Source organism: Salvelinus alpinus, chromosome 5 (assembly GCF_045679555.1).
Source record: "Salvelinus alpinus chromosome 5, SLU_Salpinus.1, whole genome shotgun sequence".
In the NCBI taxonomy this organism is placed as follows: Eukaryota; Metazoa; Chordata; class Actinopteri; order Salmoniformes; family Salmonidae; genus Salvelinus; species Salvelinus alpinus.
The window spans coordinates 64080968-64225146 of NC_092090.1; the positions used below are offsets into that span (position 1 = coordinate 64080968).

General features: G+C 44.0%; 4 protein-coding genes and 1 pseudogene across 10 annotated transcripts; 3 read left to right on the forward strand and 2 right to left on the reverse strand.

The window, feature by feature from the left end:
• The first annotated feature begins 3282 nt into the window (after nt 1-3282).
• Nucleotides 3283-21320, forward strand: ercc6l2 (excision repair cross-complementation group 6-like 2). Of its 3 annotated transcripts, XM_071402668.1 has the most exons (20): nt 3283-3573; nt 5850-6174; nt 6266-6374; nt 6499-6615; nt 6772-6965; nt 7101-7262; nt 7469-7676; nt 7958-8098; nt 8340-8456; nt 8549-8668; nt 8795-8866; nt 10848-10993; nt 11223-11318; nt 12862-12961; nt 13507-13659; nt 13777-13854; nt 16278-17358; nt 17574-17728; nt 17885-18057; nt 19764-21320. In XM_071402668.1, the coding sequence occupies exons 1-20, from the start codon at nt 3540-3542 to the stop codon at nt 20923-20925; spliced, it is 4743 nt and encodes a 1580-aa protein (XP_071258769.1). In that variant the 5' UTR covers nt 3283-3539; the 3' UTR covers nt 20926-21320. The 3 variants fall into 3 exon arrangements, 2 of the variants coding, with proteins under 2 accessions (XP_071258769.1, XP_071258770.1); XM_071402669.1 differs by lacking the exon at nt 8795-8866; XR_011675131.1 differs by lacking the exons at nt 17574-17728; nt 17885-18057; nt 19764-21320 and having other exon boundaries at nt 13507-13693; nt 16278-16338.
• Nucleotides 21321-38516: 17196 nt separating this feature from the next.
• Nucleotides 38517-66921, reverse strand: LOC139576502 (17-beta-hydroxysteroid dehydrogenase type 3-like). 3 transcript variants are annotated; one of them, XM_071402672.1, is made up of 11 exons: nt 66526-66921; nt 47341-47387; nt 46547-46622; nt 46018-46125; nt 45832-45899; nt 42764-42808; nt 40850-40884; nt 40575-40656; nt 40375-40440; nt 39789-39938; nt 38517-39551 (listed from the first exon to the last, which is right to left on the reverse strand). In XM_071402672.1, exons 1-11 carry the CDS (start codon nt 66785-66787, stop codon nt 39456-39458), a joined length of 1035 nt encoding a protein of 344 aa, XP_071258773.1. In that variant the 5' UTR covers nt 66788-66921; the 3' UTR covers nt 38517-39455. The 3 variants fall into 3 exon arrangements, with proteins under 3 accessions (XP_071258773.1, XP_071258772.1, XP_071258774.1); XM_071402671.1 differs by having other exon boundaries at nt 46009-46125; nt 66526-66800; XM_071402673.1 differs by lacking the exon at nt 40375-40440 and having other exon boundaries at nt 46009-46125; nt 66526-66801.
• Nucleotides 66922-70442: 3521 nt separating this feature from the next.
• LOC139576504 (large ribosomal subunit protein mL41-like) lies at nt 70443-72553 on the reverse strand. Its single transcript, XM_071402677.1, has 2 exons — nt 72447-72553; nt 70443-71329 (listed from the first exon to the last, which is right to left on the reverse strand). Exon 2 carries the CDS (start codon nt 71289-71291, stop codon nt 70884-70886), a length of 408 nt encoding a protein of 135 aa, XP_071258778.1. The 5' UTR covers nt 71292-71329; nt 72447-72553; the 3' UTR covers nt 70443-70883.
• On the forward strand, nt 72543-92805 carry LOC139576503 (patatin-like phospholipase domain-containing protein 7). Of its 3 annotated transcripts, none has more exons than XM_071402674.1 (35): nt 72543-72647; nt 73653-73705; nt 73864-73950; nt 74228-74324; nt 74592-74665; nt 74993-75090; nt 75235-75375; nt 75677-75836; nt 76069-76149; nt 76398-76526; nt 79321-79401; nt 79506-79632; nt 80027-80119; nt 80337-80440; nt 81115-81273; nt 81539-81616; nt 81937-82142; nt 82342-82473; nt 82823-82946; nt 83167-83356; nt 83636-83785; nt 84096-84159; nt 84293-84461; nt 85158-85340; nt 85872-85990; nt 86533-86689; nt 86909-87025; nt 87355-87424; nt 87655-87771; nt 87963-88111; nt 88387-88539; nt 88731-88847; nt 89130-89214; nt 89304-89428; nt 89979-92805. In XM_071402674.1, exons 2-35 carry the CDS (start codon nt 73655-73657, stop codon nt 90021-90023), a joined length of 4032 nt encoding a protein of 1343 aa, XP_071258775.1. In that variant the 5' UTR covers nt 72543-72647; nt 73653-73654; the 3' UTR covers nt 90024-92805. The 3 variants fall into 3 exon arrangements, with proteins under 3 accessions (XP_071258775.1, XP_071258776.1, XP_071258777.1); XM_071402675.1 differs by having other exon boundaries at nt 89389-89428; XM_071402676.1 differs by lacking the exons at nt 89304-89428; nt 89979-92805 and having other exon boundaries at nt 88735-88847; nt 89130-89219.
• A 397-nt stretch (nt 92806-93202) lies between these two features.
• On the forward strand, nt 93203-113375 carry LOC139575321 (coiled-coil domain-containing protein 183-like; annotated as a pseudogene).
• Nucleotides 113376-144179: the final 30804 nt, after the last annotated feature.

Consider the following 144179-nt stretch of genomic DNA (forward strand, 5'->3'; position numbering starts at 1 on the left):
AGATTATATATCTTGATATCTACCTCAGCTACCTCATATTCCTACACATAAATATGGTACTGGTACTCCCTGTATGTTAATTACTGTGTATATTATTCCTCTTGTGTTTATATTTTCTGATTTTTAACTCTACATTGTTGGGAAAGAGGTCATAAATTTGCGTTTCTGTAACGCTCGTCGTTATCCTCCTCGTCTGAGGAGGAGCAAGGATTCGGACCAAAGCCCACGTGGTTTGAATACATACTTTAATTATATAAACGAAGACGAAAAACACTTGACAAAATACAAACCAACGTGAACAAACGAACGAAAACAGTACCGTGTGGCGAACAAACACAGACACGGCAACAATCACCCACAAACAAACAGTGAAAACAGGCAACTTTTATATGGTTCCCAATCAGAGACAATGACAAACACCTGCCTCTGATTGAGAACCATATTAGGCCAAACAATAAACCCAACATAGAAACACATAACATAGAATGCCCACCCAGCTCACGTCCTGACCAACTAAACAAAGACTGAACAAAGGAAATAAGGTCAGGAACGTGACAGTTTCACAGTAAAGTCTACACCTGTTGTATTTGGCGCATGTGATTTGTCATGCGCCGAGTACAACAATTATTATAATTTATTTTTATTTTTTATTTTTATTAACAAATCAATACAGGAAGTACATGTGGGAGCACAAGTATAAATTAATAATATACAAAGGACAATTGGGCTAGGGGGTACAATATCACATTACACAAGGACATACATACACTTACTTATTCTAACAGCTTTTGTTAGTAGAGTATTTGTATTGTCTTAAAATACAGTTCAATTTCTTTTTGTAAGGTAGGAAAATTTGTTTTTTTGTTTGTAAATTTACATTTGTGAATATGAAATTTGGCCAAAAGAATAATGAAATTAATTACATAACATTCTTTCAGCTTATTTCTATCATAGGTAAAGAATCCAAGCAGTACATATCTCCACAATAGTGTAAGATCTTCATAAATGGGTTCAATTATAAATCTACTGATGTCTTGCCACAGTTTTCTTACATGAATACAATACCAAAAAAGATGCAACACTGTTTCTGGGTGGTCATTACGAAAGGAGCAATTTGAGTTGATGTTTTCCTTAAACTTCTTCATATGGTGGTTGGCAGGATAATATTTATGAATCATTTTAAAGGAAACTTCCTTAATTTTGTTAACAAGTAGGTATGTGTGTGGCAACATCCAACCTTTTTCCCAACAGATATTATCAATAAATCCATTCCAATAAGGAATGACATAAGGTATAGATACAAAATCCTGCTGAAACAAGGTTTGTATCGCTCTGTTGTTGAATGGACCAAAAGAGAAACAAATCTTTCCTACTGACGAGTCAACAGGGTCGACGGAAGGTAGGCTCTGAGGGTCAGGTCTTGACACGTTCCTGAATAATAAAGCAACACCTGAAGGAATGGCATCTAAAACAATTGCAAAATCTTTAGGTGTTACAGGGACCTTGTAAAGTGATAAGAATTCCTTATAACTGAGTAAAAGACCCTCTGCATTAACCATTTGGCTCACCAATAGGATATTATTTCAGAACCAATATTCCAAAAACAAAGAAGTATTTTTAAACAATATATCCCGATTATTCCATATATAATATCTGTGTGGAGAAAAATTATGCTTAGAAATTAAGGACCATGACAAGAAAACCTGCCGATGAAAAGCAGAACGTTTCACTGGAACTTTATCAATATTATAATTGCAAACCAACATGAAGTTAAGGCCATCAAAAGTAGAGAAGACATGACGAGGAATAAAATTCCACATAGAAGTGGGTCTTCTTAGGAATTGTTTTATCCAATTGATCTTAAAAGTATTATTTAAGGTAGTAAAGTCCAAAAAATTGTTCATTACAACAGTTTTCTTAATGTAATGGGTACGGTCATAAAGCCAGACTGTGTTTCATCAATGATTGCATCAAGGACTTCTTTAATTATTTTTGCAAGTAGTAAGGCTAATATCTTATAGTCATTATTAAGAAGACAAATTGGACGCCAGTTATCGATGAGCAGCACTTATTTTTTAGCCTTAGGTATCAGTGTTATTAACCCCTGACTCATTGTAGGAGGGAGAACATTGTTTTTTAATACTCTCTAAAAAGACTTCAAATAGGAAGGGACTACTTGAATTCTGATGTAATTCCATCAACACCTGGTGAATTATTGTTCTTTAGATGTTTGATAGACTCAATAAATCTCTTCAACTTTGATGGGTTCATCACACTGTTTAGATTCTGTATCACTGATAGAGTGAACATTATTCAGTGAGCCAAAAAACATGTCTGTGGATTCCTGACAGTACGTAGAGCTATACAATTTCCTGTAAAAATTGCTACAGTATTTAGTGATTACTTTTTGGTCATCTGTAATAACACCATCAATGTTTAACTTATGGATAGTGTTATTTGTAGAGTTAAATTTCTCAAGTCTAAAGAAATAGGAGGAATTCTGTTCTCCCTCCTCAATCCATTTTTTTCTAGATCTAATAAAGGCTCCTTCTGCTTTTAATCTATATATATTATCCAGTTTATTTTGTAACTCAATTAGTTCCATCTTCTCCTCCCCCGAGAGGCCGGCTGGGGACCTCTGAGAAAGGGAAGTTATCTTAATGATCACATTTTCCCCCTCAGCTCTTCTGGTCTTAGCAAGATTACTACCATATTTTCTAAGATATTTGGACACCTCAAATTTAAAGAGCTCCCAGTTCTTGCAATATGATTTTTCTTCACAAGCCCTTTCCCAAAAGTGTGAAAGCAGATCTTTAACCTCAAACTTAACTATATCATTATTTAATAATGAGCTATTTAGCTTCCAGTAGGATGCTCTACCAAGGTTAGTATCAGGGGTAAATATTTTGATATCAATGTAAATGGCCCTATGGTCTGTGAGGGGAGTAGTACAAATATTTGTAGTAACACACTCACTATCAATACATTTGGATATAAGCCAAAAATCGCCCGAATACAACAAGTGTAGACTTGGTTTGATTTGGTTGCGTCAGCGTTCCCTTCCGCTGGGCCTAAATTGCACAACAGGTAGCACTTTCTATTAACATCTTGAAGCAATTATAAATGTTCACTTTTAGATATTTCGGGGAAAAATAAAGAACACTTTAAATTATATTTGGGTTTTATTATTAGTTTCGTTTAAATTGACAATTAGTGTTTTGGCAGCCAGGGTGATTGTTGAAAGTGCGACGCCGAATGCTTAAACTAGATAAACAGCAGAACGCTTGCTAGCTTGCGACGCTGACAAGTACGGGCAAAGATCTAGCTAGCTAGCTATACTTTTTAAACTATGCATATTACTGTCCCGTCAAAAATACTAAATCATTTAGTTATCGAGTGTAAATTAAGTTAACTAGCTAAACGCTAATTTACTGTCTGAGCAATGTCTGTGCCAGACAGTGAAGAGATTTGTCTTACTAGTTAACGTTAGCTTGTCTGCTTATGCTTTAGCTAGCTACAGCTTGCCACAATGCTTTTTGATGATGGCTTCAACTTCCACAGCTGACATAAAAGGTTTGTTACGCAGACGCTTAATGGGAGATAATTAGCTAGTTAAGCTTTAAAAGTTTGTATCTCAAAACAGTCACATAGCCAGCTAGCTAGCTACTAGCAGAAGTTGTTAACTGTTAAGCTCACACTGTCTTGAGTTGGATGTTAACAGAATGTGTAATTTACGGTGGCGATTTTAGCATGTAACGTTAAATCTTGGTGGGGCAAACTCCCCTAAATGTTTTTAGATGGATTCCAGCAAAGCCACTACACAGCACATGCATGAATATCACTATAACGGTGACAAACGGTGCCCAGAAACTGTTAGGGCCTACATAAATCTGTCCCAACAGCAGAGTTTTATTTTTAGCACCACGGAGTGAATCCCTTACCAATGCTACACCTGGCAGTCAACGAAACAGTTAATTGAGCCTCATTTGCTGCCATTAAAAAAATATATATGGCTGACTTGCTTAAACAAATGTGGTTTCTACTTATAATGGATATGTATAAACTATGTTCTTACAGTATTCTCCCTGTACACCAAGTCAGAATTGTAGGATAAATAAAGGGGGCATAAGCTTACAATATTAGATGATTACATTTCTCTAAAACAGACTATAGTCTACATGTGCACCACCAAGTCAGAAGAGTAGGTTAAGTTATTAGGGTGAGACACATGGGCTACTAACAGCTAACTACACTACATACACTTAGAATTACTTTCTTAGCTACAGTATACATATCTCCCTGGCATATTACATAATTTATGCAGCAGTATACAGTACATTTTTGGACTCACCTTGTGTTGTGCTCAATTAAACAGGAAGGTGGCACAGCGGTCCTTGTGGGCAAATTTTGTCATCAAAGTCTGGCATTCTCTGGATTTATGGTGCTTTCAAGACAATTGAGAACTCGGGAAAAAAACAAGGTTGAATCATGACGTCCGTGATCTTCAGATCGGAACTCTAGAAAGAGGCCAGAGTTCCCGACTTGGAATTCCGAGTTGGATGGCCATTCAAAATGTATTTTCCGAGTCAGAGCTTGTTCTTGTCCGAGTTCCCAGTTGTCTTGAACTCACTGTAGTCTGAGATTTTCGAGTTTCCAGTTCGGCAGAAGTCATGCTGAATTGACAGCATTAATGTTTATAATTTTAAGCTTGAAAATAGACCCTTCAACCCAGACTTGGACCACACACCCACTCCACTGAATAGCAGGCTAGTGATTGCTTTGCAACGCTTGCAGTTAGCCACTGTTTCCTTCAAAACCAGTCATTGTTGAATTTGCAATTTCCAACTTGTTGTGTAATGTTTATGTCCAGTGGCCGATGAGCACCGATACGTTTTTATCTATAATTTCTCTTCATATGACAAGGATTGAAAAGTATTTGCCAGTAGATTGTCAACGTGATTCATGATGATGACTGCTTGTCTTGCTTGCTAGCTAAGATTTTGAAGGTATGATGTTGACATGTGCAGTCCAATCATAGCTACGGTAGATAAAATTATGTCAAATCATGTTATATCTGTGGCCAATGATCTTGAGCCTTCTTGGATGGGCACTTCTAATGTAACTCTATGGCAACACCAAAAGAGCTTGAATTTTCAACTCTCCCCGTAGAGTTTGCGGCGACGTAGTGTCCCCATGAGTGACAGAACACTGAGCCATTCATGGCGTAACTAGAGAACATTACCAATCTCTACGCTCTGTATTTTCTGCTGCCTGCCCCACCACAACAGAAAGCACTGAGCTAGGCTGAAACACCTGCATTTTGGAGCTGCCTTACTCAACTGTATGCGGCTTTATTAACTCAATATTATTACTTTTTTTTTTTACATTGTTTGCAAACTGATATGTGACACGTATTAATGCCAGAATAACATGCAAAACAGGCAATAGAAAATATATATATTGTATTTTTTTAGCTTAACAGGTGGGGCTCAAAACCTGCCCTGAATGATGGGTCACTACTGGTAATTTAGCCTATTAAAAACAAAAACTGTTTCAAGTGAGCATTCAGCAGGTCTGATGCCGAAAATAAAGTACCTTCTTGCCTACTTCACCCATTTTTTTCATTTATTTTTTCAAAGAAAGTTGTGTGTAGTTCCAGTAGTTAGCTACACCGCTACATGGCAAAACAAGTAATTAGCTAACTACTCCCTCCCTCCCATAACGACTGCAAAATGTAGTTAAATTACATGTAGTTCACTACTCCCCAACGCTGCTTGCTGTCTAGGTATTTATATAGCTAACCTGACATAACTAACCAAGCCATGATTTTCCCTCCCTCCCATAAACAGTGTGGCATGAGGGCGACAGATGCCTCGCTCCCAGCCCCAGAGATGGCACCCTACTACGAGGGGGGACAATCCAGAAACTCCCTTCCACTTCTCATGGTGAGGACATGGCACTGGTGAAGTTCACAGATCAACATGATGAAGATGAAGAAGAGGGGGCAGTCTTTCCAGTCTGTAAACTCCAGAGACCAGACACAAACCAGTCGTCCACCAGTGTAGTCTCTGCCCAGGAGAAGCCTCTATTCCTCTGCAGCCAGACACCCCCCGGTCCATCAGAGCCCTTGGTGTTGTCACAGAGTGGTGTGGCAGTCCCATACACCATCAACAGGTACGTGAGCTGTTAACTATGAAGCTGGGATTTTGCTGGGCTTCCCAGGTTGTTTTTGCTGTACGAATGCTTAATCAGATGCAGTCAACAGGTACCTGAGGTACTACCAGAAGGAAGGGATCCAGTTCATCTATGACAACTATGCCCAGTCCAGAGGATGTATCCTGGGAGATGACATGGGCCTGGGCAAGACCATTCAGGTAAAAACTAGACCGTCTTTGCGGAAACCTGATTGTTGACTGTATGTAGCTAGAGTATTAGCACTATTGGAGTTACCATGTGAAGAAAGACCTGTTCATGACTGACGTGTGTGTCTGTCAACAGGTCATTGGTTTCCTGGCTGCTGTGCTGGGTAAAACAGGGACATGGGAAGACATTGAGAACAACAGGCCTCAGTTTCTTCTCACTCAGATACCCACACAGCGAAGCAAACCCCGAAAGGTAGATCTTGAGCTATAGATTTCCCACAAGGATAGCACTCTTTGTGGCTGAAAACTGACTGATAGTTACAAAAATGTTAAAACCCACATGTGAATGCCCATGCTCTTTGTTAGGGTCCTGTGTAGGTGTTGTAATGTTATCCATGGTTGTGCCCAGGTGTTCCTGATTGTGGCCCCTCTGTCGGTGCTGTACAACTGGAAAGAGGAGCTGGAGACGTGGGGTCACTTCCTGACCGTGGTGGTCCACGGTCTGAGGAAAGAGGAGGAGCTGGCTCGCATCCGGAGGGGACGCTCTGAGATCGCCCTCACCACGTACGAGACCCTACGCCTCTGTCCGGAGCAGTTTAACAGGTAACGTTAGCTAAGATATTAAGGTGTGTTGGCGTGTGTAGCCTATCCTTATAGACCTGCTTCGTAATCCTACCGTGAAACTCCACCTATAAGCCTGCCACGCATTTTGACTGTGTGGCCGGTCTTCAATTCCAGCATTGACTGGTCTGCTGTGATAGTGGACGAGGCCCACAAGATCAAGAACCCCAACTCTCAGATCACTGGGGCAATGAAGGAGCTGAGGTGTCCGGTCAGAGTGGGCCTCACTGGCACAATCCTGCAGAACAACCTGGATGAGCTCTGGTGTGTCATGGACTGGTGGGTCTACACTGGCAATATAACTACTACTACTGTTTCTATCACTGCTACTACAGTACGACTGATCACTCTTATTTAGACACTTATTAGTGCAATGATGTAGAGTCAAGAGGTTACCCCAAAAAAACTCCCAATACCCAGTACCACCATTTCCTTCTAAACCAGTCTTTCTCTTGGGATTGACCTTCTTCCTTTGTGTACTTCAGGGCCAACCCTCGTTGCCTTGGCAGCCTGGGTAACTTCAAGAATATGTTTTCGGACCCCATCGAACTGGGGCAGAAGCACAGCGTAACTAAGCGGGCGCTAGCGACAGGCAGGAGGGCGGCCCGGGCCCTGGCTGGGAAGCTCTCCCATTGGTTTCTCCGGAGGACCAAGGCTCTTATCAGAGAGCAGCTGCCCAAAAAAGACGACCGGGTGAGTGGAGACTTCCACACAGGGTTCATGTTCATGAAGTAGGGTTGTGCAATTCTTGTAACTTTTCCAGAAATCCAAGTTGGGAGTATTCCTGCTTATTCTCTCTTGATTTCAGGAATTTTCCAACAGGGATTCATGGAAAACCTGGGAATTTTGGGAAAGTTACTGGAATTTTACAACCCTAATTGAATGAATTCTCTGGCCTTGAATGTGAATTTCCCTGGTCTAGCAGGTGGTTTCAAACATCTCACTAAGTGAATGGCTCGTCCATCTATGGCCAGGTGGTGTACTGTTCGCTAACGTCGTTCCAGCAGACTGTGTACCAGGCGGTACTGGACACGGAGGACGTCACCCTGCTCTTGCGCTCCTCAGAGAAGTGCGACTGTCACAGTGGACGCTCCCGCAGGAAGTGCTGCTACAAGGTCGGCTTATAACTGAAAGAGTTGTGTTATAACCTCTATTTGACCCGCTATGAAGAAATCTGTTATGAACCGTTTTGCACTCTTTAGGTCGGTGAACATCAGTCAAGGTTCAAATCGTTGTTTGGTCTTTGTAGGTCACCTAGACTAAGCAATGGTCACAATGTTGTCAGTAATGTTGACTTTATTGTGATAGGTCTTCCCTGTGAGGTGATGTAAATGTTTTTCCTCTTGTAAACTACAGGTGAATGCTCGGGGTGTGCGTGTGACAGACCTGTACTTCAGTTACTTGGCCATTCTCAGGAAGGTGGCCAACCACGTGGCTTTACTGCAGTCCAAGGGGAAAACCAGCAAAAAGCAGGTACGCTCTCACAAGTAAAGACCTGGTTATTATTTTACTGAACGTGACAAGTTCTGTTTGGTTCAACATCTGGACGTACTGTGCTCTCTCAGGAGCAGTATGTCAATGAGATCTGTGAGAAGGTGTTCCAGAAGTTTCCTGACTTCACAGAGAAATGCAAGCAGGCAGCATTTGAGGCCATGTCAGACCCCATGTACAGCGGAAAGATGAAGGTAGGTGGGTCTCGAGGACAAAAGTCATGTCACGTGAATGGCAAAGGCAGTTAGGTAGGCTCATATGTTTACATATAGTATCAGGTTTTTAAAAGAAGTATTTGTCTCATTTGGACCCTGTCATAGGTTCTACAGAAGTTGTTGAAACATTACATGCAGAGAAAAGACAAAGTACTATTATTCTCCCTCTCCACTAAGGTAAAACGTTTTAATTGTGTTTGTAGCCACAGGGATTCTGTCATTTGTGTCTAACTGTTTGTATGTGTGTGTCTCTGTGTTTGTGTGTATGTACTGTAGATGTCATGTGTGAGAGTTGGGGGATCTGTAGGGGTGTTAGTGTGTGTGTAGGAAAATGGCTGTGGTAGATAATGGTGAGATCATGTACTGGGCTATAGATGGTGTCAGAGCTCTAGTTCAGACACAACCAAAGCATGGATTGCTGTCTTACTTACTTTGTCCATAGACTGCTTACACGATGAGGAAACTATCCCTTTAAGCGTACAGTGCATTCAAAGTATTCAGACCCCATGACTTTTTCTACATTTTGTTATGTTTTAGCCTTATTCTAAAATTAAGTTGTTTTTCCCCTTCATAAATATACACGCATTAACCCATAATGACAAAGCGAAAACAGGTTTAGATATTTTTTTGCAAATGTATTAAAAATAAGAAACTGATATCAAACTGATATATATTTTCTACGATGTAGAAAATAGTCAAAATAAATGAACTTTTGAATTACCTTTTACTTTGTTGAAGCACCTTTGGCAGCGATTATAGCCTCGATTTTTCTTGGGTATGACGCTATAAGCTTGGCACACCTGTATTTGGGGAGTTTCTCCCATTTCTTCTCTGCAGATCCTCTCAAGCTCTGTCAGGTTGGATGGGGAGCGTTGCTGCATAGCTATTTTCAGGTCTGTCCAGAGATGTTCGATCGGGTTCAAGTCCGGGCTCTGGCTGGACCACTCAAGGACATTCAGAGACTTGTCCCGAAGCCACTCCCGCGTTGTTTTGGCTGTGTGCTTATGGCTGTTGTCCTGTTGAAAGGTGAACCTTCGCCCCAGTCTGAGGTCCTGAGCGCTCTGGAGCAGGTTTTCATCAAGGATCTCTATACTTTGCTTCGTTCATCTTTGCCTTGATCCTTACTAGTCTCCCAGTCCCTGCCACTAGAAAACATTGCCACAGCATGATGCTGCCACCACTATGCTTTTCTGTAGGGATGGTGCCAGGTTTCATCCAGATGAGACGCTTGGCATTCAGGCCAAAAAGCTCAATCTTGGTTTCATCAGACCAGAGAATCTTGTTTCTTATGGTCTGAGAGTCCTTTAGGTGCCTTTTGGCAAACTCCAAGCAGGCTGTCATGAGCTTTTTACTGAGGAGTGGCTTCCGTCTGGCCACTCTACCATAAAGACCTGATTGGTGGAGTGCTGCAGAGAATGATGTCGTTCTGGAAGGTTCTCCCATCTCCACAGAAGAACTCTGGAGCACTGTCAGTGACCATCGGGTTCTTGGTCACCTCCCAGACCGAGGCCCTTCTCCCCCGATTGCTCAGTTTGGCTGGTCGGCCAGCTTTAGGAAGAGTCTTGGTGGTTCTAAACTTCTTCCATTTAACAATGATGGAGGCCACTGTGTTCTTGGGGGCCTTCAATGCTGCAGAAATGTTTCGGTACCCTTCCCCAGATCTGACAATTCTTTCGACCTCATGGTTTGGATTTTGCTCTGACATGCACTTTCAATTGTGGTACCTTTTATATAGACAGGTGTTTGCCTTTCCAAATCATGTCCAATCAATTAATTTACCACAGGTGGACTCCAATCAAGTTGTAGAAACATCTCAAGGATGATCAATGGAAACAGGATGCACCTGAGCTCAATTTCGAGTGTCATAGCAAAGGGTCTGAATACTTATGTCAATATGGTATTTCTGTTTTTTATTTTTAATACATAATACATTTTGCAAACATTTCTAAAAGCCGTTTTCGCTTTGTCATTTTGGGATATTGTGTGTAGATTGATGAGGAACATTTTTTATTTAATCTATTCTAGAATAAGGCTGTAACGTAACAAAATGTGGAAAAGGGGAAGGGGTCTGAATACTTTCCGAATGCCCTGTATACTTGTGAAAACACGCCACGTCACCAAGTGGAAGTGTTCTCAATATGTTGTGTTAACCCTTTAGCTGCTGGACGTGCTGGAGAGCTACTGCATGGCAGATGGGCTGGAGTATAGCAGACTGGATGGCAACACCAAGTCCAGAGAGAGGCTGAAGATCGTCAAAGAGTTCAACAGCTGCCCTGACATCAACCTCTGCCTGGTCTCCACCATGTCAGTGCCACTCCCACCACCCCTCATAGCTCTGCTTTAACAGAGCACAGCAATATGATTGCGTTGGATGGCTGTGTCCCGAATGGCACCCTATTCCCTACATAGTGCACGTCCCTGGTCAAAAGTAGTGCACTATATAGGGAATAGCGTGCCAGTTGGGACACAGCTATGTTTGAAATGAATGGACCACTGACTGTAGGTTCGATTGTCTGTTTCTCCCCCCCCCCAGGGCAGGGGGTCTGGGCCTGAACTTTGTGGGGGCCAACATTGTGGTCCTGTTTGATCCCACCTGGAACCCTGCCAATGACCTGCAGGCAATTGACAGGTATGCTGCAATATCCATACATGCCATGACTTACATAGAAGTACATAGTCATAGAACCTTACAGGGTTCTTTCCAATTTGTTGTATCAATTCAAACTTTATTTGTCACATGCGCCGAATCCAACAAGTGTAGACCTTACCGTGAAATGCTTACTTACAAGCCCTTAATCAACAGCGCAGTTCAAGAAGAGTAAAGAAAATATTGACCAAATAAACAAAAGTAAAAAAGTATAATTAACAATAACGAGGCTATATACAAGGGGTACAGGTTAGTTGAGGTAATTTGTACATGTAGGTAGTGGTGAAGTGATACAACAGCAAGTAGCAGCAGTGTACAAAATAAATGGAGGGTCCTAGACTTGGCGCTCCGGTACCGCTTGTGGTGTGGTAGCAGAGAAAACAGTGTATGACTTGGGTGACTGGAGTCTGACAATTTTATGGGCTTTCCTCTGACACCGCCTATTACTGGATGGCAGGAAGCTTGGACCCAGTGATGTACTGGGCCGTACGCACTACCCTCTGGTGCACCTTACGGTCAGATGCCGAGCAGTTGCCATACCAGCCGGTGATGGAACCGGTCAGGATGCTCTTGATGGTGCAGCTGTAGAACTTTTTGAGGATCTGGGGACCCATGCCAAATATTTTCAGTCTCATATTCTATGTCTGTATACACAATGCCAGTGTTAACAACAGTGATCTCTGTGCTGGTGTGGGACCCATAGGTCACCCTTTATGGCTTATTGACCTGAATGGGGACCCCTCTTCTATTCCTTTTTATTTCCATGATGTGACCTCTCCTCAGGACATATCGTATAGGCCAGTTCAGGGACGTGACAGTGTGTGACCTCTCCTCAGGCCGTATCGTATAGGCCAGTTCAGGGACGTGACAGTGTGTGACTTCGCCTCAGGGCGTATCGTATAGGCCAGTGCAGGGACGTGACAGTGTGTGACCTCTCCTCAGGGCGTATCGTATAGGCCAGTGCAGGGACGTGCCAGTGTGTGACCTCTCCTCAGGGCGTATCGTATAGGCCAGTGCAGGGACGTGACAGTGTGTGACCTCTCCTCAGGGCGTATCGTATAGGCCAGTGCAGGGACGTGACAGTGTGTGACCTCTCCTCAGGGCGTATCGTATAGGCCAGTGCAGGGACGTGACAGTGTGTGACCTCTCCTCAGGGTGTATCGTATAGGCCAGTGCAGGGACGTGACAGTGTGTGACCTCTCCTCAGGGCGTATCGTATAGGCCAGTGCAGGGACGTGACAGTGTGTGACCTCTCCTCAGGGCGTATCGTATAGGCCAGTGCATGGACGTGACAGTGTGTGAACTCTCCTCAGGGCGTATCGTATAGGCCAGTGCAGGGACGTGCCAGTGTGTGACCTCTCCTCAGGGCGTATCGTATAGGCCAGTGCAGGGACGTGACAGTGTGTGAACTCTCCTCAGGGCGTATCGTATAGGCCAGTGCAGGGACGTGCCAGTGTGTGACCTCTCCTCAGGGCGTATCGTATAGGCCAGTGCAGGGACGTGACAGTGTGTGAACTCTCCTCAGGGCGTATCGTATAGGCCAGTGCAGGGACGTGACAGTGTTCAGACTCATCTCTCTGGGAACAGTGGAGGAGGTCATCTACCTGCGCCAGGTCTACAAACAGGTACAGTCATCCTAAGCCTTTATTTATGGGGGAAAATGCAAGCTACTTTAATGGCTAATTTCTCTGGGGGGAAGGGGAAAACACATCACCAAATTCACTGAGAATATATTACATAGTATGAATAAACAATACTCCAATACGCAACTTCATACCACTTGTCAAACATAGAGAACTGATACTATATACTGGATGTTGGTGTGAGCTTTGGGAGTTCTGTGGGTGACTTTTGACCATTTTATTTGGATTCCTCCCTTAATCGGTTTTAAGAAGAGGTTTGGTCCAAATTGGATGTTGGATACTATATTTATTGAATATTAGATGAATCCTATACATTGAAATGGGCAATTTGGGTGCAATCAATTAGCTTAGTTTCTCAGATCAAATGATATTTCAACAAAAATACTGTTGCAGGAATGCTTATCCGATGTGTTCTTAACTACAGAAACCAATTCAAAACAATGGCTTGCTGAAATGGAACGACCCAGATGATGGGGAAACCAACCTTCTAATGTTCTCTCCCTCCATCCCTGTCTGTGACTCTGCAGCAGTTGCAGTCTTTAGTGATGGGTAAGGAGAGTGCCCGGCGGTACTTTGATGCAGTGCAGGGGCCCGACGGACAGAAGGGGGAGCTGTTTGGGATACAGAACCTCTTCAGGCTGCAGACCCAGGGGACCTGCCTCACCAGGAGAATACTGGAGGTCAGAAGTCAAACAGCCTGAGTGGACAACCCTGGTACTGTGTGTTACATGTTTGTGTGTATTTCTATCTCTGTTTATGTACATGTATGCTCAAGTGTGTGCGTGTGTTCCTCTCAGCGGGAGGGACGAGTGGAGGTAGGAGTAATGACGGCCAGCACCCACACAGGGGAAGAGGAGGAGAGGAAGAGCGAGAGCGTGAGTAACCGCCTTTCTCAGGGACCCGTGACGGTCACGTCTTTCCCATCTCTCACTCCCTCTCCTTTCCCAGGCGGCCCTCTCATCCCTCAATTCCCTCTCATCCCTCCATTCCCACGTGAAAGAGACGATTCCTCACACGTGCGTCTTCCTGTCTCTCCTTCACCGGCCCCTTCTTACTCTTCTCTCTCTCCTTCCTCTCTCCCCCCTCCCCCTCATCTCCCTTTCGCTCTCTCTCTGTGATAGTGTCCCAACAGATGGACATAATTATCCCTCTGTAATGACAGGACCAGACCACACTGAAGGCCGTCTGTTCCGTTGTGTGGTATTTATTTACCCAATAGTTTGGCCTCTATCTACTGTGACAGTTCCCAGCTAAGACCCAACACAACTGTCCCTTTTTAGTAGGCCGAGTATGTAGTGGGGGACGTTCAGACTTTAACAGCCATACACAATACACCAGGGTGTAGTAACACACACACACACACACACACACACACACACACACACACACACACACACACACACACACACACACACACACACACACACACACACTACGGAAGAGTCATCTGGTTGGCAAAAACCATAAGATTAGTATCGCTGTAGGTGGTCGCACTCATAAAGGCCCTCGCATAACTCCCATGCACGCTATAAAAGCTACAATGTATCCTATTGTTCCGTATTCATGACTCATGGCATGTCACATTTATGTATGGATGATTTATTGTTACAAGCATCTTTGCATTACCTAGCACTGCTAAATTCTTTATGAATGATCAGCCCTGTTCTGTAGCCTGGTGATGCCATCAGCCCCAGGTCACAACCAAATACAACATACAGAAGACTCCATAGCTTTGTCAATCTCATTAGTGCCGCTTTCCTACCAAACGTAACGCAGTGGTAAATCTTAGCACTGGCGGTAGAGCTATACGTCTTTTGTTTGTCCTCCATTTTTGAGCTATTTTCACAGCGGGAATTGTGAGCGTAATAGCTGGCTCACTGGCCAGTCGCCGTGTTTCATGGCTTAATATTGCATGTCGTCTCACGATCTTTGCGTGGTCATCAACTCCAATTTGGCTGGGGCCGCGGAACATTCTCGCTCTAGTCAATTGTGGATTAATACTACAGTTTATGAAATAGCATAGACTACAGTAGCCTAACAAGTAATAACAATAAAACTTTTTTCATGTTTTCTCTATGTTTGGAGTTTTGACAGTCAACATTGTTGTAATTGGCTAAAATGAGTATAGGTCTACACATCGCACTTCTCAAAAAATACTTTCCCGTAAAATGTACAGGCTCCTGTAAATTGTATTGAATGCGTGAGGCACGTTCTCAATGAACAAGATCTAACCTATGCCTATCGTTGATATGGCGTTATAAGACTGAAGAATTTGAATATGTTATGAGGAGCACGTCTTTGGTGACCGGACAAGATGCGCTCTTTGGAAATGGAGACGAATACAAGTCGAAATGGAGCATGCACTGCAGGTGAATTGTGAATAACGAAAGGCATGATGGCTAAAGCCTCACGAGTAGACCATTTTTAAGTACCTTTTTATGACTAAGCTAATGCATGGCCAGGATAAGAAAGACACCAGACGCATTGCTGTTGAACCAGCTTTCGTTATAGTAGGGTAACGGTAGCCTACCGAGTTAAAAAAATATATAAAAAAATTAACGGAAAACAAGCCATTTTTACAGGAAATTAACTTAAATGTTTCTAAATACGAGGGTCACCGGCAACATCTCATCTCTCATGTAGCCTAAATGAAGTTTTTTTTCCGCACATAACAAATAATAACAGGAGCTAGCTAAAATAATGTACAACACATAGATAAAAAGGGGATGTCCACTCATCGTTTTGCTGCTCCTAAACTTGATCTTTAAATAAAAGTTTGGTGATGAAGATTTATTTTGAAGCGGTCTCACGAGCCAAACCCTTTATCAATAGTCTTGACTACTTAGCGAATGCTTTGGTCAGGACAACAACAAAAAAGCAGCCTTCATTGAGAGGAGGGGAGGCTACGCTTGATTTTATTTGATCAAATTAAACAAAAAAACATAACTTTTTTATATTTCTAAATAAGAGGTGTATGGACAAAAACAATATCACCTCTCTCTTGTTCCATGTGCATATGGGAACTGTGCATCACGGCTGGATAGGCTGCTCTTCCGCTGTTCAAATCCATGCCTTAACCAACCGCGTTACCTCTAAGACCAGCCTTCAGTTGGTTTAAATATCCCCACCAGTGCTGCCTGAAATTGGCACGTTGGCCAATGTTTTTAACGACAAACCTCAGATATTGCCAACCCTCCCACCGTAGCAAAAGCGAGCTCATAATAAGACCTGTAAATTACCAATCCTGGCGCGAGGGTTTTAAAATAAATATGAAGACTCTGTTGACCTTGTGTTGCAGGAGGCTGGGGAGGTTTCCGCAAGGGACCACTGTGAACTGGGCAACGGAGGGGCGATCGGCAGTGTAGGGGCCTCGAGGATCCCCAGGGGAACAACCAGTGGGGTACTGGACTTCAGCAGTGGCAGTGAGGAAGAGGGGGGACGGGGGGGCAGGAGTAAGGTGGAGAAGGGGAACACTACCCTTCCTGGCCGACTCAGTCTCCTACAGCATGGCTTCTCCAGGTTGCTCCAGAGGTCAGGGGTCAGGGCTGGGTCAGAATCAGGGGAGCATAGCCAGAGTGAGGGGGGAAGGAGTGATTCTGAGGATGACAGTGATGAAGACACTTCTGCCGTGGCACCAAAGGGCCTCAGCACCGCAGGGAGTGGGGGCCCCCAGACCCCTACATTGGCCCCCAAGGGTGGGAACCACCTGGATGCAGCTCCTCTGAAGAACGACTGGGACGTCTCCAGTGGCTCTGAGACAGAGGAAGAAAGGAATGGAGGGAGAGGGGATGGACAGAGGGGGCGAGACCATGATCCTGTTACACTGTCAGGAGAGAGTGATGACATGGGGAGAAAAATACCAAATCTGAAACGAGGAATAATGAGGAAGAGGAGGGTGGAGGAGGACAGTGATGATGATTCACCCCCCTCCGGCGGAGGCAAACGATCTAACACTAAATCTCCAGTTTCCAGAATGCACCAGGTGGTGTTTGACTCTGAGTCTGAGGATATTGACATAAACATTGAGGAGCTAATCCGACCTTGTGCACAAACTCATGTGCTTAAGAGACCCACAGCACACCTGAGAAGGAGGGAGATGGGAAGAGCTGGTAAGAGAGAGACCAGCAACAGACCAGTAGACCAGAGTAGAAGAACCAGACAAGCAGAGGACATTGAGACTTTTACCTCCTCAGACGAAAACCACACTCCAGTCGAAAGAGTGCGATCTGTTACAGCCCCACAGAACCACAATCATGGCCCAGACCCACAGACAGACCAACACGGAACGGGGGCGTTTACAGGTCTGAAAAACCCAAAAGCGAACCAGACTGTCCCTTCTGCCAAAGGACCGCCCTGTGGAACGATTGACAATGTGTTAGGTAAGGTCAAAGTGGGATTTTCAACAAAAAAACCTGTCGTATCATATGTGTCAGCAAACATCAGGGGCTTGTATTCATAAAGCATCTCGGAGTAGATCAGGACTGCTACTCTGAGATGCTTCTTGGATACAGGCCCAATTCTATACCAAGAGTTAAGAGTAGAATTTGCCTGTAAGTACAGACGTATATCTCCTATTCGTGTGTGTGTGTTGTAGGTGGTGTACGGGAGGTGGTTTACACCCACTCTAACCAATATGTGGTGGGCGGGAGCAAGGCCGAGGAGCGAATCAGCAGAGCCGCTCTCAGAGACGTGTTTGAGCGCAGGAGGTTCTCCCAGCTTCCAGCCAATGAACTCCGGGACACACAGGAGGTACACACCCACTACCTGGTGAAGCCCAAACCACCCAACGAGTCGATAGTCTAGTGTCCTATTCCAAATCAACTCCCTAACCCCTTTCCCTTGTCCCTTCCTTGTCAGTGTGATTAGAATGAATTTATCAAATCTGTGCGTGTGCGTATTTTACAGACCCAGCCTGAACACACTCCACCATTCTATACTTCCCATAATGATGTTGGTTGGGTGGGAGCAGTGCACAGACCCAGTGTGGACCACCCAGTCACACACACCATCAGGAGCGTCCACCACCCCACCCAACACACCACCGTCATTATTGGAGAGACCCCCGGAACCATCCGAAGGTGAGTTATTCCTGGTAGGGCAGGGCAGAGAGCCAAATCTAACCACCGTTATGGTGTGCAGCGCCCTCAACTGGTAGAAAGGGGTTCTTCTTCTTGTGTGTGTGTGAGACCACCTCTTAGCTAACCCTCTCAACCATTTCCCAGAACCTTGCCAAAGATTAGCCAGTTGTATTCAGGCTCTACAGTACTGCCTTTCCCCTCCAATATCACAGTTATCCTGAGACTCCCAGAATATGGTTAGTTTCTGTTTTAATGGCGGTGATAGAATATGGTTTGTTCCTGTTGTAATTGCTGTTACAGAATATGGTTTGTTCCTGTTTTAATTGCTGTGACAGAATATGGTTAGTCCATGTTGTTTTGGGGACAGTTGCGCCTGTCTTAGACAAAGGACCCTATATCATTCCATGACTATCAGAAATGTACCCTAAATATACACTACATGATCAAAAGTATGTGGACACCTGCTCGAACATCTCATTCCAAAATCATGGGCATTAATATGGAGTTGGTCCCACTTTGCTGCTATAACAGCCTCCACTCTTCTGGGAAGGCTTTCCACTAGATGTTGGAACATTGCTGCAGGGACTTGCTTCCATTTAGCCACAAGAGCATTAGTGAGGTTGGGCGTTTAGGCTTGGCTCGCAGTTCGCGCTCCAATTCATCCCAAATGTGTTCGATGGGGTTGAGGTCAGGGCTCTGTGCAGGCCAATTAAGTTCTTCCACACTGACCTCGACAAACCATTTCTGTATGGATCTCGCTTTGTGCACTGGGGCATTCTCATGCTGAAACAGGAAAGGGCCTTCCACAAAGTTGGAAGCACAGAATAGCATGTCATTGTATGCTGTAGTGTTAAGATTTCCCTTCACTGGAACTAAGGGGCCTAGCCCGAACCATGAAAAACAGCCCCCGACCATTAGTCCTCCTCCACCAAACTTTACAGATGACAGTATGCATTACAGCAGATAGCGTTCTCCTGGCATCAGCCAAACCCAGATTCGTCCGTCGGACTGCCAGATGGTGAAGCGTGAGAGAACGTGTTTCCACTGCTCCAGAGTCCAATGGCAGCGAGCTTTACACCACTCCAGCCGACGCTTGGCATTGCGCATGGTGATCTTAGGCTTGTGTGCGGCTGGTCGGCCATGGAAACCCATTACATGAAGCTCCCGATGAACAGTTCTTGTGCTGAAGTTGCTTCCAGAGGCAGTTTGGAACTCGGTAGTGAGTGATGCAACCGAGGACAGACTATTTTCTATGCGCTTGTGTGGCCTACCACTTCGCGGCTGAGCCGTTGTTGTTCCTAGACGTTTCCACTTCACAATAACAGCACTTACAGTTGACTAGGGCAGCTCTAGCAGAGCAGAAATTAGACAGACTGACTTGTTGGAAAGGTGGCATCCTATGACCGTGCCACGTTGAACGTCACTGAGCTCATCAGTAAGGCCATTCTACTGCCAATGTTTGTCTATGGAGATTGCATGGCTGTGTGCTCGATTGTATACACCTGTCAGCAACGGGTGTGGCTGAAATAGCCAAATCCACTCATTTTGAAAGGGTGTCCACATACTTTTGTATATATAGTGTTTATCCACGAAGCATCAAGCTCACCTACTTTCAAGCCAACATTTTCCTATTTTCTAATATGATATCACGCAACTTCGCTACGCTCTCTGAGCCAAATCCTGTGTGTGTGTGTGTTCCCATGTAGGCAGCAGCTGGAGGAGATGGCGTGTGTATTTGGATCCAGTTCATTGAGACAGTTTGCTGAGGAGGTTCTGAGGAGTACCTCTGCCCAGAGACTGGCTCAGCTACGACAGTACTACACTGACCAGGGCCCTGGGGTGGCTTCCATCATCAGGGAGAACTTCGCAGAACCACACACAGCCCAGCCCAAAGTTGACAGGACAGCCTCAAAGCCTTCCTCCTCCTCTACAACCAAACACAGACCCAGCTCCAAAAGGAACCAGCGAGTTTCTCTAGAACTCCAAGCAGCACCTAGAACCCCACATAGGTCCGTTCCAGAACCCCAGAGGGATGTTTCCTCTTCTGAGGAGCAGAGGGTCCGGAACACCAGAGGAGGGAAGAAGAAGAGTGGTAATAGTGGAGTGTCCAGAGCTGCTCAGTGCTCCAGCTCAGACCTGGACAATAGTAGGAGTAGTCCTCTGGGACCAGGGGCCTCTGGAGCTCAACCCGTTTCCTCCTCCTCTTCTTCAGCTCTCAGCCATCCCCAGGCTAAGCCCACAGCCAGCCCTCAGAGAGGGAGGAGCAGCCTGCTGTCCTCCCCCAGGAAGAGTGAGGCTGTGAGGAGGCAGCGGTACAGAGCTCAGCCTTCCTCTCCCCCCAGCCAGCAGGTCCTCCTCACAGAGCTGCTAGGAGACACCTCCATCCTGGACGACCTGCTGCGACCCAGAAGCAAGGCCTCCTCAGAGCCTCAGAGGGGCTTCCCAAAAACCCCTACCTCACGGGCTGTCTTTACACCCACTTCTCACTCTGCCACACCTGCCTCCTGTCACCCTACAACGCCTCCCAAACCGCCCAGCACACCCCACCCTCGGCCCCTGACAAAACCCGTCCCAGGCCCTTCTTCTACTACTACTCCCCCCTCTCGATCCGTCACCACACCCCTCACACACCCCATTACGCCACTTTTCTCTCTAGCCCCTGAGAGGTCAAAGAACAGCCACAGAGACTTCTGGGACATTTTGGAGGAGGGTAACGAGGAGAGGATCAACAAACTGACGGACCTGTCGGAGGTAGAGCGGGTGTGTGAGAGTGCTAGCATCAGGGCCAGAGGAGGAACAGGGGGAGGAGAGGAGAAAGGGAATACGTCATTCTGGAAGAGGAACGACAAGTTCCTGTGGAAGAAGTGATTCTGGGGGAGACATGACGATATGCAAATGTATTTTGCGTTCGACTTTTATTATTCTTATGCTTTTTTTTTAAACGAAAAATGTAATCGTTTTGGTTACTGTAACCTATCCTGAAATTATAGATAGATAAATACATGTGTGTAAGTCAACCGTGTAGACAAACCATGTGTGTGCGTGCTCATGTATGTTTGTACAGTATGGAAATGTACATTGTAATTCCGAAAGTTAATGCCATGTGCCATTGACTTGGGCCAGACACGGTCTGACTGTGTCAGTGGTGGTAACCCAAGTTTCCTGCTGAACTAATTAGTGACCACCAGCCTGAGAATCTCATGTCTGGCCACTTACATGGCCGGACCCTTGGTGGTCCTAATAAAAATCTCCCTTTTAAATTAGACACTACCTGTCATTTCGAGTCCAAATCCCCCCCTCTTCTTCACTCACACTCTCATTCTCTTTATCTGTGTTTCTGTCTTCCGCAAGGCTTTGACTAGTTTTCCTATATATTCTTTCTCAGTAGACGGTGTGTATGTGAAGTGGGCCAGGGGCTGTCTGGGGGCAGGGCCTGTGGTGGGGGCATGTCTGGGCGCTCCTTCCCGCATCAGTACTCTGCAAAATGACAGGCTGTGGTTGGGCTCAGCTCTGCTTCTAATGGCCTCAGAGTGGAGGCCGCTGCTGCATCATTAGAGCATTAAAGAGGTAAAAGGGAGGCTGAGAAAAGAGCTGCTGACCCCCCCCCCATTACCCTCATCCCACCACAGGCACCTTCCAAAAGGCACCCTATTCCCTATATAGCGTACTAGTTTTAACCATCACCCATAGGCACTATATAGGGAACAGGGTGCCATTTTGAACGGGCCCACAAACCATCAGACTGATGCTTCCCTTCACCTCACAGGCTGTCATCCACTGACTATTGCAGATGTGCAGTGTAGTTGTGCACCTACAGTCTTTTGCATATAGAGAACCAGTAGGATTTGGATGTGCCCCATCTGTGGGTCCTGGCCCACCATTTTGGGGACCGCTGCTGTATACCATCTCTGATAGTTACTGTATAGGGGTGTGTGTGAGAGAGAAAGCCACGCAGCTGTTTGACCTCTCAGCTGAGGTAAGCAGAGCCCCTAAGGGTGCAGCTCTGTTAATGTGTTTTGTTTAGCTGAAATGAGAAAGTGCTGATAGCTATCAATAAACAACAAGACTAATACGTGCCTCAACAGAACACTGCTCCGCTGCCAAAGCTGTGTGTGTAGCCCTTCTGGGTGGTAGAAGGTGCACACAGACAGGCCCACACATCTGCCACGCCTGTTCAAATCCAAGACTGAGGTGAATAAAAAAGCCCTTTCTATATCTCTTTCCTCCTCAAACTCATGCCACGAACAGATTCCCATCTACCTCCCCTCCCCTCTTTGCTCGGTCTGGTTCAAGTGCAATGACAGTCAGGCTTAAGGTTTTAGAAATGTACAAATGCACTAAATGATTGTAAAGAATTGGACACCTCTACAGTACATCATGCCCCAATGATTCCCAATGTTGTCCTGTATAAAAGCTATCTTAAAGGATTCCAGCTCTTCAGTGACGTGAGAAACGCAAACCGAGTGCTGCTCTGTCCTCTGGAAGGATGTCAATAAATAAAAACAGGTGGAACATGTTTAGCAAGAGGCACTGACGACTAAAAGACACAAGTACAAGAGTCAAAGAGTTGTGTGTGTTCACTGGATTATGAGTCCACTTGTGTCTACCATCTTTTCACTCTGTTTTGCTGTATTTTGTTCCCTATTTCGGGCATCACTTTTGACCAAAAATGGACTGCTGGCTTTTTCTAAATTCACCATTAGGGTCTTTTCTCTGTGTCGGGGCGGTGAGAGGACTTTCTGGATTCCACTGTCATAATTACCCAAGTGTCTGTCCATCCATCTGGCTGGCTGGGTTTACTTGCAGAAGGTCAGGGAGAGACAGACAGAGCGTGTGGTTTGATTGGTGAAAGATAGGCCAATGGAGGCCTTTCCTCTCAGGCTTCTACAGAGATAGAAACGACAAGTAACTGCCAAAATAAAGGAAACACTTGAGTAAATGGGGGATGCAAAGTATATTGAAAGCAGGTGCTTCCACACAGGTTTAGTTCCTGAGTTAATTAAGTAATTAACATCCCATCATGCTCTGGGTCATGTATAAAAATGCACAGTTGCCCATTATTTTGGCTACCATGGCTAGAAGAAGAGATCTCAGTGACTTTGAACGTGGGGTCTCAAAGGAGCATAGGGGGTTTAACGGGTGTGTGTGTGTCAGTCACCAGATCTCAACCCAATTGAAAACTTGTTGGAAATTCTGGAGTGGCGCAGGAGACCGTGTTTTCCAACACCATCAACAAAACACCAAATGATGGAATTTCTTGTGGAAGAATGGTGTCGAATTCTCCAATAGAGTTCCAAGACGCTTGTAGAATCTATACCAAGGTGCATTGAAGCAGTTCTGGCGCCTCGTGGTGGCCCAACGCCCTATTAAGACCCTTTATGTTGGTGTTTGTTTTATTTTGGCAGTTACATGTCCGTCTACTGTATTGGCGCTTGCAGCTCTTCATGAGGAACTAAGAATTTGAGAAAAGAAGGCGATGGTAACCTTGGCAGAATGTGGTATTTTTGCCCCTCTGTAGCATTGTTTTCATTTAATGTATTTTGCATGTGGATGTATAAGTCATTTAAATAATGCATCAGCTGCTATTAGCCACCCCCCCCCCCAAAAGAAAAAATATTCCTAAAATCGTCTGTCCATCCAACCGTTCCTCCCTTCTCATTATTGTCGGGTTCATCAGCGATTTCAGTTATTTTCCCTTATCTCCTCACCCACTTACATTTCCCTCCTTATGCCTCCCTTTCTCAGTCCTCTATATCTTTTTGCTTGCCATAGTGTTTACCATCTTCTCCTTTCCCTTTTTGGTTGAAAATGTTACTCAAAATCAGGTGTGTCTGTGTGTGTAAGTGGCTATTCTATACTATAGTGTTACTGTGTATGTACTATGTTTAGTACTACTAAACTCAGCAAAAAAACAAACGTCCCTTTTTCAGGACCCTGTCTTTCAAAGATAATTTGTAAAAATCCAAATAACTTCACAGATCTTCATTGTAAAGGGTTTAAACACTGTTTCCCATGCTTGGTCAATGAATCATAAACAATTAATGAACATGCACCTGTGGAACAGTCGTTAAGACACTAACAGCTTACAGACGGTAGGCAATTAAGGTCACAGTTATGAAAACTTAGGACACTAAAGAGGCCTTTCTACTGACTCTGAAAAACACCAAAAGAAAGATGCCCAGGGTCCCTGCTCATCTGCGTGAACGTGCCTTAGGCATGCTTCAAGGAGGCATGAGGACAGCAGATGTGGCCAGGGCAATAAATTGCAATGTCCGTACTGTGAGACCCCTAAGACAGAGCTACAGGGAGACAGGACGGACAGCTGATCATCCTCGCAGTGGCAGACCACGTGTAACAACACCTGCACAAGATCGGTACATCCGAACATCACACCTGCGGGAAAGGTACAGGATGGCAACAACAACTGCCGAGTTACACCAGGAACGCACAATCCGACCATCAGTGCTCAGACTGTCCGCAATAGGCTGAGAGAGGCTGGACTGAGGGCTTGTAGGCCTGTTGTAAGGCAGGTCCTCACCAGACATCACCGGCAACAACGTCGCCTATGGGCACAAACCCACCGTCACTGGACCAGACAGGACTGGCAAAAAGTGCTCTTCACTGACGAGTTGCGGTTCTGTCTCACCAGGGGTGTTGGTCAGATTCGTGTTTATCGTTGAAGGAATGAGCGTTACACCGAGGCCTGTACTCTGGAGCGGGATCGATTTGGAGGTGTGATTTGGTCTGGGGCGGTGTGTCACAGCATCATCGGACTGAGCTTGTTGTCATTGCAGGCAATCTCAACGCTGTGCCTCTCTCATTTCATTAGGAAATTACACACAATTGGTCAACCATTCCTGTCTTGGTTTCCTAGGAGACCCGTTAGCTGTAACTGAGTCTAATTTACTAGCTCCTGGGCCCTTCCTCTCCTTATTGTTCTACATCATAAAAGAGGTAGACTGGATACAAACACACACAGGAATAATCCTCCTGTTTAGTCTCTGGTTCCTAAAAGAGTGTAAGTCCCCTGCCTGAATATTAATGATCCACTGGTGAGACAACTAAAATGAACTCCGATCTCCTTGAAACCTCATTCTCCACACCTAGATGGAATGACTGAAATAGTAAATGTGTGGTTCTATGATAGATTTGTAAAGTAAGGTCAGTGTCATCATGTTTCTCTGGACAAGAGATGCATCTACACACTGAACCCCCTCATGTCAAACTGTAAAAGGTGAGACCGATAGCGAGGGAGGTCTCTCCTTTCAAACAGAGCAAATGCAATGGAAAATTGTGCGTTTCCGTAGAGTAAATATTTGGAGTAGGGAGATCTAATCGTAGAGAAGAAAGGCATTTCTGGGCCGTGTCTAGCACTGCCAAAGGGGCCTGCTTCATCTGATCCATTGTTTAGTGAACGGGGGGCTCGGTAAGCAAGCGGCTCGCTGGCCCCTCTCCTCTCCCCCCAGCTGCAGCCTCTCCTGTGTTTATTTTTGCAGGGCTACAAAAGCAAAGCCCCGCCATATGTGAGTGGAGGAAAGTGCGCTCTGTTCTCTCTTGTGTGTGCACTCACATTCTCTCCCTTTTTGTCTTTCCATCTCTCTTCCTGTAATTTGGGGTCCTCTCTCTCTGCCTCCGTCTTTCCCTCTGACAGTTCACCTTCTCCTTGACAGCATCCTGTTTAGGAGGAGATGAAGGGTAGGAAATATACTCTGAGTTTCAAAGATCTGCGTCGAGGAGAGAAGTGATATTATTTCGGGGAGAAATAATTAGGCCTTGAAACGAGGTGAAAATCGTTGATGTTCACAAAAACTAAAGTTGAGGGACAAGGTGGTAATTATGTCACAGAAATACATATGTCAGAGAATGTATATATTAGAATATTTATTCTGGTGTGTCAAACTGACAAGCTCAGCACATTCCTCTGATTGAGAAACCAGCCATATGAAAGCTATAGTAAAAAAAACACAAAATATCTTGCCATGGCCCTGCCTGTGTGTTGAGGTGAGTGGTCCGGCCTGGTTCCAAACCATGCGTGTTGGGTGGGCCGTGGTGGCTGTCGGGCTTGTTTTGGATGCTCCTCTGACCCTTTCCTCTGTTTACTGAAACAACAAGCACTCAGTGTTCAGAGTGGAGGGCCGTCACGAAGGACACATCTTCAAAGACTGCTTTTAGTTCTGTCCTCTTGACCACCCACACAGGACCACTATATTACATTTTTCCCTCCCCTCCTTGTGTAAATCCCTGAATGGACAATATTAGGTGAGAGCTACAGTTTCCATGGGGCTTTCTCCAAGCCACCCAGAACAATGATGTGTGAGGACTGTGAGGAAGGAAGGATGGTGAGAGAGATTGATATAATTTGCTCTCGACTTTTACAGGACTAATAAATGCCCAGTGCATTAGTTTGGTGGAAAAATATATTTGAAATATTATTTTAAATGTTCAAATATATACTGTATATATTGTTTTGATTTACCAGGGGGGGGGGGGGGGGGGGTTGCAGCACCCTCATCACCCTTACTTCCACTTGGCTATGTCTATCTATCTCTCTTTGTCTCTCATTCTCTCTCACGTCACTCACCTGTTTTTGCGCTCCCCATCAAACATTCCGTTTTAAAAGCTGAACTCTTCCAATGTGGCAAGGGTTCAATTGACTCATCACCATATCACTTGATCCATGAGAAGGGCTTTGAAATAGAACATTGAAAGGGGGTATTTAACATGTTCAAGGTCCCACCACACGATTACCTAGTAAATCAGGTGTGGAAAGTCCCATCTGGGAAGAAAAGAAAAACCTTTTTTATTTCAGCTGAAAGTGATATTCATCGTTCAAACTGTCGGTTGGAAGCAGAACGCACAATAGCCTGAGTAACTACTAGCCTATATCAAAGAGATCTATCAGTGGAAATTCCCAGAGATTTTTTTATTTGCTATAGCCAAGGAGTCATGCTGAGACCACGGTCTATTTTGCAGATAAGCCCTGCATGAAAACATCAATAAACAACAATTACTCTATATATACACTACCGTTCAAAAGTTTGGAGTCACTTAGAAATGTCCTTGTTTTTGAACGAAAAGCACTTTTTTTGTCCATTAAAATAACATCAAATTGATCAGAAATACAGTGTAGACATTGTTAATGTTGTAAATGATTATTGTAGCAGGAAACGGCAGATTTTTTAAACGGAATATCTACATAGGCGTACAGAGGCCCATTATCAGCAACCATCCCTCCTGTGTTCCAATGGCACGTTATGTTAGCTAATCTAAGTTTATCATTTTAAAAGGTTAATTGATCATTAGAAAACCCTATTGCAATTATGTTAGCATAGCTGAAAACTGTTGTCTTGATTAAAGAAGCAATAAAACGGGCCTTCTTTAGACTAGTTGAGCATCTGGAGCATCAGCATTTGTGGGTTTGATTACAGGCTCAAAATGTCCAGAAACAAAGCACTTTCTTCTGAAACTCGTCAGTCTATTCTTGTTCTGAGAAATGAAGGCGAGAAATTGCCAAGAAACTGAAGATCTCATACAATGCTGTGTACTACTCCCTTCACAGAACAGTGCAAACTGGCTCTAACCAGAATAGAAAGAGGAGTGGGAGAACCCGGTACACAACTGAGCAAGAAGACAAGTACATTAGAGTGTCCAGTTTGATAAACAGACGCCACACAAGTCCCCAACTGGCAGCTTCATTAAATAGAACCAGCAAAACACCTGGTCACAACGTCAACAGTGAGGAGGCGACTCCGGGATGCTGGCCTTCTACGCTTTCATCACATTCCCAGTGGGACAGAAGTTTACATACACTCAATTTGTATTTGGTAGCAATACCTTTAAATTGTTAAACTTGGGTCAAACATTTCGGGTAGCCTTCCACAAGCGTCCCACAATAAGTTGGGTGAATTTTGGCCCATTCCTCCTGACAGAGCTGGTGTAACGGAGTCAGGTTTGGAGGCCTCCTTGCTCGCACACGCTTTTTCAGTTCTGCCCACAAATCCTCTATAGGATTGAGGTCAGGGCTTTGTGATGGCCACTCCAATACATTGACTTTGTTGTCCTTAATAAGCCATTTTGCCACAACTTTGGAAGTATGCTTGGGGTCATTGACCATTTGGAAGACCCATTTGCGATCAAGCTTTAACTTCCTGACTGATGTCCTGAGATGTTGCTTCAATATAACCACATCATTTTCCATCCTCATGATGCCATATATTTTGGGAAGTGCACCAGTCCCCCCTGCATCAAAGCACCCCACAACATGATGCTGCCACCCCCGTGCTTCACGGTTGGGATGGTGTTCTGAAAAAATATATAAACGCAACATGTAAAGTGTTGGCCCCATGTTTCATGAGCTGAAATAGAAGATCCCAGAAATGTTCCACATCCACGAAAAGCTTATTTCTCGAAAACAATTGTGCAGAAATTTGTTTACATCCCTGTTAGTGAGCATTTCTCTTTTGCCAAGATAATGCATCCACCTGACAGGTGTGGCATATCAAGAAGCTGATTAAACAGCATGATAATTACACAGGTGCATCTTGTGCTGGGGACAATAAAAGGCCACTAAAATGTTCAGTTTTGTCATACAACACAATACCACAGATGTCTCAAGTTTTGAGGGAGCGTGTAATTGGCATGCTGACTGCAGGAAAGTCCACCAGAGCTGTTGCCAGAGAAATTAATGTACATTTCTCTCCCATAAGCCGCCTCCAACGTCGTTTTAGAGAATTTGGCAGTACGTCCAACCGGCCTCACAAACCGCATACCACGTGTAACCACACCAGCCCAGGACAGCCACATCCGGCTTATTCACCTGCGGGATCGTCTGAGGAGGACGGGGGTGCTGAGGAGTATTTCTGTCTGTAATAAAGATATTTTCTGGGGGAAAACGTATTCTGATTGGGTGGACCTGGCTCCCAAGTGGATGGCTGTGCCCCTGCCCAGTCATGTGAAATCCATAGATTAGGGCCTAATGAATGTATTTGCATTTATATATTTTGTTCAGTATATACACTACCAGTCAAAAGTTTTAGAACACCTACTCATTCAAGGGTTTTTCTTTATTTTTACTATTTTCTACATTGTAGAATAATACTGAAGACATCAAAACTATGGAATAACACATATGGAATCGTGTTAAACAAATCAAAATATATTTTCTATTTGAGATTCTTAGAATAGCCACCCTTTGCCTTGATGACATCTTTGCACACTCTTGGCATTATCTTAACCAGCTTCACCTGGAATGGTGGGCTTTTGCACAGATGGTGCTCCATCTATGGCGGGACAGAGGGCAGGCCTCTGGACTCTAGTTATGAATGTGTCTCCCTCTGCCAGATGGATGCATTGTATGATCCCCCAAGAGCAACTGGTGGCAAAAGAGCTGAGCACAGAACGTGAAAATATACTGCAGCAGGTAACTTCGATTGTAAACTACATCAAACCACATCCACTGCACGCACGCCTATTAGCAAAACTATGTGGAGATATGGGATCAGAGCATGACAATGTTCTATTTCATACCGAGTCTTGTTGGTTATCGAGGGGCAGTGTTGTAAAATATGTTGCATTGAGAGAGGAACTGTTGTCATGCACAATAATGTAAAAACTGACTTGGTTGACTTTTCTGTGTAATGAAAATAAAATGTGTCTCATTGCCTATGTAAAACTAAACGAACTGAACGCAAGCATGCAAGGGAAATACAAAAGCATTCTACAGATGAGTAGAATGCTTTCCCTCAGCTGTGCATGTTTCTAATAGCAAACAGCATCAGTAAGTTTCCCACATGAGTGATGGCGGCTCACCTCCAACGCTTGGAAGAGCACTTTGGGGCCTACTTCCCAATCCGTTTGACTGTGGTCCTGGCTCAGTTGACATGCCGGTAAGTGAAATCGAGCAGCTGATCGAGCTGTCATCTGACCGAATGCATTCACAGGTCACTACGGATTAATTTTGGCTCCTGACTCAATGGGAATAACCTACCCTGCCTCTGAGCATTAATGCCGCGTTCAAAACAACTGTGGACTCGGAAATCTCCGGCGTTCGACTTCAGTGTGTTCAAGACAACTGGCAAAACGAGCTCCGACTGGGAAACATATTCCAACTTGGGAACTCTGGGCCTTTTTCTAAGTAAGTAATCTAAGATCACTGACCTTGTGATTTGACCTCACATTTTTCAGAGTTTCTAGTTGTTTTCAAAGCACCATAAAGCTGGATTCAGCGCTTTTATCTGCATTAAAACCAAATATCAATCCAGTTTGGATGTTACAGCAGAGATGAGGTGCGCACTGTTGACAACGCCCCTGAGTAACGGTGGTGAGATAAGATACATTGTCAGACTAATTTGCAATTGATTGTCATAGCCTCACATTCAAAGTATGTGATGGTAAGTTGAGAAGAAAATCAGTAATACTGTTTTTCAATTGACTGCCATAGCCCCAAATTAAAAAGTAAACACTGGCTGTTAATTACATCATCTTTTTCACATGGTTGGGATCGTGAGAATTTTCTGATATCAAAATGGGGTTTGTGGGCCAACAAAGTTTGGGAACACCTTCCGTAGAGGCACCAACTCCACCAAGTTTAAGGAGTTTTGGAGATCAATTCACATGAGAGGTGCAAAAAAACTAAAAGTAGATTTACCTAACTTGGTGGAGATTGAAGGGATCTCCAGGGTTAGCCATCCCTTAGTCCAGGTCTGGTCATTTATTCGTCTGAAGGTTAACAATGAGGTAAGGTATGGTGGAAGTTTATGCAAGAGGGCTTTATAAACAAAAAGAGTGCAATGCATCGATATACGAGACTTCAAAGAGGGCCAGCCTACTTTCTGATACAAAATGTAATGATGTCTACTGAAACTTTCGCTTGTAATAAAGCGCGATGCGCTATGATAAACTGCGCACAATGGCTTCCAACAGTGACAGCTGCATTCATATAGATGATATTGCCATAGTAAATAACCGGAATGAATGTTGACTTAATTTCTTGTTTTCTGCTCTTTAACTAAAGACATAACCTGTTCCTATAGAAGAAGGCTATTTTAATTCTTAATTTCTTAATCAACATGCTTTTTGAAAGATAGCTTTTGTCAATCCAGAGGACCAGATATTTATAAGTAGGGACATGGTCAATGAGGGCATCATCCAAAGCACATACTGTATATGCATAAATCATCGAATTTTGAGGAGAGGTGATTTGGAAAATAACATATACTTGGTTTTACCTGTATTAAGTACCAATGTCAGTTCAACAAATGCTTTCTGCAGGGCAATAAATGCAGATTGAAGCTGTGACAGAGCCTGGTCACCTGTGGGGGCAATAGCATACACCACATTGTCATCTGCATACAGATGAAAGTAATATTTTACCGATAAACCAAAATTGTTCATGTAAATAGTGAAAAGAACCGGACCAAGAATCAATCCCTGTGGGACGCCTTTTGTTATGTCCAGAAAACCCAATTTAACACCATCAGTAAACACACACTGTGTGTTGTCCTTTAAATACTTTTCAAACCGACTTACATGTAGCCTGGACTATACCAATTGATGAAAGCCTCGGGAATAAGAAATGAGTGGTCCGGAGTGTTGAACGTTTTAGACGGGTCAATAAAAGTGCTGCACAGTGTTTCTTATTTTCCAAACAAATAAGAACATCATTTTAAACCAAAGAAGTAGCAGAGATGGTGCTATGACCTGGTCTGAAACCTGACTGGTGTACATTTAGTATACCTTTTCTAGTTAAAATGGATCTAAGTTGAGTATTTACAAAGGATTTTCGAATTGTTGCTAAGGAAGAGAGTTTGCAAATGGGGCGATAATTATTTAGGTCACATGGGTCACCACCTTTTTGAAGGGGGGATATATGGGCCGCCTTCCAGACCCTGGGGATGGTACGATAAATAATTATACGGTTAAAAATATGTGTTAAAGATTCTGCAATCAGAGGAGCAGAAAGCGGCAGCAAGAAAGGATCAAGCAAATCAGTCCAAGTGAATTTGTTTTTACATCAATCTTGCGCAAGGCGTTTAGCACATCACAAGTAGAAAGTTGTTGACATGAAAATAAAGATATTCACTAGAAGTCGACGGGAACTTCCATCGAGACAACTAGAGGCTGGGAGAGGGGCAGGCCGTCCTGGCTGACCAGGATCAATTAAACCACAATTTATTAAAAAGCCTGCAGAGATAAAATGCGGATTAAAAGCATCCCTTACAGGTATCTATTTGTTCTCAGTAATAATGCAATGGAGTCTGACATCGGAATGAATCGGGCGTAATTGTGCCATTGGAACTGCAATGAAAGGTGTATATTTAGTGCCCTCTCCTGGCTATAGTGGCCATAGCAGTCTGTCATGAAACTCGTAGAAGAGACAGAACCCCAAGTGCTGGGTCGTATTCACTCGGGGATGAAACAGTAGCAAATGGGGAGGGACTACCTGAACTTTTCCAGTAAGAAATACTTGTTTTTCTTTTCCATTGTGAAAAGTTTTGCTACAGTGTGCACTGATGAATAGGACCCTGTTTCATGATGAATGATAGGAGGTCAGTTACAAATCTGTGCTTCATCAGTTGATTCTATTCAGTCATTGCATTGTAACCATGGTTCTGGGATAAGTCAAATTTATTTTTAATGCTCAAGACAATTAAATCCCAAACATACTTACTTATCAACAGGTTAGGGCTAGGGCGAAGATTGAACCTTGGTGTGGATAAAGCTACCCAGCTAACAATTTCTAGGGTGAGAAAACATTTTTGTAATGTTAACTGTAACGTTCCTCTAATGCTTGAGAGTCCATTTTTCTGAGGGTTAGGAGAATATTCTATCAACGTCCCACCAAACATACACAGAACATGGTTGCCATGTTCTCAGAATGTAAGATATTAAAGTTATAGACACGTTTCATGGGAACGTTGCAGGAACATTTCTGTGAATCAGTTGTCAAGACGTCACCTGAAGCCCCAAAGAAACGTTCAATAAAAAATAAAAAAATGAAATTACTCATCACACCTTGTTAAATTATACAATTGATCTCTCTCGCTCTATACTGCAGCAGTCGCGTTGGGATCTGTACGGACACTTCCAGACAAGTCAGTTACAATCCCACATACCCGAGATAATCATATCAGAACCGGCCCAGACCATGGGACACAGGTGACTCCCCTAGCAGGTCTACCAGGTCTAGGCCACCAGAACCAAGGACAAACACCTTAACCACTGCCCCAATAAGGAATATCTCTAGGGCATTTTCTTATTGAGCTAGTATAGTTAGGCCCTGTCCAGAAGAAACTATAATCCCTTCTCCTTAGGCACTTGTGTAGATTTGAAATAAACTTGATAGGTGTAAGCAATAAGGTGAATGCACTTTTAAAGTAAATCTCAGCTCTGTTAAAAGTACACTCAATAAAGTGTACTTGATTCAGGAGTATCATTGAAACAGGTTAATATGCCCACCAACGTTAGACAACTATACGGAAAGCCCTTAAATTGCTGAAATATGCAAATAAAATCAATGATGAGAGAATAGTCAGATTAAATAACTGATACAGGACATTGACACGATGGCAGAGCAGGCATAGCAGGAAGATCAGAGTGCTGTAGAACCAGGAGATGTGAATTCTAATAAAATAAAATAAAATTAGATTTGTCACATGCTCCAAATACAACAGGTGTAGACCTTCCTGTGAAATGCTTACTTACAAGCCTTTAACCAACAATGCAGTTCAAGAAATAGTGATAAGAAAATATTTACTAAATAAACTAAAGTAAGAATAAAAAGTAACACAATAAAAATAACGAGGCTATATACAGGGGGTACCGGTACTGAGTCAATGTGCGGGGGTACAGGTTAGTCAAGTTATTTTGTACATGTAGGTAGGGGTAAAGTGACTATGCATAGATAATAAACAGTGAGTAGCAGAAGTGTAAAAACAACGGGGGGGGGTCAATGTAAATAGTCCGGGGGGTCATTTGATAAATTGTTCAGCAGACGTATGGCTTGGGGGTAGAAGCTTTTAAGGAGCCTTTTGATCCTAGACTTGGCGCTCCGGTACCGCTTGCCAAGTGAGAACATGTTGAATAATAATTTCTTTATAAATGAACCTGCTCAATGTAATCATGTGTGTCAAATATGTAAGTTGAAAACACTGTATGTGAGTATCCCTTGCCAACAGACAAAACTGTCTTGGCTTGGCAAGAGTAATGTGATGTCTAATGTTATTAGGGACACAAATGTTCTCGCAACGTCCCAGGAAACGTGTCTAGAACATTAATACCTTATGTTCTGAGAACATGGCAACAATGTGCTGTGTATGTTTGGTGGGACGTTAATGGAATATTGTCCTAACCCACAGAAAACTGGACACATGAATATTCTTGCAACATCCCGTAAAACGTGTCTATATGTGAATTTATGAGAAGTTCTAGAACATGAATATGTTAAATTATGAGACATTCTATTTGAAATGAAGGGAATGTTCTCTTGGAAGAATTCCAAGCACATTCCTATAAAAACGTTAGTTGACTTATGAGACTCTTAAGAGAACGTTCTCTAAAGTTATGGGAATGTTTGTTGTTAACTGGGAAGGGTTAGGGCTAGCTGAATTATGGCTGTAAATACAATGTATTACCATTTTACGGTTAGGGTTAAGTCTTTTATCCTACTTTCTATCCTACTCCTCTTTGGGACCTGTAAGGTGCAGGAGCCAGGTTTTGGGAAGCTCTGGCTCAATTTAACTACTGCTAATAATAACAAATAACAGATTCCTAACTTCCTTTTCCTGCTTGTAATGACCATAAACTGCCACTAGATGGTGACATAGACTGAAAATATATTACATGTTGGCATGTTACATTCTTTGTTACACGTTACATTCTCTGGATAAATGTCAGCCAACCTAATATGCTCCCATGACACTGGTTTATCAGTGAGACGCACAAGACATGCTGGACAATGTTGGGATCCATGAGTGTGTGTGTGTGTGTACGTGTGTCCTTGTCTGCCTTCTTTTGCCTGTGTGTGTGTGTGTTGTGTTATTCTGTCTGCCAGTCTGTCTCCCCTATATCTTGCTGTGTGTTAATAATGAGAGTGACAGACTGTTTTTTTTTACCCTCCTTTCTTCTTCCCTCGCTCAATCTCTCTCTTTCTCTGTCTTGGAGCGACTCCAACGGTAATATGCAGAACAAAGAAAGACTTTGGTATAGGTAAATCTGACCCCCTTTTTAACATATATCTGTCTCTCCCTCTCCATCCCTCATTTCCACCTCTTTTCTTCTAACTACTGTATAATTGACTCTCTCCGTATCTATTCCCCCTTTTCTCCCTTACCATAGGAAGATAATGCATCATGACAGTCCATCACTCCAGTCACCCATTGGTTAGCCAGTCAACCTGCTCTGACAAGCTGGCACAACATCAGCGATGGTAAGTGGGATGAAAAGTTATGAATGCTTCTTATAATTTATTATATGTTGCCCTGTTGGTTCCACAAATTTGGTTCATCCTTGAGAGCAATTTCCAAACGCCTGAATGTACCACGTTCATCTGTACAGATAATAGTACGCAAGTATAAACACCATGGGACCCCGCAGCCGTCATACCACTCAGGAAGGAGACACGTTCTGTCTCCTAGAGATAAACGTACTTTGGTGCGAAAAGTGCAAATCAATCCCAGAATAACAGCAAAGGGCCTTGTGAAGATGCTGGAGGAAACAGGTACAAATGTATCTATAGCCACAGTAAAACGAGTCCTATATTGACATAACCTAAAAGGCCACTCAGCAAGGAAGAAGCTACTGCTCCAAAACCGCCATAAAAAAGCCAGACTACGGTTTGCAACTGCACATGGGGACAAAGATCGTACTTTTTGGAGAAATGTCCTCTGGTCTGATGAAACAAAAATAGAACTGTTAGGCCATAATGACAGTCATTATGTTTGGAGGAAAAAGGGGGATGCTTGCAAGCCGAAGAACACCATCCCAACCTTGAAGCTTGCTTTGCTGTAGGAGGGACTGGTGCACTTCACAAAATAGATGGCATCATGAGGATGGAAAATTGTGTGGATATATTGAAGCAACATCTCAAGACATCAGTCAGGAAGTTAAAGCTTGGGTCTTCCAAAAGGACAATGACCCCAAGCATACTTCCAAAGTTGTGGCAAATTTGCTTAAGGACAACAAAGTCAAGTTATTGGAGTGGCCATCACAAAGCCCTGACTTCAATCCTATAGAAAAGTTGTGGGCAGAACTGAAAAATCGTGTGTGAGCAAGGAGGCCTACAAACCTGACTCAGTTACACCAGCTCTGTCAGGAGAAATGGGCCAAAATTCACCCAACTTATTGTGGGAAGCTTGTGGAAGGCTACCCAAAACATTAGACCCAAGTTAAACAATTTAAAGGCAGTGGTACCAAATACTAATTGAGTGTATGTAAACTTCTGACCCGGGAATGTGGGAATGTGATGAAAGAAATAAAAGCTGAAATAAATCATTCTCTCTACTATTATTCTGACATTTCACATTCTTAAAATAAAGTGGTGATCCTAACTGACCTAAGACAGGGTATTTTTAATAGGATTAAATGTCAGGAATTGTGATAAACTGAGTTTAAATGTATTTGCCTAAGGTGTATTTAAACTTCCGACTTCAACTGTATGTGAGGGTTAAAAGCATCAGTTTCAGTGATTTACTGTAGAGTGTAGACAGACAGACACAACGGCCTGGCTGTCTGGCCATCTACTCCCCACCACGCTGAACGGCGCTCCCTGTCTGTCTCGCACCCTGGAGGAGACTACACTGATGAGAGTTACGCTGTGCGTGTTTGATGAGGGTTACAGACACACGCTGTACGTTTTTGTGTGTGTCCGTATAGATATCCTCACACTCTTCTTCAATGGGTGTTCTGTAGGCCTCCACACACCATGAAGGATAAGTTCCTATTTTCTCTACACACACACAGCACCGTCTCCCAATTGGAAAACGATCCCCTACAAATACGTATTTGAAATGCTATATTCAAATACCTGGGTGAATGCCGCGTTCACATGCTAGTCGGAAATAGGAAACTCTGAAATGTTTGACCTGCTAACTGGTTGAACACGGCACGTGTATAACTACAGCCAGTTAGCAAGTTGAACATTTCTGAGTTTCTTAGTTCTGACTAGAGTGAGTGAGTGTATGTTAGTGTTTTCAAATACATGCCAATACTTTCCAAGTTTATTTCAGAATACAGTAGAGACAGGATCTAAAAGCCCATGGTTGTTTGGCAGGTATTGAATGTCTTATTGCCATTTTACTGAAATATTCTCTGAATAGTATACATTTCCTGCACTGTAAAACCGGATAAGTTCTGGCTACTTAAACATTTTTAGGAAACTGATTACCTCAAAACAATTTAGTTAAGAAACTTAAATAGCTGAAGTGTGGAGTACAACATCATATGAGTAATACAAATACAGTTTTTTGAGTAAGGTATACTTACATTTTTCATGTAAGTCAACTTACAATAGTTATTTTGATTTCTCTATACATACAAACACTAGTTAAATGTAGTCAATATGGGGAAGTGAGCACTACATAATCTTTTAAAGTCAAAGTCACTTTTATTTTCTCCCCAATTGGTAGTTACAGTCTTGTCCCATCGCTGCAACTCCTGTACGAACTCGGTAGACGAAGGTCGAGAGCCATGTGTCCCCCGAAACACGAACCTGCCAAGCCGCACTGCTTCTTGACACACTGCTCACTTAACCCAGCCGCACCAATGTGTCAGAGAAAACACAGTACAACCTGCGACAGCATGCATCTGCCTGGCCCGCCACAGGTAGTCGCTAGAGCACAATGGGACAAGGACATCCCAGCCGGCCAAACTCTCCCCTAACCCGGACGACGCTGGGCCAATTGTGCGCCACCTCATGGGTCTCCCGGTCGTGGCCGGCTGCATCACAGCCTGGGATCAAACCCCGTTCTGTAGTGACGCCTGTAGCACAGCGATGCAGTGCCTTTGACTTTAGGCCTCCTGAGCGGTGCAGTGGTCTATGTCACTTAATAAGTATAAGTTGCAATACTTGAAATGTTTAAGTGTAGCAAAGCCCACCTTACTTAGAAACTATAATTTACCATTACTCAAATGTAACTGTAAATTGACAGATTTTTTGTGGGAGAAACTGATTACCTCAATTTGATCAATTAGCCTTAACTCAAATATAATCAGTAAAAACAAAACAGTCCACTCAAAAAGCAACATTTCAGAAGCGTTCTGTCTTCCTCTGTGTTGGCTTTAGCCTAGAGCTCAGAGAGAGGTTGAAACATGAGACACACGTTTACGTAGTTGATTGGCCCAGTAAGACAACAGTGCCACCGGCCCTCTCTTCCCTCACTGTAAAGCTTTTGAGGAAACCTGTTGCACTAAATATATCTGAGTACAGTTACATAAAGTGAATTTGTTGTAATTACTCAAACCGATAGAGTCTCTGTGACCCTGTAGGGGGTCCATATTTTAATTATATCAGATTGAAAATGTTAAATATAATTTCCTTTTCAAATGAATTGTAGAGTTACCACCCATGACTGTATTTGTTAGTGACAGAGACATGGTTGTTGAATTCATTAACTTTCAGTCCTGTGGCCTTCAATAACTGAGTTCCTATGATAATTAAACTCTTTATGACAATACATTACATATCTTATAAGGTCTTATTTTATATACCTTTATACAATGGCCTGGAACTCATGGTTTACAGGTCACATCAGTCCTTCAAGTAGGGTTGCAGAATTCTGGTAACTTTCCCAAAATTCCCAGATTTGTAAATCGAGGAATTCTTTCGAGGAATCTTCCAAAGGGGGAAATTTACTTGTGTTTAAACTTCTACCTGCAAGTCACATTATGCTGTAATTTCTATTGGAATCCAGCCAGTTAGGCTATCCAACAGTTGACATTTGTATTCACCCGCAACCTGATAATGACTGCCAGGGTTAGGAACAATGGGAGGAGACCGCCTAAGCCATTTAACCTGGAACAACCATTTCAGTAACAAGTTAAAAATTCAAACAAAATTATTGGATTAGTTTATAAAAAGGTATGTTATTTATCTTTGTGTAGTATAAGATTAATCAATCAATCACTCAATGTATATTAAAAAACACAGATTCCAAAAAATCAACCTGCAGCAGAGCATGCTGGGAAAAGTTGGTGTGACTTCTCATTTTGAGTCAGTATCACATAAACATTGATTTTGAGTTCAACTTACTAGAAGTATGAGTTAAAAATGTATTTTACAGTCCTCTTGTTTTAGAAAAACATACATATGAAAAAGTTATTTAAAAGGCATCATATTATTTACAGACAAGCATACAGTACATGATGCTAAAATAGTGCATGTGTTGCAGGTGATCTCCTATGACCTATGTCCCCACTCTTTTCTTCACATACTCCAGTAGACTGTCCTGCATGGTCTCACTGTGGAGGATCTGCTGAGGAACAGCCTGTACCATCCAACCCTGTAGAGACAACACACAGCACGCACACACACACACACACACACACACACACACACACACACACACACACACACACACACACACACACACACACACACACACACACACACACACACACACACACACACACACACACACACACACACACACACACACACACACACACCTGTTTCAATGACTAAAAACAAGGTAAATACTCCTACTTTCCATATGTGTAGATGTTCTGATGTGATTTACCAGTACTGTGTGACAGATGCTGCCGTAGGTCTTGTCCCCGGCTTGGAGGTACTCCAGGGATGTCCTGACAAAGTCCTCCGCTGTCAGCGTCACCATGTTGGACTTCTGGTAGCCCGTCATGGGGGTGGACACCCCAAATGGAGCCACTGCCTGGACACAGAGACACAGGAAAGAAACATAGAGTAAAGCAGACATATAGAGTAGACAGTGTTGAGGCCAGTTCCATTTAAATTCAGTCAAGTGGGGAAGTGAATTTACCTTAAAAATCAAGAATAGAAAAATGCCATTTATTTCCCAAAATCAATTCTTGATTTAGCTCACCTCCTGAATTCACATTCACGTTGCTGTACAAACCAATGAATACAATTTTGTATTTATTTATTTTACCCTTATTTTACCAGGTAAGTTGACTGAGAAAACATTCTGATTTACAGCAATGACCTGGGGAATAGTTACAGGTGAGGAGGGGGGATGAATAAGCCAATATACACAGTCAGTACATGTACAAACGATTTGAGTGCCCTCCCCCTTTAATATGAATGTTAAATAGATCCATGTACACTGATGCTTGGATGCATCACTGCACCTGTATCATGATTCTTTTTGCTTTATATTCAGCCTGCAGACCTTGAGAGAACCTCTCCACAAACACCTGTACAAAGACAGCAAGACAGAAACATTGAAATCACTTTGATTATTTGTTACACAAACGACTAATTCCAGAAGCATCGCGTACAACTGACGGATCATCCTGTGCTTAGAAAGAGATAGCGGGTCTGTACTAGCCTTTGATGCGCAGTACATGGTGTACATGGGGGAGGGAACACTGGCAACACCAGAAGAGATGTTCACGATCACTCCCTTCCCTCTGCAGAGGAATTAGACAGTCAGGATTACTCAGGTTCTCCTCTCCTGACATTCATCAACATATGTTCATCCAGTAATTAACAGGATTTTAGAATTGGACTAATTCTAGTTTCAGTACAAATGAACTGGACTTTCGATTAATTGACAATGTGAAGTCTCAAATATTGGCTTGAGGAAAACCTCTCCCAAAACACCTCTTCTCCATCCCTGGCAGGACTATTTGGCACATCTGTGGAACAAAGACAGGTCAGTTAAAAACAAAGACACTTAATTAAAGGGATTAAAGGGATACTTCGGGATTTTGGCAATGAGTCAGATGCAGGGCCGGCGCCAGAAAAAAATCCATTGGACGGGCATGTGATTTCCATAGAGGGGAAAGTATTTTGTTCACGGGACCTCCTATTTGGATGTAGACTGTCATTTTTTATTTGTTACTTATAATATTAAGTGTTCAATAAATTGTATTCGTGGAGTGCCTTTGTTACAACTATTAACCGTAAGCGTTGGTGTTGGAACCCGGTATAAGCTTCTTTTTATAACGACAAAATAAAAATAAATACCCCCAACCACCAAGAGCAAGGTCAGCAAGATGCACGGTCAAATGGCGAAAACATCAGTAGCCTAAACATCATTACAAGCGCCAAGTGTGCTTGATAATAGTGAAAATCATCACATAAGCAATAATGACAATATGAATATGGGTTGATATGCAAGCAGTCAAAAAGTCAATTGGCAGTTGGCAATCAGTCGGCACATGTCCATGTCACATAGCCTAAACAACGAAAGCTGTTGAGTGCGTTGATGATTATATTATTTTGCTTGAGATGTAGGGCCTGCTCCCTCAGTGATTTTGTGCTGATAAAAGCCTGTAAAATTGTCACATGCTTGTTCTATTTGGAGAAACTCCACAAATACAGGTGTGCCAAGCTTGTAATGTCATACCCAAGGCTGTAATCGCTGCCAAAGGTGCTTCAACAAAGTACTGAGTAAAGTCCCTGAAAACTTATGCAAATGTTATATTTCAGTAATTATTTTTTATATACATTTGTAAAAATGTCTGAACCAGTTTTTGCTTTGTCATTATGGGGTATTGTGTGTAGATTGATAAGGGGGAAAAAACGATTTAATCCATTTTTGAATACAGCTGTAACAAAATGTGGAAAAAGTCAAGGGGTCTGAATACTTTCCGAATGTACTGTATCTGATGCGGACTGGCAAAAAAGAGAATGTCATGCCATACTCTTTTAGTTCTGACAGCATCAGATTTCCTGGGCTACACATACTGAGACAGATACGCTTGCTTGGATGGGTCTTTCTGTTGGCGTGTGTCTCGGTCAAATAAGTTATCAATATTTCAATATTTTATTTGGACGGGGCATGAGGTATGTTAGGGCGGGCCAGGCCCCCTAAGGTCCGCCCATAACGCCGGTCCTGGTCAGATGAACTCGTGGATACCATTTTTATGTCTCTGTGTTTAGGATGAAGGAAGTAGTTTCGCGAGCCAATGCTAACTAGCGTTAGCACAATGACTGGAAGTCTATGGTATCTACTAGCAGTTACCATAGACTCCCAGCAGCATACCACCCTGCATCCTGCTGCTGGCTTGCTTCTGAAGCTAAGCAGTCCCTGGATGGGAGACCAGGTGGTGTTGGAGGCCCAGTAGGAGGCAACCTTTCCTCTGGTTTCAAAAAAAATCCCTGTGTAGGGTGCTATCTTTCAGATGGGATGTTAAATGGGTGTCCTGACTCTCTGTGGTCACAAAAGGATCTCATGGCACTTATTGTAAGAGTAGTGGTATTAATCCTGGTGTCCTGGCTAAATTTCCAATCTGGTCCTCATACCGTCATGGTCACATAATCATCCCCAGTTTACAAATGGCTCATTCATCCTCTCCCCTGTAATTATTCCCCAGGTTGTTGCTGTAAATGAGAATGTGTTAGTTAGTAAGTGTGCTAGCACTAGTCAGCAACTTCCTTCAAACTGCATACAGAGACATTAAATGATATCCATGAGTTCATCTGGGGAAGTAGATAAAGAGCTTCATTGCCAAAATCACAAAGTATCCTTTTAAGCATAAACTCCACTGATGGGCTTCAATATCTACCCACCTTGACCAAGGCTTTCACATTGCAGTTGATCACTTTTGTAATTCTCTGTAAGGAAAAAAAACAACAAAAAAAAACAATAGTGAAGTGTGTTCCTCCTTCCTTGTCTTCCACAGGCAACATTTTTATTTGTATTTTATTTAACTTGGCAAGTCAGTTAAGAACAAATTCTTATTTACAATGACGGCCTACCAAAAAGCAAAAGGCATCCTGCGGGGAAGGAGGCTGGGATTCAAAGTAAAATGAATAAAATAAAGAATATAGGACAAAACACACATCACAACGAGAGATAACACAACACTACATAAAGAGATAACCAAGACAACAGCATAGCAAGGCAGCAACACATGGCAACACAGCATGGTAGCAGCACAACATGTTAGCAGCACAAAACATGGTACAAACATTATTGGGCACAGACAACAGCACAAAGGGCAAGAAGGTAGAGACAACAATACATTACGCAAAGCAGCCACAACTGTCAGTACGAGTGTCCGTGATTAAGTCTTTGAATGCAGAGATGGAGATTAAACTGTCCAGTTGGAGTATTTGTTGCAGCTCATTCCAGTCGCTAGCTGCAGTGAACTGAAAAGACGAGCGACCCAGGGATGTGTGTGCATTGGGGACCTTTAACAGAATGTGACTGGCAGAACGGGTGTTGTATGTGGAGGATGAGGGCTGCAGTAGATATCTCAGATAGGGGGGAGAGAGGCCTATGAGGGTTTTATAAATAAGCATCAGCCAGTGGGTCTTGCGACGGGTATACGGAGATGACCAGTTTACAGAGGAGTATAGAGTGCAGCGATGTGTCCTATAAGGAGCATTGGTGGCAAATCTGATGGCTGAATGATAAAGAACATCTAGCCGCTCAAGAGCACCCTTACCTGCCGATCTATACATTATGTCTCCGTAATCTAGCATGGTCATCTGATTCAGGGTTAGTTGGCAGCTGGTGTGAAAGAGGAGCGATTACAATAGAGGAAACCAAGTCTAGATTTAACTTCAGCCTGCAGCTTTGATATGTGCTGATAGTGTACCGTCTAGCCATACTCCCCAAGTACTTGTATGAGCTAACTACCTCAAGCTCTAAGCCCTCAGAGGTAGTAATCACACCTGTAATCATGACCTTTGTTTTGGAGGTGTTCAGAACAAGGTTAAGGGCAGAGAAAGCTTGTTGGACACTAAGAAAGCTTTGTTGTAGAGCGTTTAACACAAAAATCCGGGGAGGGGCCAGCTGGGTATAAGACTGTATCTAAATGGATAAGAGAGCTTCCTACTGCCTGAGCTATGTTGTTGATGTAAATTGAGAAGAGCATGGGGCCTAGGATCGAGTCTTGGGGTGCTCACTTGGTGACAGGCAGTGGCTGAGACAGAAGATGTTCTGACTTTATACACTGCACTCTTTGAGAGAGGTAGTTAGCAAACCAGGCCAAAGACCCCTCAGAGACACCAATACTCCTTAGCCAGCCCAGAAGAATGGAATGATCTACCATATCAAAAGCTTTGGCCGCACTACATTGCTTAGAATCAAGGGCAATGGTGACATCCTTGAGGACCTTGAAGGTTGCAGTGACACATCCATAACCTGAGCGGAAACCAGATTTCATACCAAAGAGAATACTATAGATATCAAGAAAACCAGTCAGTTGATTATTGACAAGTTTTTCCAACACTTTTGATAAACAGTGCAAAATAGAAATAGGCCTATAACAGTTAGGATCAGCTTGATCTCCCCCTTTGAATAAAGGACGAACCGTGGCTGCCTTCCAAGCAATGGGAACCTCCCCAGAGAGGAGAGACAGGTTAATAAGGTCAGAGATAGGCTTGGCGGTGATAGAAAGCGTCTTAACCGTCTGACCCAGATGGGTTTTTTTGGTCAAGTTTAGGAGCTCCTTTAGCACCTCGGACTCAGTGACCGGCTGCAGGGAGAAACTTTGTAGCAGGGCAGGGGAAAAAGAGGGAGGAGCGTTGGGGCTAGTCGCATTGGAAGGGGTGGGAGGAAATGTTGGACGGGCAAGGAGGCATGGCTGAGTCAATTAGGAATCCTGACTTAATGAAGTGGTGATTAAAGAGCTCAGCCATGTTCTTCTTGTCAGTAACAACCACATCATCAACATTAAGGGACATGGGCAGCTGTGAGGAAGAGTGTTTATTCTCCAGGTCTTTAACCGTTTCCAGAACTTCTTGGGGTTAGACCCACAGAGAGAGAACTGCTCCTTAAAGTAACTAACTTTGGCCTTCCTGATGGCCTGAGTGCACTTATTTCTCATTTGCCTGAACGAGAGCCAGTCAGCCTGAGTATGTGTGTCACGAGCCTTTCGCCAAATGCAAGTGCATTTCTTGAGGTGGATCAACATCAACGTAATAACTGGCATATTATGACATCACACCAGTGAGGCCTGGTGGGAGGAGCTATAGGAGGACGGGCTCATTGTAGAGGCTGGAATGAGATCAATGTAATGGAGTCAAACGTGGTTTCCATGTTTGATCTGTTGAATACCGTTCCATTTATTCCATTCCAGCAGTGGAAGCTGCTGGAAGGAGGACAGCTCATAATAATGTCTGGAATGGAGTTAATGGAATGGTATCAAACATGTGAACTCCATGTCATTGATACCATTCCACTGACTCCATTCCAGACATTATTATGAGCCATCCTCCCCTCAGCAGCCTCCACTGTGTCACGCAGCGTGTTGGATAAAGGTGAGGTGAGGCGAGAGAGGAAAGGGGAATGTGAGGAACAGGTAAGAGGACAGGTGAGGTATGAGGACGGGATCTTAATTTGATCACTCTTTTGTTGAAAAGAAAACTTGTGCATTGCAGGAATTGCAAACTTGTAGTGTATTCAAGGTTTAAAAGGCTTCTAAAGTTTGTCATTTCCAATTGAACATTTCAGACTTGATTTGCCCTAACGTCAAATGCATCAGCAATTCCAAAAATGTATATTAATTCTAATACACAAAATAATTCACATTTCCTGTTGCTGCAGGATTCTTTTCCTGCTGTAGCAAACTGGCTCAAATTAAGATCCTACATCTGTAGGTGAACCAATATTGTATGTTTCCTCTCACCTGTTCCAGGTCCTTAGTCTGCAGGAACTTGCAGGGAATATGACTAGGCAGAATCCCCACGTTGTTCACTGCATGAATTGGACAAGACCAGGTTAATGCCACTCGGCAGCTGTCATTGGGATAGGTAGACTATTTTTTAGAGATCAGTAAATATAACAAGGAGTAATAATGAAGGACCTCGTGCACCTAATACACTGATATTTAAGCCTTTCAGGTTCTCCTCAATGTGTTCATACATGTCATCCTCAGTGAAATCGGCTACGATCACTTTCACTTTCTGCCCCGTGGTTTCTCCTGTGAAAGAGAGACGTCACAAAATGAAGTTCAAGAGATACATTTGACCTAACATCTAAACCAGGGCTGTCAAACTCATTATGCACCGGGGGTCTTCATCGAGGTCCGGAGGGCTGCACCGAATATGTGTTATATTTCCTCGCTGTCAAAGTGTGCAAAAATAGTCCTATATCCATCGTTTTTGGAAATTCGACCCTGACGGTGTAGCTTTAGTTTCCGTGATTATTAGAGTTGGAAACAGTCAAGAAACTCTATAGATGTAGGTCCATTATAATTTCAAAAACAATATATTACATTTTTTACACAAACCACCCTCGGGATGGATTGAACCCCTGCGAGCAGTATGTTTGACACTCCTGATCTTAACCCTCAAAGACAATGTTGCTCATTCCAGGAGAAGAAGGACGTAAATTCCTCCCACCTATCTCCAGTGCCACCCGGTCCAGTTTGTCCTTGGTTCTGCTCAGGATCACCACGTTCAGCCCACGTCCTGCCAGCTGCACAGGTAGGACAGACCCACATGGAGTTAGTGATGGACAGGGGGGATAGAACCACATGGAGTTAGTGTTGCACAGGGGGGATAGAACCACATGGAGTTAGTGTTGCACAGGGGGGATAGAACCACATGGAGTTAGTGTTGCACAGGGGGGATAGAACCACATGGAGTTAGTGTTGCACAGGGGGGATAGAACCACATGGAGTTAGTGATGGACAGGGGGGATAGAACCACATGGAGTTAGTGTTGCACAGGGGGGATAGAACCACATGGAGTTAGTGATGGACAGGGGGGATAGAACCACATGGAGTTAGTGTTGCACACGGGGGATATAAGGAGTTAGTGTTGCACAGGGGGGATAGAACCACATGGAGTTAGTGATGGACACGGGGGATATAAGGAGTTAGTGTTGCACAGGGGGGATAGAACCACATGGAGTTAGTGTTGCACACGGGGGATATAAGGAGTTAGTGTTGCACAGGGGGGATAGAACCACATGGAGTTAGTGATGGACAGGGGGGATAGAACCACATGGAGTTAGTGATGGACAGGGGGGATAGAACCACATGGAGTTAGTGTTGCACAGGGGGGATAGAACCACATGGAGTTAGTGATGGACAGGGGGGATAGAACCACATGGAGTTAGTGTTGCACAGGGGGGATGCCAAGTATGCCATGAACAGCCACAGTCACATTCAGAGACAGCAATGGTAAATTACCTCAAAGGCGTAAGCCTTCCCTATCCCGTCTGACCCACCAGTGACCACTGCAACAGAGCAAGATGGGATAGGATGTCACTGCAAAATATCTTTACACATTGCTCCTGATAGAAGTATCCAGGCAGTACTATTTCCCACCACTAGAGGCTTCATGCACCACAGCATGGGTGGACTGCTCCACTTGGAAGTATAGTTCTCATCGGGCCTGAAAGTTAGAGCCAAGTCTGATCCAAGCCTGGTAAACTGAAACCCGAGCCCCGGTCCAATATCACAGAAATTAAATTAGCTTTAACCCGAAAAGGAGCCATATTTCTAGAAAACAGTATATTGATTTAAACTGGTGCCGAGAAAAATGCAGAAGAGGCGGGCAGCAGAGTCTGGAAAACTCACCTAAATTGTGATCAACTGAATGATGAAAATATTGGAATAAAGTAGGCTAATGCAATTGAAGGCATGTATCAAATTGCTGTTTTATACTGAAACTCCCAAAGTCATATCCAAGTGTTAACTGTAATTTAAAGCAATAGTCATGTCACCTAGATGATCATTTCAGCACCGTTTTGATTGGAACAGCGCCATCGCGCTGCTTCGCGACAAGTGTGGAGGAGTTGTCTTGATAACTCAATTAATAGGCAGGTTTCCATTGACCCAGTTTTATTCGACAAAAGCAATGTCGCAAGAAAAATAACTCCAACATGTGTAATGGAAACGACAGATATAGAAGTCGTCTATATAAGAGGTTGTGTGTGTAGTTCTAAAGGACAACACACCACATCATCACTGACTCCAAGTGTACTTCAATATGTTGGTTATTTTTGTATTTTATTTTTTTCATTGAACCTTTATTTAACTAGGCAAGTCAGTTAAGAACAAATTCTTATTTACAATGACGGTGGGTTAGTGGGTTAACTGCCTTGTTCAGAGGCAGAACGACATATTTAACCTTGTCAGCTCGGGGATTCGAACTAGCAACCTTTCGGTTACTGGCCCAATGCCCTAACCACTAGGCTACCTGCTGCCCCATTACTAGAGGGTAACTAGTCCCCTAAGGTTAACTAGCCCCCCCCAACACAAGATGTCACCAGACACTTTCCCTGGCTGCCACTGCTCTGTAAGTGACAAAGCTGTAGATATATTCCAATGAAGTTAGATGTACAAGTATAATCCACTTGTTTAGAGAGAAACATTTAGATCATTTTTCAGTCAAGTAAGTTAGTAATATGTTGGATGAGTGTGTTGGGGGCAACTCGCCTCCACCTCCACCTCCACCTGGCCCCTGGGGGCTAGTTACCCCTTTATGGTTATGAATGTGTTTCTACCTGTCATTTAGACAATGACTATCCCAGTGAATGGTAGTTTATGCTCATTTTCTAGCTAGCAACCTTACTGGCAGTAAATGCTAGCCAGCTAGCTAGTTAGCATAAGCTGCTAGCAGAGCTAGCTAGCAACCTTACTACCCGATTGTCTGAGGTAAAATACATTGAAAAAGATAATAATTAATTGCAGTTGTAAATGTTTCCACTAGGGACTGATAGCTTTACAGTTAATGTTACTTTAAAGCCGTTTAGTTATTTTACACAGCATTTTATGTCATATAACGTTCCCTAGATAGCTAGCTACGTATAACCTTACTACCAGATCTGAGGTAAAATACATTCAATAAGATATCGTAATTGCAGTTGTAAATGTTTCCACTAGTGACAGAAAGCTTTACAGTTAATGTTACTTTAAGCCAATTAGTTATTTTACACAGCATTTTATGTCATATTGCTAGATAGCTAGCTACGTTTTTAAGAGAGAGCTTTTAAATTGGCACCACTCCCTCTGTAGGTCAATAATAATACTTTAAGTCATGTGGTTTGAAAGAAACGGGTTAGTCTTAAGGGCCATCTGTTAGATTAGGGGTCAGGTCATAGGTTAAGTGTCAGTTCTTTACAGTTACTAATATAATTCAATGTTTTTATTTCCAGATGAGAACATACAAGAAGAAAACAGACTGAAGCAATGGAAGTTATGGCCCTGAGTCAACACAGAATGCACTGAAGGCAATGGAAAATGGGCAGATCTTAAAGGGAGCTGCCAGGGTGTCCAACATTCCATCAAGAACACTACGGCAACACAAAGGAAAGGAGGTGAAAAACCCAGGCTTCAGCCAAATGGGCGGGGTGCCAGTCTTCTCTTCCACATATGAAAGTGACCTCAACCACATTCAACAAATGGAAAGAACCCTATTTGGATTAACATCATGGGACGTGAGAAGACTCGCCTTCGATCTGGCAGAGAGGATGGGAATCAAGCACAGGTTCAAGAAAGGAAAGGGGCACGGAGGGGTGGATTGGTTCAGTGGCTTAAGCGCAACCCTCAACTTTCAGTTCGAGTACCGCGAACAACCAGTCTTGCGAGGGCCGTGGGCTTTAATAAGCCTAAGGTTGACCAGTTTTTTTACGGCCTACAAAAGATGTTTCAAACAGCTTCAAGTAATGTTCCCTCCAATTCTGTGTAACTTCCAGCACGTGTTTACTGTGAACACTGAGGCTGTACCTGTTTTAAGTTACAGTTTCAGACAGTGGTCAAGTAGGCTACTGTGGCTATTTGATCATAATGTAGACTTTCCAGAGTGGCCTACCACCAAAAACAATGGAGAAAATGTATCCCATAACATTTTCACATGGAAATAGCTGTTCTATCATTCAGTCTACAGTAGCAGCCAATGTGTGGCGTTCAATGTAGGCCTACATAATAATACATTATTATTCCCATACCATTATTAGAGAATCAGACAAATTATGCTACCCTCTGCCTATTGACTACTTACCTTATTCAAGCCTGTCTCAAAATACCACACTACTGCCAACACCACCAATACCTCTAGCACTACCGCCACCACCTCTTTCTGCCACCACTACTACCGCCACCACCTCTACTAGCACTACCGCCACCACTACTAGCACTACCGCCACCACATCTAGCACTACTGCCAGCACCTCTACCGCCACCACCACTACTACTAGCAGCACTACCGCCATCACGTCTAGCACTACCGCCAGCACCTCTACCTCCACTAGCACTACCTCCACCACCACTAGCACTAACGCCACCAGCTCTACCGCTGCCAACTCTACCACCACCACCACTAACACTGCCACCACCTCTACCAGCTCTACCACTGCCAACTCTACCACCACCACCACCACTAACACTGCCACCACCTCCACCAGCACTACTGCCACCACCTCTACCTCCACCACCACTAGCACTACCGCCACCACCTCTACCGCTACCACTACTAGCTCTACCATCACCACCACCACTAGCTCTACCGCCACCACCACTAGCTCTACCGCCCCCACCACCAGCTCTACCACCTCTACCGCCACTAGCACTACAGCCACCACCACGAGCACTACAGCCACCACCACGAGCACTACCGCCACTGGCACTACTGCCACTAGCACTACCGCCACTGGCACTACTGCCACTAGCACTACCGCCACCACCCTGGTTTGTTTTTGCTAAAACCAACAACCAACAGCTGGAGCAGTTCTATTGGAGTTGTCACCGAGGCCGACGCTCCAGGAGGCGAGGCCGAGGAAGAGAAAGGCTGAGTCTGCGGCTGAACTGACAGCCTCACCTTACAGAAGGTTGCTGGAGGAAAAGGCTCGGCATAAACATCAAAATGAAGAAAAGAGAGGGTAGGAAAATGAAGCAGGTTCTTCCAACAAGCCACATCAGCCACCAAAGAAGGGGATGCGGAGTGTCTTCTCTATGAGGAGCCGTTTTCAATCTCAGGTGGGGACTGGATTAGGTGTGAGCAGTGCAGGAGGTGAGCTCATGAGTTGTGCTCCAATTTTACTGGGGATACAGTATCTTCATTTATGACCTACAGTTGAAGTCGGAAGTTTACATACACCTTAGCCAAATGCATTGAGTTTTCACAATTCATGACATTTAATCCGAGTAAAACTTCCCTGTCTTAGGTCAGTTAAGATCACCACTTTATTTTAAGAATGTGAAATGTCAGAATAATAGTAGAGAGAATGATTTATTTCAGCTTTTATTTCTTTCATCACATTCCCAGTGGGTCATAAGTTTACATACACTCAATTAGTATTTGGTAGCATTGCCTTTAAATTGTTTGACTTGGGTCAAACGTTTCGGGCAGCCTTCCACAAGCTTCTCACAATATGTTGGGTGAATTTTGGCCCATTCCTCCTGACAGAGCTGGTGTAACTGAGTCAGGTTTGTAGGCCTCCTTAATCGCACACACTTTTTCAGTTCTGCCCACAAATGTTCTATAGAATTGAGGTCAGGGCTTTGTGATGGCCACTCCAATACCTTGACTTTGTTGTCCTTAAGCCAGATGTTGCTTCAATATATCCACATAATTTTCCTACCTCATGATGCCATCTATTTTGTGAAGTGCACCAGTCCCTCCTGCAGCAAAGCACCCCCACAACATGATGCTGCCACCCCCGTACTTCACGGTTGGGATGGTGTTCGTCGGCTTGCAAGCCTCCCCCTTTTTTCTCCAAACATAACGATGGTCATTATGGCCAAACAGTTCTATTTTTGTTTCATCAGACCAGAGGACATTTCTCCAAAAAGTCAGATCTCTGTCCACATGTGCAGTTGCAAACCATTCTTATGGCGGTTTTGGAGCAGTGGCTTCTTCCTTGCTGATCGTCCTTTCAGGTTATGTCGATATAGGACTAGTTTTACTGTGGATATAGATACTTTTGTACCCGTTTCCTCCAGCATCTTCACAAGGGCCTTTACTATTGTTCTGGGATTGATTTGCACTTTTTGCACCAAAGTACGTTCTTTTCTAGGAGACAGAATGTGTCTCCTTCCTGAGCGGTATGACGGCTGTGTGGTCCCATGGTGTTTATACTTGCTTACTATTGTTTGTACAGATGAATGTGGTACCTTCAGGCGTTTGGAAATTGCTCCCAAGGATGAACCAGACTTGTAGAGGTCTACAATTCTTTTTCTGAGGTCTTGGCTGATTTCTTTTGATTTTCCATGATGTCAAGCAAAGAGGCACAGAGTTTAAAGGTAGGCCTTGAAATACATCCACAGGTACACCTCCAATCGACTCAAATTATGTCAATTAGCCTATCAGAAGCTTCTAAAGCCATCTTCTAAAGCCAAATCATTTTCTGGAATTTTCCAAGCTGTAGGCACAGTCAACTTAGTGTATGTAAACTTCTGACCTATTTGAATTGTGATACAGCGAATTATAAGTGAAATAATCTGTCTGTAAACAATTGTTGGAAATATTACTTGTGTCATGCAAACTAGATGTCCTAACCAACTTGCCAAAACTATAGTTTATTAACAAGAATTTTGTAGAGTGACTAAAAAAAGAGTTTTAATGATTCCAACCTAAGTGTATGTAAACTTCCGACTTCAACTGTATGTACAAATTAGAATCGTGCAATAGCAGAGCAGAAGAGAGTTGCCACATCAACGTTACACTCAATTAATTAGTTCAGTTATGAGTTAGTTAAATGTTATATTCCCGGTACTTAAAAAAGCACCCCATTTCTAAAAACTGTATCCATTTATGTCCATTTATTGTTTATTCGCCTAAGCATGTGTGTCATCCACATGGGGGGGCTAGTTACACCATAGTACCCTATATAAATATTTGTGCATAAAGGCATTATTTCCACCGCCATGTCTCGCATAATTATTTTTACCACCACAAAATGAGCCCACCATGTCTTACAGCTGTCTTGATTTTTTTTTATATGGCATGACTTTACTCACATATGAACTGTGGATGACATGGTGTGGTCCTTCCACTACGACTTGGGAAACAATGCAGTGTATTAGGCTACAGATGAAATAAGTTAATGAACTTCACAGGGTGGTGAAAAAGTGCACAGTGATGAGCTTGATGCTCCTTTCCCAAAAATATCTAGGGTCTTATCCGGTGACATGATGATCGATGCTTGACTGCCGTTTGACAAATAAAAATAATAATATCATCATGTAGACTACACTCTTAGAAAAAAAGGTGCTTTCTAGAACCTTAAAGGGGTTTTTCAACTCTCCCCATAGGATAACCCTTTGAAGAACCCTTTTGGGATACATGTAGGGAACACCGCACGCGCATGCGCGCCACGTCTATTTCTATGGGCACAAACACTGTTCATGACACAAACTGTTCACACCCCTCTTGTTGGCAGAGGGAACATTTTGCAGGTTTAAAGCTTATTTCCTGTAATTCTGCACTTTATCTTTGGGCGCAGAGAACATTTTGCAGTTTCAAAGCAAGTTTTCTTGCAATTATATACATTTTGCCATGTTTAATGTGACTCAAACATTACAACAAAATCTATGAGCTAAAAAAAATTTGCTAAAAGATAGCCGACATGGGCTACAGCTAAAATATAGCCTACATGGGCTACAGCTAATAGATAGCCGACATGGGCTACAGCTAATAGATAGCCGACATGGGCTACAGCTAATAGATAGCCGACATGGGCTACAGCTAATAGATAGCCGACATGGGCTACAGCTAATAGATAGCCGACATGGGCTACAGCTAATAGATAGCCGACATGGGCTACAGCTAAAAGATAGCCGACATGGGCTACAGCTAATAGATAGCCGACATGGGCTACAGCTAATAGATAGCCGACATGGGCTGCAGCTAAAAGATAGCCGACATGGGCTACAGCTGATAGATAGCCGACATGGGCTACAGCTAAAAGATAGCCGACATGGGCTACAGCTAAAAGATAGCCGACATGGGCTACAGCTAAAAGATAGCCGACATGGGCTACAGCTAAAAGATAGCCGACATGGGCTACAGCTAATAGATAGCCGACATGGGCTACAGCTAAAAGATAGCCGACATGGGCTACAGCTAATAGATAGCCGACATGGGCTACAGCTAAAAGATAGCCGACATGGGCTACAGCTAATAGATAGCCGACATGGGCTACAGCTAAAAGATAGCCGACATGGGCTACAGCTAAAAGATAGCCGACATGGGCTACAGCTAATAGATAGCCGACATGGGCTACAGTTAATAGATAGCCGACATGGGCTACAGCTAAAAGATAGCCGACATGGGCTACAGCTCATAGATAGCCGACATGGGCTACAGCTAAAAGATAGCCGACATGGGCTACAGCTAAAAGATAGCCGACATGGGCAACAGCTAATAGATAGCCGACATGGGCTACAGCTAAAAGATAGCCGACATGGGCAACAGCTAATAGATAGCCGACATGGGCTACAGCTAAAAGATAGACGACATGGGCTACAGCTAAACACTATAATTCAAGATGTTTTTATTTTATACAGTGTCATGCTAGCAGTGTCATGCTAGCAGTGTCATGCTAGCAAAATACCAATATATTATTTTAATAAACTGCAGAACTAATTTGGAGTGTTTTCGATATTGCTGCGGTATTTGCATTTCGCTACACTCGCAATAACATCTGCTTACCATGTGTATGTGACCAATAAAATTGGATTTATTTCTCTATGGTCCTAAATAACAAACTCAGCCATACCTTCTGAACACGGGTCAGTGCCTGGCTTAGAGATCGAACTAAAACACAAAATGTGGATGAAAGATGTTCGGCTTCACCTTGCCTCACCAATTCAACAGGTCAGAAAAATGTTGTTCTTTGTGTTTGACTCATATTCATATTCTTGGGAAACGTTTCATTAATTTTGATTGATGGGGTGACACACACACACACACACACACACACACACACACACACACACACACACACACACACACACACACACACACACACACACACACACACACACACACACACACACACACACACACACACACACACACACACACACACACACACACACACACACACACAGTGCTTTCAAAAGACAACTTGGATGACTGTTCAAAACTATTTTTCCCAGTAAGAGCTAGTTCTTTCGAAGTTCCCAGTCGTCTTGAACGCACCCAAGTCTATAATAAGCCAGACATGATTTATAGTTTATGAGAAGCACATTTATATATTGATAATAATGTGGTTTAGCGATGTTCTTTAGTTAGTTGATCACCTGTGGACGAGAAGAAATGTGTTAGTTTGAGTTGGGCGCACCGGCAATTGGTTTGACGCCCAAACAATTTGTTGGGCGTCTCCAGATAGATAAAATATATACACTACCGTTCAAAAGTTTGGGGTCACTTAGAAATGTCCTTGTTTTTGAAAGAAAAGCAATTTTTTTGTCCAATAAAATAACATAAAATTGATCAGAAATACAGTGTAGACATTGTTAATGTTGTAAATGACTATTGTAGCTGGAAATGGCAGATTTTTTATGGAATATCTACAGGCGTACAGAGGCCCATTATCAGCAACCATCACTCCTGTGTTCCAATAGCACGTTGTGTTAGCTAATACAAGTTTATCATTTTAAAAGGATAATTGATCATTAGAAAACCCTTTTGCAATTATGTTAGCATAGCTGAAAACGGCTGTGCTGATTAAAGAAGAAATCAATCTGGCCTTCTTTAGACTAGTTGAGTAACTGGAGCATCAGCATTTGTGGGTTCGATTACAGGCTCAAAATAGCCAGAAACAAAGAACTTTCTTCTGAAACTCATCAGTCTATTCTTGTTCTGAGAAATGAAGGCTATTCCATGCAAGAAATTGTCAAGAAACTGAAGATCTCATACAACGCTGTGAACTTCTCCCTTCACAGAACAGCGCAAACTGGCTCTAACCAGAATAGAAAGAGGAGTGGGAGGCCCCAGTGCACAATTGAGCAAGAGGACAAGTACATTAGAGTGTCTAGTTTCAGAAACAGACGCCTCACAAGTTCTCAACTGGCAGCTTCATTAAATAGTACCCACAAAACACCAGTCTCAACGTCAACAGCGAAGAGGCGACTCCAGGATGCTGGCCTTCTATGCAGAGTTCCTCTGTCCAGTGTTTGTGTTCTTTTGCCCATCTTAATCTTTTCTTTTTATTGGCCAGTCTGAGACATGGCTTTTTCTTTGCAACTCTGCCTAGAAGGCCAGCATCACGGAGTCGTTTCACTTCAAGTCAAAAGGTTTGACAGCAATACTGTATGCAATTCAAGTCAGTTGGGAACAGGTTTTTTATGTCTCAATACCTTGGCATCGGGTCTATGAACTGACATATAAAACAATTGACACATCAATCCATTTGTTTCAATTTAAGCTATTATATTAAATACTTGCTACAAAGACATTTATGTTATACGCCCACCAACCACCCTATTTTCACCTTAGGTAACCTTCTGTCTTATGTACATTGCATTCGGAAAGTATTCAGACCCCTTCACCTTTTCCACATTTTGTTAAGTTACAGCATTATTCTGAAATGTATTAAATATTTTTAAATCTACACACAATACCCCATTATAATTAGCCCTTGATCAAGGCAGTTAACCCACGGTTCGTACACCGTCATTGAAAATAAGAATTTGTTATTAATTGACTTGTCTAGTTAAATAAAGGTAAAATACATTTAAAAATGACAAAGCAGAAACAGGTTTTTAGAAATGTTTGCAAATGTATTACAAATAAAAAACAAAAATAACATATTTACATAAGTATTCAGACCCTTTGCTAGGAGACTCGAAATTGAGCTCAGGTGCATCCTGTTTCCATTGATCATCCTTGAGATGTTTCTACAACTTGATTGGAGTCCACCTGTGGTAAACTCAATTGATTGCACATGATTTGGAAAGGCACACACCTGTCTATATAAGGTCCCACAGTTGAAAGTGCATGTCAGAGCAATGAGGTCGAAGGAATTGTCTGTAGAGCTCCAAGACAGGAATGTGTCGAGGCACAGATCTGGGGAAGGGTACCAAAACATTTCTGCAGCATTGAAGATCCAAGAACACAGTGGCCTCCATCATTCTTAAATGGAAGAAGTTTGGAAGCAACAAAACTCTTCCTAGAGCTGGCCGCCTGGCCCAACTGAGCAATCGAGGGAGAAGGGCCTTGGTCAGGGAGGTGACCAAGAACCCGATGGTCACTCTGACAGAGCTCTAGAGTTCTTCTGTGGAGATGGGAGAACCTTCCAGAAGGACAACCGTCTCTGCACACTCCACCAATCAGGTGTTTATGGTAGAGTGGACAGACGGAAGCCAATCCTTAGTAAAAGGCACATGACATCCGCTTGGAGTCAGACTGGGGCGAAAGTTCACCTTCCAAAAGGACAGTGACCCTATGCACACAACCAAGACAACGCAGGAGTGGCTTCTGGTCAAGACTCTGTGTCATGCCCTGATCTGTTTTCACCTGTCCTTGTGATTGTCTCCACCCCCTCCAGGTGTCGCTGATTTTCCCCAGTGTATTTATCCCTGTGTATCCTGTCTCTCTGTGCCAGTTCAACCAGCGTTTTTCCCGTTCTCCAGCTTTTTGCATTTCTCCTTTTCTAGTCCTCCCGGTTTTGACCCTTGCCTGTTTCTGGACTTTGTACCCGCCTGACTGACCATTCTGCCTGCCTTGACCACGAGCCTGTCTGCCACTCTGTATCTCCTGGACTCTGATCTGGTTTTGACCTTTTGCCTGTCCACGGCCATTCTCTTGCCTACTCCTTTTGGATTAATAAACATTGTAAGACTCCAACCATCTGCCTCCTGTGTCAGCATCTGGGTCTCAGCCAGATCCCAGACTTGAACCCGATCAAATATCTCTGGGGAGACCTTAAAATAGCTTTGCAGCGACACTCCCCATCCAACCTGACAGAGCTTTAGACAATCTGCAGAGAAGAAATGTGAGAAACTCCCCAAATACAGGCGTGCCAGGCTTGTAGTGTCATACCCAAGAAGACCCGAGGCTATAATCGCTGCCAAAGTTGCTTCAACTAAGTATTGAGCAAAGGGTCTGAATACTTATGTAAATGTGATATTTCAGTTTTTTTATTTTTAATAACATTTCTAAAAACCTGTTTTTGCTTTGTCATTATGCAGTAGTGTGTAGATTGATGATTTTTGTATTTTTGTATCCATTTTAGAATAAGGCTGTAACGTAACAAAATGTGGAAAAAGTCAAGGGGTCTGAATACTTTCCCGAATGCACTGTAACCTTACCAAACGTAACATATCATACTAATTTGAGTGTACCGGATTTACATTTACTATATATAATTTACTTTATATTGATTCTGCCACGAGGAAACACTGGTACTGTCAATCGGTGGCTCACTTTTGGAGTCAGGTCCAGGCATGGTTGTTATGTCATAATATCAGGGTTCAGATCAACCTGTTACGGGATCTGAAAAACCACGATCCGTCAATGGGAAATATCATTATACTCTTGGGTATAGTGTTTATTTTTACAGCAATATTAGTAGAAATGCTACAAATAGGGAGGTTCAGGACCCTCATAAGACATCATAGTGAAATGGAGGGCTGTATTGCAAATGGAAATAGCAAAATGGCATTATACTGGGAAAGATGGGTGAATCTGTGAACATCGGAGGGTTGGAGTTAAGATCAGAATGAATGGTGGATTGGCCGCTGTGGGTGAAAATCCAGCACTTGAAGAAAGAAGAAATTAGGAATATATGTATAATTATTTAACTACAGGTACCATAGATGTGAGAGAAAATAGCTGTAAGTAGCAGTAGAAGTATTGTTGTCCATTAGTTTATCCCAATCAGGGTAGGTATGGTAGGGTAAAAAAACAATTCAATTGATAGAATCCCTCCCCCCTTCCTCTAAAGTTGTCAGTGATGATATTCGAACACGCAACATTTTGGTTGCTGGACATTCAAGTTATACACCTGACCCTTCTTTCGTTTTTACCTTAAGTAACCTTCTGTTTTACGTAACCATTACCAACCATACTAATTTGAGTGCACTGAATTTACTTTTACTATGTTACGTCTAGTAAATGAGACCATGGCCGGTTTTGCATGGCCTGGTGCCATTCCATTGGTCATTAAGGGAAATCTCCACCCACCTGGGGCACTGGGCCATGCAAAATGAAGTGGCCCAATTGATCATGATGTCACAGTTGGCTTGTTCTCACTGGCTGATGCATGATGGGTCCTATTTCAACCCTGTCATTTCTTTGTTTGAGAGACAGGACCGGGAACGGGTTGGTATGCTGACAGGTTTTTCAGGCATGATTAAGCCTGGGTTTTCTTTTGAACCCATTTTTTTAGTCCAGTTTCTTTTCTTTTGTAAATAATAGTACAATTCGCCGGCTGTTTAGCCTCACTCTGGTAAGAAAAAACTATTCTGCATCGTTGCCTCCTCACTGTTAAAATCCAACCGCCACAGGAGGTTGGTTGCACCTAAATTGGGGCTTGTGGTAATGACTGAATGGTACGAAATGATTTCAAGGTGTTTGATGCCATTCCATATGCTCAGTTCCGGCCATTATTATTAACTGTTCTCCCCTCAGCAGCATCCACTGCCAACCGCACGGTTAACTTCACACACACAGACACACACAGCTGTAGCTGTGGATAGTGAACATAAAAGTTCAGAATAACAACCTTCGAGATGGAACACGAAAGCCCCGGAATGTTCTTCTCTGAGGGGAAGGGAGGGGTGTTGAAGGGAGCGTTGGTTAGTGACCCTATTATAACAAAGGCAGGAGCATCTGAAAGCTGTGGTGTTTGGCTGGAGCTGAGTGGTCTCAGGGCTATCCAAGCTAGCCGGTGTCTCTTTCTCCCTCAATAGCAAGATGTGGTTATCTAGCCTCTGACTGTACAGTGTTAGGAATGTCTGTTCTTCTCCTCTTAACGCTAGTCTTCTCCTGCATCGCTTCAGGGCAGAGAGCTGAAGTAAGAAGTAAGCAGACCAGAAACCTCCCACAGTCAAATTAGAAATCACACGATATGGGACACTACACAAACCAAACACACACACACACACACACACACACACACACACACACACACACACACACACACACACACACACACACACACACACACACACACACACACACACACACACACACACACACACACACACACACACACACACACACACACACACACACACACACATTGAAGGCTACACACACCCCAACCTAACACAGAAAAAGGCTTGATAGTGAAAGAAAAGAGAAACACACTCGCGTTCATTTGATTTCCAATGAGCTGGAAAGACTCCTCCAAGTTAAGGGGAAAGAAAGGAATAATTCACCCTGGAACATACTGTTCTAAAGGCTTTCCCCCCCCCATGTACTTGATTGGAATGGAATGAAAGTGGAGCTTGGGAAAAAAGGAGGCCGTCAGGCTGGGTATTGTTGGTCCTTTATGGTGAAAGAGAACACCACAGCTTTAGCTAGCACTGTGGGAGGCGGAACAGCTCAGCTCAGAGGAGAAGACGGCCCAGTAACACCAGGAGACTGCTGCCTCAGGAACACAGGAAGTTGATGTGTGTTTGTTTAACCTTCAGTCTGTGTTTGTGTGCATGTTTGCGTAGCCTTCAGTGTGTGTTTGTGTCCGTGTTTGCGTTTTGTTTGTGTTGCCCAGAAGATAATCTGTTAGGAAACTGACTCAGAGATTTGTAGCAAAGTCTTGTATAACTAAACCAAGACAGACCACAGCCTGTTGTATCCAATGGGAACAAATGAGTCATAGTGGGCAGAACAAGCAAGAAGGTGGGCAGATCCAAGCACGAGCTAGCGAGATCCTATTGGCGCATTCTAGCATACATCTGCATATTTCTGTTAGGTAACGCCTACTCTGAAGTGCGCCATGTGCAATAACTCAATTCGCCTGTGCAACGCTATTTTGAAAAACTTTTGCAAAGGGTAAAGTCTACAAAACTTAGTCCACTCTGTTCATAACAGATTTTAGTTATGGGACCAGAAAACTTTATTGAGATAAAATGTTTCATTGATGTGAATATGTGCAGAATGTCAGCCAAAATCCATCTCGTTCCATCTTCTCCCAAATGCTGGCCAGTGGGCTTCCTTTCAATACCATATTTGTTCGTGAGTGGAAACGCTAAGCGGATGCTTCACTTTCAGCCTCCCATAGAGGGCTGGCCATCATTGATGACCTCAGTTTAAATGTCATGCTGGTGTGTCAACATCACTGCCTGGTATGGCAACTGTTCTCTCTGCTACTGTACGACAAGCAGTACCGGAGCGCCAAGTCTAGGTCCAAGAGGCTTCTAAACAGCTTCTACCCCCAAGCCATAAGACTCCTGCACATCTAGTCAAATGGCTACCCAGACTATTTGCATTGTCAACCCCCCCCTTTACACCACTGCTACTCTCTGTTGTCATCTATGCATAGTCACTTTAATAACTCTACCTACATGTACATACCACCTCAACTCCCCGGTGCCCCCACACATTGACTCTGTATCGGTACCCCCCTGTATATAGTCTCGCTATTGTTATTTTACTGCTGCTTTAATTACTTGTAACTTTTATCTCTTATCCGTCTTTTTTTTTAAACTGCATTGTTGGTTAGGGGCTCATAAGTAAGCATTTCACTGTAAGGTCTACCTATACCTGTTGTATCCGGCGCATGTGACTTATAAAATGTGATTTATTTGATTTGATACAGCAGATTTCACACGTAGGCTACACGGCAGGGGTATTAAAACCTTATGAGGTCCGGAGTACTGCTGGTTTTCTGTTCTACCTATAATTAATTGCACACACCTGGTGTTCCAGGTCTAAATTAGGGAGTGAATGTTATTTATAATAAGGGTTACATGGAGAAAATCAGACCTCTCTGAAATTGTAATGGATGGCCCTCCCTTCAGCAAAATATATTTGATCTAAACGCTCCCTGAATGCTAGGAGAGAAAAGATAAGTGACCCTCCCCTATACCCAAAATAATAATTAAAACATAGTGGATAGCAGAGAACATGCCTACCATTTACCCTCACTTATTGGACAGACCAGAGCCTTAGATATGCAGTTTTAGAAACTGTTCTTCGTCCTGTAAGCCTTACATGGCAACGCAGGAATTTTTATAGTGCACAGGGCTGCGAGTCATTAGGTTGTGGGTTCACAGACCACCATGGACAAGAGTAGGGGTGGAAATATCTCCTTTATAGTTCAAGCATTGCATGAATCTATCATCGTGTTTGCAGGTCCGAGATAAAATAGCCTTTTATAAACATTTCATGCAATTCTCCATCATTTTACATATTAGCAGAATTTTTTAAATACCACACAAATTACAGAAATTACAGGCTAAGAATGGACAGAGAGATAGGCCTGTGTGTTCATCTTATCATATTTCTCTAATGCCAAATCAGTGTGTCTTGTTTGCAATGAAACTGGCCCCGTTGGCAAATAATTAAATCTGAGACATAGTTAGGAATCGGAGCATGGTACTTTAACAATGTAGGGCTACCTTTCCACCCCAGACAGAGTAGACCTACTGACGCAGGGAAATGTAAGCTTTAACTGCTGGATACTCTTCTCCGTTGCTTAACCCAACGAGAAAAGTGTTTCCCCAAAAGCTGTCTGGGTTTAAACATCTTCTATTGTACAGAAAATGAATAGCTTAATCGACTGATAGGTGACAGAATTATTTTACTTCCAAGCTGAATACGCTTTTTGTCTCCCGGCTATAGAAGGTTGTAGCTCAGCCTCTGAATGTCAAAGAACAAAACAATGATATCCCCATATGCATCTGTCACGTCTTTCCCAGGTATTTTACAGCTTGTTTCTAGCATAAAGCATTGCGGACCAGAGCAATATCATAGATCACTTTATATAATCAGATCTGTTTAATTTTCTTCAAAATCTTAAGCTAACAAGGGGTAGGCCTGTGCTTTGTGTCATTTACTTTAATAAAATGGTAGGCCTATGGCATACCCTCTCATGCCCCCTCAAGATTTGGCATGGGTCCCCAGATCCTCAAAAGGTTTGACAGCTGCACCATCAAGAGCATCCTCACCGGTTGCATCACCACTGGTGTGGCGCTACAGAGGCTAGTGTGTACGGCCCAGTACATTACTTGGGCCAAGCTTCCTGACATCCAGGACCTATGTATATATACTAGGCGGTGTCACAGGAAGGCCCAAAAAATTGTCAAAGACTCCAGTCACCCAAGTCATAGACTCTCTGCTACCGCACGGCAAGCAGTACCGGAGCGCCAAATCTAGGACCAAAGTGCTCCCAAGCCATAAGACTGCTGAACAATGAATCAAATGGCCACCTGGACTATTTACATTGACTCCCCCCTTATTTTTACACTGCTGCTACTCACAGTTTATTATCTATGCATTGTCACTTTACAAATTACCTCGACTAACCTATACCCCCGCACATTGACTCTGTACCGGTACCCCCTATATTTAGCCTAGTTATTGTTGTGTAATTTTGTTGTTACTTAAAAAATTAAAATAAACTTTCATTTATTTAGTAAATATTTTCTTAACTCTATTTCTTGAACTGCATTGTTGGTTAAGGTCTTGTAAGTAAGCATTTCACGGTAAGGTCTACACCTTTTGTATTCCACGCATGTGATAAATACAATTTTATTTGAATTCGAGTCTTGGTTTTACTACCTCTTGTTTTTTTAAATAGGAAGAAATAGGCTCCAACACAAAGGCCTGTTGTTGTTAGTAAAGTCTAATTAAAATGAAGATGGTTTAAATGAATTATGCATACTTCAATTTGCCTACTTTCAGCACCATGAGCTGTCCATTTCCGATTGATTGTGCCGCGGATGCTGCTTCAAGTTTCAGCAGCACAATATAAGTTACTTGAATCTGGTTGAATCTGGAAACATTGTTTTTAATCAAATTAATTATAGTAGTCGCAAGCTATCAAAGTTGACCTCCGGTCCTCCTTCTCATCTTCGCGGACTAGCCTATATAGGCTATAGGCTAATCCGCGCGCAAGACTATTTGGACTGCAGTAGGCCTAATCCCAAAATATTTCCAGAAGAAACCTTTGACTTTCCTCCAGAACTGCCACCGTAGGCCTACACAGCACAGACATTAGTTAGCCACTGTACACTGAGTGTACAAAACATTAGCAACATGCTCTTTCCAAGACATAGACTGACCAGGTGAATCCAGGTGAAAGCTATGATCCCTTATTAATGTCACCTGTTAAATCCACTTCAATCAGTGTAGATGAAGGAGAGAAGACAGGTTAAATAATGATTTTTAAGCTGAGAGCCAATTAAGACATGGATTGTGTATGTGTACCATCCAGAGGGTGAATGGGCAAAACAAAATATTTCACTGCCTTTGACCTGGATATGGTAGTAGGTGCCAGGCGCACTGGTTTGAGTGTGTCAAGAACGGCAACGCAGCTGGGTTTTTCACATTCAACAGTTTCTTGTGCCAACTTGACTCAACTGTGGGAAGCATTGGAGTCAACATGGGCCAGCATCCCTGTGGAACGCTTTCGACACCTTGTAATCCTTGCCCCAAATGAATTGAGGCTGTTTTGAGGGCAATAGGGGGTGCAACTCAATAGTAGGAAGGTGATCCTAATGTTTTAGGACAAAATCAACTGTTCAGAGGAGACTGTGTGAATCAGGCCTTCATGGTCGAATTGCTGCAACCAAACCACTACTAAAAAGGACCCCAATAAAAAGAAGAGACTTGCTTGGGCCAAGAAACACGAGCAATGGACATTAGACCGGTGGAAATCTGTCATTTGTAAAATATAAAATATATTTTGATTTGTCTTACACTTTTTTGGGCTACTACATGATTCCATATGTGTTATTTCATAATTTGTCTTCCCTATTATTCTACAATGTAGAAAACCCCTTGAATGAGTAGGTGTCCAAAATTTTGACTGGTACTGTATACATAACAAAAGTATAATATAATGACGAGATGCTTATGTCTCCGCCCTAACAATGAGAGTCGTTGTCCCAAAGGCGGGAAGGCAGACTACAAGATTAGGTCCAAAATAAGCCCATAAAAATGCATTGGGTTTATTTTGGACAGATTTTGGCGAGAGTGAAACCTCTCCCTTTGCCTCTTCCTCTCTGCCAACAGTAGAAAAGAGGGGAATATCTTCTTTCGCTTGATGTTAACTTTGTTTCACCTAATATTGAGGAAATTACACTAATTGGAGCTAATTACACTCACTGGAGTATCTGACATAGGCTTTGATAAAGTACCCGCGAGTACCAGTCATGGCAAATTACGCTGTCTGCTGGCACTCTTTCTTGACTTGGAATTACATTTTTGCCAACATATTGCTAACCTTTGTTTAACCAGCTAAACAGCTGCAATTAGCGAACGTGTTTGAGACAGGGGTGTCACCCAAAGCTGTGTTGTATTCATTAGGTATGTCTTTCAAAAATGCATTACAAGCGCTAATTTTTATTTTTTTGTATTTACATGACAATTAAGTATTACCTAACATTCCATAATCGTCACAGCCCTAGTTTGGAGTTACATTTCTAGCTAATAGGCTATGTTAGAGTTTACACTTCTTTCAATGTTAATGTGGGCAGGTCAAAATAATGAAAAAACGATTGACCAATTTCATTTCAAAATATTGGATTACTTGTCCTTGTCATCATCATTCACCGGATAATATGATGGGTGTCCCTGGATCGCCGGTTTGCCTGGGTGTGAAAAGGTTGAAGACCCCTGCCGTACACCGTTTACACTTAGTTTAAAGTATCTAAACAGTGTGTAGACATCATGCTCGTTTTTCCTGGGCTCTATATCAGTCAGTTCGATAGTCTCCCCAGGTGACCCTGTCAGATGACACACTTCATCCCCACCAGATAATACAACGTGTCAACATGACATCAACGTGATAATAAAATGGCATTGATAGCTGTGGTGTAAAAAACAACCTTCATTTACCCACCTATATTCTATAAAGCATCCTTACTGATCCACCCAGCTGTGAGTGACCTTATAGAGTGTTTCCCAGACATTTAAAGATCTGGATAATGTTTTAATAATGGGCTTTAATCCCGTTCCAGATAGAACTCTTTGTTCTTCGGTATAATTTGCACAGTGGGGTCACCAGTTGCCACATTTCATTACATCCAGTACAATACCTTAGAAGCAAGTTGAGACCACAAGGTGGAACAGGGACTGAAGTAGGACTTTGTCATGTAGTGCTCATACAAAGACTCAATTTACATCATTCGTTTTTAAAACCTCATGAAATGTGTTTACAGATTTTTCTTCCTAATAAGTTACTTATAATCGGTAATGTAACTTCAGCGCATGTCAGTTATTTATTCTGGGTAAACACACACACAGAGAGAGCTCACCTGCCCACTCTCCCATTGATGTAAAGAAGGAATCTGGCTGCGGAAAGCAAACTCTGGGATAAAGCATCTTAGCGAAGCGGACCATTTTCACTCCATAAAAGACTACGACTGCAGCACCAAGGCAGACAAAGAACAGCTCCATTAAATCCATGGCAAGATCCACTGGCTCTTTAAGATTGTCTGGCTGCAACAACAAACTCGGCCTGTGTGTGAGAATGTGTATGTCTGCTCTGACCACAACACAATTCCTCAGCCCAGACATACACACTGGGGAGTGTCAGGGGGAATAGACAATCCATAGCCACTCCCCCCCCCACACACCTCTCCTGTAGGCTACACAAACCAAAACACACACACACACACACACACATCAAGCTACACCTCCCCTTTCAGTTTAGTACCAAGCATGCAATTTGTCAGATGTAGTCCCTGCCTCTCTGTATCAAATTCAGATTACAGAGTTAGTGTAGAAAGGTTCTTGTGCATTTCCTACCAGCTGCCTTCTTGTTGAATCAAGACAACTTTCTGGAAAAAGCCTTAGTGCTATCCATATGGTATGGACTGTATCTAAGCTATTTTGACATGGGTTACACAGGAAAAAAAACAGCCATGATTGCCAGGAATCACAACTGGGAATAAGACTAGACTAATGGATGCAATATTCTGTACTAGGTGTCTTGGATACTCAGTTTCACCAGCGCATTGAAGAAGACACACTGCTGTGCACAGGCACGGCCTTTAAGGGCTTTATTTGTACTGTTTGAAAATGCATGTTGGCCTTCTTAAGAATGCATCAAGGAGACTATAGTAAATGGAAAGAAACAGAGACAAACCCACGCATTTGCCCAATGCAAGTGCTTGTATGCAGCAGACACAAACAAGAAAATAAGTGTAATTTACAGGTGACCTTACATCTGGGAATAATCTATTCTGACTCTCACACCCTCCCCCCAACATTCCCACACAGATCACATCATATGACAGTTGATTCACTGATCTTTTGACATCTTTCCTTGTGGACCCATTTTATCCAGGGATAACAGTGAATATTGTGGCATTTTGTCACCCTGAACCACAGTTCATTAAAAGGCAGAGTATGCTTGAAGTGCTTGATCAAGCCAGATGGCTGGGGTTTGTGTGCTTGTGTTTTTTATCAATTTAAGGGACCATTTTGACAATAGCCCATCTGTAATGTATTTTTGTAGGCAAAAAAAATTAAAAAAAATTACCCTACTCCATACTGAAGATGGTAAGTACATGCAGTACTAATTACTGTACTTGCAAAATACATATCAGTATTTCTAAAATGGGAAATAGTTAATTATCTCAATCTTGTGGTTAAATACTATTGTCTTCATTCATAAGGTAGCTGCTGGTGGCAACAAAATATTATATTTAATCAAAACGCAACTTCCCTTACAAAAAAGCATTATGGGATTCCTATAGGAAACTATACACTGAGTGTACAAAACATTAAGAACACCTGCTCTTTCCATGACAGACTGACCAGGTGATTGCAGGTGAAAGCTACAGTATGATCCCTTATTGATGTCACTTGTTAAATCCACTTCAATCAGTGTAGATGAAGGGGAGGAGACAGGTTAAAGAAGGATTTCTAAGCCTTGAGACATGGATTGAGTATGTGTGCCATTCAGAGGGTGAATGGGCAAGACAAAATATGTAAGTGCCGTTGAACGGGGTATGGTAGTAGGTTGCCAGGCGCACCGGTTTGTGCAACACTGCTGGGTATTTCCACACTCAACAGTTTGCCGTGGGTATAAAAAAAAATTGTCCACCACCCAAAGGACATCCAGTCATCTTGACACAACTGTGGGAAGCAATACAGTCATGGGCTAGCTTCCTTGTGGAACTCTTGACACCTTGTAGACTCCATGGCCCAACGAAATCAGGCTGTTCTGATGGTGGGGGGTATGTTTTGAACACTCAGTGTAAGTCTTCTATAGTAAGCTTATAGTATTCTATGATCTTGTATCTGTATCTATGACAAGCAGGTGTTGCTGTGGGACGAGAGGAACACGTGCCAGCCTCTCAGTGAGAATGCCCTGGGTGGAGGAGTGTGGTGACTGAAGTGGCATCCTACCCATGAGCACTTGCGACTGCCACATCCTTCACTGCCAGGCAAGCAAGCCCTGGGGAGTCTGAACGGGGCAAGCCTGCACAGGCTTTCACCACACATTCGAGTGAAGCGTGAGAGCTAAGGCTAGACAGTGACATGAAGCTCACATGAAAACGTAACCCTTTACAACTACCATGTCTGATTGATTTTTAAAGGGGCAATCCAACCGAAAAGGTTTATAGTACTAATTGTAATTTAAGAGCTGGTAATGTTTTGTCATTGTGTCAAACCTGTATTTTTCACTTGTTCCTCTAGAGGGCAGCGGAAGAGCATGTTCCGTCCTAGCCTCCTACACAACTACCTGGCCTACAGGGCAGACTGATCCCACTTGTCCCTGGAACAGCCTCCTCCCATCTGTAGACCACAGAGCAAAGACAGAGAGCCATGAGGATTAGGTATGAATCTCCAGCTACCAGCTTCACCACCTCCTTGGAGGATGACGCAGGATGTTACATACCTGGGCGCTGATCCCCGCCACCTGCTAGCTCTGTGGGAGGCCCACCTCCTTATTCCAACCCTTCAGAAGACAGCACTGCAGTGTCCTGCCTAATAGCCAGCTGCTCATTCTATGACCACATGCTTCATGTATGGCGCTGGGACTGGACCCCAAAGTTACATACCTGGTAGCCTGCACCGTGAAGACCCAGGGGATGAGAGAGGGAGAGGAGCAACGGACGAGCGCGATGGTTGCCAGGCAGGAGCACCACCACCAGGTTTATTTTGAGACTTGTTTTGTTTCATTGGTCAAGCCCACAAAACCAAAGGGGTATAATAACGCAGGATCAATGAGTTAGCCAGCTAACTTTGACAAACAACCAGAAATAACTATTGATTTTCTGGTTCATTAAGTTAAACTTAGTGCCTTCAGAAAGTATTCACACTCCTTGACTTTTTCAACATTTTGTGTTGAAGCCATAATTTTTTGTGTTACAGCCATAATTTAAAATGGATTAAATGTAGATGTTTTTGTCACTGGCCTACACAAACACAATATGGAATTATGTTTTTACAAATTAAACAGTATTCAACCCCTTTGTTATGGCAAGCCCAAATAATGCTTGTAATCGTTAATGATAACAAAAGAAACGGAGTGAAGTTAAGCACAGGCAAAATCCTAGACGAATACCTGGTCTGTTTTACATCAGACACTGGGAGATTAATTCACCTTTCAGCAGGACAATAACCTAAAAACAAGGCCAAATCTACACTGGAGCAGTTTACCAACAAATTAAAATGGTTGTCTAGCAATGATCAACAACCAATTTTACAGCACTTGAAGAAATTTGAAAAGAACAAATGGGCAAATGATGCACAATCCAGGTGTGGAAAGCTCTTGGAGACTTACCCAGAAAGTAGTGGCTCAGGTGTGAATACTTATGTAAATGAGAGTTGTATTTATTTTTAGATACATTTGCTAACATTTCTAAAAACCTATTTTCACTTTCTCATTATGGGTTATTGTGTGTAGATGGGTGATACAAAAATATATTTAATGAATCTATAATTTATGCTGTAAGGCAAAAAAATGTAGACTAAGTTAAGGGGTCTGAATACTTTGACGGCATTGTATGTGCTTTTGGATGGGTCAATTAGACCATGGCCATATCAAGTTAGTTATCAAAAAATAAAAAGTGATTTCAGAATATTTATTCAAGTTAGCTGGCTAACTCATTGATCCCACTTTGTAGTATACCCCTCTGGAGGCAGAGGCAGAAGAATGCATATTATATTTCCCACGACCGTACCTGCCTCGCTTATTTCAATGTTCAAAACACAAAACAACCAGCACCAATTATTTATTTTTTGAAAATGTCAAATCTTCAAGATGGAACACTTTTGGTAAAAAGCAAAGAGTGATGAAAATACATATTCACATGTAGATTTGTACTGAAAGTGCTATATCTTGGAGACTTTACTTCCGACATGTCCCCATTGTTGGCAACCATATCAACAGTGGACTAATGAACAAAATACTAAAATATGTTTGAGTGAACTATCCCTTTAACGTATGCTAAAGGGATAGCCCAACAGTTTGAGTCCAAATACCACATACTAGTACTTTCAGCAAGCACATTCACAATACACCACGGTCCAGTAACATATGATCAGCTCAGCGGTCTCAAATGGTTAGCAACTACTTGACCTCCCAACACAAACAAAATTAGTTAACGATTCTTGATACTAAGTCAGAGTTCCAGATAGATCAGATTGGGTGGCCTTTTTATTGTATAAAGTTCTTTGGGTATAGTTTAAATAACTTTCCCTCCTGCGTGGGCTCAAATCCGTATTTCTCCAGCTGTTCCTTATCAAAGGAGCCTTCCTCAAAGTCTTTCTGGATCTGCTGGGCCACAGCCTCGGAGAACAGACCCTCAGGGGTGACAGCGGGCTCCGTTCCAGCCGGGGTGCGGTACGACACGTAGGGCTTGAGTATGAATCCCTCCAAGTCAGGCACCACAAACTGGGGGATCATTGCCTGTACTGGAACAAATTTTCTGCTGGAGGTTAGTACTCCTGTTGGCTGTGCCCCTCTGCCTTTGTAGTGAGTCATTGAGCCACGTTTGCTGGTGAATTCAGCCATACGATCGGCTCCTCTCACAATGCCCCGTCGAAGAGCATTCAATACGCCCATCGCATCGAAGAGTTTTGGACTCAAACTGTTGGGCAAATCTGTATGGAGTCAATGAAATGGGTGAGATTACAATGGGTACTTTGGTAGCTAACAACAGTAAACATAGCTAAATCACTATTTCCTCACTGCTAGGAACCTACCTCTACCAGTTCTTTCACATTCGTTTAAATCAAGTAAAATGAGACTGGGATGAAGAAACAGAATAAAGTAAGCATTTTAACTATTGACCGTTTGAAACCCCTGTGTGAAAATGTGAGTCAAACTGTTGCAAGATATAACACATTTTTATTTACAACGATGGCTACCAAAAGGCAAAAAAGCCTCCTGCGGGGACGGAGATTAAAATATTGTTTTGCTAAAAATATTGGACAACACACACATCACGACAAGAGACACCACAACACTACATAAACTAGTATAGTGTAGATAATCATTGTACCAGTTAAACCGCTGTGAAATATAGTTTCCATAACCAAAAACATTGTTGTTTTAGCTGTTTGAAGCTGGTGTACAAAAGTAAAAGAGCAAAAACAAAACTTAACGGGAGCATAAAATACTGAACATAGAACAGCTTTACCGCTTCTTAGTCTTGCTTTCAAGTAGAATGATTGATCTAAAACTAAAATGTCTATGCAAATTTGACCAGGTTGACCGAAAAGTTACATATTGCCACTAATTGAAATACTGTAGAACTACATTAATTCATATGGAGGGTGCATTGGAGTCAACATGGGCTTCTTCTGGAGAGTGCCAATACGGTAGTTTCAAAGCCCATCACTGGCCAATATATAGCATTAACAAGCCAGGGTTTATATACAACAGTATTGTAAACATGACACATTAACACGTTCCATATTGTAACTGTTGCTACCTGAAGACATATTCATTGCGAAAAACGTCTGGGCATTGTTGTCTACGCATAGCTTTGTTGGTAGCTGTTGTTAGCTAGCGTTATTTAGCTTGGTTTTGTACCCATGTGTTTTGCTAGCACTAGAGTAGTTCGCTAGCTAGCAAAAGACACGGGTCAACGACACTTTGACTCTCTGTTTCTAAATAGCTGTACGGTCATTGTTGAAGTAGAAAGCAAGATAAGCACTACATGGCGATTAATATCACTTTAGCGATAATATGTGTAAAATCTATAGCTACACTCACCTTGAACAGCGCCAATGGCAAGATAGACACATTCGAAGACCCCGACGTCAGAATAAAACGTTTTGTGATTGGTTTGATTCAGTCAGTGATAGCCAATTGGAATTCCAGATACTGGCAGTGAGTCATCGGGAATTGAAAGACATGCAAGTGTACATAAAACTTTGACAGTAGAGATAGTGGAACGTTAGGTAATACGAACCAGTAAGTATATTATTGTAGCTAATATTTTCATTTAACCATGTAGTGCAGTGTAAATAATTTGTGTTTATTTGACTGCATGGCTACAGACGGAGTGTCAATGGGCATTGGGCAAGTCGGCATAACGGGACTTTGTCTGTTTGCCTGTCAGCCCATTTAGCTCTGTGTGACAGTGATACAACTTTGGCCATATAACCGTCGACTGCCTGAACCTATGAGCACCAATTTATTAACTGGGATTAAAAGTAACTAATTGGAAATGTGTTCGTATTCTTCCATATTTATGTCGTAGATACATTATAGCTATTTAAGGCAAGGGCGACGTTAGTAGAATGTCATACCTGTGCGAATTGACTGTGTGTCTGTCCGTGATGGGTTTGTTTATCAATATAAGGGCACAGTTAGAGGAAAATACCATACATCCAGATCTTGAAATCAAGCCGGCCATGCACCTGCTCAGTATTTAATGATCTAGGCTAGATCATGCAAATTTGATATACTCAGGATACTAGGCCCTATTTGATTCCTGTCATGAACAATCTGTTTACTGGGGTGTGTATGAACTTGTATCTGTGCGAGAGGTCTCTAACGCACAGATACAGGTTCAGGGTGTGTAGTGTAGTAGCCTAGACTTTCTACTTGCTTGTGGGTGAGTCTATTCAAGTATGTGTGTGCAGTGGCCAGTGGGTGTCTCTGGTTACAGAGTGCAGAGCAGGTGCAGACAGACACACTGGCAGTACACACTGTGACTACAGTCAGTGAGTGATACAGTGTTCTCATTTGTAATATTTTTTTTCTTCTCATTTGTATCTGTTTTGTTTTGGCATAATGGTTTTAGGGTTTCAAGAATTCACATAGTGCTCCTTTTGATTAGGCCGATCAGAGTGTGGAAGGACTAGGACATTTCCCTCTGGTTCCTTTTCTCAAACTATGTGAAGAATACTTTATTTTATCTCTTCCACTGTGACTTGGAAAATGCATGTACACTGTTTGCCTTTTTTTGGCTAGGAATGGATGACAAGGTGGATGACAAAGATGAGGACAGCTGCAGTATATACCCGGTAATAAAACCAGTTCAAGGTCTCCCACCAATTCAATAGGTCTACTACCCTGTCTATTACACAGTGTCCGATTCCATTTCTCTATCTAGGCTTAACCTTCTTGATGCCTGGTCATGAATAGACATCTGTTGAATGTTAGTTTCCTGCTTGTTTTGTAGAGCCTGGTGCCACTTGGCAGTGAAATTAAGGCCAGGATGCAACATTGGATGGAGGACAGAACAGAGACTGCTATGCCATTGCCATTGGTAGGTAGCTACCCAGCACTCTCCTCTCCAGCACTGACTCTGTGAACAGTGCTGTTGTGACTGTTCTTAGATCACCATGCCAGCAGCCTACTGAGGCTGCATCCAAAATGGCACTCTGTTCCCTATAAAGTGCAGGTCTACTAAGGCTCTGGTCCCAAGTAGTGCATTATATAGGGAATAGGGTGCCATTTGGGACGAACTCCTAGCCAATATATTAGATGTCATTGTGGTTGTGGTTTGGTCCACGTCTAATAAATATCTTCTTTTGCCCTCCCAGTGGACTGGTGTGCTGGTCGTAGCTGTACTGGCTGTGTTGGCAGTGTCTCTCATCGGCATGGCTGTGTTTTTATTCTACAGAAGATACAAACAGTACAGTCAGTACTTCCTGCCTCCATTCTCTCATAAATGAAGAACTATTTGATTTATTTGTTTGTATTTATTTAGAACCAGTTGGTGTACCGACCTACCTTTATCTATATAAGACAGATAATAATATATACAGGCAAATATTTCAAACCAGTAAAATAGTGAACATTGTTCAAGTTCGTCAAGTTGTAATAAAACAAATAAAGTAATTTAGCTTTAACAGCCATATAGGCCTATGTGTTCATGACAGTATGTGCTGTATGTTTTTTTTTCAGAGGAGCAGCAGCCTCACTATCGCTTCAGGAAAAGAGACAAAGTTATGTTTTATGGCAGAAAGATCATGAGAAAGGTCAGTCCCACTCCATCAGGCAATCCCTCGCACATTTTGTCTAGAGTGTCTCCCTTAATTGTTTTGTGTCATTTTCAATATAAATAGCACATAGAGATACAGTAAAATACCTGTATGTTAGGCTCTACTGTAGCCTGGTCAAGCAGACCGACCATTGGTTAAGCAGACCAACCACTGGTCAAGCAGACTGACCACTCAAGCAGACAGGTTTAATTTCACTTCACTCGTTAGAATGGGAGCTATCACGAGATCAGGCTGGTTTCACAAGGCTAGCTATACTGAATTGATTTAAATTAAAACATCTCTCCCTGTTTTTTACTGTACCAGGTGCAGACCTTGTCCTCTACCTCAACCCCTACCTCTACCTCAGAGTCACAGAAGCATCGAATCAGGAAGAGAACTAAAGTCCTGTCTATAGCGCGAAAGTGAGTCATGACTACACTGTGTATTCCGATGATACCTGTAGTGATAGCCTCTCTTTTTCTGATGGTGAACAGTTTGTACGAGTTTTGTATGTTTTAAGGATACGTTTAAACACCATGCACGAACCCTAACACTTTGTGTCCCAGAATACTGCGCATTAGGAGGGAGCCCCCCACCCTGGTGGCTAAGGAGCCCCCTCCCTCTTTGCTGGAGGCTGACCTCACAGAGTTTGACGTGCAGAACTCTCACCTGCCCTCTGAGGTGCTCTACATGCTTAAGAACGTCAGGTAAGGGAACCGCAAACACGTAAACACCTAGACTAGGGACACTCAAATATGGACCTCCAGTCTAGTTCCACTGATGATTTTTTATTCTTACCCTTTAGTCAGGGACTGATTTAGACCCAGGGTACCTGGTGAGTGCAATTAACTACCAGGTAAAAACTATTCGAGTGTCCCTCACCTAGACTGAGTAAATGATGGGTTGTCATGTTGTAAGGTGCTGCATTACCAACAGTTGTTTTAGCAAGCCCTATAAATGATAACCCCTGTGTAATCCATCCCACTATGGTCTGTGTGCTGTGTCCAGGGTCCTGGGCCACTTTGAGAAGCCTCTGTTCCTGGAGCTGTGCCGTCACATGGTGTTTGTGCAGCTCCACGAGATGGATACACTCTTTCGTCCCGGGGACATCGACGACAGCATCTACGTGGTGCAAGATGGCCGTCTGGAGCTCTGCATACATGAGAGTGTAAGATCCCTACATGCTATATCTGTTGCTGGAGCAACCTCATCCTGAATAGGAAAATGAAGAAGGCCCACACTCAGATAGAAAGGAAAATGTATTCCATATTTGACTACAGTTTTGCCCAAAGATCATGAGGGGACGTGATCTCACCCATTACGCTGCATTTACAACTATTACAATTATGTACTTAAAGTTTGATAGTCAAATGCAAGTAACATGTATTTTGTTGTTATAGGATGGGACAGATGTGGTGGTAAAGGAGGTGTTTCCAGGAGACAGTGTCCACAGTCTGCTCAGTATCCTGGATGTCATCACTGTACGTTACGCTTTCCACTCTCATTTACCCTCTGATTCAGCTAGCGCATGTTTATGTATCCACTGCACTCTGATAAGTACCTAAGACACAGGAGGCTGGTGAGGGGCGGACGATTTGTAGTAATGGCTGCAATGGAAAACCATGTGTTTGAGACCATTCCATTCCAGCCATTAGAATGAGCCTGTCCTCCGATTTTAAAGTGAGACCAGCCACCACTTCTCGTCCTCTACCCCCCCTATGCATCCTAGGGTCACTCAGCCCCCTACAAGACTGTATCTGCCAGAGCTGCAACCTCTTCTACCATACTGCGTCTTCCAGCTGCTGCCTTCCACTCTGTGTTTGAGAAATACCCAGAGACCCTGGTCCGTGTTATCCAGGTACTGTTACTATCAGTGACAGACGGACCTAGGATACATCCCAAATGGCGCACTATTCCCTGTACAGTGCCTATAGAAAGTCTAGACCCCCTTGAACTTCTCCTCTTCACATTTTGCTGCCTTAAAATTTTTATCTAAAAATGTATTAAATTAGATTTTTTTTCATACAGATCTACACAACTTACTCCACATTTTCAAAGTGAAAGAAAGTTATCGAATATTTTTCAAATTAATAAAAAAAAAACTGAAATAGCGTAATTGGATAAATCTCCGCCCCCCTGAGTTAATACTTGGTGGAAAAACCTTAAGCAGCCATTACAGCTGTGAATCATTTGGAATAAGATTTGACCAACTTTGCACAACTCTTAGGGCAACATATATCCATTGTTTTTGTTGAAATTGCTGAAGCTCATAATATTTGGTTGGGAATCACTGATCGACAGTAATATTCAAACCTTGTCTCTGATTTTTTCTTTAAGCAGATTTAATTCAGGACTGAGACTAAAATCACTCAACACCTCTTGGAAAGCCATTCTGGTGTGTATTTTTTGCATTCAAATTTGTGTAATTGTCTCACTGGAAAAAAACCTCTATCCCAAAGTTAGGTTTTCAAAAGAGGAGTCACAGGCTACTTAAAGAAGTGGCTCGGAGTTCCACGATGCCTTACCACCATAGGCCTCTATGGAGATGGTGTCCTCAAGCTGCCCCTCACCAGTCTAACAGAGGAATTCAAGTGTGCAAAAACCAGGCTCCAGATGACACGGAATGAATCTCGAGACCCAGTGGTGAGCAACAAAGCGCCGACCTTGGCAACTGGGCGCAAATGGAGGCCAGGAAAAGCAGTCCAGGAGGCAACAGCAGCCCTCAGACATGCTGACATTGTGGGTCATGTTCAGCAAGGGAGAGGACGCCTTGGGCTAACTAGCCATGCTGCTTGGAGTAAGGCCAGTGCACCAGAGCGGCGGAAGATGGTAGTGCAGGAAGTACGCCATCAGGAGGAGGCTGCAAGGTGGGCCAAGGCAGTCTCTCTTGCCAAACAGGGACAGTGGACTCGATGGGACAGTGTGGAGAAGAGGAAGATCAGCTGGAAGGCTCTGTGGGCCATGGAAGCGAGGCGGTTGAGCTTTTCCATCAGAGCAACATATGACGTCCTTCCAACACCAGTTAATCTTCACCAATGGTATGGTGAAGATCCGGACTGTGCCCTCTGTTCCATGCCAGCCAACCTCAGGCACATTCTCACAGGGTGTAAAACAAGCCTCACCCAAGGACGCTACACTTGGCGTCACAACCAAGTCCTTAAAAACCTTGCGTCCGCCCTGGAGTACAAGCGAGCTGCCACCAACTCCCTACCACCCCCAGCAGCATCACACCCCTTACGGACGACCTTTGTCCGCGAAGGGGCTAAACCACCGAAGAGCAGCTCTACACCATTAGAGCGAGACCAGCTGCGCTTGGCCCGCGACTGGAAAATGCTAGCTGACATTGGCCGGCAACTTGTGTTTCCTCCGGAGATCGCAACCACCACCCTAAGACCTGACATGGTGCTCTGGTCCCGTTCGCTCAAGAAGGTCTTCATCATTGAGCTCACAGTACCCTGGGAGGACTCAGTAGATGAGGCTTATGAGCGAAAATATCTGCGCTATGCCGATCTAGCTGCCGAAGCACGGCATCATGGCTGGAACACAGAAGTCCGATCAGTGGAGGTGGGCTGCAGAGGTTTTGTGGCAACATCTACAACCAGACTGCTTAGAGACCTGGGAATTAAGGGCCAGAGCCAGCGTTCGGCAATCAAAGCTGTATCTGAGGCGGCAGAAGGCAGCAGTCAATAGCTCTGGATGAAGAGGAAAGACCCCAGCTGGGCCCCGAAGTGAGAGGGCCAGGAGGTATGTGGTCAACAATGCTTGACTCAGGGAGGAGGACGCCCCTGCCATGCATAGTCCCATGGGATGTTGGCTATCAACAACAAGGCAACTCCTATGACTAATTGGGAATGGGACGCAAGCGTAGGATTGATCACCCTGTCGCTGGCCGCCTTTGGGGAGGGTGTATAGTGTGAAAGGCCGAAACACCCTAGGAACCAAAGGTACACTACTGACGATGCGCTCCCCAAATTTCACCAGGCTCACTGTTCATGAACTCTTGGAAGTGCTTGCACAAAGGATAGTAACATCTCATCCTGTGTTCTTGGAATCTGAATCAGAAGACTGAGGCAGGTTTTCTCCTTTCATATTTATTTTGATCCTGACAAACTCCCCAGTCCCTGCCCATGACAAGCATACCCATAACATGTTGCTGCCACCACCGCAATATTGGATTTGACCCAACCCTGTAGTTTTAAATTTAAGCCAAAAAGTTAATTTATTTGCCGTGTTGTCTTGCAGTAGGTTGTGTAGATCTGTTTTAATCCCTTTTTAGATTCAATTTTAAGGCAGCAAAATGTGCAAAAAGTTCAAGGGGGTGTAGATTTCCTATAAGCACTGTAAAGTGCACAACTTTTGACCAGGGCCCATATAGTTCTGGTCAAAAGTAATGTACTAAAAAGGGAATAGAGTGCCATTTGGGATGTGGTCTGTACACAGGGAAATCAGCCATTATATAATATCACTCAAATACTGGAGATTACACCTCCTGCCTGGTTTGTAGGCAACTGTGACATTATCCTGTAGTTACACAGCTAAACCCAAAAAACTAAATCACTGAGGATTTTGTATTTTCAGACATTTTCAGGGTTCTGCTCTCTTTACTAAAACAGTGGAGCCATTTGTTGCTTTTTTGTTATTGTCCTTTCTAGATCATCATGGTACGCCTGCAGAGAGTCACCTTCCTAGCCCTTCACAACTACCTAGGCCTTACCACCGAGCTCTTCAATGCGGTATGACACACACACACACACACACACACGACTGGATATTTAATCTTTGAAGGGGATGTATACTCCTGATGGTTCTGTGTGTGTGTTCCATGTTTGTCTTTCAGGAGAGACAGGCGATCCCCCTGGTGGCAGTGCACAGTGTGATAGGTGAAGCCAACCCGAACAGGGGTCGAGACAGACATCAATCTCGGTCTGATGAGTCTGGCCATGAGAAGGGGCCCAGCGACACAGGTTAGTTATTATAGGATGGTCATCTCACTGGTAAATGCCAGCATAGAAACCAATGTTAATTCTAGCTTTGGTTTTGCATACGGTTCCAAACATTCCGGTAACTTTCCCCAAAAAACAAATCCCATTTGGAAGATTCCTGGAATCAGGAGGGAATAAGCAGGATGTTTGGGAGTCCTCCAAGTGGGGTTTCTGGAAACCTGCCAGTTTTGGGAAAGTTACTGGAAATGTGCCACCCTAGTCTGCATTATGTCTGGATTACATTTGGATTACCATATCATGAAAATATGAATCAGATGGATAAGTGTGGAGGTTGTTATGTTATGTCACTATGAAGAATGGTGGCTTGCTGGAAAGCAGGACATACTCATGGCATAGCTGAATGGTGTTGTTTCAGAAATTGGAGAGAGGAAGTCCTGTCTTTCAAATAGCAGCCCAACCACTAAAGGAAAAAGATCTCGTTCCCAGTCCACTCCTATGGCAGTGTCAAGTAAGCATACATTACCACACACACACACGCACACACACACACACACTGGTCAGACCACATAGTAGTGACCTGTACCGTACTGTAAATCTTAAGATATTGTTGAGGAATTGCACTTAAGCGTTTGCGTAAATCGTGTTTTGTGAATCCGGCCCTGTACTGTACAAGCCCTGGTCCGTGTGTCTGAATGCTTTTTGTCTCTCTCCTCACACTCTTTGAGGTGCCACATCGGCTGACCTCAACATGGCATATCAGCGAGCCAGAGTAAGAGAAGAAGCCGCTAAAGCAGACACACCACCACCAAGTCCCCAGGTCCCACACAAGGTCTGTGATGCACTGCAGATTTACCAGACACATGTCAGTGTAACAACGTCCATAAGATACATAGACACATTCCTAGTTATGTCTCTGACTCTTCCTCTCTCCCCCTCTCTCAATTCAGTTCAATTCAAAGGGCTTTATTGGTATGGGAAACATATGTTTACATTGCCGAAGCAAGTGAAGTGGACAATTAAACAAAAGGGAAATGAACAAGGGAAATGAATTAATCAGAAATGAACACTTAACATTAAACTCACGAAAGCAAAAAATAATATAGACATTTCAAACGTTATATTATTGGCTATGTAACAGTGTTGTAACAATAAATAAGGAGATACGTACAGTTTATGTGTTTATAGGTCACAAATCTTGCTGCTATGGTGGCACACTGTGGTATTTCACATAATAGATATGGGAGTTTATCAATATTGGATTTGTTCTCAAATTCTTTGTGGGTCTGTGTAATCTGAGGGAAATATGTGTGCCTAATCTGGTCATACATTTGACAGGAGGTTAGGAAGTGCAGCTCAGTTTCCACGTCATTTTGTGGGCAGTGGGCACATAGGCAGACTTGGCTCTCAAGAGAAGATAGGCTATGGCAGCCTCTCTCGATAGCAAGGCCATACTCACCCCCCCTCTCTCTCTCCCCCCTCCCCTTTCTCCCTTTCATTTATCAGTCCATTCTGAAGAAGAGTGTGACCATGGTGCACACTCCCTCTGCTGTGTTTCACTACTCTGAGGCTGGAGGAGGTCAGTCAGGTCACATCCACCACAGCAAGGTCAACGCCATCTTCCAGGCTGCCAAGAAGGACCTGCAGCGCCTCATACAACTACAGGTACTGGATGGCTCTCTCTGGGTCTCAGTATAAACTAGAATACATCCAGCAGGCTGGCCCCGGAGAGCCACTGTATGTGCAGGCTTTTGTTCCAGTCTAGAACTAACACCCGATTCAACTAATCACAATCCAAATGTAAGACTATTTATTCTTCATCAAGACCTGGGCTGGAACAGAAGCTGCACACACTGCAGGAGTTTGGACATTCCTGCCAAATTTTCTGACCCTCTTCTTACCTCCCTATCTCTCTCATTCTTTCTGTCAGGACCCCAGTCTGCTGGAGGGCAGGGTGACTCTGCGTCAGGTCAAAGCTGGCTGTGTGTTGAACAGCCAGGGGGACCAGGTCAGTCTGTCTGCATGCTGCCTGGTAGTGGTAGACATATCCTTTAGCCCTGAGGCTAGAGCTCATCTCAGTAAAACATCTGCTTCTTCTCTGTCAGCAGCACGGGCAGAAACGGTCAACGTTATTTGTCTTATAACTGCATTTTACAAGTGGTTCATTTATGTGTGTCAAAAGGCACTATTCCCTATAGGGTGGACTACTTCTGACCAGGGCTCTAGTCAAACGTTGTGCACTATATAGAGAATAGGGTGCCATTTGGGACTCGCCCATTGACATTATGTATAGCTGTATCTCCCTGTGCCGTCTGTTCCCTCTGGTAGGATGCAAGTGTGCAGTTTGTGATCTCGGGGGCGCTCCATGTGTACCAGCGGACGATCGACCGTGAGGAGGACACCCTGCTGTTTCTGACTCACCCAGGGGAGATGGTGGGTCATCTGGCCGTGCTGACTGGTGAACCCCTCATCTTCAGCGTCCGAGCACACAGGGACTGCACCTTCCTGTCTATCTCTAAAGCTGCCTTCTATGAGTATGCCATTTCCCTTGTGTATAGACACAGACACACAGATGCAGGCACAGAGACACGCACACACACTCGATGTCTGATGACCGTATTGTTACTGTAATTCTCATATTTGTCCCAGACCCTGTTGTCCCACACCCTGTTGGTGTGCATGTTTTTGTGCACAGTAGTTGCTGTCTGAATATGTGAATGTGGGTCTATGTAGGATCATGCGCGAAGAGCCAAGGGTGGTGCTGAATGTGGCTCACACCGTGGTGAAGAGAGTGTCAGGCTTCGTCAGGCAGATAGACTTTGCTCTGGACTGGATGGCTGTGGAGGCTGGCCGCACTGTCTACAGGTACCTGCTGAATAGCATAGAAGTACATATAGAACACTAGAATGTGGCATCCTAGCAACATGATAAAAAAACATCCATCTTGGTCAGGAATTATAGGATCTCTATGCTGAAAGGTCTCATATCCACTATCTCCCTCAAATTCAAATCTGGACCTCGAAACCAGTTCACCTGCTTTTTTAAACTTATTCTCCTCTAATGAGGGACTGATTTTAGACCTGGAACACCAGGTGGATGCAATTAATTATCAGGTAGAACAGAAAACCAGCAGGCTCCGGACCTCGTAGGGTAAGATTTGAATACCCTGGTCTATCTGTTTCTCTGTCTAACTGCTGCATCCAACCGTTCCTAGGCAGGGAGACAAGTCGGACAGCACCTTCATCGTCCTCAGTGGCCGCCTGCGTTCTGTCATCGCAAAGGATGATGGGAAGAAGGAGTTGACCGGAGAGTATGGTCGCGGTGACCTCATAGGGGTGGTAAGTGCTCTATAATCCCATATTCTTTATGGTTTATGTATTTAACTCTAGCCTGGTTCCAGATCTGTTTGTGCTATCATGTCAATTCCTTGTCACCCATTGTCATGGCTTGACAATGAGTTGGGAAGAGCACAAACAAATCCGGGACCAGGCTAAGTTAACTTCAAGAGATGGAACCCTTGATTAACTGTTGTTCATAGAATTTATGTGGTGTTCTCAGGTGGAGGCCCTGACCCACATGAACCGAGCCACTACAGTGCACGCCATCAGGGACTCTGAGCTAGCCAAGCTGCCTGAGGGGGCCCTCGGCTCCATCAAGAGGAGGTATCCGCAGGTAGTGACCAGACTCATCCATCTGCTGGGACAGAAGATCCTTGGAAATATGCAGCAGGCTAACGGACCCTTGGCAGGTTAGTGTACACTACCGTTCAAAAGATTGGGGTCGCTTAGAAATGTCCTTGTTTTTGAAAGAAAAGCACTTTTTTTTTTGTCCATTAAAATAACTATTGTAGCTGGAAATGGCAAATTATTTATGGAATACATTTCTAAGTGACCCAAATCTTTTGAACGGTGGTGTAGATTTAAAATATATGTGTCAGGGGGATAGTGTGTGTGTGTTCTTGTGTTTTGTCTGTCTCAACCACCCATGGTGCATCAGCGATGCCTCTGTCTTCTTTCCTCTGTTGTAGCCTGTGGTCTGACGCTACATCCCCCCAGCAGTAAGTGGGATTCAGGGAGCCCGGCCTCTAACCTGTCCACTGTGACCATCCTGCCTGTGTCAGAGGAGGTGCCTCTTACAGCCTTCACACTGGAGCTGCAGCATGCACTATGTGCCATTGGTACATATCATTACTACTAGTCCTGCTTAACCACTCCCGGTGACTCAAACAGTAGATGTCCCGTGTGGCTCAGTTGGTAGAGCATGGCGCTTGCAACGCCAGGGTTGTGGGTTCATTCCCCACGGGGGGACCAGGATGAATATGTATGAACTTTCCAATTTGTAAGTCGCTCTGCATAAGAGCGTCTGCTAAATGACTTAAATGTAAATGTTGTTGGACTTAAAAGTGATCTGCGACTACTAATTATTTTTCACTATAGCTTGCTGGTCTACATTCAGTATGTACTATTTTATTTCTGTTGGACTTTTAGGTCCCACCTTACTCTTGACCAGTGACATCATCAAACAGCGACTGGGTGCTGCCGCACTGGACAGGTAGGAATGACGTAATCATTTCAGGCATGCACGCTGTTGTCTGCGTTAGCATATTTGGGTCAAGATCAACTGGTTGTCATAGTTGAAGGAAACACTTTATAGGATACACACATCTCAACCCTCTCCTCTGTAGTGTGCATGAGTACCGTCTGTCCAGCTGGCTGGGGCAGCAGGAGGATATCCACCGCATCGTTCTCTACCAATCAGACGATACCTTGACCCCCTGGACCCAGCGCTGCATCCGCCAGGCCGACTGCATCATCATTGTGGGACTGGGAGAGGCCGAGCCGACCGTGGGCGAGGTAAACAAAATGCACACCAACACCTCTGCCTTTTTTCTTGAACCTTTGTTTAATCCGGAAAGTCCCATTGAGGTCAGAAGACCTCTTTTACAAGGGAGACCTGGCCAACAAGGGCTGCTCAATAAGAAACAACATATACCTATAGAACCCTATCTGCCTAATGGGTATTAGGAAAGTCGAGGGCTTACTTTGTTTTATGCAATCTCTATGAAGTGGGATAACTGGTCTACTGTGTGTATGTGGGGATTAGGGAAGTCTAAGTGGCTTCTTAATTAACTTCGCTAGGATGAACCCCTATTAGTAAGACAGTTTATTAGGGGTTAAATGATTGAAGCTTAATGAGGAAGAAGAGAAACAGGGCTTGTCTCTTTCATTGTCTGCTGTCTGATTGACATGAAGGACACATATCAAGGGACACCCAATCCCTCTTCTACAGTGAATTACTTATAAATCAAATGTATATTTGAAAACATATGAACCTAGTCTTATAGTGCATTACATAAGAAATAGGACATAATTTGGTATGCATCCTAAATGGCACCCTATTCCCTCTAGTCCACTACTACCTATGGGCCCTGGTCAAAAGTAGTGGCCTACACTAAGAATAGCGTGCCATTTGGGACTCACCCTTAACTTAGGTCTCCTCCACTGTGGGTGTGACGCTGTTGTCCCTGTGCCGTGGCCTCTGTCCCCTAGTTGGAGCGGATGCTGGAGGGCAGTGCAGTGCGGGCCCAGAAGCAGCTGATCCTGCTGCACAGGGAGGACGGTCCCCCGCCTCAGGGCACTGTGGAGTGGCTCAACATGAGGAGCTGGATCTCCAGACACCTGCACCTCTCCTGTCCACACAGGGTCTTCTCCAAGAGGAGCCTGCCTAAACTGGTACCCTATATGCACACACATATAAGGCTGACACACACACGCGCGCAGACAGGAACGGAGACAGGCACGCACACACACGCGGGCAGGAAGGCACGCATACATACACATACACCCCTGTCCTGCCCAAATTTGGTATTTTCCAGTAGTAGCCTGTCCATGCTAGTACACACACACCTCAGCTAGAATAGTCATAGCTCCTCTCACTGACTAGACAATATTCAACCTACTTTTTCAATCTTGGCTTCTGACCTGCAGCTTGGTTCACTCTGCCTCACTGCTCGTATGACGCACGTCTCAGAAGGAAGCCTTTAGATATCATTACTGAGCTTTCCGAAAACAATCTTGACCAAGCTGCTTCCCAAATGGCACCCTATTTTCTATATAATGTATAGCGCTCTGGTCAAAAGTATGGCACTAGGGAATAGGGTGCCAATTGGGACGAATCACACATTTGCTGACTCTTCCCCTCTACCGCTGCTCCTGTGGTGCTGTGCTCCTGTGCTCCTGGGGTCCCGCTGTGGTTGTGCTCAGAAAGAAATGTACCAGCGTGTGTTCCAGAAGCCTCCAGACCGCCACTCTGACTTCAGCCGTCTGGCCAGAGTCCTGACAGGCAACACCATCGCCCTGGTGCTGGGGGGAGGAGGCGCAAGGTACTGCTAATCTCTTTCTAGACCTCATACTCCAATGTAACAGGCTGCACTATCAGTAGTACCTTTTTAGCTGATTAGATCTGTCATCTGCAGTCGCCACATTACAGATTTCTACAACTGCAATTATCCAAACACCATTCTTTTAGGTTTATAGTCCCTGGTTATGGTTTTCTTGTTTTTTTTGCCCAACTTGAAATCATTTGAATATTTCTAGTATAGAGAGTGTATGGCTGTTCGTGTCATTGTTCACTCTGGATGCCTCTTTCCTCTGTCTACCTTGCTATGAGGCCTCTGTCTTTCGATAATGGCTTTTCTGTCTTTTCTGCTTTCTGTTCTTGTTCCCTTTTGCTCTGGCATGTCCAGGAGCTGGGTCACGGTGGGTATATTCTCTAGTCCCGTCAACACTGCTCCCTCTGACTGTCCACTCAAACGCTTCGTTAGGCTAAACGTCCCCCCTCTTTTACTCACACACTGACTGTGCTTATTGTCCAGTGTCATGTTTTGGACTCTGTGTAACCTACCTGTGGTCCGTGTCCCTCCAGGGGTTGCTGTCAGGTTGGCATCCTGCGGGCGCTCAATGAGGCGGGCATCCCTGTGGACATGGTGGGCGGCACCTCCATCGGCTCCCTGATGGGGGCGCTGTACGCTGAGGAGAAGAGCAACAGCCATATGAGGGTCCGCGCTCGCGAGTGGGCCATGGTGAGAAGATACAGGACGGCCGAAGCTGGGCTCAATGCATAAGAGGATGTTGTCCTAATCCCAAATGGTATCCTATTCCCCATATAGTGCACTACTTTTGACCAGGGCACTAGTCAGAAGTAATGCACTAAATAGGGAATAGGGTTTAAGACGTAGCCGTTGTCTTTGGCTCCAGAGAAGTTGATCGTAAGGTATCTCTCCACCTCTCTCCAACACCAGGACATGAGGTCCATCTTCAAGAAGGTGTTCGACCTGACGTACCCTGTGACCTCCATGTTCTCTGGGGCCTCCTTTAACAACAGCGTCAGCGCTGTATTTAAGGGCAAACAGATCGAGGTGAGAGGACAGGGGGTTGTAGTCCACACTCCACTTGACAGGATCCCATTGTGAATAGTGATGGTTTTAATTACGCCTCTATGATCAGTTTAAAAATCTGGATTATTTATTCATCCCTAGATTTGACCCATACTTATGACTGCTGGCTTATGACATCCATTTAACATGATCTCATCTCATTGCTTAAATGTATGCATAAATAAGACCTTATAGATGCCAAGTCTTGGTCATGATATGGTTTCAGTTTATTTCAGGTCAGCTAATAGTTTATTTTTATCAGCTAAACATTTCTTCTCTCTTTCCCCCGCGTGCTCCTCCTACTCTCCTAGGACCTGTGGATCCCCTACTTCAACATCACAACAGATATCACTGCTTCATCCATGAGGGTTCACACTGACGGTCGGTCTGGCTTTATTCTCAATGTCGGAAAATGGCACCCTATTCCCTATATATAGTCTACTACTTTTGACCAGGGTCCATAGGGCTCAGGTCAAAACTAGTGTACTATATAGGGAAAAGGAGGCCATTTGATACGGGTCAAAAGTAGTGCACTATGTAGGGAATACGTTGCCATTTGGGACCTTTGACTCTGTTGAGGTATTGAACCTCAGCATGCCCTCCTCTTGTAGGTTCCCTATGGAGGTACGTGCGTGCCAGCATGTCACTGTCTGGGTACCTGCCACCCCTCTGTGACCCCAAAGACGGACACTTACTCATGGACGGTGGCTACATAAATAACCTACCTGGTCAGTATTTATATGGCCATGTCTCAAACAACTATAAAACATGACGTTAAAAGTGAGCATACATGTACAGTTATAGTGTACAAGTTAGAGACATTACCTTGCATGTGATGTACACAGTAGATGCCATGGCTATTGGTCAGTGTTTGTCACTCTCTCTCTCACCTTCACTTTATATATATATATATATATAGCTGATGTAGCTCGCTCCATGGGAGCCAAAGTAGTAATAGCCATCGATGTGGGCAGCCAGGACGAGACTAACCTCACCAACTACGGTGACTCACTGTCTGGCTGGTGGCTGCTATGGAAACGCTTCAACCCCCTTGCAGAGAAAGTCCAGGTGAGTCAGGAGGATGTCAAAAAAAGAATGCTCACAACCTAGAATACCTTGTGGTCATTTAGTTCACAATGATTCATATCTGCTGATCACAACAGATCTATCTAGCCTGTTTTAGAGTGCTCCAAGTCCTGTTGACCATATTGGTCCTTTTTGGATGTTTTTCCTGGATAAGCCCTATTGTTGTTGAGGACCCCTGCTACTTTCCTTTGTTGGCTGAGGCACGGAGGCCGACCTGAACTCAGATCTATTTCTGTATTCTTCTAATCCTCTATAAGGTCCTGAACATGGCTGAGATCCAGACCAGGCTTGCTTATGTGTGCTGCGTTCGTCAGCTGGAGTTAGTTAAAGACAGCGACTACTGCGAGTACATCCGGCCGCCCATTGATCACTACGGCACCTTAGAGTTTGGCAAGTTCGACGAGATCGCTGTGAGTAACTGCCCTCTGTTCCTCACTGAGTGCGTCCCAAATGGCACCCTATATAGTGCACTATATAGAGAAAAGGGTGCAGTTGGGGAAGTAGACACTGTCTCCATGGCTCTCCATCTGTCTCGTCTCATCATAATCTCACCTAATCACCCCCCCCCTTCTCCCTCTGTCTCTCGCTCTCTCTGTCTCAGGAAGTGGGCTACCAGCACTGTAAGACAGTGTTTGACATGTGGCGTCGTAATGGGGTTGTGGACAAGATGATGAAAGACAGACATCAAGAGGAATTTCATAAGACGAAGAGCGGCAATGTGAGTTAGCTAGTTACACAGACCGGTTCTCAACTGCACCACACCTTGTTTCTATTTCAGATGTTGCAGCAGCTACTCCAACCCCTCTTCAGCCTTGGTTGCACATCTCATTGGTTTATGTTTTTTTCTTTTGTCATTTTTGACTGATTGCTTCCGATACGAGCTGTTATGAACTGGACTGTGGCAGTTTCCTAATTTACAGTTGCCAATAAATGGTCCTTTAGACTGTTGACTGGCGTGTGTGTGTGTGCGTGCGTGCGTGTGTGTGTGTGTTTTTTTCAGGTGGTCACGTGTCCCAATGCCTCCTTCACTGACCTGGCAGAGATTGTCTCTCGAATTGAGCCTGTCAAACCAGTCCTGGTGGAAGGTGAGAGGGACACACACACACACACTTCCTGTACCTATTTGGTTCCTGTGTTATTCTCTACACCTTCTCTGTCTTCCTCTCTCCCTCAGAGTTATCAGATGAATACCAAACAGACTATGATGAGGAGGCTATAGAGAGTGCTCTCTCTGACTTTGACATGTCTAATCCCAACAGTGGAGCGGAACACACAGAGGGGGAGGAGACTGCAGACACAGTATGTACAAGGTTGAAGTCCAAATGGCCCCCTATTCCCATTTGGGACGCACACATATACCCACTGAAGCAGGATCCAGGATTACCTTTAGGGAAGTAACTAGTAAATAAACAATATACCAAGGAATTTTCCAGAGATTAAAAAAACGAAAGTCAAGAGATCAGTTTTACACAACCGATGTTGTGTTGTTTGATCTTCTACAGTAGACAGAGACCATGCTGCTATAACTACTCACCTCTTTTTCACTCTTTATCTCTCTCTCTCTCTCTCTCTCTCTCTCTCTCTCTCTCTCTCTCTCTCTCTCTCTCTTTCTCCCTCTCTCTCTCTCTCCCTCTCTTTCTACCTCTCTCTCTCTCCCTCTCTTTCTACCTCTCTCTCTCTCCCTCTCTTTCTACCTCTCTCTCTCTTTCTACCTCTCTCTCTCTTTCTACCTCTTTCGCTCTCTCTCTCTCTCTTTCTATCTCTCTCTCTCTCTCTACCTCTCTCTCTCTTTCTCTTTCTCTCTCTCTCTCTTTCTACCTCTCTCTCTCTCTCTCTCGTTCTTTCTCAGGATGAAGAGATTCAGATCAAGGTCCGATGTCACCAAACCTCATGACCAGCAAACCGCCAGACAGTGTTGATGATGCATAACATCCATCATATTCATGATGCACTGTTTCTCCATCCGGTTAGCAGTGGTCCTCAATGCCAGTCTAGACTTTTCAAAATGCACTATTTTTTTAAATTATTTTAGGAGATGCTCTACAGTATGTCCAAACATGAATGAAGGACAAATGTACACTTTGTGCTCTTTGACATCAAAAAGGATTTACCCAATCAGGGAGCAGAGATTAATATTATATCACTAATATCGTATCATATACACACCCAGAGGGTAGGTGTGGAATGTACAATGTGAAATGTGAGTTCATGTAAGGGAGCAAAAATAAGCACAAGTCATACAGTTGAAGTCGGAAGTTTACAAACACTTAGGTTGGAGTAATTTAAAACTTGTTTTTCAACCACTCCACAAATTTATTGTAAACAAACTATAGTTTTGGCAAGTCGGTTAGGACATCTACTTTGTGCTTGAAACAATAAATCTTTCCAACAATCGTGTACCGACAGATTATTTCAGTTATAATTCACTGTATCACAATTCCAGTGGGTCAGAAACTGGTGTAACTGAGTCAGGTTTGTAGACTTCCTTGCTCGCACACGCTTTTTCAGTTCTGCCCACAAATGTTCTATAGGATTGAGGTCAGGGCTTTGTGATGGCCACTCCAATACCTTGACTTTGTTGTCCTTAAGCCATTTTGCCACAACTTTGGAAGTATGCTTGGGGTCATTGTCCATTTGGAAGAACCATTTGCGACCAAGCTTTAACTTCCTGACTGATGTCTTGAGATGTTGCTTCAATATATCCACATAATTGTTCTTTCTCATGATGCCATCTATATTGTGAAGTGCACCAGTCCCTCTTGCAGCAAAGCACCCCCACAACATGATGCTGCCACCCCTGTGCTTCACGGTTGGGATGGTGTTCTTCGGCTTGCAAGCCCCCCCTTTTTCATCCAAACATAACGATGGTCATTATGGCCAAACAGTTCTATTTTTGTTTCATCAGACCAGAGGACATTTCTCCAAAAAGTGCGATCTTTGTCCCCATGTGCAGTTGCAAACTGTAGTCTGGCTTTTTTATGGCGGTTTTGGAGCAGTGGCTTCTTCCTTGCTGAGCGGCCTTTCAGGTTATGTCGATATCGGACTCGTTTTACTGTGGATATAGATACTTTTGTACCTGTTTCCTCCAGCATCTTCACAAGGTCCTTTGCTGTTATTCTGGGATTGATTTGCACTTTTCACACCATAGTACGTTCATCTCTAGGAGACAGAATGCGTCTCCTTCCTGAGCGGTATGACGGCTGTGTGGTCCCATCCTGTTTATACTTGTGTACTATTGTTTGTACAGATGAACGTGGTACCTTCAGGCGTTTGGAAATTTCTCCCAAGGATGAACCAGACTTGTAGAGGTCTACAATTTTTTTGTCTGAGGTCTTGTCTGATTTCTTTTTATGTCCTGACCAACTTGCCAAAACTATAGTTTGTTAACAAGAAATGTGTGTCGTGGTTGAAAAACGAGTTTTAATGACTCCAACCTAAGTGTATGTAAACTTCCGACTTCAACTGTATCATACCATAATAAGCTGGGTCCCATCCTTACAAAGTCACCTGCACATACACAGCGAGAGCACTTCTTTAATGTGCTGCTATTTGCACAGATCCAACATGCTGTTGATCAAAACCCCATTGTAGCGAATTTGGGGGTAGCCTCTAGGTGTCGGGTTAAGGTCACTACACTATTTATCATTTCTCAGCCGTTATGTTTAGGTTAGGTTGTATTATGATCAAGGTCATTGCATTTACATTTCATTCAGTATACTGTGGTGACATCGTGAAACTATATGAACTCAGTCCAGATTATCATTGTCACTCAAGCATATCAATGCATCTTTGTACGCTCTTTTTTCAGTTGCCATATGTGCCTTTCACATTTATGGTTTTTACAGAACAGCTCCTTTTTTTGACTGACTGATTGATAGTGATGGATTTGATGGCATATGTCCTCATTACAAACAATCTCATTAGATTGGGTTGCAAAACAATCATATTGTATAGTATTATGTTGTTATTGTTGTTCAGAGTGTATGTATGTCCTCATCACTTTAAGTACTAGATTAGTAAATGTTATCAGTTCTAACTGATTAACTCTGACAGCCCTAGTTATCACTTTAAGGGATGTAGCAGAAGTATTGTTATTTGCATTGTTAGGAGGAAACTTGAGCTCCATATTAGCAGGGATGTGTCAGTGATACCATGCTGTATGTGTTTTTTTCTTAGACTACCTTCCCTTAGCAGGGTAGAACTTTTAATGAGATTTTAGTCAGGGTTGTGGAATATCTGTGGTACACCACTAAGAAGAAAAGGTGTAGGAGTATCAGAAAATAGATCATACTTTGATATTATTTTATTGACACTGTTCCCACTGAGCACACCCTGGTTGAATCAACAATATGTCCACGTAATTTCAATGAAATTGTATTGAAACAACTTGGAATAGAGGTTGAATTGACCAGTGGGTTTTGTCTTTTATGATTTGAAAACCCGATATAAAATAATAATGACTTGATTATGAATTAATTACTGGTTGACTGAATGGGCGACCCAATATTCTTCTTCTTCAAATAACTGTTATCTCCTTTTTTTTGTCTACTGCAATTCAGCTTTTAGCTGCGAATGTGTACAAGACAGACTAACTAATAATAAAACCTTGATATATTAGTGACAAAAATGAGTTAACAATAAATGTCAGCCTATAGGCTGTTGTTTCGCTGTTCAAAGCCTTTCACTGTGTTATGCTGTCAGTAACCTCGTCCTCAGGCTATTGCGCATTTGGGAAAAGGTGTCTGGGAACGAGATTATGCTGTCAGTAGCCTATTTAGTATTGATGTGTGAGATATGTAATGACTAATAGATTGCACTGACTTCTACTTATCCGATTCCTATTAGTGCTCAAGTTTTAGTCACATGCTGATAAATAATACAATTTAAAGATAGGCTACTGTTTCCATTACATTATTACCTCACGTGCCTGAGGCAATAAAACGTATCTCTGTTTAATTATGACGTCGAAATAGAATTATATCAATCCATGACACGGTTCTTCTATGCGTGGCAAAAATCTATTGAAAAGCGCCGATTTAAAAAAATGCATATTACAGCGAAAGGCAGGACAGTATGCAGTCAGCGGATACAAAGGCAAAGATACTGACTCTGCAAGAGCAGCGGCTCCGCGTACAACAATTAGGTAAAAGTCAGCGCTAGTTATGTCCACCGGTATTTCTAATAGTTCTATAAATGTACACGTTTAGTGTACATATAATATAATTAGTAATGTAATATTCCACATTGAAAATATAACAGGCCTACTCTACTAGTCGTGAAGTCCTATCACAAACCACTGTAGCCTATATACTGTGTATATATATACAGTACCCGTCAAAAGTTTGGACACACCTACTCATTCAAGGGTTTTACTCATTCAAGGGTTTTTCTTTATTTGTACTATTTTCTACATTGTAGAATAATAATGAAGACATCAAAACTATGAAATAACACATATGGAATCATGTAGTAACCAAAAAAGTGTTAAATAAATCGAAATATATTTTATATTTGAGATTCTTCAAAGTAGCTACCCTTTGCCTTGATGACAGCTTTGCACACTCTTGGCATTCTCTCAACCAGCTTCATAAGGTAGTCACCTGGAATGCATTTCTTAAAAGTTCATTTGTGGAATTTCTTTCCTTAATGTGTTTGATCCAATCAGTTGAGCCAATACGGAAAATGTCAAGAACTTTTAAAGTTTCCTCAAGCGCAGTCGCAAAAACCATCAAGTGCCATGATGAAACTGGCTCTCAAGAGGACCGCCACAGGAAAGGAAGACCCAGAGTTATCTCTGCTGCAAGGGATAAGTTCATTAGAGTTACCAGCCTCAGAAATTGCAGCCCAAATAAGTGCTTCAAAGAGTTCAAGTAATAGACACATTTCCACATCAACTGTTCAGAGGAGACTGTGTTTGAATCAGGCCTTTATGGTCAAATTGCTGCAAAGAAACCACTACTAAAGGACACCAATAAGAAGAAGAGACTTGCTTGGGCTAAGAAACACGAGAAATGGACATTAGACCGATGGAAATCTGTCCTTTGGTCTGATGAGACCACATTTGAGGTTTTTAGTTCTAACCGCAGTGTCTTTGTGAGACGCAGAGTAGGTGAACGGGATGATCTCCGCATGTGTGGTTCCCACCGTGAAGCATGAAGGAGGAGGTGTGATGGTGTGGGGGTGCTTTGCTGGTGACACTGTCTGTGATTTATTTAGAATTCAAGGCACACTTAACCAGCATGGCTACCACAGCATTTTGCAGTGATACGCCACCCCATCTGGTTTGCGCTTAGTGGGATTATCATTTGTTTTCAACAGGACAATGACCCAACACACCTCCAGGCTGTGTAAGGGCTATTTGACCAAGAAGGAGAGTGATGGAGTGCTATATCAGATGACCTGGCCTCCACAATCACCCGACCTCAACTCAATTGAGATGGTTTGGGATGAGTTGGACTGCACAGTGAAGGAAAAGCAGCCAACAAGTGCTCAGCATATGTGGGAACTCCTTCAAAACTGTTGGAAAAGCATTCCAGGTGAAGCTGGTTGAGAGAATGCCAAGAGTGTGCAAAGCTGTCATCAAGGCAAAGGGTGGCTAATTTGAAGAATCTCAAATATAAAATATATTTTGATTTGTTGAACACTTTTTTGGTTACTACCTGATATCATATGTGTTATTTCATAGTTTTGATGTCTTCACTATTATTCTACTAAGTAGAAAATAGTAAAAATAAAGAAAAACCCTTGACTGGTACTGTATAGATACAAATGAAGTCGGAAGTTTACATACACCTTAGTCAAATACATTTAAACTCAGATTTTCACAATTCCTGACATTTAGTCATAGTAAAAATTCCCTGTCTTAGGTCAGTTAGGATCACCACTTTATTTTAAGAATGTGAAATATCCGAATAATAATAGAGAGAATTATTTCTTTCAGCTTTTATTTCTTTCATCACATTCCCAGTGGGTCAGAAGTTTACATACACTCAATTAGTATTTGGTAGGATTGCCTTTAAATTGTTTAATTGACGCTAGGGGTCAGATTATTATTTATTTTTAAAATAACGTTCCCAAGGTAAACGGACTATTTCTCAGCTCCAGATCGTAGAATATGCATATAATTTACAGATTAGGATAGAAAAAACTCCAAAGTATCCAAAACTGTCAAAATATTGTCTGTGAGTATAACAAAACTGATTCTGCAGGCGAAAACCTGAGAAAATCTAACCTGGAAGTGATATATTTTATTTTTTTATCTGTGTTTCCTGGCCCGTCTTTCTTCCATTTAAAGGGGTATCAACCAGATTCTTTTTCCAATGGCTTCCTCAGGCTGTGACCAGGCTTTAGACATAGTTTCAGGCTTTTATTTTGAAAAATTTGCGAGATTTTTCAAAACTAGTCAGGTGTCCTCAGATTAGTTCCTGCGCGCGAGAGGGTAGCGCTCCATTTTCTTTTCCTCTCTTATTGAGTAGGTTACGGTCCGGTTGAAATATTATCGATTATGTTTGTTAAAAACAACCTGAGGATTGATTATAAAAAACATTTGACATGTTTCTACGACCATTACGGATACTTTTTGGAATTTTCGAACGGAACGAGGCTTTGGTTTTCTGAACATAACACGCAACCCAAATGGCGTTTTTTTGTTATAAAAGTAATATTTATCGAACAAAAATAACATTTGTTGTGTAACTGGGAGTCCCGTGAGTGCAAACATCCGATGATTGTCAAAGGTAAGCGATTAATATTATTGCTTTTCTGACTTTCGTGACCAAGCTAACCAAGCTAATATTAGGCTAACTGTTCTATCATTGATTGATACACTCACAAAAGCTTAGATTGCTTTCGTTGCAAAGCATATTTTCAAAATCTGACACGATAGGTGGATTAACAACAAGCTAAGCTGTGTTTTGGTATATTTCACTTGTGATTGCATGATTATAAATATTTTTAGTAATATTTTGCGCCCTGCAATTCAGCGGTTGTTTAGGAAAATGATCCCATAAAAGGGATCCGTTGCGCAGAGAAGTTAACTTCGGTCAAATGTTTCTGGTATCCTTCCACAAGCTTCCCACAATAAATTGGGTGAATTTTGGCCCATCCTTCCTGACAGAGCTGGTGTAACTGAGTCAGGTTTGTAGGCCTCCTTGCTCGCACATGCTTTTTCAGTTCTGCCCATAAATTTTCTATAGGCTTGAGGTCAGGGCTTTGTGATGGCCACTCCAGTACCTTGACTTTGTTGTCCTTAAGCCATTTTGCCACAACTTTGGAAGTATGCTTGGGTCATTGTCTATTTCGAAGACCCATTTGTGACCAAGCTTTAACTTCCTGACTGATGTCTTGAGATGTTACTTCAATATATCCACATCATTTTCCTCCCTCATGATGCCATCTATTTTGTGAAGTGCACCAGTCCCTCCTGCAGCAAAGCACCCCCACAACATGATGCTTCCACCCCCGTGCTTCATGGTTGGGATGGTGTTCTTTGGCTTGCAAGCCTCCCCTTTTTCCTCCAAACATAACTATGGTCATTATGGCCAAACAGTTCTATTTTTGTTTCATCAGACCAGAGGACATTTCTCCAAAAAGTACGATCTTTGTCCCCATGTGCAGTTGCAAACCGTAGTCTGGCTTTTTTATGGCGGTTTTGGAGCAGTGGCTTCTTCCTTGCTGAGCGGCCTTTCAGCTTGTGTCGATATAAGACTCGTTTTACTGTGGATATAGATACTTTTGTACCTGTTTCCTTCAGCATCTTCACAAGGTCCTTTGCTGTTATTCTGGGATTGATTTGCACTTTTCGCACCAAAGTACGTTCATCTCTAGGAGACAGAACGTGTCTCCTTCCTGAGCGGTATGACAGCTGCGTGATCCCATGGTGTTTATACTTGCGTACTATTGTTTGTACAGATGAACGTGGTACCTTCAGGCGTTTGGAAATTGCTCCCAAGGATGAACCAGACTTGTGGAGGTCTACAATTTTTTTCTGAGGTCTTGGCTGATTTCTTTTGATTTTCCCATGATGTCAATCAAAGAGACACTGAGTTTGAAGGTAGGCCTTGAAATACATCCAATTGACTCAAATTATGTAAATTAGCCTATCAGAAGATTCTAAAGGCATTACATCCTTTCTGGGAATTTTCCAAGCTGTTTAAAGGCACAGTCAACTTAGTTTATGTAAACTTCTGACCCATTAGTTTATGTAAACTTCTGACCCAGTGGAATTGTGATACAGTGAATTATAAATGAAATAATCTGTAAATAATTGTTGGAAAAATAACTTGTGTCATGCACAAAGTAGATGTCCTAACCGACTTCCCAAAACTATAGTTTGTTAACAAGAAATTTGTGGAGTGTTTGAAAAAGGATTTTAAATGACTCCAACCTAAGTGTATGTAAACTTCCGACTTCAACTGTATATATACTGTATATACTGTATATATGAGAGAATGGCTATCAGTCACACCTTGACATAATTGTATTGCAGAATATATGATACATAAAATGTACTCCATTGCCCATGAAATGCTCTATAGATTGCAGTGATTGTATTTATCACCCATCCTGTGCATGTTGTTTGATTACTTTTCCCTGTACATGATATCCACCTGGGTTCAGAGCTGCAGACCCAAGCAGAGTACAATGCTGCAAAGGAGATCTTAGAGAATGATCAGAAAGCTCCACAAGGTGGAAGCACCCTGGGCAGGTCACTGCCCAAGCCTGGACCATCAATTGATGTAGGCTTACATAACTTGAGCTCAGGCAGAGAGAGAGGTGGCAAGCTTGTAGCGACCCGTGCATAGACAATATTAGCTTTGTGAAGGCATCTAATGTTTGTAATAGCCCAGTTGTACATGCCAACTTGTATATAATATGCCAGCGTGTGTGTGTGCATAGAGTGTTGTGGAGTGGGAGAAGCGTCGACAGTGTACTCTGATAGAGCAGCACAACAAGCTGCAGTTTGCTGTCAGGGCCAAGGAGTCACAGCTGCTGGAGATGGAGCCGGATATGAAGTCCTGGAGCTGGACTCCATACCGGATGATGACGAGCAGCACTACGACCAGGTGACACTATATAGGGGACAGGGTGCCATTTGCGACATCCCCTTTAAAGAGCTAGCTTCTCACAGACTCAATTGTCCCCAAAAACCTATTGTAGAAGAAAGCAGTGTGAACCTTCAGAACCATGGACAGCACCACACACAGTTTTAACTGCTTAGTGGAGTTAGTGTGTGAATGGCCTTGTCCATGGTGCTGAAAGTTGACATTGAGTGACCTTGACCTATTACAAGACTCAAGTGAATAATGTCTAGGATCTAGGATCCAAGCTTTTCAACTGCACAGTCATTGGCCTAATATGTGTTTAAGATTGTTCTTGTGTGTTGACGTTTCTGTTCTATTGTCCCTTGGTAGCATGTGAGACAGCTGGAGGACAGCCTAGAAAACATGACCATCAAAATCACAGAGGCTGAGAGGATCCAAAAAACCTACCTGCGAGTCTGCGACCACCTACATCGGGTGTGCAACACTTACACATTCACAGATATCAGCCTTTCTTTGTGGACATTAAATCGAATTAAATGGTCAACATTGAATTCAAGTCTCCCTTGGGAGATATGCTGCGGTCAGTGTGACTACGTAGGACTGGCAGAGTTGTGTCTCTAACGGGACCCCACTACTTTTGACAAGAGCCCTGGTCAAAAGTATTGCACTATATAGGGAATATAATCCATTTGGGAAGCAGACAAATCCAGTTCCACTGTAACCCTTGTTTGGGTTATTTGTTCCTGGTTCAGGAGGTGTGTGAGATGCCCATGGCTCCGGATCAGCTGCAGAACTCAGTGGTCGGCGTGCAGTCAGAGCTAGGAAAGGTGGCGCACATGTCTCGCACCGCAGTGGCTGCTGTGGACTGCACTAAGGTGAGGCAAATCTGGGGGACCATTAGCCTTTAGCTCCCACTTGCCTATTGTGTGCTGTTTACTTGTAAGTGCTATCAATTTTATTACACACGTTGGCTACATGTCTTCGTATGATTGGGAAGAAAACAAGAGAAAAAAGGTCAGGCTCATCTGAAATACCAGCCATGACTCGTCATGAACTCCAGTATGTATTTTCCCACTGCAATTGTATGACGTGTCTGTCTGTCTGTCTGTCTGTCTTTCGCCACCAGAGTCAGCTGGTTCATGTGGAGAGGCAGCTATTGGTGGAACGCAGAATGATGGAGAAAGAGTTGACTGAAAGGAGGGGAGCGAAAGAGAAGGAGGTGGAGGGCTGGCTGGAGGGAGAGAGGGAGGGAGAGCGACGGAGCAGCAGAGTAGCCCAGAAGTTGAAAGAGCAGGCGAGAGAGGAAGAGAAGGAGAGAGAGACGGAGGAAGAGAGAAATAGGGAGGGAAAGAGAGGGATGGGCCTGTGTGGAACAGAGAAAGAAAGAGAGAGAGAGACAAATAAAGAGTGAGAGGGATGGACCTGTGGGAAACAGCGAGAGAACAGGAGAATGTAAGGAAAGATTGAAAGTGAACATGTTAGTCAAGAGGGACACTTAAATGCATATTGCGGTCAGTGAGTGTTGTTGTTTTATAGGGTTGGAGAGGGTCGTCTGCCAGACTGGCTGAAGATACGGCCCCTATCAGATGTATTACATCAGATGATCTTACACCGCAGGCACTTATGTATTAAAATAAACACAGTAAATATCAGTTCGCCAATGTCCAAATAGTACTCTATCTTGAAGACAGTAGTATTCTGAATCATAGATAACTTTGCATGAGCAAAGGCAATATGTAATGATATCCATATTCAGCGTGCTGCCCGTTTTCAGGTGCTCACCTTATATTTCCCCATGTTCAGCATTGAGATTGATGCTGAAATGATTTGTGTCTGTGTCGTGTTCTCCTGCAGCCCAGCAGACCGTCACGGCCCCCATTACTACACAGTCCGTCTTCAAACTGGTGGAGGATATTGGTGCTCTGAGAGAAGCCCTCAGCTGCACTGATCTGCAGGTATGGTGGCCCACGTGGATCATTTAGCCCTATTATATGCAACTTCTAAGAAGCACTCTTATAAGCAACGTGTTGCCTATCATGAATCTACTGTTTTAATATAAGCCACTGTTGCAAACAGTCCTTTGTAATTTCCCATGACACATTGATGTAGTTGTTTAATTTTGTTGAGTTATGTTGCAGTAATATCTAACCACACTGGGGTGTTGTAGTTTTTATTCAATGTAATATATTCGAACACTTACGGTATGTGTGACATTACAGAAAATACAAAGTTATTCAAACACACCCTAGGCCTGGTACCTGACCTGATAGTCTCTCTGAACAAAAAGTAAATCCACACGCTGCCAGTGATGGAAAAAGTACCCAATTGTCATACTTGAGTAACAGTAAAGACACCTTAATAGAAAATGACTCAAGTAAAAGTGAGTCACCCAGCACAATACTACTTGAGTGAAGTCTAAAAGTATTTGGTTTCAAATGTACTTAAGTATCAAAAGTAAATGTCATTGCTAAAATATACTGAAGTATCAAAGTAAAAGTATAAATCATTTCACATTCCTTATATTAAGCAAAGCAGACGGCGACATTTTTCTAGTTTTTATTTATTTACAGGCAGCCAACACTCAGACATAATTTACAAACGAAGCATTTGTGTTTAGTGAGTCCTCCAGATCAGAGGCAGTAGGGATGACCAGGGATGTTCTCTTGATAGGGACCATTTTCCTGTCTTGCTAAGGGAAAATGTTTGGAGTAAAAAGTCATTTTCTTCAACTGCATATATACACTGAGTGTACATAACATTAGGAGCACGTGCTCTATCCACGGCATAAACTGACTCAAATCAGATATATTTATGAAGCCCTTTTTACATCAGCAGATGTCTCAAAGTGCTTATACAGAAACCCATCTTAAAACCCCAAACAGGAAGCAATGCAGATGTAGAAGCACACTGGCTAGGAAACACTCCCTAGGAAGGCAGGAACCTAGGAAGAAAGCTAGAGAGGCACCAGGCTCTAAAAGGTGGCCAGTGTTCTTCTTGCTGTGCCGGGCGGAGAATATAAGAGTACATGGCCAAAATGTTCAAGCGTTCATAGATAATCAAGGTGGTTATAGAGGGTGCAACAGGTCAGTACCTCAGGAGTAAATGTCAGTTGGGTTTTCATAGCTGACCAGGGGAATCCAGGTGAAAGCTATGATCCCTTATTGATGTCACATGTTAAATTCACTTCAATCAGTGTAGATGAACGGAAGGAGACAGGTTAAAGAAGGATTTTTAAGCCTTGAGACAATTGAGACATGGATTGTGTATTTGTGCCATTCAGTGGGTGAAAGTGCAAGACAAAAGATTTAAGTGCCTTTGAACTGGGTATGGTAGTAGATGCCAGGCGCACCGGTTTGTGTGCGTCAAGAACTGCAACGCTGTTGGGTTTTACACGCTCAACAGTTTCCCGTGTGTATCAAGAATGATCCACCACCGACAGCACATCCAGCCAACTTGACACAGCTGTGGGAAGCATTGGAGTCAACATGGGCCAGCATCCCTGTGGAACGACACCTTGTAGAGTCCATGCCTCAATGAATTGAGTCTGTTCTGAGGGCAAAAGGGGGTGCAACTCAATATTAGGAATACTGGTGCCGGTAGTCTCTCTGAGCTGAGTATGTGTCGTCTACCTTTCCACCTGTCTGTCTAGGAGCTGGAGACACGGCAGGTCTCTCAGAAGGCCACCAGGGGCTTCCGGTGACGCAACTTAGGAAATAGCTGCCTAGTTTTTCGTACTGCACATCGGTTGGGCATTCCCCCCCCCAAATTCAAGTATTTACTCTGAGTATTATAATAACTTATGGAAAAGGGGAAAATAGGAAAAGGTCGCGGAGCTACAACAACAGCCCGTAACAAGACAGCAGAAGATATAATCGTCGATGAACCCGACATGGCTAATGCTAGCGCAAATAAGATAGCAGCAGCAAAAGAACCCTCATTTCGTGAGGTGATGAAGGAGGAATTGCGCGAGGCGCTCACAGGCTTACGAGAGGAACTTCGAGAAGATGTAAGAAAAGAACTAAATGAGTTCAAGAAGGACATTAACCAGAAACTTGAAGAAAACAAATTAGAACTTCACAGCATATCTACAAGAATGGGGGACGCAGAACAGCGCATTAGGGAAACGGACACATGGAACTTCGCAGTCAAGGAAATACTTGAACAGTCACTGAAAAGCCAACACGCACTACAGGCAAAAGTGACAGAACTCGAAGGTTTCTCACGTCGAAACAACATTAGACTTTATAACGTAGTAGAGGGCGCAGAAAAAGACTCTATGCCCAACTTCGTGGAGGGTCTATTCAAGGACATACTTGACGACGACACTGACCTGGGAATCGAGAGAGCACACCGAGCTCTGGCCTCAAAACCCCCCAGCGGCACCCCACCAAGATCCATAGTAGTACGGTTCCTAAAATTCTCAGTCAAAGAGAAAGTTTTACATGCTACCTGGAAAAAGCCTGTTAACTTCCAAGGCCAACGAGTGTTCTTTGATCATGACTACGCGGGAGAGATACTGAAAAGAAGGAAAGAATACACCCCCATTAAGAAAGCACTTAAAGAGAAGGGTATTCACTTCCAAACACCATACCCGGCAAAAATGCGGGTATTTCTGAAAAATGGCCCGGTTACATACGAGCATGCAGACGAGGCGGCTGAGGACCTGAAGTCAAGGGGCTTCCCAGTGGAGTATACCGCCAGGAGAAAGGCGACATCACCAGCGGAAAGACTCGAGCAGGCTCTCCCATGGATCGTTGTCAACAAGCAAGGTCATGGAGAAAGAGGGAAACCATCTCGGCGAGAGGACGTTCACATCCGAGAGAGACTCAGGCATTTCCAACAGGAAGATTTAAGACACTGAATCGGATTTAACAGAATGAATAGTTACCGCAGCTGTTAAGACTTTGGGTTGTTACGGTTGACATTGCAATAGATAAAATATCTCCCCTATTTTCCCCCAATGCTGAACAAGGGTGAGTAGCCAAAAGCATGTGTTCTTTATGAACACATTAAATAGCGTCACGTTAATAACATATATACACTGCTCAAACAAAATAAAGGGAACACTTAAACAACACAATGTAACTCCAAGTCAATCACACTTCTGTGAAATCAAACTGTCCACTTAGGAAGCAACACTGATTGACAATACATTTCACATGCTGTTGTGCAAATGGAATAGACAAAAGGTGGAAATTATAGGCAATTAGCAAGACACCCCCAATAAAGGAGTGGTTCTGCAGGTGGTGACCACAGACCACTCCTCAGTTCCTATGCTTCCTGGCTGATGTTTTGGTCACTTTTGAATGCTGGCGGTGCTTTCACTCTAGTGGTAGCATGAGACGGAGTCTACAACCCACACAAGTGGCTCAGGTAGTGCAGCTCATCCAGGATGGCACATCAATGCGAGCTGTGGCAAGAAGGTTTGCTGTGTCTGTCAGCGTAGTGTCCAGAGCATGGAGGCGCTACCAGGAGACAGGCCAGTACATCAGGAGACGTGGAGGAGGCCGTAGGAGGGCAACAACCCAGCAGCAGGACCGCTACCTCCGCCTTTGTGCAAGGAGGAGCACTGCCAGAGCCCTGCAAAATGACCTCCAGCAGGCCACAAATGTGCAGGCTCAAAGGCAACCAAATTACTAGCATGGAGACTCAGGAAACAACAAGCACAGAATACCATTTTTTAAATAAAAGACCCCAGAACAAAAAAGATCACATGCAAATGAGATGAAATACAGAATGCATTTGAATCATATTACACAAATCTGTACAAGCAACCAGAGAAGGCAGATGCACAGACAATAGAGCACTTTTTGAACTCTCTTGATCTCCCCTCAATTGGGACAGAGCAAAATGATAGACTAACTTTAGAAATATCCACCGAAGAGATTAATAAAGCAATATCTCAACAAAAAGTCAACAAGTCTCCAGGCACTGATGGCTTCCCTTCAGAATGGTTCAAGACCTTCAGAGAACAATTAGCACCTCTACTTAAGGCCTGTTTTAACTGGACTCTGAGGGAGGGGGGTCTCCCACCGTCATGGAAAGAGGCCATCATATCTGTAATCCCAAAAGAGGGTAAAGATAAGAAAGAATGCAGTTCATATAGACCTATCGCAATTCTTAACACAGATTATAAACTATATGCATCAATAATAGCCAAAAGAATGGAGAACATAATCCCAGAATTGATTGACGGAGATCAAACTGGTTTCATACAAAATAGGCAGACACAGGACAATATAAGGAGAACACTACATGTCATGGACCACATTACTCAGAATAAGACAAGTGCAATATTAATCAGTCTAGATGCAGAAAAAGCATTTGATTCAGTGGGATGGGGTTATCTATTCCAAGTTATGTAAAGATTTGATTTCAACAAAGAAGTGATACAGTGCATCAAAACACTGTATTCATCTCCGACCGCTAGAATAAAGATAAATGGACATTTGACACGAACGATAAAATTAGAGCGAGGGGCAAGACAAGGCTGTAATCTTCCACCCACGCTCTTCTCCTTGTACCTCGAACCATTAGCACAGGCAATAAGACAGGACCCAACCTTAGAGGGAATAACAATAAGAGATAGTGAACATAAGATATGCATGTATGCTGATGACGTTCTGTTATTCCTTAAAGACCCAGGCTCAAGCGTACCTAGATTGATGGATGTTCTACAAACATTTGGAACATATTCAGGGTATGTGCTTAACGTACACAAGACCCAAGCCCTAGTATATAATTATACCCCACAGGAAGAGCTGAAGAGTAGGTATAACTTCACCTGGACCTCTTCATCCATTAAATATCTTGGAGTATACCTACCAAAAGATACACCCAAACTTTATTGCATGAATTACGATCACATCAACAAGAAAATATATGATGACCTAGACAGGTGGAACTCACTTCCCTTAGATCTTAGTAGTAGAATTGAAACAATCAAAATGAACATCCTGCCGAGGTTACTGTATTTAGAAAATCCCACCTAAACAGTTTAGGGAATGGGATAAACGGATATCAAGGTTTATCTGGAACAGTAAGAGACCAAGAACTAGATATACAACATTACAATTATCCAAAAAACTGTGGGGGTATGGCCTTACCAAATCTAAAAGATTATTATGTGTCAGCCCAATTGAGACCTCTGGTTTGTTGGTGCAATTCAAAATACGAATCCAAATGGAAAGACATCGAGACTACTTTGACAGAGATACCCATACAGTCAGTTTTGGGAAATAAGGACATGGTAAAAGAAATATACAATAGACAAAATCAGTGGATTAATTTCTCTCTGAAGACATGGTTTAGGGTAGTTAAGCAAAATCATTTAGACAGAGAGATCAAACTGCTGAGTTAGCCCGCATACAACCCCAGCTTCATCCCTGCAACTCAGGACAGCAGATTTAAACAATGGACGCAGAAAGGCATCACATCATTCAGTACAATTATAAGGAATGGGAACCTAGATAACTTCCAGGACCTAAGTAAAAAAACATGGCTTGGATAAACAAGATTTTTACAGATACCTAAAAGTCCGACACTATTTCTTAAGGGAGATAAAAGTGACTGACCCTCGAGCACCTCCAAAATTAATCCAAGTATTCACTAACGCATACAACTTGGGGAGTAACAAAAAAACTATTTCAAATCTCTACTTGGGTTTTCCATCCTCAAAGAAACATTCTACAAACTATATTAAAAAGAAATGGGAGGAGGAACTTAACATTGAAATAACTGATGAAACATGGTTGAACATATTAGAGACTCAACAAAGCTCCACCAACTCAAGATCATGGAGAGAATTCTGTTGGAAGAATGTTATACGTTTCTTCATAACACCTAAACTGAAATCAAAACAGACTGGCTCACCACACCCTTGTTGGAGAGAATGCGGTCTATTGAGGGCGGACCACTCTCATATTGTCACAATTCCAATGGTGAAATGAAGGAGTCAGGTGCAGAGAGCAGGGTAGTTCCGAGCAAGTGGAATTTATTATTTCACCCAGAAATAATCTATGAGACGGCTACGCCACACAACAAAGGGCGCGTCAAAAAATACAGTCCAACATAAAATAGGACTGAATCCACTATGTAAATCACCACCACAAAAAACAGAATAACAAGCCCGCACAAAAGTCGGCGGGCCAACTGGGTTTAAATAACACCCTAACCCTAAACACAAAACAGGTGTAACCAATTAGACAAACCTAAATGAAAACAGAAAAGGGGATCGGTGGCAGCTAGTAGGCCGGAGACGACGACCGCCGAGCGCCGCCCGAACGGGAAGAGGCACCATCTTCGGCGGGATTCGTAACAGTACCCCCTTCCCGACGCACGGCTCCCGCAGCGCGCCGACCTCGGCCTCGAGGACGACCCGGAGGGCGAGGAGCAGGGCGATCCGGGTGGAGGCCAGAACCTGTCCCCTGGTGCGAACACAGGGGCCTCACTGCGGTGGCGGTCAGCGCTCCTCTTCTGCCGTTCACTGGCCTGCCTGAGAGAGTCCTGGACTGCCCGCCAGGTCTCTCTAGAGCGCTGTACCCACTCCTCCACCGCAGGAGCGTCGGTCTGGCTCTGATGCCACGGAGCCAGGACCGGCTGGTACCCCAGTACGCATTCAAAGGGCGACATGTTCGTTGATGAGTGGCGGAGTGAGTTCTGGGCCAACTCTGCCCACGGGACGTACCTTGCCCACTCTCCTGGCCGGGCCTGGCAATACGACCTCAGAAAACTACCCACTTCCTGGTTCACTCTTTCCACCTGCCCATTACTTTCGGGGTGATACCCAGAGGTAAGGCTGACCGAGACCCCCAGACGCTCCATAAACGCCCTCCACACCTGGGACGTGAACTGGGGACCTCGATCAGATACGATGTCCTCCGGCACCCCGTAATGCCGGAAGACGTGGGTAAATAGAGCCTCCGCAGTCTGTAGGGCCGTAGGGAGACCAGGCAATGGGAGGAGACGACAGGACTTAGAGAACCGATCCACAACGACCAGAACGGTAGTGTTCCCCTGAGATGGAGGAAGATCAGTCAGAAAATCTACCGATAGATGAGACCATGGCCGTTGTGGAACCGGGAGGGGTTGTAACTTCCCTCTCGGTAGGTGCCTAGGAGCCTTACTCTGTGCGCATACCGAACAGGAGGAGACATAGAGTCTCACGTCCTTAGCCAAGGTGGGCCACCAGTATTTCCCCCGAAGACCCCGCACTGTCCTCTCAATCCCCGGATGACCCGAAGAAGGTAGTGTGTGAGCCCACCGAATCAATCGATCACGGACATCAAGCGGTACGTACGTAAGGCCAGTTGGACACTGAGAAGGCGCAGGTTCTACCCTCAACGCCCGCTCGATGTCCGCGTCCACCTCCCATACCACCGGGGCCACCAGCCAAGAGGCTGGAAGGATGGGAGTCGGATCGATGGGCCGGTCCTCGGTGTCATAGAGACGGGACAGCGCGTCGGCCCTAGTGTTGAGGGAACCTGGTCTATAAGAGATCGTAAATCTAAAACGTGTAAAGAACATGGCCCACCTAGCCTGACGCGGATTCAGTCTCTTCGCCGCTCGGATATACTCCAGATTGCGGTGGTCAGTCCAGATGAGGAAAGGGTATTTAGCCCCCTCAAGCCAGTGTCTCCACACCTTCAGGGCTTTTACCATAGCTAGTAACTCCCGGTCCCCCACATCATAGTTCCGCTCCGCCGGACCCAGCTTCTTAGAAAAGAAAGCACAGGGACGGAGCTTCGGTGGCGTGCCCGAGCGCTGTGATAGCACGGCTCCAACACCAGCCTCGGACGCATCCACCTCCACTATGAACGCTAATGAAGGGTCCGGATGCGCCAACACGGGAGCCTCAGTAAACCGTGCCTTCAACTGGTTGAAGGCTCCCTCTGCCTCGGCCGACCACCGTAGACGCACCGGCCCCCCCTTCAGCAGTGAGGTAATGGGCGCCGCCACTTGGCCAAAACCCCGGATAAACCTCCGGTAGTAATTGGCAAACCCTAAAAACCGCTGCACCTCCTTTACCGTGGTCGGAGTCGGCCAATTACGCACGGCGTTAACGCGGTCACACTCCATCACCACCCCTGAGGTGGAAATGCGATAACCCAGGAAGGAAACGGCTTGTTTGGAGAACACACATTTCTCAGCCTTGACGTATAGGTCATGCTCCAGCAGCCGCCCAAGGACCCTGTGCACCAGAGAGACATGCGCGGCGCGTGTGGCAGAATAGATCAAGATGTCATCAATATATACTACCACACCCTGCCCGTGCAAGTCCCTGAGAATCTCATCTACAAAGGATTGGAAGACGGCTGGAGCATTCTTTAACCCATACGGCATGACGAGGTACTCATAGTGGCCTGATGTGGTACTAAACGCTGTTTTCCACTCGTCTCCTCCCCGAATACGCACCAGATTATACGCGCTCCTGAGGTCCAGTTTTGTGAAAAAACGCGCTCCGTGGAATGATTCCACCGCCGTAGCGATGAGAGGTAGCGGATAACTAAATCCCACTGTGATTGAATTGAGACCTCGATAATCAATGCACGGACGCAGTCCTCCCTCCTTTTTTCTCACAAAAAAGAAACTCGAGGAGGCGGGTGACATGGAGGGCCGAATGAACCCTTGTCTCAGAGCTTCCATGACATATGTCTCCATAGCCAACGTCTCCTCCTGTGACAATGGGTACACGTGACTCCTGGGAAGTGCAGCGTTCTCCTGGAGGTTTATCACGCAATCCCACCGTCGATGAGGTGGTAATTTGGTCGCTTTTTTCTTACTAAAAGCGATAGCCAAATCGGCATATTCTGGGGGAATGCGCACAGTGGAAACCTGGTCTGGACTCACCACCGACGTGGCACCGATGGAAACTCCCACACACCTACCTGAACACTCCTCTGACCACCCCCGAAGAGCTCCCTGTCTCCAGGAAATGAGGGGATTGTGAATGGCTAGCCAGGGAACCCCCAACACCACTGGAAACCCAGGTGAATCAATAAGGTAGAAACTAATCTGCTCCCTATGATCCCCCTGCGTTACCATGTCCAGCGGAATCGTGGCCTCCCTGATCAGCCCTGACCCTAACGGTCGGCTATCTAAGGAGTGCACAGGGAAAGGTGGGTCTATCTGCACCAGCGGAATACCCAACTTACGGGCGAGTCAGCGATCCATAAAACTCCCAGCTGCGCCTGAGTCGACTAGCGCCTTATGCTGGAGAGAGGGGGAAAACGCAGGGGAAAAAATAACCAAAAACATGTGACCGACAGGAAGCTCTGGGTGAGTCTTGTGCCTACTCACCTGGGGTGGCCGAGAAGTATTCCGCCTGCCATCTCTACTCCCAGAGGCACTCCTCCAGCACCGGTCCGAAGTGTGTCCTCTTCGGCCACAATAGGTGCAAGAGAAGCCACCTCCTCCGGCCCCCCTAGATGCAGCCCCTCCCAACTCCATCGGAGTTGGAGCGGGAGGGCTGGGAGGTGGAACTGACAGGACCCCCTCTGAACGCCCGCGGGCAGCTACCAGGTTGTCCAGTCGTATTGACATGTCAATAAGCTCATCGAGGGAGAGTGTAGTGTCCCGACAAGCTAGCTCCCGACGGACGTCCTCCCGAAGGCTACATCGGTAATGGTCCATCAGGGCCCTGTCATTCCACCCCGCACCAGCAGCCAAGGTCCGGAACTCCAACGCGAAGTCTTGCGCACTCCTCGTCTCCTGTCTGAGGTGGAACAGTCGCTCACCCACCGCACGGACCTCCTGAGGGTGGTCAAATACGGCCAGAAAGCGGCGGATGAACTCTGGGTAGTGGTCTCGAACCGAGTCTGGGCCGTTCCAGACCGCGTTAGCCCATTCCAGGGCTCTACCCGTCAGACAGGAGATGAGGAGGCTAACACTCTCCTCTCCCGAGGGAGTCGGATGAACAGTAGCCAAGTAGAGCTCCAACTGGAGCAAAAACCCCTGGCACCCAGCCACCGCTCCGTCGTACTCCCTCGGGAGCGCGAGACGCAACGCGCCGGAACCAGACGCTGACGTGGAAGGAGTAGGTTGCGACGTCCGTGAAGGAGCTGGGGTAGACGTCGGGAAACCACTCCTCTCCCATCGCTCCATCCTCTCCATCATCATGTCCATCGCCGACCCAATCCTATGGAGAACGGCGGTGTGATGGAGGACACGCTCCTCCATCGATGGAAGAGGGGTGGTTGCTGCTTCTGCTGACTCCATGGTTGGTGCGGGCTTCTGTCACAATTCCAATGGTGAAATGAAGGAGTCAGGTGCAGAGAGCAGGGTAGTTCCGAGCAAGTGGAATTTATTATTTCAACCAGAAATAATCTATGAGACGGCTACGCCACACAACAAAGGGCGCGTCAAAAAATACAGTCCAACATAAAATAGGACTGAATCCACTATGTAAATCACCACCACAAAAAACAGAATAACAAGCCCGCACAAAAGTCGGCGGGCCAACTGGGTTTAAATAACACCCTAACCCTAAACACAAAACAGGTGTAACCAATTAGACAAACCTAAATGAAAACAGAAAAGGGGATCGGTGGCAGCTAGTAGGCCGGAGACGACGATCGCCGAGCGCCGCCCGAACGGGAAGAGGCACCATCCTCGGCGGGATTCGTAACACATATCTTTTGGTCCTGCCCCGCAATCGAAACTTACTGGGGAGAAATAAGATCTAACATTGGAAAAATTATGGGATTTGACATAGAACAAACATTCATTTCTTTGTATTTGGGTGAAATACCTGATAACTTACACAATAGAGAAAAGTACCTCTTGAAGGTCCTACTGGCAGCCAGTAAAAAGGCTATCACTAGGAAATGGCTACAAAAAGACCCTCCCACAGTGACACAATGGATAGACATTGTAGAAGAAATACACCACATGGAGCGTATGACCTTTGCTTTAAGAACTCAACAGGAGAGAGGTCAGGAATACTGGGAGAAATTGGTTTCATACTTGGAAAAGGTCTAATTCAAAGATGCTAATGTAACTAATATGATGATATGATGATGAAGGTATGAAGTGCACTGTAACTGCCAGATCTTTTTTGTTCTTTTATTTTACTTATTTGTACTTTCTTTGTGTTCCTACAATAAAAACAAAGTATAAAAAAAAAGAAGGCCACCAGGGAGCAGCTACACACCAAGATGACCCAGTGTGAGGATCTGGTCAGAAAGAGCATGGAGACCTTGGCTACCCTTGATCTCCAGTACGCCCAACTCAAGTTCAGCGCCGGACCCGGCTCTGACAGGTACAGTAGAGCCACAGAAAAGTAGTACTTCTGCGTCATCCATAGAAATAGAGGAGAAGATCTGAAGGTCCTTCAGATCTCAGGCCTCAGACCTTCTTCTCCAGTGGGTTTTGCAAAAGGAGGCGAGGAGAGAGCATGCGAGGAATCGAGGAAACACAATTGAGATTCACCCTCTGTGTTTTCCTCAAGGTTTGAGCAGGAAGAGGACCGTTGCAGCCAATGGGAAGCCAAGCTGGGCAAGGCCCAATCTGTGCTGCATGGGGTGGAGCAGGGTGTCAACAACCTGTGCTTCAGGATTAGCTGTGTGCATGTGAAGGTAGCCATTTTAGATGGACAGCTCAGTCTCATCTGGCCCTTTTGTGGTCACCAAGAAAAACAATCCCCTGGTCACCTATCAGCCAGAAAATGTGTTTGGGCATTCCTCAAGGCTCTGTTCTTGGACCACTACTGTTCTCATTATAGAAACTAGCCCTTGGTGATGTTATTCAGGAATAGAGAGGATTCTAAAGCAAATGTTTTTGCCTTGCTTTAGGACTCTCCCAGGGAGTTGGGGGATCTGGATGCCACCGAGAAGCTGAGGGAAATCGGTGTCCGTCCGCTCACACTGCAGACCACAGCTTCAGAGAAGACTGAGGAAAACACTGCCGACCATGAGAAGGTGACACACTGGTTTCATTTCATTCCTTAGCTCTGATTGTCCTCCCTTAGCTCTCATCTCTGTCTACATCTTCTCTGAGCCCGAGTCTCTCAACTCTCCCCTCAAAGCTTGAGTTCTCACTTTTTCTTTCTGGTCTCACCTCTGATACTGTGGTCTCAGTTCAGTTCAATCTCATCCCTCATCCGTCTCCCCTGTGGTCTCACCCTTCTCCCCTCTGGTTTCACCTCTTTGGTCTCACCCCTCTCCCCTGTAGTCTCACCCCTTTCCCCTCTGTTCATACCCCTGTGGTCTCACCCCTCTCCCCTCTGGTCTCACCCCTCTCCCCTCTGGTCTCACCCCTCTCCCCTGTAGTCTCACCCCTCTCCCCTGTAGTCTCTCCCCTCTGGTCTCACCCCTCTCCCCTGTGGTCTCACCCCTCTCCCCTGTGGTCTCACCCCTCTCCCCTGTGGTCTCACCCCTCTCCCCTGTGGTCTCACCCCTTTCCCCTCTGTTCTTACCCCTCTGGTCTCACCCCTCTGGTCTCACCCCTCTCCCCTGTGGTCTCACCACTCTGGTCTCACCACTCTCCCCTCTGGTCTCATCCCTCTCCCCTGTGGTCTCACCCCTCTCCCCTCTGGTATCATCCCTCTCCCCTCACCCCTCTCCCCTGTGGTCTCACCCTCTGCCCTCACCCCTCTGGTCTCACCCCTCTGCCCTCACCCCTCTGGTCTCACCCCTCTCCCCTGTGGTCTCACCCCTTTCCCCTCTGTTCTTACCCCTGTGGTCTCACCCCTCTCCCCTCTGGTCTCACCTCTCTGGTCTCTTCCCTCTCAGCTCAGGTGTGGAGCTCCCTGGAGCAGAGCATCATGATGGAGCCCAGAAACCCCAAGAGGGCCAGCAGCCCAGTTGACAACAGCGCCACAGAAGGTATGTTTTTTTTTCTTGGATGTATTGTTCTGCATGGCTTTAAGTCTATTGTAAACAACAGCTTATTAACAGCTGGTATCCATTCCTGTATGTTTGCATAATGGCTGTTTAGTGCTTTGCTAATAGTGTTTTCTTGTTGCTTGTTGTGTCTAATGGCTCCTCTATCACCTGCTCCCTTCTTCCGTCTCAGACACGTTCCAGTTCCGCAGCCTGGAGGAGGACTGCTCCCTGTCCCGCGAGGAGATCAAGCGTCGCAGTATCCATCTGATCGAGGGCCCACCAACCCAAGAAGAAAGCCCCGAGGGGCACCAAGAAGAGCTAGAGGCACGTTTCAGAGAGAAGGACCAGACAGCCTGACAGCTGTGGCCCTCTACATCCTACAGGGAGTAAGGCTGAGGAAATAATAAACGGACTCATAGTATGATTTTGCTTTCTTTGTTGTCTACTTCATAGCTGAGTTTCTTACTGCTATGTTAAGGATTTGGTAGGGTCACAAATCAGGGAGATTAGAGTAAGGTCGAGTTAACACAAAGTTATGTTTTTACAATCTCTCCGCCCCTCTCTGCAATTAGGTAACACTTGCATACGTTGACACGGCAATTCATAAAACACATCATCTGGGATATACTCAAACCGTGGAAAAACAGTGCGCTGGAGTGCGATAGTGTGAGATCGCACCTCTCATAAACCATTGGGTGGTGGCATTAAGCAGAACATTCTGAAGTGTGGCGTGTGTAAGACGGAGAGGGGGATATGGAACCGTGGTTGAATATGAGAGGCAGAGGAATATGAAAGTGATGGAAGAACTAGTAGGGGAGTTGAAAGAGGAGTGCGGGATGGGAGGGACAGTGGCCATCTTGCTTAATGGCTTGGTTTGACATTCCCTTTGTTTATAAGGCTAGAAACATACAGAACTAATGATTCCCCCTCAGTGATAAACACACAATACAAACCGAACCTTGTTTAGATAGACAGCTATTTAGGTGAAATTGGATCAGAGAGATGGAGACATGGATTGGCATGTGACTGAGAAAAAGGGGTCAATATAATATAATACTGTAATTGGGTCATGCATGGAGTAGAGCAATGTGAAACATAGAGTCCGAAACTGGCTGAGGCAGGTGATACAGCGACTAGGGAGCTTCTGTATCTGGAACTGGAACTAACTAAACTAAGGCTGCATCCCAAATGGAGCACCCTATTCTCTTTATAGTGCACTACTTTTGACTAGGGCCCAATGGGTGCCAATTAGGATGCATTTTAAACTATTTCCTCCTGGAGGGAGGAGACAGAAATATATATATATACGTATACTGTATATACAGTTGAAGTCAGAAGTCAGAAGTTTACATACACCTTAGCCAAATACATTTTAACTCAGTTTTTCACAATTCTTGACATTTAATCCTAGTAAAAATGCCCTGTCTTAGGTCAGTTAGGATCACCACTTTATTTTAAGAATGTGAAATGTCAGAATAATAGTAGAGAGAATGTTTTATTTCAACTTTTATTTCTTTCATCACATTCCCAGTGGGTCAGAAGTGTACATACACTCAATTAGTATTTGGTAGCATTGCCTTTAAATTGTTTAACTTGGGTCAAACATTTCGGGTAGCCTTCCACAAGCTTCCCACAATAAGTTTGGTGAATTTTTACCCATTCCTCCTGACAGAGCTGGTGTAACTGAGTCAGGTTTGTTGACGTCCTTGCTCGCACATGCTTTTTCAGTTCTGCCCAGAAATGTTCTATAGGATTGAGGTCAGGGCTTTGTGATGGCCACTCCAATACCTTGACTTTGTTGTCCTTAATAAGCCATTTTGCCACAACTTTGGAATTATGCTTGGGGTCATTGTCCATCTGTAAACAATTGTTGGAAAAATAACTTGTGTCATGCACAAAGCAGATGTCCTAACCGACTTGGCAAAACTATAGTTTGTTAACAAGAAATTTGTGGAGTGGTTGAAAAACGAGTTTTAATGACTCCAACCTAAGTGTATGTAAACTTCCGACTGTCAACTGCGTTTATTTTCAGCAAACTTAACATGTGTAAATATTTGCATGAACATAACAAGATTCAACAACTGAGAGATAAACTGAACAAGTTCCACAGACGTGACAAACAGAAATGGAATAATGTGTCCCTGAACATAGGGGGGGTCAAAATCAAAAATAACAGTCAGTATCTGGTGTGGCCACCAGCTGCATTAAATACTGCAGTGCTCCTCCTCCTCATGGACTGCACCAGATTTGCCAGTTCTTGCTGTGAGATGTTACCCCACTCTTCCACCAAGGCACCTGCAAGTTTCCAGACATTTCTGGGGGGAATGGCCCTAGCCCTCACCCTCTGATCCAACAGGACCCAAACGTGCTCAATGGGATTGAGATCCGCGCTCTTCGCTGGCCATGGCAGAACACTGACATTCCTGTCCTGCAGGAATTCACGCACAGAACGAGCAGTATGGCTGGTGGCATTGTCATGCTGGAGGGTCATGTCAGGATGAGTCTGCAGGAAGGGTACCACATGAGGGAGGAGGATGTCTTCTCTGTAACACACAGCGTTGAGATTGCCTGCAATGACAACAAGCTCAGTCCGATGATGCTGTGACACACCGCCCCAGACCATGATGGACCCTCCACCTCCAAATCGATCCCGCTCCAGAGTACAGGCATCGGTGTAACAACATTTCTTCAACGATAAACGCAAATCCAACCATCCAACCATGTGCTCATAGGCGACATTGTTGCCAGTGATGTCTGGTGAGGACCTGCCTATTGCGGACAGTCTGAGCACTGATGGAGGGATTGTGCGTTCCTGGTGTAACTCAGGCAGTTGTTGTTACGATCCTGTACCTGTCCCACAGGTGTGATGTTCGGATGTACCGATCTTGTGCAGGTGTTGTTACACGTGGTCTGCCACTGCGAGGACGATCAGCTGTCCGTCCTGTCTCCCTGTAGCGCAGTCTTAGGTGTCTCACAGTACAGACATTGCAATTTATTTCCCTGGCCACATCTGCAGTCCTCATGCCTCCTTGCAGCATGCCTAAGGCACATTCACGCAGATGAGCAGGGACCCTGGGCATCTTTCTTTTGGTGTTTTTCTGAGTCAGTAGAAAGGCCTCTTTAGTGTCCTAAGTTTTCATAACTGTGACCTTAATTGCCTACCGTCTGTAAGCTGTTAGTGTCTTGACAACCGTTCCACAGGTGCATGTTCATTAATTGTTTATGGTTCATTGAACTAGCATGGGAAACAGTGTTTAAACCCTTTACAATGAAGATCTGTGAAGTTATTTGGATTTTTACGAATTATCTTTGAAAGACAGGGTCCTGAAAAAATGATGTTTCTTTTCTGGGTTTTTGTTTACAGTACCAGTCAAAAGTTTACCAGTCAAAAGTTTTAGAACATCTACTCAGTTTTTCTTTATTTTTACTATTTTCTACATTGTAGAATAATAGTGAAGACATCAAAACTATGAAATAACCCATTTGGAATCATGTAGTAATCAAATCAGTGTTAAACATATCAAAATCTTTTTTATATTTGAGATTCTTCAAAGTAACCACTCTTTGCCTTGTCAGCTTTGCACACTCTCACCCAGCTTCACCTGGAATGCTTTTCCAACAGTCTTGAAGGAGTTACAATGACGGCCTACTCTGGCCAAACCCTCCCCTAACCCGGACGACGCTGGGCCAATTGTGCGCCGCCCTATGGGACTACCGATCACATTCGGTTGTGATACAGCCCAGGACCGAACCAGGGTCTGTAGTGACGCCTATAGCACTGCATCGGGATCAGATCTGTGTAGATCAGTGACACAAAATCTCTGTAACACAAAATGTGAAAAAAGTGAAAGGGGTGTGAGTAGTGTATGTCAGCCTTCGGAAGAAATAGAAACACACTTGATCATAAAGTATATACAGTCTATACAGAACCCCTGGTAGAGAAAGTCCAAAAATAATGATTGAGAGAGCAGTAGCGATAGCTAGCAATATTACATTTGTTTCGTGGCCCGCCTTCCTCTCATTTTCAAAAAATTATTTATCTGATGTGCCAACCCATCCCCCCCATCCTCACTCACCACAGCACTCTCCTCTTTCTCCTCATCCCCCGTCCCTCCTCCACCTTCTCCTCCAAAACACAGCCTCCCATATCATCAATTTTTTAAGGGGAAAACAAAGCAGTTCCCTCAGGCAGCCAGGCAGGTATGTGGGTCACAGCGCAGCAGCAAGCAGCTCCAGTCAGAGAGCCCCCCTGGCTCACATGCAATATGTGCAGCATAAATGGCCAATTGGCCCCTGGGTAATTAAGATGTGGTGATGATGGTGGCACGCTGCTTCAGTCAGTCAGGCCACACAATCAAATCAATGAGCCAAGGGTACGATATGCAGTGTCTCAAATGGCATCCTATTCCCTAATAGTGCATTACTTTTGACCAGAGCCCTCTGTGGTCAAAAGTACAGTAGTGCACTATATAGGGAATAGGATGCCATTTGAGAGACTGACCTAATCAAGAGTATGCAGAAAACACAATGTATTGATTACACTCCGTCCAATAGGCATGGATTTAATTGAATTGACATTTTCTATACCGTATTGACACAAAATTAGGTACTGTTGGTTAAGATGAACTTCTAACTTCTTCCAATGTCTCTCATGGTCAGTCGTCCAGCTGTAAAGATCTTTCCACCAGTGTTGTTGCCTCAGCTGTATTGTATTGGATAACTACTTCACTGGTTTTATTGTCTGGTGTCTGTGTAGTGGGAGAAATACTTCACTGGTTTTATTGTCTGGTGTCTGTGTAGTGGGAGAGCTACTTCACTGGTTTTATTGTCTGGTGTCTGTGTAGTGGGAGAGCTACTTCACTGGTTTTATTGTCTGGTGTCTGTGTAGTGGGAGAGCTACTTCACTGGTTTTATTGTTTGTGTAGTGGGAGAACTACTTCACTGGTTTTATTGTCTGGTGTCTGTGTAGTGGTAGAGCTACTTCACTGGTTTTATTGTCTGTGTAGTGGGAGAGCTACTTCACTGGTTTTATTGTCTGGTGTCTGTGTAGTGGGAGAACTACTTCACTGGTTTTATTGTCTGGTGTCTGTGTAGTGGGAGAACTAATTCACTGCTTTTATTGTCTGGTGTCTGTGTAGTGGGAGAACTACTTCACTGGTTTTATTGTTTGTGTAGTGGGAGAACTACTTCACTGGTTTTATTGTTTGTGTAGTGGGAGAGCTACTTCACTGGTTTTATTGTCTGGTGTCTGTGTAGTGGGAGAACTACTTCACTGGTTTTATTGTCTGGTGTCTGTGTAGTGGGAGAACTACTTCACTGGTTTTATTGTCTGGTGTCTGTGTAGTGGGAGAGCTACTTCCCTGGTTTTATTGTCTGGTGTCTGTGTAGTGGGAGAACTACTTCCCTGGTTTTATTGTCTGGTGTCTGTGTAGTGGGAGAGCTACTTCCCTGGTTTTATTGTCTGGTGTCTGTGTAGTGGGAGAACGTGTAGGAGATGAGTATCTAGCACAGGAGGCCGCTGAGGGGAGGACGGCTCTTAATAATGGCCGGAACGACGCGAATGGAATGGCATTAAACATGGGAACCATGTGTTTGATATACAGTATTTGATACCATTTCACTGATTCTGTTCCAGCCATTACAACGAGCCATTCCTCCCAAATGTAGGTGCAACCAACTCCTGTGGTGTCTAGGGAAGAGAATAGCCTACAGTGTGAGTGCATGCCTGTTGAAATCCCATGCTTCGTTTTCAAGGGAATTGGAAAGAAATGTCACAGACTAAAAGCAAGCTTCTTGATATCTCCTAGATTATCAATTCATCAACATTGATAGCCTGCTGTATTTATTTTTCTCTCTCTTTCTCTCTTTCTCTCTCTCTATATCTCAATTCAAGGGCTTTAATGGCATGGGAAACATATGTTAACATTGCCAAAGCAAGTGAAGTTGATAATAAACAAAAGTGAAATAAAAAATAAAAATGAACAGTGAACATTAAAGACATTTCAAATGTCATATTATGTCAATATACAGTGTTGTAAAGATGTGCAAATAGTTAAAGTACAAAAGGGATAATAAATCAACATAAATATGGGTTGTATTTACAACGGTGTTTATTCTTCACTGGTTGCACTTTTCTTGTGGCTACAGGTCACAAATCTTGCTGCTGTGATGGCACACTGTGATATTTCACCCAGTAGATATGGGAGTTTATCAAAATTGGGTTTGTTTTTGAATTCTTTGTGGATCTGTGTAATTTGAGGGAAATATATGTCTCTAATATGGTCATACATTTGGCAGGAGGTAAGGAAGTGCAGCTCAGTTTCCACCTCATTTTGTGGGCAGTGTGCACATAGCCTGACTTCTCTTGAGAGCCAGGCCTGCTTACGGCGGCCTCTCTCAATAGCAAGGCTATGCTCACTGAGTCTGTACATAGTCAAAGTTGTCCTTAATCTCTCCCTCGCTCTCTCTTACAGTCATGTCAGGAGAATGACCTTGACATGTTTCAAAGCTAAAGCTTGTCAAATCATAGATGTAATGAATGCTGATCTATGTCTCTTCTTCAAAACGCTTTTGTCTGAATGATGAACAGTGAAGACCTGACTCAGTGTGCAGCATTACAGATTCACCACACCCACACCTTGCCAGATTGTCTCACTTCTCTGAACTGACTAATACCGTGGACAGGTCAGACAAAGTTGGCATAACGTGTCAGATACTGTATAAATCATGCAGGCTTGCATCTCAAAGGGAACGCTATTTCCTATGCTTTTGGGCCCTGGTCAAAAGTAGCGCACTATATAGGGAATAGGGTACCATTTAGGACGCATCCCGCAGTAAAACGTCATTCCTTTCTCAGGTATGTTGCAGTCTCCTACCTGCTGTACATGGTAAGGTCCTCTGTCTAACCGTGCGATGTGGAGGAGAATACAGTAGGACTGTGTGTGTGTGTATGCGTGTGCATGTGTGTGTGCATGTGTCTGTGTCTGTGTGTGTCTGCCTATGGGTAATGATAATGGCATCCACCTAGGTCAGGGCCCAAGTCCCCAGGCGGCTAGGGGCAGTTCAGTAATTAAGCCTTGTTGATGGGGAAAATAACCCGCTGACAGCAGGTTAGAGTGAGAGGCAGCTGAGCGTGCCACCGCGCACACACACACACACACACACACACACACACACACACACACACACACACACACACACACACACACACACACACACACACACATACACACAGACAGATGACATCAGGTGGCATGTTGGTAGATCAGATTGAAAATGATTGAGCGGCAAAATTGTTTTTTTCTTTATAAATGCCTGTGCATTCTACTGCCTGGTACGCAGATCTGGATAATTATGTGATTGTGTCCCCTTTAATACTACCTGGGTTGACCTATTCAGAGGCAGGAAGCCTTGATTTCCTGGCTTCTTGGAGTGAACAGCAGAAGATGGCAGCTGGCTACACAAGACTAAAGATCAGCCAACTCAGTAACGCCTTCTCAATCTGGTGACCAGAATATGATTTATATTGTTAATTAAATGTATACAAGATCAAGCCAAAAGACTGTTTTTAAAATTAAATGATGTGATGACGTTGAATCAACATTGAAAACTGATTAGGAACTGTACGTGATGAATAGAGTGCAGTGAGAGCAAGGTGACATTTCTTAACACTTGGTGAACCGTGGTGAATTCATTCCAACTAGTCTTTTGGCTTGATCTTGTATACATTTAATTAACAATATAAATCATATTCTGGTCACCAGATTGAGAAGGCGTTACTGAGTTGGCTGATCTTAAGTTTTGTGTAGCCAGCTGCCATCTTCTGCTGGTTGAACCAACGTTGTTCCCATGTCATTTCAACCAAAAATCATTTATGTGATGACGTTGAATCAACATTGAAAACCGATTAGGATTTGCATAAAGTCATCAATGTAAGGGCAATTTGTATTTTTTTCACCCAGCTTTTAACCTAAATCCAATGACATGGTGACATTTGTTGTTGATTTCACGTTGAATTCACGTTAGTTGACAACTCAACCAAATGACAATCAAAACTAGATATTGAACTGACATCGGTGCCCAGTGGGCTGTTGTCATGATAGCTAGTACACTAAAATGAATAAAAAAGAGCAATACTGTACATGATGAAAAGAGTGCACAGACCAGCCTGATCGCTAGAAATATACATTTTCTGATGTTTTAAAAAGGTCCTGAAAACATTGATATACTGTATGCCTTCCTTGGCACTCACAAAAATAAAATAAGAATGATTGCCCCGCACCCGGGGCGCAAACTTGTTATGCTCAGAGCTGGAATGTACTGCTTAGACCACTGTACCACCACAATTCACAGTGCTGTCACAAGCCGTGAGAATACTTGACGATAGTTGAGGGAAACAAAAATGTTATTGTGTTTAGCCATCCCCGAACCATAGTCCTAACCTTAACCACTCTGAATTAATACCTAAACTGTTAACCTTTGAGTTGCTTCTGTTTTAACCCTGTAACCACGCGGAATGACCCCTGTAACCACACAGAATGAATGCATCAAAAAATAGACGTTCGTCCATAATACATCCAATTTAGACGGGACACTGTAAGATCTTGTCGGCAAAGACGGTACTGTGGGCTCTCTTTAGATTTGAATTGAGAGCCATCACAGAACGTGTAGAAGTCTGTTGTTGTTTTGAATTTCAAGCAGACACTGGGGAAGAGGGAATCTATGACAATGAAGAGGATTTACATAGTAATGAGCCAGACACCTCTGAGACTGACTAGGGATAGACATTTCACCCGGGTGCACAGGTTGGTTGATTGACAGGTGGAATATTAAACAATTGGAAGAGAGAGGACCCTGTGGACTTCTGATGAATCATTCTCCAACTCTCTTTAGTGTGTTTTTGATGAGTGAAAATGTCGAGATCAAACAGTGCTTGGATTGGGATTCGAAAAACGACGGACTGCTCTGTTGTTTTTTTCGAATCCCTTACCCCTTTAAATAACAAATATGAAAATATTAGGATAATATAAATTGCATAGTGGGAATCAAGATAGTTGGATAGAAGGTTTATATTTTAGGAATTATCATGTCTGCTGCTACATATGGATTATTCATGTGTTGGGTTAATTTGAGTGTAAGTTGGAATCTTTTTGAAATTTTGTGACCCAAATTAAATTTTAATGTTTGAGATCCTGTTGGTAATTCAGACATGAACAAAAACAAATTTGGGCTATGATGGAGTCAGCTTACAATCTTTTTATTTTCTACGTAAGTGCAGTTTTATGTTTGCAAGCTGCTCATAATGATTCTCAGTGACATCCAGGGAGGAGAGGACAAGGACGCCCTTCAACAAAGTCTTTGTTTTAGAACTACACTCTTAGGAATAAAAGGAACCCTTACCATAGAGGGTTCCACATGGAACCCAAAAGAGCTCTACCTAGAACCAAAAGGGTTCTACCTGGAATCAAAAATAGTTATTCAAAGTGTTCTACGGGGACAGCCAAGAACCCTTTCTTGGACAGCCAAGAACCCTTTTAGGTTCTAGATAGCAACTTTGTCTTCTAAGAGTGTAGTTTCAGGGGCTCCCGAGGCTCTCGAGTCAGATCCCGAGTGGCACAGCGGTCTAATGCACTGCATCTCAGTGCAAGAGGTGTCACTAGAGACCCTGGTTTGATCCCGGGCTGTATCACAGCTGGCCGTGATCGGGAGTCCCATAGGGCGGCGCACAACTGGCCCAGTGTCGTCCGGGTTAGGGGAATGTTTGGCCGGGGTAGGCCGTCATTGTAAAATAAGAATATGTTCTTAACTGACTTGCCTAGTTAAATAAAGGTACAATGAAATAACCTAAGAGTGTTTTCCATAGTGCACTACTTTTGACCAATAAAAAGGTTTTCTTTGCTGGAGTATATAAGGACCTTTGAAAACTTGATTTTAAGTGTGGACCGTCTACACAGAATCTTATGTTTCAAGAATCTATGAGGAGTTCAAGGACAACACCAATCTGAAATATCTATTGTTGAACTTGACTTGGGGAATACGAAGCAAGGGCAGTTGATTATCCATTTGATCCAGCATTTTCCATACCGTATATAGAAATAAATACATTCATAGTGATTCAGCCTTGAACTAGGTGTCCACACACATACATTCCCAGAATAGGACAGGCAGATTTTCTAGTTATGGAGCTTAAGCTTTTTAAGACTGTACAGTGCAGATGGAATGCTATGGCAGGTGATGATGCTATAGCCCGCTTTTGTCAGGTGATGATGCTGGATACTAAAATTAGAGCCAGAGAGGCTCTGTCTGAAACGGCACCCTACTTCCCTATATAGCGCACTACTTACTAAGTTTCCTGGTCAAAAGTAGTGCACTAGGGAATACACTCTTAGAAAAAAGGGTTCTTAGGCTGTCCCCATAGGATAACCCTTTGTGGTTCAAGGTAGACCTCTATTGGGTTCCATGTAGAACCCTCTATGGAAAGGGTTCTACATGGAACTCAAAATGATTCTACCTGTAACCAAAAGGGTTCTACCTGGAACCAAAAATAGTTACATCAAAGGGTTTTCCTAAAGGAACAGCCGAACAAACCTTTTAGGTTCTAGATAGCAAATTATTTTCTTAAAGACTGTAGGGTGCTATTGGGGCCTGAGCCTTGGCTTCTTGTTGACAGTAAGGGAGCTGGTCTGATTGGTCCAGTATTAGGGAGTGATGATGGAGGGATCTGCAGGTAAGAATAGCACCTACTGAGGCTGCATCCCGAATGCCACCCTATTCTCTATATAGTGCGCTACTTTTGGCCTGGGCCTGTAGGGCTCTGGTCAAAAGTAGTGCACTATGTAGGGAATAGGGTGCCATTTTGTGCAAACATAAGTTCCGTTGTGCAGCTATTTCTGTCTGCTGCTGTTTGCTGAGTGGGAGGGTATATGTTGATAATGTACCTCTGACGTGCGTCAGCAAGCAGTGAAGCTTCTAAAAACAGCTTTTGCACTCCGGGAGGGCACTGAGCTTTACACCCCTACAAGTCCAGTAAAAACGATGAGCAATGTGCATACTACCGCACAACAGTACAGATAATTAGGATGGAACCCCTATGATAATGCGTTTAATATGTGTGTTAAATTCAGAGAAAGGCCCATTTGGGATTGGTATGTTATTAATCTCAGCAGCCCAGAACCAATTTTATAGAATAGGTTCTGAAATATATCCTAGTTTGAGTGATGAATGGTTTGAAAAGGTTGGGTTGATAGATTATGTTATGGTAGAGGGATCATTCTGCCCTGTGATGGTGTTCCAGTGTGCGTATGTGTGTGCAAGTGTGTGTGTGTGTGTGTGTGTGTGTATGGGATTCTCTTCTGGTTAGATGGATTCTGCCCTGTGATGGCACACGGCCAAGTTGTGCTCTCAATGTGCTTAATGATGGGGAGAGGATGTGATATACCCACTGGACCATGTGATCAACACATGAGTGAACACTCACCCTCATACTGATTAGTAGGCTACGGCACGTGATGTAGACATCTACGCTGTATGTCGTGAGGGATCCTCTTCCTCCTCATTGCACCCTGCAGTCATTTCTTCACATTTCTCTTTGGATGCGTCCAAAATGATGCCCTATTCCCTTCATACGGCATTACTTTAGACCAAGGCCCATAGTGCTCTTGTCAAAAGTAGTGAACTATCTAGCGAATAGGGTGACATTTAGGAGACACAATCCATGACATTTAGAAATCTCAACATATGGCTAGTTTTCTCCACATTCATTGCCGTGGGTCTTGATGGAAGTTCAAAAGGTCATACTGTGTCATCATCACACTCCTCTTCCTCCTCTCCTCCGTCCTTTCTCACCGTCTCTCACACTGATTTGCAGTGTCCTTCTTCCACACCGCTGACATTCTCTCTCTCCTACGTACTCTCTGCGGCTCCACACTTCCCTGTCACTCTCCAGGTTGTGTGCTGTGGGAAATGTCCTTCACGCCTTCGCATATGCTTTAATTGGAAGAGGAGAATGAGTGTAATAATCATACTGCAATCAGAACTGCGTCTCAGTAATTCAAGCGTTCAAATGTATGTATGGAAAGAAGACATTTGGGCAGGTTATTCTACAGTTTATAAACAATAAAGTTACGCTCTCTGGTTCCTCTCCCCTTTTTGTTTACAGAATCCCTATTTCTCTCTCTCACTTCATGGCTCACTTGAAATGCAGGGAAAAGGAGAGGTGATGATGATGATTATTTCGTGGTAATTTACATAAACCTGAATGACTTTTGTTTGCCTTTCCCCCTCAGTTGTTGCAGAATACATTGGAGGTGGGGTGACTGAGACTTTATGACTATAAAGGTGCATTTAAATACATACGGAACTGAACTCAATCAAATTCTACAGATGCTAGACCTGAATGACGTTTGTTTACCTTTCCCCCTCAGTTGTTGCAGAATACAGTGGAGTCGAGGTGACTGTGACACTCTCTTTCCGAGAAACCTGCCAGTTAAAGGAAAACGGCTCCATTTCAATGCCCCTTGGCAAGCTTTAGAATCTTCTAGAGCAGTGGGGAATCGTAAGGACCTTCTACACCTTCAGAGAAGGCTTAAGGATTTATTAAATAATTATTGTAGTTTGAAAATATACTTTTCCTTTTCATTTATATTTTATCTTCTCAATAATGTTTAAATTATATTCTGATTTAATGTCTTCAGTTTGTGTTGGAAAGGATGGACCTACTGTACTGTTTAGTATTGTAACAAGGGTTTGGGTTACTATGGTTACTGGTAACCGTTTCCTGTTAGCCAAGAGTATATAAGGATGTATTGTATAATATCCGGTTTGTTATAGCTTTGTATGATGTACACTCAAATTGGCTTGTTAGGACGGTCAAGATATTCCCGTTCTGTCTGAGCTAGACTGCACCTACAACTTTAATCAATAACTACAGAGATTAAACCGTGAATTCGGGAAATCTAAACTGTTGTGTCGTGAGTGGTCCAAGTCTCCGTGTGAGTATCTTATATCCATGACAAGAGGTCTATGCCCAAGCTAGCAAGCCTGCCTAGATGTGCCAATCTCCATCGCGCGTGGATAAGAAGATAACTCCAGTAAACGAAAAGTATGACAGTATTGTACTCTACTGACAGACCTATCACGTTATTAAGTCACAATAGATAACTCTCAAAGTACATGAGTGTTTTTTGTTTTTGTTTTCAGAGGGTAGATCAGCTTCAATACTGCAGATATTTTGCGGATTATATCAATGTAATTGTCTGCATCATTTCCAATCCCCCATAAACGTTTTTAAATATTTGTTTTAAACATATGTTCCTTCTTTTCCCCATAACTCTTCCACCCCTCCCCTAATTGGAGTAAACTAAATGACAACAATATGAGTGTTTGTTTGTGCATCACTAGAATGCACACTTCCTCAAAACTTGAGGATAGAGCAGTGAGTGTTCCACACGTTTAGCTGTGAAATGCACTTTGACGATCAGTTATACTGTAATACTGCTGACCAGCTGTTACTGAGTAGGGTTTGTGTGCCACCCAACAGGCTGTGGGTACCAGTAATGAGCAGGGGTGATGGATGGAGACAGACCCAATTAAAATAGAGGTAGGAAGGAACATGATCTGCTCCCTGCTTTCTCTTTACATACCAGACCTGTGTTCAAACACTATTTGACATTTTTCATTTGCTTTAGACTACCTGGAGTGACAGATGTGCAGGGTTTGCAGTTTTGCAACTATTGTATTGGTTCCATTGCACCAGTCAAAACCAAGCTAAAGTATTTGAAATGGTTCCCAATAGTGTTTGAACACAGGTCTGGTATACAGTAGTCCCAGGCAGGCAGTACTCTGTGTGCATACTCCATTATGGCTGGCTCAGCCTCTGTGTTGTTTAGCATGCAACCAGTGTGTCCATTGGACATGTGCTACTGTTCATCCATCACGCTAACAGCGCTGTCCAACATGAGCCAAGACACACACAATCTATCACCCTAACAGTAATGTCTGACATCAGCAGAGCAGCCATAACTGCACTCTGGGGGACTGACATTTTATTTGTGTGTGTGTGTGTTAGAGGGTAGTGTACAGTAGCAGCAATGACATGACTCAGCTCTGTGACTCACTGTCCATGCCTGCCAAACGCACGCTGGAGAGCCAAAAAACCAGCCCCGTATACACACACAGAGAAAAATTGCACGGATACAATCACACGCACAAATACACATGCACACTCACTTTAACCATTGTCAGTTATATATAGGAGAATAGGAGAATACAAATCATGTATAATCTTGACCTTGAATCCATTTACTGCCACTATGGTAATTACCATATTGTATTATGATAACACTGCAAAGCTATCGTATCATTTGCACATTCAAGCAGGTTTGCAATATTGCTCATTAGTATTCCGACCTTGCTCAAAATATATAGCAAGATACCCATAATTCACCAGCGGCAATGTAATGAGAAGCCATTTAAATATGGCATCAGAGGGCAAACTGACAATACAAACATTCAGCTGCCTCCAATGAGATGACACTCCTGGTGAGATAGTTATTTTGCTGTTTAATGATCACATGGGGTTATATTGGATGGTGAGCTGGTGGAGGAGGGATGAAAGATGAGGGGAGGGCTGGAGGAGAAGAGGGGTGAAGGAAGAGGTGAAGGGATGGAGGAGGAGGAGGTAGAGAGGAGAGGGAATAGTATAAGTATCATCAGGGGATGTTTGGCAGCATTGGCTGTGTTGCGTTGGGGGGGTTAGACAGTGAGTAGGCTGCAGATCATGTGTAGGCAGTTAATTGGATTACTGGAATGGCTAATTAGATAGGCCTTCTGCCAAGCTGAAGAGTGTCTGAGCCATACATTTTACTAGGTGCGAAACGTTGGTTTTATAAGTGTGTGGGGGGGGGGACATAACCTGCCGGTGGTCTGGGGTCCTCCCGCATAATATTCTTGGTGTATATGAAGCTCATTTCCTGCATTCCTACACAATCTAATATGACCCATGGCCCTTTTAGCCATCTCTACAGTCCACAGTCATCAAGCTAGGTAAGAGGTCATTATTAAATATGTTAAAGTGAGACTGAACTAGATCAAAGGTAATTCAATAATCAATATTGTGTTGCACCTTTAACCAATAGCCTAACAAATGAAGAACTCTTTCAAATAAGGTACAAAGACTTAACGTTAGATTGTCTTTATTAAGACATGTCAAATATCAGGCAGCCCGAGCCACCTGGATGCCCAACTAGTCTAGTCTAGTCAATAACTCTCCCCAACAGAATTTCCTTCCCACTTCTTTTTTTATGTCTCAAGGGAAAGGTTTAGAAAACAAAAGTTTATTAAAAATGCATACACCTAAACATTAACACATAGAAACAGTACATCCTCCATATAATTCATATCATAGGTCTAATAGTACTGTAGAGCTCTTTTTACTTGCACACAATATAGCTGTGTCACCCTGTCCTGTCCCTAGCGGTCCACGGCCCTGCAGCGCCCCCAACCCAACACACCCCACTCAGCTTTAGGATCTTAGTGAAACGTTCATTATTGGTTCCAGGTGTGTTAGGCCAAGGCCAGAGTGACAACCAACAGGACGGCAGACCCCCAGGGCCAGGACTGAGCAGCCCAGCAGCTAGGGATTGCCTTAATAGGTATCTCCCCTGACGTGGGCATGTTTTCAATACAGACTCCTTTTGGCGTAAAGTATTCCATATAAGGCATCCAGACCTTATGAAGTTGCACAGTGTACCCTTAATCTTGTAATAAATCAAATCCAGTGATATATTACTTGACATTTCTTCCATCCATTGTGGGAGGATAACCAAACGTCCAGTTAATGGCAATGCATTTCTTAGCCGCTATAAATGCTAGGTTCCACAGTTTATTCTGATAAGTCTCCAGTATCAACATTTCCAAGCTAACAAAAACAGGGAGAAGGGAGAATCTGTAGACATCCTGAGATAAAAGAACATACTCTTTGTCAGAATTCAGCGAGCCTTCACAAGATCATAACATATGCAAATATGTCCCCTTTAGTGATTTACACCTCCAGCAGAGGAATAACATTTCTGAGTGCATGTAATTCACTGTCACTGGAGTATAGTATGTTCTATGGATGATCTTAAACTGCTGTAATTTATGTCTGAGATTATATGAACATGACTGGACATTCTAACATATCTGTATCCATTCATCACCATCATCGTCAATAACGTCTCCCAGGTCTTCCTCACATTTTTGTTTGACATGTTTCGTGTCATTGGGAAACGCCTCTGTCAACCCTTGATACAGTTTGGAAATCAACTTTAGAGGTTTGTCAGACTGCCTTAAAATAGTTTCAATCTTTGAAGCTTCTTGCTTGTCCAGTGTTTCCTGCACAGGGAGAATAAAGTGTTGTATCTGCAAAAGTTCACCTCTGCGCTGTAACAGACTGGTCTTCCCTGGCTGCCTGACCCTGCAGAGACACCTGTCACCATCCGATCTTGCTCAGATGAGGCATGTCAAAGAATTACCTTGGTGTACATTTCTACATTATATAATCCAAGAATAGAATCAATGGTTCAATAATTGAAAATACAATTTTTCTCAGATTCCAGACTGTAGCCTACCCATCAACTCAAGATGGAACTTTGTATCCATTCACTGATTATTATAATATACTGCAAAATTCACCTGAGCTCCGTAGACTGATCTTCCCTGGCTGTCTGACACATCGTTTGATTCAGGTCTAGTGTGATTAAGACGAAAATAATAGCTAAAGTTAGTGAGCTAGTTAGCAAGCTAACATTAGCCAATTTTGGCTAGCTCTAGCTAATGGTACATCTTCAACTGTACTTCTGTTGAAACAGGACAAAAGAAAGGCTACAAAACATTTCCATACACACGACAGCTGTTAAATACTGCTACCTGACAGATAGATAGCTAGAGATGAACTGGGTGTGGTAGCTACTAGCTAGCTAAGTAGCTGCTAGTAGTTCATTCACTTCAGTCGAGAGGGGTGAAACATTAGCTAACGTAACATGTTAGTTACACCCCTAGCTCAACACTAGGAATACACACTTTTTTTTCTGTCAAACAGCAGTTACCTTGCCAGCTAGATCAGTCAAATAAAGAGTAGCCATTTTCTGCTCTGCTTGCTTTTACAACTCTGAGAAAAAGCTCAACACACACAGACAGCAGTTGCCTCTGTTCATCTTTCCTGTGTTGATCCTATACACAAGCCTTTCAGAAGCTTTGCCTTCACACAGCCTGTTTGCACACTCTGTGGTATTTATATGGTCCTAAATCCAGCCAGATGAAACCGGATAACATCCTACCCGACTGCTCTGAGGCATCGGCATGGTCCTAAAACACACCGGTGCTGTGTTTTGTATCACAGTACAATGATAAAACTGGAGAGGACAAAAATACAATTTTATAATGTGACGGGGGGTCATGTCCCCCCGTCCCAAGTGAAAGTTGGTAGCATCAATACTACCATACTACCAGCATCAACATCAATACCTCTCTCTTTATAAACCCTGGACTATGTTCTCCTGATTCCTTTGAGTGATTGGTTGTTTCGCCGTAAGGTTGCAAAATTCTGGTAACTTTCCAGAAAATTCCCAGGTTTTCTATGAATCCTTGTTGAAAGATTCCCGGAATAGGAAGGAAATAAGCATGAAATCTGGGAATCCTCCCACCAGGATTTCTGGGAAAACCTGGGAATTTTGGGAAACTTCCCACCTTGCCAAAAAATACATTTGTTATCTGATTATGAAGCACTGGCTGGTTCTAATAATAGCATCTAGTTTCCAGAGAACATGATTGCTTGGCTTGTCTGTTTTTTATATCGAGTAATATTTCACCTTATCTGAACATCGGATTAACAACATGAACTGGCGCATGAGGCAGAAATAATACAGTGTTAATTTTGCCATCAGCTGGAAGACAGTGTCCCCTTTTCTCAGCGGGGGGACGGTAAGGCCCGTGTATACTACTGGCAGCACCCCGCGGTGAAACACTGTTTCACATTCATTTTCAATGGAAGGAAAGCGGTGAGGCAGCATCTGCTCTCTCCCTCCCCTCAAACAGACCATCAGATGCAGGCCATCAGTCCAGTAAAATAAAATAAAACAATTATTATGCTCACTCCAAAGTAATACAACAAATGATCTATTACAAGTGTGATCATATACCTACATTAAAAAAAATATATAATTTCAAAATAGTCTGAGAAGAACAACATTGGCAGAGCAATTCAAGCATAGCCAATATGCAGTGATAATGTATTGGGCAGATAGTTTACTACAAACCTCATTGCTCATTTTAATAGGTTAATGTTGCATAGGCTTACATTTTTTAAGTAATAAAAAAAAAAAGTCTGAGCAGTAGATCTCGGCTTGCATTTTGATTCAGGAAGTGATCTTGACTCATAAAAGGTGACCACTGATCTAATTACTTGGCCTTTTCACCAAATCAATGCATGAACAAACAAGCACTTGCAGTAAATGTCAACAGGTTCCATCTTGTTCCCATTCTGGCCCATGTTCGACAAACACATCAGTCTCGGGTTCCATTAGCTAATATCCATCTGTAGAATTAGACTAATATCCAATGAAAGTATAATTAATTCTATGAGTTATTGAAAAGTTTTCCTCTTTTCAAATGGAGTCGCTGGAGCGTCTTCAAATTATGTTGTTGAAGATAAAAAGTTAGACGTCGCTTGCCTCAACAATGCTCTTGTCACGATCGTCTTGATAAGAGAGAGAGGACCAAGGCGCAGCGCGTGAAAAATACATCTCCTTTTATTAAAGAGACAAAAATGAACGAAACAAAACAAACTGACGAACGTGAAGCTATCTTAACAAATAAGTGCTGACACTAAACACTTAGACATAGACAATTACCCACAAATGCATGATGCCCATGGCTGCCTTAAATATGGCTCCCAATCAGAGACAAATGAAAGACATCTGTCTCTGATTGAGAACCACTCAGGCAACCATAGACATACCTAGAAACATTCACTCAACCATAGACATACCTAGAAACATTCACTCAACACAAACTCATACACTAAACCCAACACCCCCTTTACCATATAACCACCCAAAACGACAAAACACAAACATTCCCCATGTCACACCCTGACCTAACTAAAATAATAAAGAAAACAAAGAATACTAAGGCCAGGGCGTGACAGCTCTAGAGCAGTGGTTCCCAAACTGTGGGCTAGAACCCACATGTGGCGGCAGGAGTCCAGGTGGGTCTCGGGATGAAATGTTATTGTGAGGGAGAATACATTTTTGGGATAGAAAAACGCTTTCAGTGTAAACTAGGGCTGTCCCGACTAAAAAAAATCTTGGTGGACCGAAAGTTGTCTGTTCTTTTGACCAATCGATTGCTTGAAATGTTTAAATGTGTAATCAACTGGGTGCATTGAGCTTGTCTGATGCTTTAAGCTTACGGTTTGATGCCTCAAGAGAACCAGAAGAAAAAAAACTTAACCTGACCCAACTATTCTCCTCCAGCTTGTGCTGGCTTTCGCAGATTCTGCCATTACTCCCCTGAAGTTGCCGATAATGGACTACACGAGGAGTCGGCAAACTTTCTCATCTGGAATGCCAATTTAACTTACCATTTCTACTGATCTGCATGCCAGTTATAGTTTTCATATGCAAATTTTCATGAAACAGTTTCCTTTAACTTATAATAAAATCTTCATATCTCAAAATCATTGTCATGTGGTTAATCAAAATTCTATCCAAATCTAAATGAAAATGATACAAACTTAAAGAGTAACTTCTATTGCCAACTATGTAAAAAAAGCCTACTTAAAGCCATAAAGCCATAAAGCTGTTGGGACAGTTTGCACTAGCGAGTTTGCAACATTGTATAAAATATTCTGGGCACTCAGTTTCCTGGGCTTAGTGAGCTCGTGACAGAGACAGCTGTAGACTATTTGCTCATGGCTGGCTGGCGACTCTGGCTGCTCATGGCTGGCTGGCGACTCTGGCTGCTCATGGCTGGCTGGCGACTCTGGCTGCTCATGGCTGGCTGGCGACTCTGGCTGCTCATGGCTGGCTGGCGACTCTGGCTGCTCATGGCTGGCTGGCGACTCTGGCTGCTCATGGCTGGCTGGCGACTCTGGCTGCTCATGGCTGGCTGGCGACTCTGGCTGCTCATGGCTGGCTGGCGACTCTGGCTGCTCATGGCTGGCTGGCGACTCTGGCTGCTCATGGCTGGCTGGCGACTCTGGCTGCTCATGGCTGGCTGGCGACTCTGGCTGCTCATGGCTGGCTGACGGATCTGGCTGCTCATGGCTGGCTGACGGATCTGGCTGCTCATGGCTGGCTGACGGATCTGGCTGCTCATGGCTGGCTGACGGATCTGGCTGCTCATGGCTGGCTGACGGATCTGGCTGCTCATGGCTGGCTGACGGATCTGGCTGCTCATGGCTGGCTGACGGATCTGGCTGCTCATGGCTGGCTGACGGATCTGGCTGCTCTTGGCTGGCGGGCGGCTCTGGCTGATCCTGGCTGGCGGGCGGCTCTGGCTGATCCTGGCTGGCGGGCGGCTCTGGCTGATCCTGGCTGGCGGGCGGCTCTGGCTGATCCTGGCTGGCGGGCGGCTCTGGAAGATCCTGGCTGACTGGCGACTCTAGCGGCTCCTGACTGACGAACGGCTCTGACGGCTCGGGACAGACGGGCGGCTCTGACGGCTCGGGACAGACGGATGGCTCTGACGGCTCGGGACAGACGGATGGCTCAGATGGCGCTGGGCAGACGGATGAATCAGATGGCGCTGGGCAGACGGATGGCTCAGATGGCACTGGGCAGACGGCTGGCTCAGATGGCGCTGGGCAGACGGATGGCTCAGATGGCGCTGGGCAGACGGATGGCTCAGATGGCGCTAGGCAGATGGATAGCTCAGATGGCGCTGGGCAGACGGCAGACTCTGGCCGGCTGAGGCGCACTGTTTGCCTGGTGCGTGGTGCCGGAACTGGAGGTACCGGGCTAAGGACACGCACCTTCAGGCTAGTGCGGGGAGAAGGAACAGGGCATACTGGACCCTGGAGGCGCACATTAGGCCTAGTGCGTGGTGCCGGCACTGGTGGTACCGGGCTGGGGACACGCATCTCAGGGCTAGTGCGGGGAGCAGCAACAGGACGCACAGGACTCTGGGGACACACAGGAGGCTTGGTGCGTGGTGTAGGCACTGGTGGTAATGGGCTGGAGACACGCACCATAAGGTTAGTGCGTGGAGGAGGAACAGGGCTCTGAAGACGCACAGGAAGCCTGGTGCGTGGTGTAGGCACTGGTGGTACTGGGCTGGGGCGGGGAGGTGGCGCCGGAAATACCGGACCGTGCAGGCGTACTGGCTCCCTTGAGCACTGAGCCTGCCCAACCTTACCTGGTTGTATGCTCCCCGTCGCCCGACCAGTGCGGGGAGGTGGAATAACCCGCACCGGGCTATGTAGGCGAACCGGGGACACCATGCGTAAGGCTGGTGCCATGTAAGCCGGCCCGAGGAGACGCACTGGTGACCAGATGCGTTGGGCCGGCTTCATGACATCCGGCTCAATCCTCAATCTAGCCCTGCCAGTGCTGGGAGGTGGAATAACCCGCACCGGGCTATGAACACGTACAGGAGACACCATGCGCTCTACTGCGTAACACGGTGTCTGCCCGTACTCTCGCTCTCCACGGTAAGTACAGGGAGTATGCGCAGGTCTCCTACCTGACTTCGCCACACCCCCTTTCAGCCCCCCCCCCCCCAATACATTTTTGGGTTGTACTCACGGGCTTCCAGCCTTGCTTCCGTGCTGCCTCCTCATATCGCCTCCTCTCGGCTTTAGCTGCCTCCAGCTCTTCACGAGGGAGGCAATATTCTCCCGGTTGTGCCCAAGGACCCTTTCCATCCAGTATCTCTTCCCATGTCCATGAATCCTTTGTGTATTGCTCCTGTTGCTGCTTGACACGCTGCTTGGTCCGGTTTTGGTGGGTAATTCTGTCACGATCGTCTTGATAAGAGAGAGAGAGGACCAAGGCGCAGCGCGTGAAAAATACATCTCCTTTTATTAAAGAGACAAAAATGAACGAAACAAAACAAACTGACGAACGTGAAGCTATCTTAACAAATAAGTGCTGACACTAAACACTTAGACATAGACAATTACCCACAAATGCATGATGCCCATGGCTGCCTTAAATATGGCTCCCAATCAGAGACAAATGAAAGACATCTGTCTCTGATTGAGAACCACTCAGGCAACCATAGACATACCTAGAAACATTCACTCAACCATAGACCTCATCTTTTGACCTCACCCTCTCACCTTCCCCCCCTACTCACAAGGCAGGCAATACGCTTGACCTCATCTTTACTAGATGCTGTTCTTCCACTAACCTCATTGCAACTCCCCTCCAAGTCTCCGACCACTACCTTGTATCCTTTTCCCTCTCGCTCTCATCCAACACTTCCCACACTGCCCCTACTCGGATGGTATCGCGCCGTCCCAACCTTCGCTCTCTCTCCCCCGCTACTCTCTCCTCTTCCATCCTATCATCTCTTCCCTCTGCCCAAACCTTCTCCAACCTATCTCCTGATTCTGCCTCCTCAACCCTCCTCTCCTCCCTTTCTGCATCCTTTGACTCTCTATGTCCCCTATCCTCCAGGCCGGCTCGGTCCTCCCCTCCCGCTCCGTGGCTCGACGACTCATTGCGAGCTCACAGAACAGGGATCCGGGCAGCCGAGCGGAAATGGAGGAAAACTCGCCTCCCTGCGGACCTGGCATCCTTTCACTCCCTCCTCTCTACATTTTCCTCTTCTGTCTCTGCTGCTAAAGCCACTTTCTACCACTCTAAATTCCAAGCATCTGCCTCTAACCCTAGGAAGCTCTTTGCCACCTTCTCCTCCCTCCTGAATCCTCCTCCCCCTCCCCCCCCCTCCTCCCTCTCTGCAGACGACTTCGTCAACCATTTTGAAAAGAAGGTCGACGACATCCGATCCTCGTTTGCTAAGTCAAACGACACCGCTGGTTCTGCTCACACTGCCCTACCCTGTGCTTTGACCTCTTTCTCCCCTCTCTCTCCAGATGAAATCTCGCGTCTTGTGACGGCCGGCCGCCCAACAACCTGCCCGCTTGACCCTATCCCCTCCTCTCTTCTCCAGACCATTTCCGGAGACCTTCTCCCTTACCTCACCTCGCTCATCAACTCATCCTTGACCGCTGGCTACGTCCCTTCCGTCTTCAAGAGAGCGAGAGTTGCACCCCTTCTGAAAAAACCTACACTCGATCCCTCCGATCTCAACAACTACAGACCAGTATCCCTTCTTTCTTTTCTCTCCAAAACTCTTGAACGTGCCGTCCTTGGCCAGCTCTCCTGCTATCTCTCTCAGAATGACCTTCTTGATCCAAATCAGTCAGGTTTCAAGACTAGTCACTCAACTGAGACTGCTCTTCTCTGTATCACGGAGGCGCTCCGCACTGCTAAAGCTAACTCTCTCTCCTCTGCTCTCATCCTTCTAGACCTATCGGCTGCCTTCGATACTGTGAACCATCAGATCCTCCTCTCCACCCTCTCCGAGTTGGGCATCTCCGGCGCGGCCCACGCTTGGATTGCGTCCTACCTGACAGGTCGCTCCTACCAGGTGGCGTGGCGAGAATCTGTCTCCTCACCACGCGCTCTCACCACTGGTGTCCCCCAGGGCTCTGTTCTAGGCCCTCTCCTATTCTCGCTATACACCAAGTCACTTGGCTCTGTCATAACCTCACATGGTCTCTCCTATCACTGCTATGCAGACGACACACAATTAATCTTCTCCTTTCCCCCTTCTGATGACCAGGTGGCGAATCGCATCTCTGCATGTCTGGCAGACATATCAGTGTGGATGACGGATCACCACCTCAAGCTGAACCTCGGCAAGACGGAGCTGCTCTTCCTCCCGGGGAAGGACTGCCCGTTCCATGATCTCGCCATCACGGTTGACAACTCCATTGTGTCCTCCTCCCAGAGCGCTAAGAACCTTGGCGTGATCCTGGACAACACCCTGTCGTTCTCAACTAACATCAAGGCGGTGGCCCGTTCCTGTAGGTTCATGCTCTACAACATCCGCAGAGTACGACCCTGCCTCACACAGGAAGCGGCGCAGGTCCTAATCCAGGCACTTGTCATCTCCCGTCTGGATTACTGCAACTCGCTGTTGGCTGGGCTCCCTGCCTGTGCCATCAAACCCCTACAACTCATCCAGAACGCCGCAGCCCGTCTGGTGTTCAACCTTCCCAAGTTCTCTCACGTCACCCCGCTCCTCCGCTCTCTCCACTGGCTTCCAGTTGAAGCTCGCATCCGCTACAAGACCATGGTGCTTGCCTACGGAGCTGTGAGGGGAACGGCACCTCAGTACCTTCAGGCTCTGATCAGGCCCTACACCCAAACAAGGGCTCTGCGTTCATCCACCTCTGGCCTGCTCGCCTCCCTACCACTGAGGAAGTACAGTTCCCGCTCAGCCCAGTCAAAACTGTTCGCTGCCCTGGCACCCCAATGGTGGAACAAACTCCCTCACGACGCCAGGACAGCGGAGTCAATCACCACCTTCCGGAGACACCTGAAACCCCACCTCTTCAAGGAATACCTAGGATAAAGCAATCCTTCTGCCCCCCCCCCCCCCCCCCCCTTAAAAGATTTAGATGCACTATTGTAAAGTGGCTGTTCCACTGGATGTCATTAGGTGAATGCACCAATTTGTAAGTCGCTCTGGATAAGAGCGTCTGCTAAATGACTTAAATGTAATGTAAATGTAATAGACATACCTAGAAACATTCACTCAACACAAACTCATACACTAAACCCAACACCCCCTTTACCATATAACCACCCAAAACGACAAAACACAAACATTCCCCATGTCACACCCTGACCTAACTAAAATAATAAAGAAAACAAAGAATACTAAGGCCAGGGCGTGACAGCTCTAGAGCAGTGGTTCCCAAACTGTGGGCTAGAACCCACATGTGGCGGCAGGAGTCCAGGTGGGTCTCGGGATGAAATGTTATTGTGAGGGAGAATACATTTTTGGGATAGAAAAACGCTTTCAGTGTAAACTAGGGCTGTCCCGACTAAAAAAAATCTTGGTGGACCGAAAGTTGTCTGTTCTTTTGACCAATCGATTGCTTGAAATGTTTAAATGTGTAATCAACTGGGTGCATTGAGCTTGTCTGATGCTTTAAGCTTACGGTTTGATGCCTCAAGAGAACCAGAAGAAAAAAAACTTAACCTGACCCAACTATTCTCCTCCAGCTTGTGCTGGCTTTCGCAGATTCTGCCATTACTCCCCTGAAGTTGCCGATAATGGACTACACGAGGAGTCGGCAAACTTTCTCATCTGGAATGCCAATTTAACTTACCATTTCTACTGATCTGCATGCCAGTTATAGTTTTCATATGCAAATTTTCATGAAACAGTTTCCTTTAACTTATAATAAAATCTTCATATCTCAAAATCATTGTCATGTGGTTAATCAAAATTCTATCCAAATCTAAATGAAAATGATACAAACTTAAAGAGTAACTTCTATTGCCAACTATGTAAAAAAAGCCTACTTAAAGCCATAAAGCCATAAAGCTGTTGGGACAGTTTGCACTAGCGAGTTTGCAACATTGTATAAAATATTCTGGGCACTCAGTTTCCTGGGCTTAGTGAGCTCGTGACAGAGACAGCTGTAGACTATTTGCAGAAGGGATAAGAAGCAGTGCTTGACTTGGGCAGGAGCTCACTGGAGCTGAGTACCAGCATCTCAAATGTTCTACTGCTTGAGCCCCTGTTCCTCTTATAGAATATTAGCTCAAAAGTATTGTGGAGCTCCTGCATCATATAAACAGTACCAGCAACCAAACTAAGTACGGGAACTTATTTCAGTCCAAGTCAAGCCTATTTTATGACGTTTCCACTGGATCAGAGCTTTACATTTTTCCCTTCTCATACTGAGTGGTTATCGAAAGGGAGAGAGCTGGAAAGAGTTTTCAAATACCTTGAGGAACTATTGTAATTCTCAATGGATGTAAAAACAGACTTTGTTTGCTTGCTGTTTGAGGTGAAGAAAACATTTATTTGAGAAGCTCCACAGGTCATTAGTGGTGGTGCGTTAAGCTAATCAGAAATACTATCAGATCCCCAAATGGGCACATTTATATGCCTACATTTGCACGCTGGCCAGGTAGTCTGTAGGCCTAATTTCTATGCGTGTGTCCGTACTCAACATTGACAGGAGTGCTCCAAACAAAAGACAATGACTAAATTGACAGAACTCGTCAATAAATAAGCCAAAACTTGTTTATCACAAGTGTAGCACAGGTTGTGCACTCTCAGTGGCGACCCTTAATTACATTTTTGGGGGGAGGTGGTTGCCTGTTTTGCATGTTATTTTGCCATTAATACATGTCACATATCAGTTTGCAAACAATGTCAAATATATATGATGTCTTCACTATTATTCTACTAAGTAGAAAATAGTAAAAATAAAGAAAAACCCTTGACTGGTACTGTATATATACAGTTGAAGTCGGAAGTTTACATACACCTTAGCCAAATACATTGAAACTCAGTTTTTCACAATTCCTGACATTTAATCCTAGTAAAAAGTCTCTGTCTTAGGTCAGTTAGGATCACCACTTTATTTTAAGAATGTGAAATGTCAGAATAATAGTAGAGAGAATGTTTTATTTCAGCTTTTATTTCTTTCATCACATTCCCAGTGGGTCAGAAGTTCACATACACTCAATTGGTATTTGGTAGCATTGCCTTTAAAATGTTTAACTTGGGTCAAACGTTTCGGGTAGCCGTCCACAAGCTTCCCACAATAAGTTGGGTGAATTTTTACCCATTCCTCCTGACAGAGCTGGTGTAACTGAGTCAGGTCTGTAGGCCTCTTTGCTCACACACGCTTTTTCAGTTCTGCCCACAAATTTTCTATGGGATTGAGGTCAGGGCTTTGTGATGGCCACTCCAATACTTTGACTTTGTTGTCCTTAAGCTATTTTGCCACAACTTTGGAAGCATGCTTGGGGTCATTGTACATTTGGAAGAACCATTTGCGACCAAGCTTTACCTTCCTGACTGATGTCTTGAGATGTTGCTTCAATATATCCACATAATTTTCCTACCTCATGATGCCATCTATTTTGTGAAGTGCACCAGTCCCTCCTGCAGCAAAGCACCCCTACAACATGATGCTGCCACCCCCGTGCTTCACGGTTGGGATGGTGTTCTTCGGCTTGCAAGCATCCCCCTTTTTCCTCCTAACATAACGATGGTCATTATGGCCAAACAGTTCTGTTTTTGTTTCCTCAGACCAGAGGACATTTCTCCAAAAAGTCAGATCTTTGTCCCATGTGCAGTTGCTTTTTTATGGCGGTTTTGGAGCAGTGGCTTCTTCCTTGCTGAGCGGCCTTTCAGGTTATGCCGATATAGGACTCGTTTTACTGTGGATATAGATAATTTTGTACCTGTTTCCTCCAGCATCTTCACAAGGTCCTTTGCTGTTGTTCTGGGATTGATTTGCACTTTTCGCACCAAAGTACGTTCATCTCTAGGAGACAGAATGTGTCTCCTTCCTGACCGGTATGACGGCTGCGTGGTCCCATGGTGTTTATACTTGCGTACTATTGTTTTTACAGATGAACGTGGTACCTTCAGGCATTTGGAAATTGCTCCCAAGGATGAACCAGACTTGTGGAGGTCTACAATTATTTTTTTGTGGTCTTGGCTGATATCTTTTGATTTTCCCATTATGTCAAGCAAAGAGGCACTGATTTTGAAGACAGGCCTTGAAATACATCCACAGGTACACCTCCAATTGACTTAAATGATGTCAATTATCCTATCAGAAGCTTCTAAAGCCATGACATCATTTTCTGGAATTTTCCAAGCTGTTTAAAGGCACAGTCAACTTAGTGTATGTAAACTTCTGACCCACTGGAATTGTGATACAGTAAATTATAAGTGAAATAATCTGTCTGTAAACAATTGTTGGAAAAATGACTTTTGTCATGCACAAAGTAGATGTCCTAACCGACTTTCCAAAACTATAGTTTGTTAACAAGAAATTTGTGGAGTGTTTGAAAAACGAGTTTTAATGACTCCAACCTAAGCGTATGTACTGTATATAATTGAGTCAATAAAGCCCCCATACAAACATGGTCTCTTTTTTGCTTTCTTGAATAAAGCAGCTCCAAAATGCTGGTGTTTCAACCTAGCTCATTTCTTTCTGTAGTGGTGGTGCAGCCAGCGGAATATACGGAGCGTAGGGGTTGGTAATGTTCTCTAGTTGTGCCGTGATTGTCTCAGTGTTCTGCCACTCATGGGGACACTACGTCACTGCCAAACCTAAGGGTAGAGCAAAAAAATTCAAGCCCCTTAGAGTTACATTAGAAGTGCCCATCCAAGAAGGTTCAAGGTCATTAACCACGGATAAAACAACGTCAAGTCACATTATATCTACAGTAGCTTGATTGGACTGATCATCATATTTTCAAAATCTTAGTTAGCAGTCATCATCGTGAATCAAGTCGACAATCTACTGGCAAATCCTTTTTAATACTTGTCATATGAAGATAAATAATGAAGAGAAATTATAGATAAAATGTATCGGTGCTCATCAGCCAATGGACATGAACATTACACAACAAGTTGGAAATCGCAAATTCAACAATGAGTGGTTTTGAAGGAATCATTAAATAACTGCAAGCATTGCAAAGCAATCACTAGCCTGCTATTCAGTGGAGTGGGTGTGTGGTCCCAATTCTTGGTTTAATTCTTGGTTTAAGGTTCTATTTTCTAAGTTTAAAATTCTAAACATTCAACATTGGCCATGCAGTCAATCCAGCACGATTCCGGCCGCGCTCAAAACAACAACTCCAAACTGTGAAATCTGACTTCAGTGAGTTCAAGACAACTGGGAACTCAGGAAAAAAACAGCTCGGACTGGGAAAATACGTTTTGAACGGTCATCCAACTCGGAATTGTAAGTCGGGAACTCGGGCCTCTTTCTAGAGCAACGATTTGAAGATCACTGACGTCATCATGATTCAACCTTGTTTTTTTCCGAGTTGTCAGTTGTCTTGGAAGCAGCATAAATCCAGAGAATGCCAGACTTTGATGACAAAGTTTGATGCCACGAAGGACCGCGGCGCCACCTTCCTGTTCAAGTGGGCACAGCACAACAAGGTGAGTCCAAAAATGTCTTGTATGTTGCTGCAAAAAATATGTAATATGCCAGGGAGATATGTATACTGCAGCTAAGAAAGTAATAATAAGTATATGTTGTATAGTAAGCTGTTAGTAGCCCATGTGCCACCTCCCGGGTGGCGCAGTGGTCTAGGGCACTGCATCGCAGTGCTAGCTGCGCCACCAGAGTCTCTGGGTTCACGCCCAGGCTCTGTCGCAGCCGGCCGCAACCGGGAGGTCCGTGGGGCGACGCACAATTGGCATAGTGTCGTCCGGGTTAGGGAGGGTTTGGCCGGTAGGGATATCCTTGTCTCAGTATGTAAAAAAAATGTAATAAAATGTATGCACTCTACTGTAAGTCTCTCTGGATAAGAGCGTCTGCTAAATGACAAAAAAAAAAAAATGTGCCTCACCCTAATAATTTGGTATATTTTCCGCTCTTCATTTCGCCTACTGTTCTGACTTGGTGGTGCACATGTAGTCTATAACCTGTTTTAGAGAAATGGAATCATCGAATATTGTCAGTAGAATTGTCAGTAGAAACCGCATTTGTTTGGGAGGCCAGATTGGAACAATATTGAATGCATTAAAATAAATTACCATAACCAAAGTAACAAACATTGTAGATTAGAAATTCTAGGAATTAATGGTAAATGTACTACTGGTGATATATGTAATGGGGAATTGATATACACCAACAATCAAACGCAAACAATTCACACAATGAAGTCATTAAACAATGACTGTGCACAAATTGGCGGGAGAGAGCGCATTCTGGAGAGAGAGGTGCATTGTGCATTTGGGCGCGTAGTCAATCCGACTTCTGCATTGGCCATGCAGCATTTACGGTGATATGGCCTCAACAGAAGTCAGGGCAAGAATGGCCTCAGCAGAAGTCAGGACATTCATACATCGTGCGCTTCGAGGAGCAGTGCAAAGCTGTTGTCAAGGAAGTGAGTTTGTGTTTATACAGGATGTACCGCCCCCGCTTACCGTCAACCAATCATGTCAATGCGGTTTGTGGACTTCAGGAAACAGCAGGGGGAGCACCCCACTATCCACATTGACAGGACAGTAGTGGAGAAGGTAGAAAGTTTTAAGTTCCTCGGCATACACATCACGGACAAACTGAAATGGTCCACCCACACAGACAGCGTGGTGAATAAGGCTCAACAGCGCTTTTGGCTTGTCACCAAAAACACTCACAAACTTTTACAGATGCACAATCGAGAGCATCCTGCCGGGCTGTATCACCGCCTGGTGCGGCAACTGCTCTGCCCACAACCGTAAGGCTCTCCAGAGGGTAGTGAGGTCTGCACAACGCATCACCGGGGGCAAACTACCTGCCATCCAGGACATCTACACCCCCAGATGTGGTGGAAGGCCATAAAGATCATCAAGGACAACAACCACCCGAGCCACTGCCTGTTCACCCCGTTATCATCCAGAAGGCGAGGTCAGTACAGGTGCATCAAAGCTGGGACTGAGAGACTGAAAAACAGCTTCCATCTCAAGGCCATCAGACTGTTAAACAGCCATCACTAACATTGAGTGGCTGCTGCCAACATACTGACTCAAATCTCTAGCCACTTAATAATTAAAAATTGGATGTAATAAATGTGTATAAGGTAATTGTTGTGAAATTGTTAGATTACTTGTTAGATATTACTGTATGGTCGGAACAATAAGCACAAGCATTTCGCTACACTCGCATTAACATCTGCTAACCATGTGTATGTGACCAATAAAATTTGATTTGATTTGGTAGCCATGCTGGTTAATTGCTGGTGACAGTGTCACCAGCAATGCACCCCCACACCATCCTGATTCACGCAGTCTCGTCTGAACAGTTGATGTTGAGATGTGTCTGTTAATTGAACACTATGAAGTATTTATTTGGGCTGCCATCTGAGGTGCAGTTAACTCTAATTAACTTATTCTCTGCAGCAGAGCTAACTCTTGGTCTTCCTTTCCTGTGGC

Bases quoted from the DNA above. Each gene is read 5' to 3' on its own strand.
- ercc6l2 (XM_071402668.1), top strand. From the start codon at position 3,540: ATGATGGCTTCAACTTCCACAGCTGACATAAAAG. The intron at 6,616-6,771 runs GTAGATCTTGAG...GGTTGTGCCCAG, and splicing joins AGCGAAGCAAACCCCGAAAG to GTGTTCCTGATTGTGGCCCC. The intron at 18,058-19,763 runs GTGAGTTATTCC...GTTCCCATGTAG, and splicing joins ACCCCCGGAACCATCCGAAG to GCAGCAGCTGGAGGAGATGG.
- LOC139576502 (XM_071402671.1), bottom strand. From the start codon at position 66,787: ATGTCTGGGCTGAGGAATTGTGTTGTGGTCAGAGCAGACATACACATT. The intron at 46,623-47,340 runs GTAATTTACCAT...CTACCTGTGCAG, and splicing joins GGAAGGCTTACGCCTTTGAG to CTGGCAGGACGTGGGCTGAA. The intron at 45,900-46,008 runs GTCCTTCATTAT...CAATTCATGCAG, and splicing joins CAGTGTATTAGGTGCACGAG to TGAACAACGTGGGGATTCTG.
- LOC139576504 (XM_071402677.1), bottom strand. From the start codon at position 71,291: ATGGGCGTATTGAATGCTCTTCGACGGGGCATTGTGAGAGGAGCCGAT.
- LOC139576503 (XM_071402674.1), top strand. From the start codon at position 73,655: ATGGATGACAAGGTGGATGACAAAGATGAGGACAGCTGCAGTATATAC. The intron at 74,325-74,591 runs GTCAGTACTTCC...TTTTTTTTTCAG, and splicing joins CAGAAGATACAAACAGTACA to AGGAGCAGCAGCCTCACTAT. The intron at 89,215-89,303 runs GTGAGAGGGACA...TCTCTCCCTCAG, and splicing joins CAAACCAGTCCTGGTGGAAG to AGTTATCAGATGAATACCAA.